Here is a 144,179-nt window from a genome sequence, read left to right as displayed (position 1 = left end):
TCAGACTCTGTCAGAAGCTGTGAGTGTCCCTGTTATATAGTTATATATCTATATAGTACAGTAGCACTCATAAACCGATCCCTTGTCCCTGCCTGACTGTGAGTTTCAGTACTCTGTGTGTGTGTGTGTGTGTGTGTGTGTGTGTGTGTGTGTGTGTGTGTGTGTGTGTGTGTGTGTGTGTTGTTGTTGTTGTTGTTGTGCCTTTCTGCTGTGCTGATCAGTAACTATTAAAGAAAAATGGGTTAGAAATGACCCCCTAAAAGTTGTAATGAAATCTCCCCTCCTTGAAGGTTTTTCCACTAGTAAAAATACGAGCCTTGCTCTTACCGTGTTGGCCACCACACGGGAATGTCTGGGTCTTCGATTTCATCTCGGCGTAGCCCTGGGCCCTGCTGTCCTCTGCCCTCTCGTAAAACCTACCTTGTGAAAGTGAGACTCAGTCCTATCCAAAAACAATCCCCTTCTCACACACAAAAACTGACACACATGCTCAGCATGCACAGAGACTTAGTCACACATAAGAGACTGAGACATGCTGGGATAGGCTCCAGCGTCCCCGCAACCCTGAGTAAGGATAAGCGGTTTGGATAATGGATGATTGAAATGAATATATATATAAAATATGTGTGTGTGTGTGTGTGTGTGTGTGTGTGTGTATCATCTATGTAGACCACACGGTACCTTCTGAAATTTTTTTACCCCCTTGAGTTGACTTTTTTTCACATTTCTATTGTAAAACACTTTTGGATTTGTTTTTTTTTTGTGTGTGTGTGTGCGTGTGTGTGTGTATCACTGGCCTACAAAATATGCCAGGATGTTAAAATGGATGCATTCATCCATTCATTTACATGTGTTTACAAATCAATTAAAAAGGAAAAGGTTTGAGGCTGTGTTTTCCTGCAACTGATGGAAAAAAAAGCGAAAGTGTCTTTGTGATATAAACCCACTATGCTGCGAGTCTTTACAAAGAGTGAAAGTATGCTCCGTGTTAGAGGGAGCATATGAGGAGTCGTCTGACAGAGGCAATAGCAATGACAGCAGGTGTGCCCCCTGTGGTTGATTTATTTGATTTGACATAATGTAGAACAAAACACAGATGTCTATATATGCTTCTGCAGCTGACACTACATGTCAGTAGAGAAACTCGACCATGGAGCTGTCTGCAGATTTCACAAACAGAATTGCAGAATTGTGAAGGAGGCATAGGTTATATAAAAGTTGAAATTAAGAAAGAAAAAAATCTATATATATATATATATGTGTGTGTGTGTGTGTGTGTGTGTGTGTGTGTATATCTAGGGTGGCATGGTGGTGCAGTGGTTAGCACGGTTACCTCACAGCAAGAGAGTCCTGGGTTCGAGCCCCAGGGTAGTCCAACCTTGGGGGTCGTCACGGGTCTTCCTCTGTGTGGAGTTTTCATGTTGTCCCTGTGTCTGCGTGGGTTTCCTCCGGGTGTTCTGGTTTCCTCTCACAGTCCAAAGACATGTAGGTCAGGTGAATCGGCTGTACTAAATTGTCCCTAGGTGTGAATGTGTGTGTGTGTGTATGTCAGCCCTGTGATGGTCTGGCGGCCTGTCCAGGGTATCTTCCCGCCTGCCACCCAATGACTACTGGGATAGGCTACAGCATCCCCGCAACCCTGTGAGCATGATAAGTGGTTCAGAAAATGGATGGATGTGTATATATATATATATATATATATATATATATATATATGTAGTCATATTTTATAACATATACATTTCCTCTCCTGTTCTCCATTCACATGACCTAATTCTGAGTATTTGCAGAGGTCAGCTAAAATGGATGGTGGATTCATAAAGCCAGACAATATCTTGTTTTGAGCAAGAAATTCCTGGGGAATTATGGATATAGAAAAAAAAAATTCGAAGGGGGTTCTGTGACTCCAGCGGAGGGTCGGATTTCGTGCAGAACGTGGCTTCTTCCTCCGCTGCTGTTATTTTAACACAGCCATGCCACAGTTAGCCATGTCACGCTGGCTCCGCTTCAAGAGCAGCTGTACTGACGGGTCACAGCTACGCCCAAGACTCTCTGCTGACCTTAAACTACAGCAAATACAGCCATGAAGTCTAGCTGAGAACCAACATGCCCTGCCCTTAGCCATTTTATATTTAAGGCATTTAGCTTTTGCCCACAGCAACAATGAGTGAGCAGATTCGGCTTCCGAGTCAAGCTTTGGGGTTAATTAAAAGATTCTTTGAAAGGACACGTGGTTTTTGTTGGACGTGTTCGCTGTTGTGGGGACTGGAACTGGTGACTGGTTTGGTTATGAGGTGGTTACTTAAACCAACAAGGCCACTCTTACTTTCCAAAGCGAAGCTGCCCCCGCAAATTACACCCTGCTCCTCCATAGCTGGGTGTATTTTCTTTTGAGATTATGTACATGAAGTGTGTATGGTTGTGTTGCAGTAGGTACAGTCCATCTGTGGAGGTTTTGTTCACACTGCCGCGCTGTAGTTTGTGTTGTAAATGTCAGAACTTTCCACATGGAGTGGAATTTATTTCATTTGTCTTTTCATCGGTGTGATGATGAAAAGAGCTTGAAACTTGAAAGGGGGTATTTAGTTCAAGGGGGCTCATGAACCATTTACATCTTGACCCAGTGTGACCATTTACAGGTCACATTTTGGAATTTAAACAAAATTCAAGAAGTGTATGTTAAAAGACATTTTGTACAGTGCAGTCCACATGCATATATGGCAACTCCCTTATTATAGTTGCAAACCAACATATTGTGCAATGTAGTATAAGTGTTGCAAAATGGAGGCAGCATGGTGGCGCAGGGGTTAGTGCTGTTGCCTCACTGCAACAAAGTCCGGGGTTCGAACCCCAGGGTAGTCCAACCTTGGGGGTCATCCTAGGTCATCCTCTGTGTGGAGTTCACATGTTCTCCCCATGTCTGCGTGGGTTTCCTCCGCGTACTCCGGTGTCCTCCCACAGTCCAAAGACATGTAGGTCAGGGGAGTCGGACTTACTAAATTGTCCCTAGGTGTGAATGTGTCGGCCCTGCAGTGGGCTGGCAACCTGTTCAGGGTGTCTCCCCGCCTTCTGCCCAGTGATTTCTGGGATAGGCTCCAGCATCCCCGCGACCCTGATTAGGATAAGCGGCTTGGAAAATGGAATGGGATGGAGTATGTGTAGTATGTCTTGCAAAATCATCTTTGGACAAACAGTGATAAAGCCTGTCTCCAGCAAAAAGCAAGAAAAAAGTAATATCCCATAAAATACTGCTTTAAATTGCATCCAACAAAACCTAAAAACCACTGTAGCCCTAAAAACAGTGCTTACAAAGTCTTCTGAGCTGTCGGTCTGAAAAGCGATGGAAGTACTGTAACAACCTTGCTGACTAGCATGTCAATCACTGTCATCTCTCCTCAGCCTGCTGTTTGCAGTGAACTGGCCATACAGCCGCCTCGGGACCCAGCAGAGACGCAGCTGGAGAAGAAGATAGCCTGTCTGTTTTCAGGATGGGATAAAGGTCTCGCTTCGTCCCCAGAGCCAAGCCTGAAGCAGCAGCTTATCAGCTCATCAACCCACCACCCCACTTCACACTTAACCAACAGCATGCACCGTCGGGGTAAGAAATCACCACCAGCTGCCAGCAGCATACTAGACAATTTTGGTCGTGGCTGGAAAATGTGTCCACTCTAAAAGACATTTGGATGTGTAGACAACGTGTCTCCATTGAGAAAAAAAATTACATAGCAAAATTTGGGTTTTGGACCCAAACACACTCACTGGTGAATAACAAAGTTGGTTGCTGTACAAGTGTAGTATTTCCACTGTTGAACACCAAAGTCTTGCTGAGAAAACTATTGATGTGAAGAGGACAGGGAGCTTTGTGTGCCAATGCTGCACTGTTATTCTACACTAGTTAAAGTGAGATGAGATCATTTCGCTGCGTTTACTGCTGCAGAATGTACATAGACTCTTGCCTCTAGAATTATACACGACAGGAAACTGAAGATTTACTTGAAATCAAAAAGGGACTGTGATGTTCAAGATGTACCATACTTACAATCCCTCTCCACAGACACACATGCATTCTCTCTCTCTCTCTCTTTCTCTCACTCTCTTACTCTTTCTCTCTCTCCCTCTCTCTCCCCCTCTCTTTCTTTCTCGCTCTCTCTCTCCCTCCCTTTGCTGTGGGTCTCTCTCTTGCTCTCTCTCACTCGCTCTCTTACTCTTTCTCTCCCTCTCTCTCTTTCTTTCTCGCTCTCTCTCTCTTTTTTGCTATGGGTCTCTCTCTCACTCTCTCTCTGTCTCTTTCTTTCTTGCTCGCTCTCTTTCTCTCGCTCCCTCCCTCTCCCTCTCCCGCCCTCCCTCCCTTTGCTGTGGGCCAACCGCAGGCTTACCCTGCTCTCTCCGCTGATGGAGCCCTCTCTACCACTACGAGGGGAAAACTGGAGAGGTGCGGCTTCTGCCTTATTTACACTAGACTTGCATTTTCTTAGGTTTGGCACGGGCTGTGATTTGAGGTAGACAGTAGTAGTTCTAAAGCAAAGCCTTCATAGCTGTGCCTCTGAAATGGTAAAAGCTCAACAGTTGGCTGCAGGCTGACAATCCCTCGCTGTTGTAGGTCTTTATGGACCTGTTTGCTGTGAGACAAGTAGGATTCGGGAAAGTGCAGCAAGGGAATTTTAAGCATTGAGTGTTTCGCAAACAAAAAACAAAAACTGTATAAAGTCTCTGAAAAGGGAGCTGTCTATGCCATTCCCACACTCTTGTGTTGTCCATTTTTAATTTAAATGTTTTATACACCTTTGATTTTTACAATCTATTTATGAGACAATAAATCCTCTGGAAATCACTCATGTCTGTATCGTCTGTAATCCATGGAGTTTTAAGCAGATTCTTTCTTGCTCGACAACAAGAAGCAGAACTCATGGAAAAAGTTGTGTCGTTGTGGGAACGTTGCTGCTGGTCCTTCGCCATCGTCATCATTGGGAAAGCGAGCTCTGGAGAAACAGCTGGCTCATCTCCAGAGGGCGAGGGGAAAAAAGCAGGGCAGGCGGGGGGAGCTGAGGATGTTCGATACTGAAGGATTTCCATGGAGGTCTGGAAAGTGAATTAGAAAACCTTCAAGGTAGCAAAAAAAAAAAAAAAGTGAAGGAAAAGCACAAAGAATTCAGGAAAACTCTCTTAACATCTCAGTTCTGTTTTTCTCCTCTGAAGCCATCGATTTAAGTGTGGCGTGAGGGTTTACCTCAAAAAAACGCCAATGCAACGCCTTTCGTATTGAGAATTGGCTAGACGCCGACGCCTTTCAAGAGTACGTCTTCATCAAGGTGTCTGGCCGGATAGGAGGAGACGCCTGGCACGTAAGATGTTTGGAGCATGGTCTGACCATTTCTATTCCCACTGGATCTACAAAGAGGAGAGTAGGGGGGGGGGTCCTATCAAAATACACTGGTAGTACACACAATAGAGAGATGGAGCGATGGATGGAGAGATGGAGACAATGGTCTTTTAAAATACAAATGTGGTAGCAAATCCAGCTCTTTATTCAACTCATGGAAGGCAGTCACTTTCAAAGTGATGGTCCACTGGGCTTGACTCAGTAAAGTCTTTGTTCCCTTACCATCTCGCCAACTGCAATTTTTGTTGGCTGCGGGTTTCCATATAGCCCCTGGCCATAGGGGAATCATTGTTGTCCATTTTGGTGTTTGTTAAAGCCACTCTATTTTGTCATTGTTCAGTTATAATGAAATTTGTTCTCTGCATTTAACCCATCCTATTGTGTAGGAGCAGTGGGCAGCTGCAGCGCCCGGGGACCAACTCCAGATTTTCTTTCCATTGCCTTGCTCAGGGGCACAGGCAGGAGTATTAACCCTAACATGCATGTCTTTTTGATGGAGGGAGGAAACCGGAGCACCCGGAGGAAATCCACGCAAACACAGGGAGAACATGCAGACTCCACACAGAAAGGACCAGGGGCGGCCTGGGGTTCGAACCCAGGACCTTCTTGCTGTAAGGCAACAGTGCGAACCACCGTCCATGTCACTTTCTTATTTACTGATATTTAGTCAGTCAGCTAAAAAGTTTAGAAACGGGGCGTTTTGTCAAGCTACTTCAAATATCTAAATGAATCCTTACGTGTTAGCTTAGAGGCATTTTGGTTCATGTAAAGGTGATGGATGACAGGGTCGTTCCTTTGTCTTGGATATACTGTACATTAACATAGTTGATTAACAAGCTGTAATTACAGGACTGTTTTGTTGTCTGCATAATTCATTTTGAATTCATTGATAATATGGGTGCAATCCAGAGAGACAAAAATATTCTGTCACATCTAGAAAACTGTCAGGACACTTTGGGTTTGACCCTTGCACTCCTCGCTAAGGATAGCTGCTAGTATTGTCAATAATGGGGTGTTGTAGTGTTTATTTGCAGTCATTTGTGTTTCGTCTCACCTATAGAGATGTATATTTTTTTTGTCAAGTGTACGGTAACATGGTGTTACATTAAAGCCTCTTTCCAAACCCCAATCCCCATTCATTGAATTGAATGCTGACCAAATTATTCAAACACCTCTGCAAAACAGGCTGGAGATAGCCTTGGGCTAGAGAAGCAGGCTTCTGACTGAAGACAACATTATGGAGAAGTGAATGAATGAATGCGTTCCCCATTCCCAGCTAGTTATCCGTAGTGCTCTTGAGCATCTGTTTTAACATTGTCCCGTTCTATTGCAATATATACGCACCTTAAGCACAAGTTATTTTGAATAATGAGAGACTGGATTTTTCTGCTTTATTTTATGCCTGTTTTGTAAAAACTTGATCTTTATCCCCCACTCACTTTGGTGCTGCTACTGCAAAACTTCCCTTTCTCCACAGGATTCATTAAAGCTTATCTAGTCTGATCTGAGTTAACTACTGCTGAAGTGCACATGTGCAAAGCATTCCAGCAGTTGTCACAAAGACTGGTTGTGCTGGACAACTCATAGGCCTCAGTGTACAAAACGGTAATATGATGGAGAGATATAGTGAAGAGGAGTCTGCTTGCTCTGTCAACTTCGCTTGCATATATCAAGGTTAAAATGTTTACGGAGGCGCACATCAAGCTAGTTAACGATACCCAACGAGTTGTCTTAAGTTTTGTCGTTTTAATCCCATCGGAGTATATTATCGCCAGCAAAAGCCGAAGTCTACATTTTTGACATGTTCTGTCACTTTGCTGCCCGTCCACCCATTTACATTACCTCAAAGTTCTGCAGAGAGCGGCACTACCCTAATCCAATCCAGAGAGGGAAGTACTGTAAGAACTACACAGAGGATCGGTCTGACAAAAGTATAACCCGCAAAAAAAAAAAAAAAAACCCTCTTCCCTAACCGCGACCTATGGTACTACGAGTTTAATTTGCCTCAATTTCGCTGTGGCTGCATCAGGACCATTTGTTGCCCTTTCCCCCTTGTGGGCCGTCTCCCTCTGGCTCTGTTGATACTATTAATGAGCCAGCAGTGGAGGGGTATTGACACCAACATTAATCATGTGGGGGGGGGGGGTCTATATTCTGGATCTTAACAGACTAGTTGCTCTTGACTCAAATACCCACAGCGCTAAAAAACAAGATGCACATCAGCCATTCACTGCGGGTAGATGGCCATCATGAATGGAACATTGTATGAGGGATGAGGGGAGACAGACAACGCTTGCCTCCAAATCCCTGTGTCACTCCCACTTTTGAGGGGGAAGAGAAGTGCTGCGGGTTGGAGGGGTTGTTTCAGGAAAATGTTGAATAAAGATAATTTAGAAAATGGGCTCCAGCACAGAGCTGCCTCTGTGACCCACCTCCCCAACCCCACCCCCACCCATTCCCACCCCAGCCCCCTACCCCCTTCCACTCTTAGCACACACACACACACACGTGCACGTGCGCCTCACTAGGCCCGCTCTACTTGTGTTTGTTTTGATTTTGTTCCCAGAAGCTGGATGGGGGATTTGAAGGGGGCGGGGTGGCCGCTGTTGGAGAATTTTGAGATGCATGGCAATAGTTAGCACAGACTGGAGCAAAAAAAAAGGTCCTAACTAGGGGAAACTACAGAGGGAGAGAACTGCAGATATAGGCTACTTCCATGCAGTTTCTCTCCCTCCCTCCCTCGCTCCCTCCCTCTCTCACTTTATTGGACACAACAGAAAGTTTAAGTACAAGTTGAAAACATAATGGGATTCTTGCAGTTATGGAAATTACAGAGGTAATGGAAATGTAAAAAAAAAGAAGAAGTGTTTCGCTTGCTTGTTTTGGAGAAGGAGAAAGGGGTACCTGGCCAAAAAAAGGGTTTGGAAATGTCACTGAAGTTTGGTCATAAACCCTTGACCAGTTTTTAGGCTTGGCTTGCTGCCGGCTGCCTTTGAAGGAAGAGTGACCTAAATAACACGTTTCCTGATTGTCACGCTTGGACGCTTTAGCTTGTTGAGAAACTTTGTTCTTCAACGTAACAATGATATAGGTCATGGAAATTAGTCTGAAGTCAAGCAATTTGAAACATTATCGTTTGTCCATTCATATTTTTTTTTCCCCGTCAAAAGACAACATTTAGTCTTCATTAAGAACTGGAAAATGAGCAATGCTTCAACAAATTAAAGCAGCAACTCATTAAACACAGTTATTAGACTGGCTACAGCCTATCTCATCAGAAGCATCACAATCTATCCTCACCAATTATGTCTGCATGCAAATAATAAAACATTTTCCCCCTCAGCTAAGAACTGACAAAAACTTGGTCATTTTTTCATTACTTTTTGGCTATCATTTTTACCATTTTTATAGGCTCTGGGCATACAAACGTACAATTTACAAAATAATAACACGGATGTTAATTTTGCTGCTTGTGCAAATGCTACCAGAACTGACCAACCCCTCCTCAGAACTGTGTCCTGAAATTCATTTGATGTAATTATCAGCAAATTATTTTAAAAAAATCGGGACTTTCATTTATGAAGAACCTTGATAACAGTTGTATTAATTGAGATTTACTTAACGTTTCTGCTTTTTTTAACTTTCTACCTGCCTTACACCGAATAAGGACACTGTTTTTCTAAGCCCAGAATGTAACTAGATTCCTGACCAGCCCCTTTACTCCGAGGAGGATGTATTGTGCACCGACCAGACACTTAAAATTCCTTCATGGGTTTCAGTTACACTAATCCCTCAGGTATTATATACAACGCTGGCGTTATGAGACGTACACGCCAGCAAGTCGTTTACTTGTATAGCCACGGCGCTTATTGTTTAGTTTGTTGACATTTTTCTGTCAATTCTGCGATCAAAAAGTAACATTTTACGAAAGAAAAATTCCGAGTTGATCCTGTTTAAAGAATATCTGACTACTGACACTTCTGACTTGAAAGGTCACCTTAAAAAAACACACAAAAAACCAACATATATATATATATATATATATATATATATATATATATATATATATATATATATATATCAGTTTTTTCCAAAACCATCAATGGTGTTGTAAGTGCTCAACTAATGAGGAGCGGAATATCAACACAGATACAGGAAAAAAGTTTTAATGCATTGCATTAAAACTTTTTTTATATAACTGCAATGCATGAAAACTTTTTTTCCCTGTATCCGTGTTGCTATATATATATACACACACACATATGTATATTACCTCATTTCATTTTTAACATGTGCCTGCACATTGTTTTTAATGACAATAAATTGAATTGAATATATATATATATTTTTTTTAAATTCTGTCATGGGTACACCTTGGATTGGGTTTCTGGGCTTCATGTGGGTCATGTAAACAGGATCTTTAAAGGACCGAGTAAGTCATCAGTTCAAGCAGAAAACACTGATATAGCCGAAGTTCCATTGTTTCAGTTCTCATTGTTTTCTGTGGCATCAGAGATGTGATTTGCTCCTTTTTCAGCTAATATAACAGACTTAAAACTGTTAACAGACCGTCATGTATGGGAAAGTTAAGGAGGCATGATAGGAAATGTGTTTTAACTGCTGCTTTTTCCCCGTTACAGGAAGAAACAAATCGGTATCACTTTGTCTCATCACCATTTTATTACAAAGCCAGCCCTCTGATAGGGAACAAACATCCCGCTTTTAAATGTTATTCCAACATTGAGTGAGATAAAAATGTTGAAATTTTAATGCAAAGTCAAGTTTTGTGGACAAAAACAAACTACTTTCACTCGTTTACATTTTATAAACTGCATCAAATCAACGCTTGCCAGACACTGGCTTATTTTACTGCATATAACTGTAAATTATGTACATTCATCATACTCTACTTTTATAATTTAACATATATCAGCATTTCTATTAAAGCTACAATCCTGAAGATGACATGCAAACAAATCTCCTTTTGGATATTTGCAACTGGCAATGTGTTTAATCCATAGACATGTATCTTATCCACAAATATCCAAATAATGAAGGCTTTTGTAGTTGCTCATTTTGATGGTGACTGTCCGGTAGGACTGACCGGGGGGGGGGGGGGGACCATACAGCGTGTTGCGTCTTTGCCATAGCAGCCAAATGTGGAGGAAAAGGCCAGGTGGCAACAACTTCGACGTTTTTCGCTGAAGCGCTGAAGTGGTAAAGCAAACTTGCAGAAGCGCTTTACCAACAGATGCCACAACAGCGACAGCTGGAACTCAGGTTCAGCCATGTTTTTCGTTCAGTGGCGGGGGACACCCTGACGCAACCAGTGTTACAGTTGCCATGGCGACGCTTGTTTCATCTGGAACGTATCTCTGGGATTCGGAGTGTAGTAACCACGATCACCCAGGTGTCAGTAAATGCGACAGAATCGACAATCTTCAGGATTGAAGCTTTAAGGCCAAAAAGTATGTGAACAGGTCAGATAAACATTTATATCCTTCATAGCAAAACAAAGGTTAGTTCAGTCAATTTCAAGTGGCATATGCACAAAGAAACAGCTGTTAGCATCTTCACAAGTGATCGAATTATTATAAACATTGCTTTTGCTTTCCCTTTTCACTAAGTAGCTAACATTTCAGGCAGTGGTAGCTTAGAGGCTAGAGAGTGGAATTCATGAACAGAAGCTTGTGAAAAATTAATGGGGAGAGAATCACTCTCCTTCTATTTGTTGGGAGTGCCCTTGAGCAAGGCAGTTTACTCCCACGTGCACCAGAGGAGCTGCTCAGTGACCACTGGGCACCTACATATGAAACTATGACAGTGGTGCCGAAAAAGAACATGGTCAGTCAACTTTTCCTCTGTAAAGTTTATATAAAAACAACATGTGAGGAAACCCATGACACCTAACCAGACTTCATTCATTCATTCATCTTCAGCCACTAGGGTTGCAGTGGCAGCAAGCCAAGTAGGGCACTCCAGATGTCCCTCTCCCTAGCAACGCCCTCCAGCTCCTCCTGGGGGATCCCAAGGAGCTCCCAGGCCAGATTGGACATGTAGTCCCTCCAGCGAGTTCTGGGTCTACCACGGGGCCTCCTCCCAGTTGGCCGTGCCCGGTAAACCTCCAAAGGAAGGCGCCCAGGAGGCATCCTAATCAGATGCCTGAACCACCTCAACTGGCTCCTTTCGATGTGAAGGAGCAGCGGCTCTACTCCAAGCTCCCTCCGGATGTCCGAGCTCCTTCTAACCAGACCCGATTTAAAAAATAATAGCAAACACTATTTATGGTTTGTTTTTCTCAGGTCGCTGCACAACCAAGGCTTCCCATACAGTGTTGTATGTGCAGTGATAGAAAGGTAAGATAATCACAGTTATTTTTGTATACTCCTCTATTATTGATAACATAGGTCCAACTTTTTGAATCGCCCAAGCAGTTATGAGTTATCGATATTGTCCAAGGAGGTAGAAACCAACCCATAAGAATTATTTGCAAATACCATTTGAGTTGGGTCTGCATCTAACATGAGACGTGAGATGAATATTCTTATTCAGCAGGTGTAGCTTGCTCAAGTTTTGCTGGGAATATTTCGAGGTGAATAGTCATATGTATTACAGTTAATTTACACAAATAATGCCTCTTCTGTAGAGTGGGCCTATTGTATAATTGTTGGTACCCATCTCACAGCTAATGGAGACAAAAGTATGTCTTGAAGGCTCGGAGAACTGGCCGTCTTCCTGGAGTTAGTAAGATACTTATTCTACTCGTGTTCTCAACCCTGTTTGTCCACAGCTATATCTATAAATGAAGTCTATGTTCTGTGCTTTTAGCTATCTGGGAACGGGGATGCACCACCCCACAAGACAGGATGTGTCCAAGAGGCATGGGGGGGTGGGCAGGAGGGGGTAGTCAGAGGAAGAGGAGGGAGCATACCCCGGTAATAGTTCGATAAAATAATCTTGTACGGGGCAGAGGTCTTCAGACTCTTTGCTGGAGAGGCACTTCAAATAATTTAGCCACTTGATCTCAAACCCTTGTCTGTCCACTGACCATTCTTACACATATTTGAAGTGTGGTCGCTGCAACAATGCAGAGGCCCCTTAAATGGAGAGGAGAGCAAACAGAGACTGGTGTTGAGTCCAATGTTTGTCTTAAGACTTAATAAAGCCACACTCTGAGGACTATTGAAACCAAACCAAACAAACAGACAGCATTAAAGGGAACACGGAAGACATTAATGCCCGGTGACAAGTTAATGCCACCAAAAGGAGTCAAGTTTGGTTCGCTTCATCTCAAAAGATCACCTGAAGGGATTTTTGCTATTTTCAGCCACAGGCTTTCTCTCTCGACTGGCCCACATGTGAGACCTTCTCTCAGTGCATGATAAGCCTACATGCAAATATTCAGACAACTCAAAACAGCACAAATTATTTGTAGGCAATGGAGAGTTCTTATAAGTGTGGCTCTATGAGGCCATTACGAAACACTAGTTTGCTAACTATTACCCTTCTCCAAAAAGAATCCAGCAACATTTACACTAGGGTGCAAATTATGAGAGGGTCTGGGGGAGGGGGGATCACCCCTTAATGACCTTTGAGACCCCCTAAAGAAGCAGAAAATTATCTTGGGGGGGTGGGGGCTAAAGTTGAACTGAGGCATATAATGGTGTTTTGAGTTTTTAATTATTGTGTTGGAGACCTCCAGGCAAAAACAGGGGACCCCCCCCCCAATTTCTCGGTGTAATTCACACAGTGACTGCACCAAGCGTCAACCTCAGTATAATATCCATGCTAGAGGAAGACACAGGAGCGGCACGTAGCAAGACAACTGCCATGAACCAGAAAAATCGTCCGGGTACGCCTCTTCTCTGTCACTTCTGTCATAGTCTTCATCCTCATAGATATAATCCACATCCGGCTGGTCCGAAATCACACTCTGGTCCCCGATGGAGCACAGTTTGCTCATGTTCTCCTTCACCACCTCGCAGAAGGGCCTCTCCACCCCGTCGCACACACAGCGGTTCAGCAGCACGCCATTGGGGATGAAGAGCATCTGCTGAATGGTGGCTTTACACTTGGCGGAGCACTTCCGGCCGTTGAAGAGTTGTCCGCAGTATGACAGGTAGGCGGTCAGGGAGGAGTGGCAACCGCTGTCCTCCTCGCAGCGCTGCCGGGCCTCCGTGCACCCGATCCCGCCGGCGTCACCCGGATGTCTCCGGGGCACGCAAGGCTCGATCGCCCGTTTGGCGTTGACGCATTTCAAGTCCTGGGCGCAGTCGCACGTCTCCAGGTCCGGCCCACTCCGGGTGTGATTGAGCCTTATCAGTGCGTTGATGCAGTGGCTCGGACATTGCTTCCTGGTGCCCCCTATAATACCCTCGCAGGCCGCTAAGTACTGACTGTATGCGAGTTCACACTCCGGCTCGTCGTGGCAGCGGAGCAGGGCATGCCAACAGATGAGCTGGGCATCCACAGCCACCAGCAGCCATGAGACGAGCGCCAGGGCGCTGAACCAACATTTCATGCTTGGATGGAGGCGTAGTTCGGCGATGCGCACCTTTTCCACCCGAGAGGTCGACGCATGAGGCAAATCTGTTTGGCGAGCATGAACAAGAGATGTTCTCAGACGGTCACTGACGAACTTTGCGATTTTAGTTCAAGTCTGCAAATGCCTCCCGCCCCCTCCTCCCCCCCCAACCACCACCACCGTTATGCGCCTCTTTTTTGTTGTTGTAATCATGCAACGAGAGTCCGGGAGGAATCCTTAAACTCGGCTGTGCGTGGAGAGACACAATGCGGCAACAGGCTACTCATTCCGTGCAGGTCCGCAGCATGAGGGAATTCCCGCTCCGACCGCTGTAAATGTCGCCCCGGCCATTCGCGACGAGTCAGGAGTGTTCGCCTCCACTCGCGGGAGCTCCGCGTCTGGGCTTGACGTGCATTCTATCAGAAAGTACTTATCCACCGCTCCGGTCGTACGCTCAAAGTCACCCCTCCAGTCATTCCCGTTCAGACGCTTTATTTCCCCCCCTCCTCCGGCTCAGGATCCATCCACGTTTTCCTCATCCCGGTCGAAGCGGAGTTTGTCGATAACGCATTTCCCCCCCCCTTCTTCTCCCGCTATGTGTCTTTGTCCCCCTCTCGCAGTTCGGCTTCACGCTCTGTCGAGCATTTCCCCACGACACCCCTCCCTCCGCCGAAAGAGAAAGAAAACTTTTCCACCCCCTCTCTCATCTGCAATGCCGGCCAACAATTGGTCGTCTTTGAGGAGTCAGCCGTGGGACCCATTATTCTAGCGACATAGTTTTTTCTTCTTCTTCCTCTTCTTTTCCAAATCTGAACCGCGCGTCAATGAGATCGACGTAATGTTTGCGGTTCTTTTTCTTTTATGAAATGTGCAATCAGTCCTCCTCTCCGCTGTCTTGCAAAGCCCCCCCCAAAAATGAGGGGAGGTGAAGACTTAAAGACGAGCCTCGGAGAGGGAACACATTCCTCTGCGCGGAGCTCACATCTGCAACCCGCCGCCCCGATCCCCAGCGCAGAGGGGAGAAGAAAACACACACACACACACACACACACACACACACACACACACACACAAAACAAATCTGGTTCTTTTTAGCGATAAACGGAGGAGAGGAAACCTCTGCGATAACTGTGCCGGTGTGAGGGTTTCACTTTAAAAGTTCTCGCTAATTGTCGCTCTTTCCCTCTTCCCCTTGCTCTTCATAATGCCGAGTTTTTAAGCCCTGATTGACAGAGGAGAATAGGAGAGAATAGTATTTTCTGGCCCGTTTCACCCCAATTGTGTCAGATTGGCCATGCAGTGGCCCTGTGTCTTTCCATGCTGAAGATTGTTCACGCACTGGGGCCTATCAATGGAGAGAGGTTTCAGCTTCAATATATTTTACAGCTCTCTCCTTTCACACCGCACTTGAAAACTACCAATAGCTCAGGCTTTCCTGGCATTGAAATGGTAACTAACTTGATTGGGGGAAGGTTGGGGGTTGAGGGGGTTGGCTAGGCTGTCCTCAGTGCTGTTATAATTATGCAAGGCAGTTTCAGGCCTGCGGCCACACAACTGTGCCAGCTTTGCACAGGCATGCGCGCGCGCGCGCACACACACACACACATATATATACACACACACACACACACACACACACACATATATATATATATATATACACATAGATATATAATTTCACCATTCATTGAAGACTAACGGAAATTTTATTCACGTGGTGTTTGCTATTCAAGAATGTTGTGCAACAGTGATCCATCCATCCATCCATCCATCCATCCATCCATCCATCCATCCATTATCCAAACTGCTTATCCTGCTGTCAGGGTCGCGGGGATGCTGGAGCCTATCCCAGCAGTCATTGGACGGCAGGCAGGAAGACACCCTGGACAGGCCGCCAGGCCATCACAGGGCTGACACACTTCTTGTCAAAAATATTACTTAGGGGCTTTCATCTGTTTCAGCTGTACTTGTGATAAAAATGTATAAAGCAACGTTTGTGAAAAGATGGAATGAAATTGAATTCTCTAATTATTTACTTTGCACATAATCTCCCTTCACTTCCTCAAAATGTTGTGACATCTTATTTTCATATAAGTGTTACCAGTGGCGGCTGGTGCTAATTTTTTTTTGGGGGGGGGCGCAATTTACCTTGGAGCAGCACACCTGACAGGCAGCTGCTTTAATGTCCACACAATCGCAAAGTTATTAACAAGGACAATGTAGCCTATGGATTTTATCAGGGTTTGTAGATGGTGGATGATTGACAGTCAAGACGAGGCGTCGTGGTAAGTGTGAACATGATTGACAGCCACGAGAATTGTCCAATCACATTAGATTAAAAAAAATTAAAACAATACCAATTCGCTGCCAATAAAAGTGAGATTGTCTGGAGCGCACAGAACTGTGCCCCATGGAAAATCTGAAGAAACCAATTAGACAGCAGCCTCAGGTCACCTGCTCGCCAAAAGTTTGAGAGCTTATATAAGGTATCGCTTGGCCAGCACTCCTCACCCAGGAAGTGTATGTATTCAGACAGAAATCAACCAAATACCATTTGGAACCAATATTTAATGTTTGCTGACAGGCGCTCACAGACTGAAAAACACTTTTATTTCATAATTATGTGCATTATACAACTAAATTTAACATGTTTAAGTAGATTTTCATCTCTTGATATTTGAAGGGGGCGGCGCTCCAGTGCCCTGTACTGGCCAGTACAGGGCAGCAGAAGTGAAATGAGAAAGTCTCTTATCCAAAGCAACTTACAAGAGTCAACAAATTAGCAGATATATTCATGTGTCAACCTGCAGGCATCTCAAGAGCACAGAATAATGATCATTCATAGTGAAGAGTGCATGTCATGTTGTGTGCAACTATGGCAGATAGATCCCTAATAGTGATGTGACTAATGCCAGAAATCAGTATCACAGTCTTGCTTAGGGTCATATGGATTGAGGTAGGCTTGGAAAAGAAAAACTTCATGGGCCCTTTTTGAACAAGGTAAGCAAGTCTTTGTGTCTCATGGGAGAAACTCTTCTACCACTTTGAGGCCAGCAGAGAGAAAAGTCTGGACCTACAGCTTGGCCCATTTGAAGTAGACATAGATATTACCCTTCAAGAAGGAGAGCAAATTGGGCAAGCAGGAGTATACATGTTAATATGGGTTTGCAACTAATCTGATGCAGTTCTTTAAGCTTATAAGGTTTTAAACTTTAAGCAGGCAGCAACCAGGAGCCAATGTAATGATACAAAGGAAGTCGAGATGTGTGTGCGTCTTGGCAGGTTGAAAATGAACTGCGCGGCATCGCTTTAGATTCTGTGCAGTAGTTGGATCGCACAGGCTGGGAGAAGAGTGATAAGTGCATTGCAATAGTGTACCTGAGAGACGAGAAGGTTCTGGACCAAAGCTGCACAGGATCTTTGTTGTACAAAGCAGAGCAGAGGGGATGGGAAACATTGTCGATGTGGTTGGAAAAGAAGGACTGTTTGCCCGGAAGGCATGAGTATCGATGCACGAAGCCTGATCAGTACATTTCTGGGATGGAGGTTTTGACACAGGTGACCAGCAGCTTCAGTTTTGGACTTTTTTTTTATCTGAACCGAGCAGATATGTCAGCAAGGCAAGCAGCAGCCTGTGCATCCGCCTCAATATCCTCAGGTGGAAAAGAAAGGTAGTATTGGGTGTCGTCATCAAAGCAATATTAGGAGAAACAATGGGCTGAGATTGGACTAATCGAAGTGTTATAGAGTGTGTATAGACCCCTGACCTTGCCATGATACTGGTATGACCGCCCTGGCAGGTATTTGGATTATATATCGGAAAGAAAGATCCAGAAAGAGAGAGAGCGAGAGAGAGAGAGAGAGAGAGAGAGAGAGAGAGAGAGAGAGAGAGAGATCATTATGAGTCTAAATGTATTGTAAAGAAATACAACATAAAAGGGGAAAATGGAGTTAAATGCAACTAGACAGTTGGACTCCGGTCATTCTAAATATAATCTGAAACAGCGCTTACCCATTAGTCACACAAAATGGGAGTTAGCAATTGTTACTTTGCTGTTGGCCTGTTTGCTAGCTAGTGGCTAACACTTAGCTGTTGGGCAGAGTCACTAAGATGAATGACCCCTAAAATCCTCAGATAATTGATTTCCTCTCTCCAAAAATGGATGTTTAGTGTTTTGGAAATTAACTCTTCAATGTAACCTGAGCTAACAAACAGCACATTGGTTCATAAGCTGTCAGATATCTATGTTCTTCCTATATGCAACAACTTAGAAGGGTGAATAATATTACTTTTACCGTTGTACGGTTTAAGCTGCTCAGTCACTGTTCAACTACTGGTCGAAGTCAGATTACAGCAAATGGGAGATGAGTACATTGACTATCTATCTATCTATCTATCTATCTATCTATCTATCTATCTATCTATCTATCTATCTATCTATCTATCTATCTATCTATCTATCTATCTATCTATCTATCTATCTATCTATCTATCTATCTATCTATCTATCTATCTATCTATCTATCTATCTATCTATCTATCTATCTATCTATCTATCTATCTCATCATTTCAGTAACTTAAGAAAGCCACGAAGAAAGAAAGCCACTTTATTTTTGTCATTGTATGGTTGTTTTTGGTTCCAGTAAATTTGTTCTCTGTATTTAACCCATCCTATTGTACAGGAGCAGTGGGCAGCTGCAGCACCCGGGGACCAACTCCAGTTCTTCTTTCCATTGCCTTGGTCAGGGGCACAGACAGGAGTATTAACCATAACATGCATGTCTTTTTGATGGTGGGGGGAAACCAAAGCACCCGGGGGAAACCCACGCAGACATGGGGAGAACATGCAAACTCCACACAGAAAGGACCTGGGACTCGAACCCGGGACCTTCTTGCTGTGAAGCCACAGTGCTAACCACTGGGCCACAGTGCCACCAACTTGGATGCTATAGTACTGCCACATGTGAGGATGGGGATTTACTCGTAATTAGTTATATTGCATTTATATTCAGTTCTTGAAGTAGTAATACAGCACACTGTCACTGGCCATGCAGGCCTGCCATTGTTTTAATAATAATTTTGTCTCCACCTGGTGTTCAGGGCGGGCTAGACTAAGACCAACGAACACTAGTTTGTTATCTTTGCAATAAAAGAGGAGAGGGTGTACGTTATCATAAAAACGAGTTTATTGTAATTTCTACTGTCGACTCAAAAGCATTAAGATCCTTGAGAGATTTAGAATAACAGCGATCATGTAAAAGAAATGAGTAGATTAAGAAACAGCCAGAGAGGAAAAGCCGCCGAGTGTCATGGCAGCCATTTCCTGAAATATCAGTTACACAGATGTCAAAAATGATATAGAAAAAAAGTTTATATTTATTACTGAATATCACACACTCAGTTATAACCAGCAATCAGATTATGAATCCAATTTACCCCTCTTAATCCCATTTAACAAATGTGGGAAGTTTCCACACAAAAATAGGTATTTATTGCACTTTAGCTCATTTATCATATTACTGTAATGCCATAACCACACAAAATTGCCACCTCTGATGGACAACATGTTTCAATAAAATGACAATACAATACAGCTTAATTTCCCCGTAAAACACTATAATGTATATTCCAAATGTTTAGAGCTTCCGGTTGCCCAACAAGAACAAAATAGAAATGGACAAAGAAGTGAAATAATAAATTTAAAAAATTAAAAAAAAATCTTCAAGCACTATTTCTGCATAAAATCACAGAGGAACTACTGGGAGAAGAGTATATACACATACGTTACACAAACGACACCGACATCCTCTCTTTATCACATTCATCCACAGCTTCACTTGAGTTTCACCAGAAAACACCAAGTCAGACGAAATACCGAGTACACGCCACGCCCGTAGCGGCTGTGTGCTGTCTAACACTATGACTAGCACTACCAGCTGAATGACGACGTTTTTTAAAGACAGCACTTGACAAATCACGTTGGCTTAACAACACAAAACCACCAGCACTAAACAGCACCACTGAGACAGGGAGGTCAATGAGATATAAGGGCGGGGAGCAGTTCCACACTTGAACATACTTGTGGTATTTCTTTTATGTCGGTTGGTATGTTTTCAGCAGAGGCTTTGGCTTACGACAAACTGAAGCATTCAATTTTCCTCCGTACCTGTCACACAATGGCCACACATAAGTTACTCTGAGTATAATTTACATTTATTTATATGTTACAGTGAATTTGGGGAAAAAATAGTTAGTTTTCACACTTATTGACGAATGTGTAGATTTACAAAAGTGATAGAAGAGGACTGTCTCATAACCCAAGAGGTTTTAGGATTGATCCCTTCAACAGCTTTTTCCCTGTTGAAGTGTCCTTGGGCAAGACACAAAACTCCTACTTGCTCACTGACTAACTGTGGGTCTTTCTGGATGAGAATATCACCTAAATATCCAGAAAAAAAGTAAGAAATTTTCAAATTTTCCACATTTAAGGTAACATATGGACGCTACAATTTCAAACCCAACATCATACATTGATTGGGATATCACTGGTAAAGTGAGGTTCAGAGAACATAGGGCGTTAGTGAAAGGCAAGAAAGACAGAGGGCAGGGATATTCACTTGGCTGGACTACATGAGGTTGCAGTTCTCCGTTTGTTTTTTGAGGTCCTCCAGCGTGGCCTGTGCTTTGTCTTTCAGCTGATCCATGTCCACATTCTGGATGTTGGTCAGCTGGCCGAGCACCGACTGCTTGTGTGCTTCCTCTTGGTTGTCCTCAGCAATCATCTTGGCCAGCTCTGTGGGCAGCTCCACATCATCCCCTGCCTGCTGGATCTGGGTCTCATCCAGCTCATTCTGAGGCGGACACATAGGTGAAGAGTCACACAGGAAGAAACAGACACCCATATAGACGGACACATGCAAATACAGCACCCATTATTCATTATCCAAACCGCTTATCCTGCTCTCAGGGTCGCGGGGATGCTGGAGCCTATCCCAGCAGTCATTAGGCGGCAGGCGGGGAGACACCCTGGACAGGCCGCCAGGCCATCACAGGTGGATGGACTGTGATGGATTGCATAAGCACCAACATACATATATATATATAGATTATGATATACTAGGGAAATTACGCTCTGCACTTAACCCATCCTAGGTGTGTGGCTAGGAGCAGTGGGCAGCCGCCGTGCAGCACCCGGGGACCAACTCCAGTTTTCTTGCCATGCCTCGGTCAGGGGCACAGACAGGAGTATTAACCCTAACATGCATGTTTCTTTTGATGGTGGGGGGAACCGGAGCATCCGGAGAAAACCCACCGCAGACACGGGGAGAACACTGCAAACTCCACACAGAGGACGACCCCAAGGTTGGACAACTCCGGGGTTCGAACCCAGAACCTTCTTGCTGTGAGGCGACAGCACTAACCACTGGGCCACCGTGCCGCCAATATGTCCACAAGTACCAATACAAAACCCAAACAGTGATACAAATACACTGACACACATGCACAAATGCGTACAAACACAATAACACATGCAGCCATCCAAAACCATACACATAGACTCAACTCACGACCAATAGGTACAGACACACAGCAAACACAACAGACAGAGATGTACATGTAAACATACACTTGTGTACTCAACACATACACAGGAACACAACAAACAAATGTGGACACAATAAGTATACTCACACACACACACACACACACACACACACACACACAAACACACACACAACAGGTCAGGAGCATAAGTGAGTGTAGACTTTTAAAACAAGAGTGGTGGATGGTGGTATATATATTTCCTCATGAAATCCTCAAAGTCTCATCCAAACTGATCATACCTGATTAGAATGATGCAAGGTTAAGGCATGCTATGTCTTCCAGCTCAACGTTATGACTGTACCTTCATGTTACTTCTATTTAGAGGCAGCTCAGAATCAGGCTTCGTACCTTTGGTAGTCTGTATTTATCCCGAAAATGACTTCGAACTGTTGCTCGCTCGGCCTTTTTCTGGGCAAAATGAGCTTCTCGTTCTTGCCTGGAGGAAAAGGAGACCAAAAGATTCAATTTTAACAGAATTTTGCAAGAGGGATTTCGTTCATTGATGACATCCTGATGCCTTGAGGAACTGAGATAACATATAACATATATATATATATATATATATATATATATATATATATATATATATATATGTCTCCAGGTCACAACGGCAGTGAAGGCAGATGAAAGCTGCAACAGAGGGTTGTCCCCAGTCGTCTTGGTTCTCCATACCATTGGACTCTGGGAACACCCTGCCAAGGACCGTGTGGTGGCTGCAGGCACATCAGCCAGCCACTCCATGTAATAAGCTGTCACGTGCAGGCAACCCCCCATTATGCGGCTCCTGGATCAGCCTGTATGCCCACCTGAGGATCCAGAGGGACCCAGAGGGAGGATGGTCATACTTGACCCCGAGTGACCGCCGATGAGCTATACACACACACACACACACACACACACACACACACACACACACACACACACACATATATATATATATATATATATATATATATATATATATATATAGGCCTACACATACAAGGAATTTGACTGCAGTTTCTCCATTGCTGTCCATGTACTTGCACAGAATAGACATACAACTAAAACAAAGACAACAAGATAGATAACAAGACTCTGATTCTGATGTATATATACACACACACACACACACGTACACACACACACACACACACACACACACACACACACACACACACACACACACACACACACACACACACACACACACACACACACACACACACACACACACACAAGAGATGATGTTTCTTTCCCTCTTATACAGTTTTAACTATAGACAGAATTCACAATCCTAAATACTGCAAGTAAAGGAAAACAAAACACATACAAACCAGAATATACAACTATCTAAAGGAAATTGGGAATAATCCCCTTAGTGTACAGGAATTTCAAATAAGAAAGAAATCCTTTTTTTTTCCATTTCGGTATTGCTGCAGGAGTTCCCATCTGCATGTTATCACCCATCATGCTGGATTTGTGCCTTGTCAATCAGAGGCAATATTGGTCTTTTAAAGTAGACAGTAGACAGGAAGCCTGCCCCTTATGCTAGTCTGGGGTCAGTTGAAGGTGGGTGAGCATCGACAATGGGCAAAGAAGAAGAAAAGCTTGCTGTGCTCTTGTTTGGGAGCCCCAGATGCAGCCGTGCTGCCGGTCTAATGCCCCTCTGAGGGATCTCAGTCCTCGGGGAATGTGGGCTACTAGCAGTGGCCTACAAACTGCAGCCTGAATACCACTCACCCACTTCCACAGCTGCCAACCCATCCTGTGCAAGGACTTGGCTCACCCCTTTTAGCTTTGCATTGCACGGGCCCATATAACCTCAGCCATCTTCATTAACACTGATGGTGTCTGTGAATGTTCTCATTAACACTGATGTGAAGTCTCCAGCCCAGCTTTAAAGTGCTGTATCGCTTTGGTAAGGATTTATAATTTTCTAGTCACACATCTGCATAAGAGAACATTCATTATAAAATAGGTTGTTTTGGCCAAGCAGTCTAATTAGTGAAAGACATGATTCAACCTGACTTAAAATTCCACAGTTCTCATAAAGGACAGCTGAAGTCGTTAACCACAGTGTTACACACATAATCATGGTAAATGCCTTCTCACGTATTGTTACTGTAACGACAATCAGCTTCCCAATGTTAACTTTACATACAGCTAACTTTACTAGCTTGATTTCTTTGATATACAATTAGAAATATCACAACTGTAGTGCAAGTTTCCAGAAGATACACCTATCTAAGCTGGTTCATTCAAAAATTCCTATTCATTTCATGGGGGCTGAAACAGTGGGCCCCAAAATGAGATGCAGGGGGTTGTTGAAAGAGTCCCAGCAGTTTTTTTTCTTGCAAAACAATGATTGCTTAAATTTCACTGTTATTTCTTCCACTTGGAGGACAATGTGGGAGACTTGCAATTCTGATATATCACCTCATTTCATATTGTAGACCTCCAAATCCCTAGACCTGTAGAGCTAGAACTGTAGATAGATAGATAGCTAGATAGCTAGATAGATAGCTAGATAGATAGATAAATAGATAGATAGATAGATCGACAGTGTTTTCAGCCAGTCTTATGTTTCATGAGTCATTTTGTGAGAGCAGTTGTTCCTTTTGTGAAACCCTTCATATTCTCTCTGGTAAGCAATCCAAGCTGCACGAGGCCTCCAGCAGAGGGCAGGCAATGGACTGTTGGCACTGTCCCGTCTTGTTAACATCACTGAGATGTTTGTGGCTATGGTGTATTTCTCAATTGCCCATAGTCAAATTGTCACTTATTAAATTTCCCCCAACGCATCCAACATTATTTTAGTAAATGAGATAGCATTATGCTTGAAGAGCTGAGATGGCCAGCAGCCAAACATAGCCCATGCGAGAAAAGCCTAAATGCGTGCTTACGGCCAATTAATGCCGGAGAGAGAGCAGCGCTGTAGGTGGTTATAATGGAGCAAACAATAAATAAACTCTTTACTCTCCAAAACAAAGCTATAAAAACGTCAAAGTGTGACTGGAGTAGTCGAGTCAGTGGTGGACTCTGATGAAGCCGTAGGGATACCAGAAAACCCTGGGCACAGTTTTGAAAATGTTTGCACCAGATGTGTCAACAGAAGGGTATTTCACTTGGAAATAAAATGTAGTGCTGTCTGTGTGAATCTGAGCTCACTGTGCATTAACACGAGCCTGCAAAACACGAAACAACACAAAGGCCCATGCAGTGCTCAACAGCTACCAATAACAGAGCTCTTAGGCTGCTGCCACTGGAGGGAAAGGCCTTATGTCTTCCCCTCTCAAGGGCATCAGATGACCAGGGTTGTCACTGTGGCTCGGGTGTTGAGGGCGATAAAATAACTACATGTGACGTGCCAATGTGAACGCCCCCCCACCCCACCCCACCCCGACTCTATTCTTCTTTAAACTGAGCTGTATGGTCCTCTCAGTGATCTATGAGATGCTGTGGTTTAGTACCTCTGCTTAATAACTCACTGCCACTGAAGGTCACTGTATGATGATGCAGCCTCCAAGTCACGATGGTCTGCAAAGCAGCCACGGCTGAACACAGTGAGGAGGGCATAGCCACACCTCCTGTGGAGCACAGTGAGTACGGCAGGTCACACTGTCACCACTGTCAAGGTGAGGAGTTAAGTTACACCTGGGGCCACCCATGTTGAAAAAAAACAAAACTGTGCATTAATCATGAATCATATTTGTTAACGCTTGGGCTAGGAGACACATTCTTTTGAATTATTTTGGTGGGAATTCCTATGCACATAAATATGACGTTTAGGCACCCCCGTTCCTCAATCTGACCTGCACCAAAGGGGACATATAACAAACATGATGACCAAAGACCCCATGTTATAAGAATCGAATACTCCCTACCAAAACTGAACGTTTGTTTGAATGCATATCTATTCTTCAGTGATCATTCTGATGTTGCATGGCCACTTCCTCCATGAGCAGAAGAGTGAACATCTAGTTTGGAAACCAGAAGCGTGCTCCAAGGGACGGGTCACACTAATAGATAGTGAGGTGTTGTCTAGTGTGTCGACTCTGTGGTAGCTGAATAACCTTGTTGCTTGAGCTGTCACTTTTATTCGTACTCCTTGAAGACCACGACGGGCCGTGGAAATTACTGGGTAAATATTTCTGGAACTCACGGATGCAAAGAAGGGAAACGATATAGCACCCAAAGTCCTGACAAGGCGGAACAAGAAGACGACATAAATATTTCAGTGTCATACACAAACCTCTACACTCCCATGTTAGGGTTTTCTCAAACGTCCCGAATTAGAAACTGTTCTAGATTATCCACTAATCCATACAAATAGAAAGAGAGCGAGGGAAGAGAGAACGTGAGAGAGAGAGAGAGAGAGAGAGAGAGAGAGAGAGAGAGAGAGAGAGAGAGAGAGAGAGAGAGAGAGAGAGAGAGAGAGAGAGAGAGCGAGAGAGAGAGAGAGAGAGAGAGAGAGAGAGACAGAGTGTGTGAGAGAGAAAGTGAGAGATAGAGAAAGAGAGAGAAAGATAGCGATACATAGAGCGAGAGGGAGATATAGAGAACAGATAGAGACGGAGAGAAAAGAGATATACATATATGTACACAGAAAGAGAGCTGGAGAGACATAGAGATAAAGAGACATACAGATATATATAGAGAGAGAGACAGAGACATGTAGATATAGAGATAGAGACAGATAGATAAAGAGCGTGATAGAGAGACATAGAGACACGGATAGAGAGAGATAGACAGACATAGAAAGACAGAGCGAGAGACAGAGACATATATAGCGAGATAGATATATGGAGATAGAGTGACTGAGAGACACAGATAGAGAGAGAGATAGAGCGACATAGCTTGATAGATAGATAAATAGATAGATTGCGATAGAGCGACATAGAGAAACAGCTAGAAAGAGAGCGATCTCCCAGGGCGAGTGGAGCAGCTGTGGGTATAGCGCGCGCTGTTACAGCACTGATGCATAAAGAAGCGCGTGGCGCACGGAGAGCTCTCGTGGAGGGGGCGCGTGCCAGTTGGTGTACCATTGACACATTTAGTTTTTATTCACTTTTAATAAACACACATATACACACCGCTGAAAATACAACCCCTCTGTGTGGAAGAGTATGATTTCATGTCCTTACTTTTCCTCCTCTAGCTGCTGCTGGTACTGTTCGAACTCCTCCTGGGTCATTCCCTGCGCAGCCGCGTCCGACTTCTCTCCCTCGGTTTTCTCCTCCGTCAGACCGCCGGTCAGATTCTTCAGCTGTCCCCCCACCATGTGTTTCACCATGAAAGCCATGACGGCTCCGCCCGAGAGTCCACTACTTGACCGGACACCACCCCCCCTCCCAAAAAAAAGAAAAGAAAAAAAAAAGTTAAAAATGTGGATGCGCTCTTGGGCAGAGCGGTGGATTTCGATAGGTATCCGCCGCCGAATCCCGTTCAAACTCGACGACTCGGAGCGCTACACCGCCACGCGTTCAACTTTTCCAAAGCTCGACGGGGGAAAATGAAAACAGCTGAAGTGGGGAGGGGGGGAAAACGATACCCTCCAGGACGCGTCGCCCCTGTGACTGGATAGATGGGGAGTTTCAGCACCGCTGCCAGTGGACAGTTCCGCTTTGAATGAACGTTAGCAAGGAGAGGACGTGGTGGTGGTGAGGGGGGGCAGTTCAAACATGAGTCAACAAGTTGGACTCGTATTAAACATGTATATATATATATATATATATATATATATATATATATATATATATATATATAGCCTATTATATATATATAACTCTACCAATCCCGTGTTTCCGTCTGCAGATACCGCTCCTCCCCGCGCCCGATCGCACGCTGCACGGTGGTGCGCGCGGGCGTCGCGGGATCTCGTGATCAGCCGTCTGATTTGAACTCGCGCCCCGGCAGGAACAAACGCACGTGACGAGTCTCTCACACCCACGCGCGCGCACACACACGCACACAGGGTTTCCTGTTTGGTGTCCCTCAGTTCAAGGATGATGCAAAGCCACTCTTTATCACTGGAATTCGGTTTCCCAGCCCAGTCAGCTATGAGGAAATAGCCCTGAAATAAGCCTTCCTGTCTGTGTGGCGCACTACTATTGCCGTCTCCGTGCAGGTTGTTTCACTACTGATGTTCATGTTCCATGTGGGTGAGATGAGGAATAGACCATCGGCTTTCTGTTAACTTTTTGGCTTCCTCTTTAATTGATGGGGGTTGGGAAATTGTGCTCACATAAATTTCCTTTTTATTTTTTGCGAACTGAAAACATGCCAGATCTCAGCAAGAGGTCCTGCAGTCATATGTCTCTGCCAATACTCTATTATATAAAAGCCAAATATATATTTTAGACTCTGTGGTCTCTGTCCCGCCAGTGGAAAAAAAACCTGGAGGTGATTAAACCACATTATTTAGCGGGAGGGTGTTGGGGGAGGGGGAGGTGATATACTTCTGGATGACATCCTGCAACAGCACGTTCAGCTGGGAAGCCACGCATCTGAAAAAAGAAGAAAAAAAGATGTGCTTACATATTATAAGAGGGGAATATTTCTGCTCTTCCTCTTCGTCTGTGTGCTTCACGAAACTCACAACTTTGATCACTGCAAGTCAAGAACTTCAGCATCCTGATCCGAGCAGCAGTGTGACACCAGGCCTGGCCTACTTTTCCAATCCCTGTGGATCAGGGGAGACGGAGCATGTCTCGCTGTCGTTTTGTCACAGCCTTAGTGGGGCCCTGTAACTTACCTGGGTCTCTTCAAATCTCCCTCAATCTTCAAGAGCCTCTCTGTTCGATACAATGAAATGTAACTCGGTGAATAGGAAAGAATAAAAATCTGTGAAACTGCATACAAAAAAGAAAAGAAAAGAAGGAATTTGTCCAACCAGCATGTTTCACTATCACATTATATCCGTTTACTTCTGATATTCACACTCACGGGATCTGCTTCAAGGTCTTGCTCATCTTTTTATGGATTATCACAGAGCCCTGACTACGTGCGTCCTTGTTGTTAGGAATCCAAGATGGCGTGGTGTGGTATCGTGTGACATGGTGTCAGATATGCTGATTTAAATTTGGGGTCCGGGCTGCTCACATTGACTTCATAGATCTGAATGAACGTTTCAGATGTCATTTTCATAGTGTTAGCATTTTTTGGGGGGGTTATATTATTTGAGAGAAACATGCAGTCAGAGATTAAGAAAAATAAAATGAAGAAGGAGTCATCAAAATAGACTCCGTCTGTAGACAGTTACAGTAATAGCATAAGCGCGTGGTGGTTGATAAAGATGATAATCATAGTGATGAAGATGATGATGTTCATTATGAGTACAGTGAGAATGATGACGATAATACGACGTACGTATGATGATGATAAACGTGTTAGTTGACTGTGATATTCGTGAAGATAGTGTGATGATGGTTAATATGACGTTGATAGGGACAATGGTTGTGATGGTAATTAAAGTGAAGAGGCTGTTGAAAAATGTTGCGGACTATAACGATGAAGCTCATGATGATGATGTTAATGAAATCAGCGATGATTTCAGTGACAACAACTACGATGGCGATCGTGACAGCGATGATGGTAGTTGTAGTGGACTTTATAGTGGTAGTCATTACAATGGTAATGATGAACACTGGTGATGATGATGATGATGCTCATGATGGTGATGAAGATAATCATAATGATGTGTCAAAATCCTGGAGTAGGATGATGGTTTTCATTTCCTCCTAACATCAACCCCAACTGCACTATTGATTTTCCATTTCCAAGGACTAAATAATCTGCAATCACATATTAATATCTGTGATTTCAATATTTAAGTGTTTTATTGCTATAGCTCTGTAACACCACAACACAGGAGGCCCTAGTGACCCAAAAGCAGCTGCCTTCACACTCACAGTGAACACTGATCCAAATGTATACTCATCTATATTCACTGTCTACACTTAGTTCCCCACATTACACAAAAATACATCAAATGGGTCTGAGCAACAACGGCCCACAGTGGTGTTTATAGCTCTGCTCAGTTATACCAGCAATCATATATAGGCGGATATGTTCTCGTTTGTGTTAGCAAAACTTTGAGAAATGAATATCATGCAACTATTACTTAACCACAAATAAAGATATGGTCCACTCTGAGATTATGCTAAAAAAAAGAACATTAAACTATAATCACATCATACGGATAAACTAGGATGGATCTGTTTGTGTGTTACACAGTTGGACTGCCTATGCACATCGAATGCACATATCACCGTACTACCAAAGTGAACATTTGATCTTCATGTGAAGCACACATGATGCACAAATGCACACCAGTCCCTCACACAGATGCTAATCTCATGCTCGTGCATGGCTGCACGCTTTGCATGCCAACCATATTGTCATGTTCTCACTTGTGTTACGGATCTGTATATGTAGCCAACGAAAATGGGACGTTTTGGCAATTTTTTGCGAACCCCTCCAGCGTTTCTCTGGGAGAGACATCATTGGCGCCAAAACGAATCAAAATGCATCTCAAATAAAAGGTTGCCAACTTTCAAATCAATAAGCTATTCTCTAGTTTTAGTGGGGTATCTGAGAGTCATCTGTATCAACAAAGAAACACACAGGCGTCTGGGTAGCGTAGCAGTGTGTTCTGTTGCCTACCAGCACGGGGCGCTCCAGTGCGAATCCTCGTGTTACCTCCGGGTGGGAAGCTGGATGTGGGTATGTGTTCTGGTCACTGCACTAGCGCCTCCTCTGGTCGGCAAGGGTGCGTGTTCGGGGGGGGGATAGCGTGATACGTCTGTGCTACGTCCCCCCTGGTGAAACTCCTCACTGTGGTACCACATGTGGTAGTCTGCAGCCCTCCCCGGATCAGCAGAGGGGGTGGGAGCAGCGACCGGGACGGCTCGGAAGAGTGGGGTAATTGGCTGGATACAATTGGGGAGAAAAAGGGGGAACCCCCCCCCCAAAAAACCCCCAAAGAAACACATGATAATCTGAGAAGGAGGGGAAGGAGAGAAAGAAAGTAGACTGTATAGGTGAGGTAAAAAAAACCAAACCAACCTAATTTGTCTCGAGTGAACCAAAGAAAGAAGTCACGACCATCACACGGACAAACAAGAGGGGAATAAAGCATGACATACTCTGTTTGCTGTCGGACTCTCCCATCGGGGTTTGAATGGATCTGACAGAAAGCACACCAGTACACGGTCACAGCATCCCAGCTGGTCACTGGCTCCTTCAGGATGAGGAGGCCGTGTTGGATGGAGACAGACGGGTTCATGAGCCCGGCTCTCACTGGGCCTCCTCAGCACCACTACACCTTTGTTCCTCCAGACGAGGGATTAGAATCATTCAGCAGATTTGGGAACGGGAAGATTGAAGTTAAAAAAAAGAAGGGAAAAGCAAAAATAGATGGCATAATCCTGGAGACCCGGAGCGGCTGTCTGGGTAAAATCAGTCTTTGTAGGTTGCGATGGCCAAATAAAACCGTAACATTTCGGTTCGCTCGCTGACAAAATCACACAATTTTTGTTGTTGTTGTTGTTTTCAAGAGAGCACGGGTGTATGCAGTGACTAATACCAGATTTGGGATTCTTCGAAATGCCATTTCTCCGAAACATCAAGTTATTTTTTTTTCCGATGATTCAGTGGAGAAGCAGGGCTGCGGCGGCATAACATGATACGGTCGCAAGCAAAGGACCCTCGGAGAAGAGGTTTGATGCTCCGCAGGTGGTCAAACTGTCCCCTACATTAACAACATTTACTTCCACGTGTGTGGAATGTTATACCCATGGTAAATGTAAAAAAAAAATAAATGGAAGAAAGTAGAATATGGGGGTTTGACCTTTCCAGCCTGTCTAGTCATTAAAGTCCAGGCCCAAGACCCATTTCCTCAGTGCAGCCTACAATCTAGTGCCATCTTGTCGGTCACTCTGGTCCCTTTGTCCACTTTCCCTGTCATTTTCCACTGTCTCCAGCAGACTGCCCTGGTGTAACCCCACACTTTCATGTCCTGGTGCATGTTGCACACACACACACACACACACATACACACACACACACACACACACACTACATTTCTTGGAGTATGTCATGTTTGCGTTCACTGAACTCATTTCGTTAGACATCGTCTTAATCTGATTTCGGCCATTTGTTTTCTCTGGACAACTTTGCAACAGTACTGGCTCTACACGTGAACCTGACATACAGCTGCTGTCAGTTGAAAGGGTCAGCATTTGTGCCTCAGTGCGCATCCAATGTTCACACAATGCAAACTTGTATGGCCACGAGTGTGTAAACTAGAATTGTTACCAATGTGCTTTACTCACCTATAGTCTAGCAGGTGCACTCGTCATTTTTTATGTGGTCCAGAACAGAATGAAACCTATTGTTAGAACAGCTACCCTGAACAAGAATATTGTTTTTTAATTCAGTGATTTATAATTTTCTTAGCATGTCGACATGCCCGATGTGCAATATAGATACTACAGCTTAACTGGAATGATATACTCAGCACTGCACAAAGGTCACCGTAATTAGTTTGACAAAGGTGCATTATGGTCCAGTATCTTTTCTCAGTTCTCTGCACATGGATTATATAGTGAATAGGATTTTCATCCGCATCCAATTGCCTGTTAAGGCGCCCCTTTATACATTTTATAAGTCATATCACTTCTGCTCTGACCAGTAATGAATTACAACCAGTTTAACAGCTGAATGATTTTAGATCGCTCGAGACTCTTAGAGACCAAGACACTTGTCAGCATTGTGCATGATGACTGCAAAGGTCAGAGTCACAATGGCTGCATAACGGATGTGAGAGAGAGAGAAGTGACAGCGGGGTGGCATGTGTTGAGGACCCAGAAGGGGTGTGTATGTTGAGGGGATGAGTATAGGCCTCCAAAATGTGATGTAAATTTCATGCCCAAATAACAGCTTCTGAATCCAACCCTGTTTCCGTCCAACGTGAAAATGCTTGGGGATGTACCTATAACGATGTCCAGTGCTAATAATGCCCCCGTGTACTTTTGAAAATTGCTCTCTTATGCATATGTAGATTGGTTAAGGTGGATTTTAACCAGTTTTGAAGTTGCATTAAGAAATCATGAGCAATTGTTAGGTAAGCATAAGCTGTACTGCCCCTGATGTCTACCGGGGGCATAGGCACAACACTACTAGTGATCCCTTTTGAAGCCCGATGACGCAAAACTGCATCATGGTTGTTAGCACAAAAAAAAAAATCTTGTAATATATAATAACCTCATCATTTGTCATTTCTACTTACATTGCCCACTCTATTTGAAAAGCAGAATGACAAATTGCAAACTACATTCTAAAATCCTCTTTATAAAAATAGAAAACTAAAAAAAAACTTCTTAATTTTCACCATATGGAAACAATAAATGTATCTGGATGTAGTCTGAGCCTCCCTTCTTGATTAAGGCACACATGGTTATATTCTGCACACAAACGATTTCAATATAAAAGCAGTTAAGATTAATCATGCACATTTTCCTCCACAGAAGACAAATAGCCAAGGTCATGGGTCAGATCTGGACCCACCATCTTGCCAGCGGATGGCTTTGTCCCACCTTTTTCCCTCTGTTTCACTTCTCTACCTCTTCCTGCATCTCTCTCTCTCTCTCTCTCTCTCTCTCTCTCTCTCTCTCTCTCTCTCTCTCTCTCTCTCTCTCTCTCTCTCTCTCTCTCTCTCTCTCTCTCTCTCTCTCTCTCTCTCTCTCTCTCTCTCTCATTCTCCCTCCCCCTTCCTCCATCCATTCCTCCTCTTCTCCTTGTCATCTTCTCTCTCCTTCTCTCAGTCTAACTCGCTGTGTCCTTTCCTTTCTCTTTCTCTCCCCTGGTCTCCCTGCCTGAATTAGATCTGCAGCCGGAGAGGAAGAGTAGAGCGCAATAAGTCAATGCTGGCTGAACTGAAATGGGATGCGATAACCGGAAAATTCTCTTTCATGAATAGATGCAAACAATCAGCGGTGAGAGGGTGAACAAGGGCGAGAGGCATCCAGACAAAGCTGGATTGGAAGCCAGAGGGCTGGGGGGGGGGGATGGAGAGAGAGAGCGATAGGAAGGGGGAGAGAGCGAAGGGGGAGGGGGGAGGCCGGTGACTGACCTACAACAGGGTGAAGGTCAGAGGGAATGATATTTAAGCTTTTTTTTCCAAAGTGGTTTTACGGCCATTTTGACGACCGACTCTTTACCTGAATTTGTTTTCTCTAAACATATGAATTCAAAGTTAGAGTTCATACCTGACAAAGATTACTAGATGATCTGATTGTCATAAAGGCACCCAGTTAGCAAAACTCTTTTTTTATCATGCTCTGTTAGATTTTGTGCTTATCTCAGCAAGCATTTTGTGTGATTAGGTTTGGAACAGGCATGGGCGCAAGTCCATGAATACTGGGACAGTATCCAGCACTTTACCTGTGCCCCCGTCCGTAGGGTTAGTGGTTGTGTCAGGAAGGGCATCCGATGTAAAATTTTGCCAAATCACTATGCGGATTAACACGACCATACCGGATCGGTCAAGGCCCGGGTTAACAACGGCCGCCATTAGTGCTGTGCCCTTACGTGGTACCAATACAAACTATAAAATCCGCTGTGGCGACCCCTGAGAAACAGGGAACAAGCTGAAAGAAGAAGGAGAAGGTATGGTACTATACAGCCGCTGTATGGTGGATGTCTAATTTTGGAACAAAAGTCAATGCTTTTCCCCTAGTATGTGAAATCAATGACATTTTTAAATAAAACTAACTCATATCTATAGTTATAATATTTTTTTGCAAACACCTGCTGGCATCATATTGACATCAAGGAGTGTATAGTATTATAGCCTACTGGGGTAGTATATAGCATACTGGTTGATAATGATATTAATAATAATAATAAAACAAAACAAAAAGTACTCCGTAGCTAACCAAGTCACAATGTTCAGAAGAGAGCTCCACCTCCCTGAAACACCACAACCTGAAAATGAAGCTCCACCCATCCACTCTCAAAAAGTCAAACAAAAAGCAAAGCCTCACGCCCAAGAACAAATGAAACAAAAATGGGAGGGGAAACAAATGCACGGGCAATACCCAAAAAGAGTAGGTGGGAAAGATGTAGACCAACATATGACCAACCAATGGCTCAGAACAGCTGGGCTTTATCATCGCTGCCCAAGACCAGGCCATCAAGACCAGTTACTACCGGAGCAAAATCCTCAAAGATGGCACAGACCCAGTGTGCAGGATATGTGGTCAATTCCAGGAAACCATTGACCATATTGTGGCAGGGTGCCCTGAGCTGGCCAAAACTGAATACCTACAAAGATGCAACAAGGCCGCCACATACCTGCACTGGAACATCTGCAAAGAATTCAACATCAACACAAAAGAAAAATGGTACGAGCACGAGCCCCAAACAGTAACTGAAAAAGATGACATCACAATCTTATGGGACATGCTAATACAGACAGATCATGAGATAAAGACCAACAGACCAGACGTCGTCATCGAGAACAAAAAAGGAAAAAAGCTGCCTACTCATCGACATGTCCATCCCGACTGAAAGGAGCACCACAGTAAAAGTAACTGAAAAACTGCCGAAATATAAAGACCTTGAGATAGAGATTGAACGAATGTGGGGAATGAAATCCACAACAATACCAGTAGTGATAGGAGCCCTGGGACTTGTAAAAAAAGGGATGGTGGAATACACCCAACGGATCCCGGGTGACATCAGAATACAAGAACTACAGAAGACCGCACTACTTGGAACATCTCATATCCTAAGAAAGGCACTATCCATCACATAGACTCCTAACTCATTCGAACCCTAGGCCCAAGGAATGGGCCTAGTTATCATGTTGTATTATGGCATGAAGTTAAAGGACATTTGTATAATAATAATAACTTTATTTATATATGACTTTTCTAAAACAATGTTACAAAGTGCTTTACAAAGACATAAAACCACACAAGGCAAAAATAAGAGCAAGACCAAATAAGTAAGAGTAAAAATAAAAACAGTATAAATAAATAAAAACAAATATCAAACATTTGTAAAAGCTTTCATAAAAAGAAAAGTTTTAAGACGAGATTTAAAAGAAGCTAGAGACTTGGTTTGTCTTAGTTCAACAGGAAGAGAGGTCCATAGTGTGGGAGCTCTAACAGCAAAAGCCCAAACACCCTTTGTAACACACCGAGACCTGGGAATAACCAGCCAGGCTCCATCTGCGGAGCTTAATGGTCAAGAGGGTGTAAACCAGGTCAATAAATCAGAAATGTATGTAGGAGCAAGACCATTTAAGGCCTTAAAAGTGAGGATTGAAACATTTTAAACTCAATTCGAAATATAACAGGGAGCCGGTGTAGGGAGACAAGCACAGGAGTGGTATGGTCATGCCTCTTTGTCCCGGTAATGAGCCGAGCAGCAGTGTTTTGTACCAACTGCAGACGGTGGAAGGAGCCCTTGCTGATACCCAAGTAAAGTGCATTACAATAGTCAAGCTGAGAGTAGATAAAAGCATCAGCAACTTTTTGCAGATCGGCAATTGATAAAAATGACCTCCTTTTGGAGATTACCTTGAGCTGGAGAAAACGTGACAGAACAACACGTTTGATTTGATTATCAAAACCGAGGTTAGCATCGAATATTACCCCAAGATTCCTAGTAGCCTCCTTAAGACTACCTGACAGACCACCAAGATCAGTACCAAAAGGGCTGATGGAATTTGGGGGACTGAACAGAAAGACCTCAGACTTATCATCATTAAAACTGAGAACATGTTTGGACATCCAGGATTTAATGTCAGAGAGGCACGTTGGGAAATTTGCTAGGGCGCTAGGATCTATGGGTTGTAGTGGCATGTATAACTGAGTGTCATCAGCATAAAAATGGTAAAACACATCGTGATTTTGAATGACTTGGCCAAGAGGCAGCATGTATATAGAAAACAGAAGGAGGCCACTCTATAGCATACAGTGCATAGTATTGTACTACCATTGCTAGGGTTGGAGGTATACTGTCATGGTTATGTTAGGTGTTTTGAACCGAGGTATCCAAGAGAAGTCAACTATTTATAGCCAAGGTAATGCTCTAATTTCATCATTGCAGGGTCCTGAATTTGGATCTAAATTATAAAATTATAAAATTATAAAGTTCCTGTAAACCTCGTATGAAGTGAAGCTCCTGTTTGATATATTTGATGTTATCAGCATCTTTCCCACGATGTACTCTTCATATCTAGAAAATATATAATGTCATCTGGTGGTAGCCCTGGGGTCAGCCCAAGGCACGACGCTCCATCTGTTCTGTTTGTCTCAGCCTCCTCACAGCCACCCACACCCCTGAACAGTGTCCAAAACATCTCCCTGTTTCAACTTATGTCGAGGACGTCAGTTGTGATGAGTTTGCAGGTGTTGAGAAGGTGCGTCCTCCTGCTGCTGGGACTAATTGAGCTGCCATGACACACACGCGCATGCACAAGTGCATGTACGCAGGGAGAGAGACTTGAGAGAAGTTGTCCCACCTGCTTGTAACTCCACCTTGGAAAAAATATCCATTTTCCTCACTGTTACATAAATTGCCCACTAGCGCCCTGACAACCAATTACAACCCCGTGTCTGTAACGCTCCCCTTGCTTTTCCACCCCATCCCTCGTCTCCACACACACACACACACACACACACACACACACACACACACACACACACACACACACACACTCACACACACACACACACGCACACACGACTGCCCTGCTTCAGGCAAGAAGTGACGTGCAGTTGAGTCACGACAGAGTGACGCTCATCCCTACCAGAGGTGGAAAAAGTACAAAAATATTGTACTCAAGTAAAAGTACCAATACTTTGATGAAATATTACTCAAGTAGAAGTAAAAGTACTCATCTGAAAATGTACTCAAGTAAAAGTAAAAAGTAGTTCATTTGAAATGTACTTTAAGTAAAAGTTACTTAGTTACTTTCTTTGTGTGGGGTGTGAGGGTAGTAAAAATAGGACAAGGGGTCAGAAATCCATAACTATTTTGTTTTAAATTAAAGAACAAGTGTAACAAATGTAAGCGCAATAACAACAACTTCACAACAACTGAACTTCTTGTTCAGTTTAAGTAGCATCTTAAAGTTAGTTGAGCTCATCCATTTAGTGGTACAACATTAAACATGCTTACTCTCACGTTTTCTCTCTCTCACTCTCTCACACGCACACACTCTCCCTCTCTCTCCCTCTCACCCTCTCTCTCTCTCTCACACACACAGGTAAAAAGTACAAAGTAATGCCCACATGATGACGCTCATAAGTGTTGCTACAAAGTCAAACTGACGTAAAGGAGCAGCAATATTCCAGAGGAGACATGCTTGTGTGTGTGTGTGTGTGTGTGTGTGTGTGTGTGTGTGTGTTTGTTAACCGTCAGAGAATGAGAATGTGGTAATGCCATCTCCACAGCTGCAAGAGCGCTATAGAGGGCATGTGTGAGTAAGTGCGATAACAACAAAGAATACCTACACAAATGTAAGTGTAATTACAACAACATACATGTCAACACCAACAGCAACAGCTGTTATACTGCAAATCAAGGCCGCTAGTTTTGTGACACCCTGAATCACCTGTAACCTAGTCTACAAACTTCTTGTTCAGTTTAAGCAGCTGCTGATTTTCAAAGTTAATTGAGCTCATCCATTTAGTGGTAAAAACATTAAACAGGCTTGTGCACGCCTACTTTCTCTCTCTGTCTCTCTCTCTCAGAGAGGTACAAACTACAAAGTAATGTCCACATGATGACGCTCACAAGTGTTACAAAATTAAAGGAACTAACATAAAAGAGCAGCAATATTCCAGAGAGGAATATTGCAAATCAAGGCCACTAGTTTTGTGACACCCTAAATCACCTATAACCTAGTCTACAAACTTCTTGTTCAGTTTAAGCAGCAGCTGATTTTCAAAGTTAGTTGAGCTCATCCTTGCTCGCTTTGCAGTGAACAGTAATCCAGCACAACTGAAAAGCCGCTCGCAGGCAGCTGAAGCAGGCAGGCCAGTGTTGAGTTTCAGAGAGAGTTTTTTTAAATTTGGAAAGGAGTTTAGCAGATCCATATCGTTTGGGATACAGGCTAGGTACCCTTCCAACTCCCCTGTACCTTCTGACCTTCTGGACTTCATTGAGGAGAAGAAATCCTCTTCATCTGAGGAATGTTGTCCAACTTGCTCCACTTCTACCTCTGCCATCTGGTCAAGGTGTTGTCTGACATAAGCCAGACCTGTCGAGTGACAAACAACACATTTCTGACAATTAAGACTTGATTAATTTACCAAGAGTGCACCATAATGCATAATGCCTTATAGCACTGACCGCATTGTATTGAGTATAAAACAAAGTAGATCTCCAATAAACTGTTGAAAAGCAGTTTATTATAAGATGCAATCATACCTGTTTCTATGACATCAGGCCTCTCTGTCCAGGTGGTCTTGAACTTCGGTAGAAGTATTGCTGCCGCAATCAGTTCTGGGTCCATCATCATCTCACCAAAACGCTTTTGGACACCATCCTGAATGGCTTTGATGAGTGGTAGACACATCTTGGATGAGGTCTCCTGCCTTTGGAGTTTTGCTTGTAGCTGACATATCACTGGAAGAAGCCACCCTAAGTGTGTGTTGGTCTCTGACTGAAGTATGTTCAAGGCCTTTACCAGAGGTTTCATCACCGAGCAGTAATCAGTCAGGAAAGCAATTTCTGCTTGAGTCAGCCTGGCATAAATAGAATACAAACAATTGTTAGGAAATCAAGCAGGAAAAGTTAAGTTTCAAGTATGTAAACACACATTCACATTTTCATACTGTTGAAGTGCAAATTAAAACTTACGTTTTCAATTTGAATTCTTCACAAATATTCCTGATTGCCTCCTCCCCTTTCTCTTGTATGATCCGTATGATTCTCTCCACAGCCATGAATGTTGAATTCCACCGCGTTTGATTTGGTCGGATGAGCTGGAGTCGGCAATGATCTTCCACAACTTCTGCTGCCATGTATGAACGACCCGTATTGTTCCACATGGCTTGACATTTCCCAAAGGCTGCACGTGATAGTCTCTTGTATGTGTCCATCTTCTTTTCTGCTATCTCAGCATCTGTTATGGCAACTAAGTTGAGAAGATGGCATGCACACCTTTGGTGTGTAGGAAGTTGGTACTCCAGGCCATTATCTTGCTCCAGGATGCTGAATGTGTCCAGGTAGTTGGCTGTGGGCTCATCATCAATTGAATCTCTGTCCGACTCAGCATCTGATTCTGCATCCTCAGACTGGCTCTGTTCTCCGAAGACACTAAAAGCTTTGACGAAGTTTGAGCCACTATCTGTTGTGGTTCTCACCACTTTGCCCCTAATTCTATACTGACAGTGTATGTCGTCAAGTGTCCCTGCAAGGACATCAAAGGTGTGGGACCCTCTTAACCAAGGCTAATTTCCCCGAGTCCACTCAAGACTACTAGCAACTAACAGCTAGCCTTTACACACTCAAGTACCAGGGGCTAGCTGTTATGCAAATTTAGCCAATGTCCTAAAGACTTAAACAGACTGCAAATATACATTACGCGTTTTGTATCTGTTTGAAGTACGATAAACATGCGGATTGTCGGCTGGAGCGAGTTCATTTGGTACTTAATGATGTGTCACGTTTGATTATGTTAGCATAGCAGCTAATTAGAATGTGCTGGCTAGCTGTGGGTTTCTTCTACTGTCAATGGTTGCAGGTGCTAGCATAAAAATGCCCACGAAATGGGGTGAGCCTGGGTTGGCTATATTAAATAAAACTACTAATGAGACAGCAGAAATACTTACCAAAACATGCTTCTGCAGATTTGAAGAGGAGTTGTTGAAGGCAGACAGGTACTTCACTGCTGGGAGGCACATCTTGCACTGCATAATGATGCTGTTGCCTTTCCTACGGTTGAACAAAAAGAAGTCTTCCAAATGTGGCCAAGGATTTTTTTTCTGCATCTAGTTCTACAGACTTCGATGTTTCAGCTTGAGCTTCATCTATTATTTCTAGGTCCGGGTCTTCTGGACCGCTGGCCGCTGGCCGTGCCTGCTTTGTCGACCTCCATTCTAGCACTAAAAACTTCGTGCCCACTAACCTAGCTTGTCCGCGTGCGCCCTCTGTGTCCGCACGCGCCAGTGCTACTCACATCATCATTTGTCACTGTTGGTTCTGGCCATTGGTTTACTGTCTATGGTGCTGGCGCGTATTTTTCCCCTGTAGGTTGAATTGTTATTTTTACTCAGTAACGGATAGGATTTATAAAGTAACTAAGTACAATACTTGAGTCAAAACGTACTCAAGTAAAATACAAAATACCGATTTTAAATTGTACTTAAAAAATACAAAATACACAAAAAAAGTATTCAATACAGTAACTTGAGTAAATGTATTTCGTTACTTTCCACCTCTGATCCCTACATTCAGAAAAACACAGTCTTGGCATGTTTAGAATATCAGAGCTGACTCCCAGAGTGTGCTGCCTTGGAGACCACACTTGGACCTTTCTTTAGCCTGGCCCCCATCCCTGAGCAGTGACGTTCTGGGATTTTAAGCACATGGAAGCGGGGGGGAGGGGGGAGGGGGTGCCCTTGACTCAGGCCCATCAGTGTTGGGCTGGGTTTTAAAATCCCTCTTGGCAAGAACGGCAGTCGTTGTCTGCCACACTGACCCATGTCCTCACAGCTACGGTCAGATGTTCCAAACAGCCATGTGTGTGTTTGTGTGTTTGTGTTGATGCGTAGTATCATGTGTTCACTTGTGCAGAAAAGCTCTGGAGCCTTTCTTTGTCCATTCACTGAGTTTAGCTACTCACTGGACCTCTCTCTCTCTGTGTGTGTGTGTGTGTGTGTGTGTGTTCATTTTTTGCAGTTTTTTTTACTACTTTGTGACTCTATTTCTTCCCCTTCAACCTATCTCTCCCTCGTTCTCTCTCTCCCTACTCTCAGTGGACACAGTCAATCTGAGAACGGAGCGGTAGCATCATCACAAATATGGGGAGTCTTCCTCACTAGCGTTGGATTAAGGGTATGGGGGGGTGGAGGGAGTATGGGAGTAGGGGTGGGATGGGGTTGAAGGGTGGCATCGGAAGTCATACCCATGCACACGCACAGACACACACACACACAGGAGCAACTTGGTGCTTTAGATAGACAGGTAAGTACACACAAAAAAAGAACAGAAGAAATTAGAGCTGGAACTGAGCAACAACATCAACAACAACAACATCAACATCATCATCATCAACAACAACAACAACAACAACAACAGCCAAAGGCAGCCTTCCAAGCAAAATTCACCCCTTGTTCACAGATTCCCATCCAAATCATGTACCCAATTTTCCCACTGGGCCATAGATCTCTCAAAAAAAAAAACTAATGCACACACACACACACACACACACACACACACACACACACACACACACACACACACACACACACACACACACACACACACACACACACACAAATACACAATTGGCTTCTTCAAAAAGCTGTGACTGTCGAAAGACTCATCTAAGCTAACCATCCCCGATGACCTCATCTGATCTTCATCCCTCGCACCTCACTGGCACGGAAAACAAGCTGTCCTCATATGTCTCATTTCTAAAAACAGCAAGCAAACACACACACACACACACACACACACACACACACACACACACACACACACACACACACACACACACACACACACACACACACACACACACACAGAGTAACTCTGAGAGAGGCAGCTGAGAGGACAGGCTGGTTGGTCCGTGTTGATCCCTGTGGCAGGCAGGAGCAGGAGTCAGTATGGAGGGGATCCTATCATCCTCATCCTGTCACTTCCTGCTATCCTGGACCAGAGCCTTCATAAGCAAACAAGCATCACACAGGTCTATAAGTCTCTTCACCAACTACTATCTCACGAAAGCCACATCACAAAAAGTACAAACATTTAGCAAGTAGTGGAACAATTTTCCCCCCAGATGTATATCATAGGTTCTTAAACAGATTTTAAGGGCCAAAGTTTCACATTTATTCAGCAACCAATGATTGTAATGATATGGGGAAAAAAAGCTAAAATTGGCACCAGACTTCATGCAAGACTTCATGCGATGTGTTTTCATGTAATTCTTCACTTTGAAGAAGACTCGCTGCTCGATAGACTTTTCCTTCGGCATGTGTTAAAACGATGCAGGTTTATTGAATTTAAAGTAGACTATGTACCATACTATGTGTATAAGTGTGTCCTCGTGACGCATGATAAAATATCTGATCTTGAAAACCTCAAATAACACACCCACTCTCATCCATCCTCCTTTCTTTTGCCTAACATCCAAGCCAGGCGTTCGTCATATTAGCATAACAGCGCAGGATGATATAATAGCTCCACCACATCTTGTGGAAAAGTAAATGTCAGTTTGAAACTCTGCCTGCTAATGAACCTGGCGCCCCGTATCCTGCTCAAAGACAGTGAAATTGGCTCTGCTGGAAACTACTGAAATGCCTCATCTGCTCTGCCGGACGTGAAATATCAGGCCTTCCCTCAAAGGCATAATCTTCATCTTCGTCTCCGCGAGACTGGTAACCTCCCGTCTACCGATCCCCTCCCTCTTCTCCTCCCCAGGACCTCTGTTCACCAAATTCAATTAACTCGGGCTGGAATCAGAGCGTCTCCTTCTGCGTCACGGCCTGAAGGTGAAGGCAAGGTGAGCTTCCAAAGTAGGCCGTTCACACCGGAGAAGTCAAGGCCGAATGCAAGAGCCATCAAACTTCCGGCAGCTGGCCAGGGGGGCTGGATTTATGTGACAGGCTGCCTGATGCTGTTAGCATCGCTGGGCGTCATGGACCAAGCCAACGTGATGGCCTCCATCTCATGTGACTTGGCCAGCCGGGCTGCATTTCCCTCCCAGGCTGTGAGAGAGAAGCCATCACCGCTTGTCCCTGCTAACCATACGACCTGTCACAGTCCAACACACCACACCTGGCCTGACACGTCCCGCCGAAAAGAAGAGCGCTTATGTAAGTGTCGGCACAGCCCGACACTTTAGTTTGGTTTACTTTTCTTCAGTTTAAGTTGTGTGCACAGACACAGGTAAAGGAATCAAACAGCAAGGGTCTTTTTAGGCCCAATGGCTGCTGGGATCCAGCATCATCCCCACTACCCTGAGAGCAGGATAAGAGGTTTGGGTAATGGATGGATGGATGGATGGATGGATGGATGGATCCATCCACACACACACACACACACACACACACACACACACACACACACACACACACACACACACACACACACACACACACACACACACACACACACACACACACACAGTAGACTGTGGCTCGTAAAGCGTGTCAAGGAAACACATCATTCATCCAGTTTTAGCGACCCTGTGTCCACTGTAGCCTCATCTTCCTGTTCTTAGCCGACAGGAGAGGAACCTGACACGGTCTTCTACTGGTGTAGCCCATCCAGGTTCAACCCGTTGTTGTTCAGAGATGCCTTTCAACACCCCACTCTTGTATGCAAGTGGGAATTTGATTATTTGCGGCCTTCTCATCAGCTTGAATGAGTCTGGCCTCTGACTTCTCTCATTCATAAGGTGTTTTCACCCACAAGTGTGCTGATTTTGGATGAATTTGTTTTTCACACCGTTCCCTATAACAACTGAACCTGAATATGTCTGCATGCTGTATTTGTTGAGTTGCCGGAACATGATTGTCTGTTTTGCTATTTGCATTAACAAGCAGATGTACCTAACAAATTGGTCACCGAGTGGATGACCCAAGAAGAGCACGGTCACCTCACAGCAAGAAGGTCCTGGGTTTGAACCCTGGGGTTGGCCAACCTTGGGGGTCATCCTGGGTCATCCTCTGTGTGGAGTTTGTATGCTCTCCCCGTGTCTGCATGGGTTTCCTCCGGTTGCTCCAGTTTCCTCCCACAGTCCAAAGACATGCAGGTCAGGTGAATTGGCCATACTAGATTATCTCTAGGTGTGAATGTGTGGATGTTTTGGCCCTGTGATGGACTGGCAGCCCATCCAGGGTGTCTCCCCGCCTGCCACCTGTTGACTGCTGGGATAGGCTCCAGCATCCCGCGACCCTAGTTGGGTGGGATAAGCAGCTTGGATAATGGATGGATGGATGAACCAGGAAGTGGAAGCCCTAACCATCCCAGTGTTATAGCAATAGCCTATTGCTCTATAAAGGACCCATACACTGAGCTTTGCTGCACATCCACAGAGGTGAAACAGGAATAGTAGTACAGTGTGCAGTGTGGGGTTTGGGTATGCCAGCAAATAAAAGCACAACAGACACACTCTGAAGCCCGCTGTGCATTTATTTGGACTGGACGTCCCCCAACTTTAAGAGACTATAACTGAGGCAGTCCTCCACAATTCCCTGAGCTATCCCTCTTCCCAACACTCCAGGATATATTACATCATGAGCACACACACACACACACACACACACACACACACACACACACACACACACACACACACACGGGAACCTATGTGCAGATGTGCATGCGCACTCACACACGCAAGCACACGTCCAAGCACATGTGCCATGGGGCAGTTACGGTGGACATGATTGACAGTAGCGCCTTCGTAACTAATCTTGTCACACCGTGACTAAGCTGACAGGCTTCTTGCCATATTTCTCTTAACATTTGACCCATCTCCAATCATCAGCACCCCCCCACCCACCCCCCCCCAAAAAAGAAAAAAAATATACAGAAATGTCTGGTGGTTTAAGCATTCATGAAGTCAGGGGGGCATTTTCTAAAAACGATGTAAATGTCCTGCCGTGCTTTAATATCAACTACTGCGTTATGGCAGGCAAAAGGTCTTAAAAGGGGCCTTATAACCAGATGGTTGCAGATCCAAATCCACAGCCCAGCTAGAAAAACCTGGAGGACAAAAGTAAATGGGAGACACTTTTTCCTGCCCCAATAAGGAACACTTTATTGCCTTTAAAAAAAAAAAGGAGAAGAATTTAATTTGTAGCACCAGTTGTGAAGAAATGGACTGAATTCCTCTGGTCAGCTATGCTGAATTTAGGCTCTTGAAAGGAAAAAAAAGTGTTATGGAAAATAATGTAGCAATTAAGACACATAATATATTATTCTCTTGACATGTATTATGATTTCACTCTTGCAATTATATGTGTATGTATATATTGTTTTTTTTTTGGTAACACTTTCTATGAAGCTTGCATCTATCATGCCCTATAAGCATCTATAACGCCCTATAAGCATCTATAATGCCCTATAAGCATCTATTGCATCTATAACGCCCATACTTTCCTATAATGTGTATTACAATGACTAACAGCTATGGCTGAAGACTGTGAAATAGCACTGAAGTCTCGTTATGCATCTCTACAAAACTTCAGCAAAACAAGTTGGCTATGATGCATTATGACATTTGACAGATAAACAGGCTAATGATGACATATTTATACTGCATAAATCCATTTTAAATTGACATAATGTATCATATTGGTGGTAATGAGGCGTTGTGAGGGCGTATACAGGGTTATAATGAATCTTACAGTGACTTATAGCTACACTTATAGGGCGTTATAGATGCTTATAGGGGGTTATAGATGCAAGCTTCATAGAAAGTGTTACCTTTTTTTTCCTTCACATTCTACATCCCTGGTTGAATGAGGGAACCTCTTTGTTATGTTACTAAGTTGTGAATAAAGTTTATAAAGAAGGGGAAAAAAGCCTCAAGGCATTAAGCAAGACCCCCATCTAATTCAGTACAGCTCCTCAGTAGCCAACAATAAGAAACTGTGGTTGAATTTGGCTTTGCTACAGACTGGACTGGAACTGTAAAAAGTTATAGGAAGGATATTGTGGAAAAAGAGCATGTGTGGTCAGTCAACCTCTGCTCAGTGAAATAAAAAAATGCAAGGAATGCCCATTAAATCATTGTTTTATACTCTTCACCTTATCTGCACTTTGAAATGTCAACACCATGTTCCCACAAGTGACATTTTTCTCTCTTCTATAGACGAGCGTTCTTGTGAGCCACGTGAGCCAGGCATGACCTAACTGCTCACGTCTGTCTGGAGGCCTATAGGCTGATGAGTAATCCAGCATGAACTGGGGCAGGAGGTGTGTCTTGGCAGCCACATCTCAACAGGGCACGGGAAGGATGCAGCGGTGGACAGGTCCAGTGCAGAGGTGTAAGTCTAGTACCAGTCAAAGAGTAAATTGGGGAGTTACTCAGCTTAGATACGTTTTTTTTCCTTTTGGTTTTTGTGATGTTGTTTGAATTAATCCATCTAAGTGTTAAGCGTAGGGAAGCGCCCAGTGACTAATCACCACACCGCTTAGCCACTTCAGCTAGAAGTGACTTTTGTGTTGAGACATCACTTCTACTTTGTGGAGCTGACTACGTGCCTGACACTAGCGGTGTACATTACTTCTGATTGGAGAGCTGACTTCAGACACACGACGCTGGTATTACATTAGTTCTGATTGGGCAAGTTGACAACAGGCGCCATGTGCTTATTTCTGAAATGCTTAAAAGGAAGAGGCTCTGGTGCGATGGCTGCAAAGACATGGGAATAGTGATGAAAAAGGGGTTCAGGTTGCAGTTGAGGGGAGGGGGGGTAAAATTAATGGCCACGTCTGAAATATTGCCACAGCTGTCGGCTTATGCGGGTTACAGAAAGCAGCGTGTATAGAAAACACCGCCCAATAACACAACCACCATCACCAAAGGAGCATGCTCCATCCTTTTACCTCCCTGTGCCGCATGTTACAATGTTATCTTTAAAACTCTGTGTTTAAACTATAAGGCTAATAAAGGAAATATTGGGATTTAAGTATACACAATTAGTGAAATATTTCTGATCATTCAGATTTTTCCCCAGCAGTCCCTTTCAGAAGACCTCAGATCATCTCAATGGACAACTGCAGTTGTTGATTGAACGAAAAATATCTATCAAAGCAGTCATGTCCTGACATTTTGACCATGTTTGTCCCAGCCCTTTCCTTGCCCCTCCTCTATCTAAAAACAAACACCCACTTTGGGAGTCTGGGTAGCATAGCATAGCGGTCTATTCCGTTGCCTACCAACACGGGGATCGCCGTTTCGAATCCCCATGTTACCTCCGGCTTGGTCGGGCGTCCCTACAGACACAATTGGCCTTGTCTGCGGGTGGGAAGCCGCATGTGGGTATGTGTCCTGGCCACTGCACTTATGCCCCCTCTGGTTGGTCGGGGTGCCTGTTCAGGGGGGGAGGGGGAACTGGGGGGAATTGCGTGATCCTCCCATGCGCTATGTCCCCCTGGTTAAACTCCTCACTGTCAGGTGAAAAGAAGTGGCTGGCGACTCCACATGTATTGGAGGAGCCATGTGGTAGTCTGCAGCCCTCCCCGGATCAGCAGAGGGGGTGGGGCAGTGACTCGGATGGCTCGGAAGAGTGGGGTAATTGGCCAAATAGAATTGGGGAAAAAAAGGGCGAACAAAAAAGAAACAAACACCCAGATGCGAAGAAGGAAGTCGTTATAAGGCAATGTGGTGATCACTGATAAAAGTATAATGCCCATCTTTTTAATGATCAAATGATGATTTAAGCACTAAGCAACCATTTCTCTACATGGAGTCTTTTCTGATGCGGTATCCAAGATGGAAACTGGCACGCAAAATGACAAAAGGAATGCGTTAGCTATTATAAGTCACTGAATCACTGAACTGCTAAATTGAGACCACAAAAGGCTAAAGTGGAACGGTCAAGCACCGCCGAGAGGGTAGTTTATGGTTGGGAATAGGACGGGGTCGTTATGCAGGGCTGCTCTATGAAAACATGCAAGAATGCATGGGGATTTACCAAGAGGCCATTCTCTGCACTTTGGCGTTCACATAGAACATGTCTGCTCACCAACAGCTTGCTTTGCTACGGCTATGTGATTATACATGTCTGTTCACATGTGAGTTGCCACAACGCATCAACTTAATTAATGTGAATATGCTCGGAGCAGCCACGAGTCATTCCTGCCCACGGTTCAGAGGCTGTTACATCACTCGCACACGGGCCAGCCTGGGAAAACACAGGAGATTGAATACACAGCTATATCAAAATATTTTTTCCGCATGCGTGCCTGGACCAAGGCACTACAGCTCACTCACTTGACTTCTACAGCTGCAACAACAGTATGCCAAATCACTGGCCATACATATATACAAAGATATATTATACTGAGAATATCTAGGAATACTGACTCATAGCATCTTCTGTTCGTAGTATGCATCGTGATGAACCTGCACACCGTAGTCCGAGTTCTTCATAATCCAGTTCTATGTTTGTCAGTGGGTACACCACAGCTCTGTGTATTATCAATATGTCTGTGTACCACTATCATCTTCTTCATTTGTCTGCTCCTGTTAGGGGTCGCCACAGCGGCTCATCCGTTTCCATCTCTTCCTGTGCTCCGCAACTTCCTGTGTTACACCAGCCACCTGCTTGTCCTCCCTCCCCACCCGAAAACCTCCTCTTTGGCCTTCCTCTTTTCCTCTTCCCTGGCAGCTCCATATTCAGCATCCTTCTCCCAATATACTCAGCATCTCTCCTCCACACATGTCCAAGCCATCTCAATCTTGCTTCTCTTGCTTTGTCTCCAAATGGTCCAAACTGAGCTGTCCCTCTAATATACTCGTTCCTAATCCTGTCCTTCTTCGTCACTCCCACTTCATCTCTGTACCACTATGACCGAGGTAAATTCCTGTGAAGTACTTGGTTATTAGAGTCGTGTGGATGTTTAATTGATTCCTTGGTAATTCATTGTCTGGAGTAGACTTTGCGATAAAGGCCCAGCCACTGAACAACATGCCGACTTTAAGCTGTGACTATAGGCCCCCGTGTTTCGAGGAGGAGAATCTGGCCCACAACACTGCTCTACCTTTCAGCTCTTATCTATGTCTCTCCTTCCCCTGCCACGGCATGAGGCTCCAGGCTCAGCACCAAAGCTTAGACAGTGTGTGGTCCCCCTATGGATGGCACAGGGGTGAGTAAAGGAAGCGGTGTGTGTGTGTGTGTGTGTGTGTGTGTATGGGTGGGGGGGGGGGTGACTTGGCCCCTACAGAGAGCCGTGAGTGTCAACTACAAAAGGCTTCCACACACAAATCAGTGCACACAACCCAATTTGAGCTGAAGACCAAATCAAAGTCAACTCCAACCGGCTCAGGAAAACTCGAGTCGGTTTCAACTCATTTTTTTCAGTATTCAAGGTATGAATAGGGATAATGTACATCTGTTTCTTTGTCTGGAATAATCGACTCCAGGAAAAAGTCAAAAGAACGAATGACATAGACGAGGCAGCAAGAGATACCTTAATTTACTGGCGTTTTGAGTCCCGAGGCAGCCTTGAGTTTAATTACTTCTGCTGCTCAAACTGACAAAATTGTAGACTACAGCTGTGGTTGTATGGTTGTGACAAGCCTTTGTCTACATGGTTTTTATTTCCGATCTCAGAGGCATCGCGTGAACCCCGGCATTACTCATGGCTGACTGCAGTTCCTCCTGTGCCACAACAGTTTATGGTCTGTCCTCTATTGATGCAAGCCAATTTGTCTAAACAATGCTTGGCTCTCTTAGAAGGATGAAAACTCTTAAAAGGACACTCATTTACAAGGTGGTTCTCCAGTACTAATAATTTAGTCCATGCATTTCCTTTCTATTCAGTTTAATGGCGTGGTGCATCACTGGTCATTCAGCACACCTTCCTCTACAGCTGCAACCACTGTTGCATGCAACACAACTCTCTCTCTCTCTCACACGCACATATACACTCACACACATGCTAAATAACGATGTTGAAAGTACAGATGTGGAATAATATGTAGGCTACTGTGCACGGTTTGTTTAACACTAATCCCTATGAAGTTCATTTGAGGTCCTGCAACATGTACCCTGTAAAATGACTCTGCAGCTGTTGCATTTGAAGTGATATTAAAACCGATAACTGAAGCCGTGTATTCACACTCCCTTCACATGGAGACTGCTGTATGCACTGACTTGGCTCTTTGATGGTGTTTCAGGCTTAGCACACCCACCCAGGATGGAACACGAGGATGCCAGCTGAAGCCGCTTGCTCATGCAGCCTGTCACAGGCTTGTCTCTCATTTACATAAAATGATAACACACTCCCACTTGTGGATGACAGCCTGGGGCAAGCGCATCAAGTCTTCAGTGTCAGACTGTAACACCGAGTCCCAGAGATTCATCACGACTGTGCTTCATCTGCCCAGCCCCGGCTTGTTAGGAGACTAGGCTTTCTTATGGTAATACCGGCACCTTTATGGGGTTGCTTTTCCGTGTGATCTTGTGTGCTGTAATGCATTAGGTAGACACGAGGAGGGAGGCTCGAGGATAGAGAGGCTAGGAAAGGTAGTGTGGGGGTTGGGGATCATAATGATAGTTTCTAGGGGCCGCAGGTCCCTTCAGCCTACCCTCATGGAGATGTGTGCTGGCACAGCTTTACCCACTGGCACTGAGTGGGTGGGTGCCCGGGGCATGGGGGAGGTGAAATGTCATGCACCACATACAAATCCATGCTGACAAGTGGTGCAGAAAACATGTTCTCTCTGACTTGGGAAACCTTGATATTTCCCAAAGTCAAATGAACATGTCAGCCTACGCCGCGGGGCAACTATTGGGTTATTTAAAGAAGAGCCAAAATAAAAAAATAAAAAAAGAACCACAGGCTAATGTTATGTCAAAGGCAGCGAGGAGTGTTTACGTACTGTTCAGTGGGAAGGGGGCATGGTTATTATCCTCCATCTCCAACCTCACCCCGTCTCCCAGACACCGCCAGGTCGGAGTTAGGGGTACCACGAGTGGGGAGGCTGATAAAGCAGATGCATACTGGCTCACATCAGCCCGTCATTAAAACACCGCTGGGCTCACATTCAGTGCACATAGCGCTGTGGACCCACTGCTGGGCCAGGCCTCACCACGCCATCTGTTTGCACCATGGACGTCCTGATATGCTGCTTAGCACAGAATCTGTGCTCGTATTCGCAGTGGAAAAACACCTGGTTATATAAAAAAGGGTATATATTTGATCAAAGATATGAGTTCCAGCTGCTGAACTCATTCCCATAAGTAGCCGCGCTTTATTTGCTGCGAAGCTAGCTTTATGGTAAATAAATAGGAGCTGGTGGGCAAGGCTTTTTGGTTCCTGCTGTTTATAAATTCTCATTTATGTAAACCTACATGACTTTGAAGAAAATCTGTCAGGCACGTAGTCACTGTATAGTTTGGATAACAAAAAAACAACACCTGCAAGTGTGTTCTTTAAATTGATGGGTACTTTACTAATGATGTCCATGAGGATCAGCTGCTCATTGGGGGTGTTGAGTGACAGTAGTTATCAGTATAAATCATGCACGTTACATAAATAATATGCTTTGATGTATTGCTGCTACAATATACTGGTATGTGATTCTAAATGACTGCATGGGTGGAGCGTAACACTATTTGTACCTAGTTTAGGGGCATTGGGGCGGCACAGTGGTGCAGTGGTTAGCGCTGTCACCTCACAGCAAGAACGTCCTTGGTTGTCCAACCTTGGGGGTCGTCCCACATCGTCCTCTGTGTGGAGTTTGCGTGTTCTCCCCGTGTCTGTGGTGGGTTTTCTCCGGGTGCTCCGGTTTCCCCCACCATCAAAAAAGACATGCATGTTATGGTTACTACTCCTGTCTGTGCCCCTGACCAAGGCAATGGAAAGGAGAACTGGAGTTGGTCCCCAGATGCTGCACAGCGGCTGCCCACTGCTCCTAGCTACACAGCTAGGACGGATTAAATGCAGAGGAATTTCCCTACAGGGATAAATAAAGTATATCAAAAATAAAAAAAATTGTAAGGCAATGATGACACTGTTTAGCATGTACATCTATGTACTTAGTCTCACAGGCAGATTCTGATCTTTACATCTGCTAACCAGATCCCATGTTAGGTTAGCACACAAATGACCCTAATAATGTCTTGATGCATACTCAACAACCCAGGTAAGGAAATCAAAGAAGGCTGAATCAGTTCATCTGGATACAATGTTTGTATCCAGCAGGGGCGTAACCACGGGTGGGCCTGGCCTGTCACAGGCCCACCCATTTCAAGCCCAGGCCCACCCAATCACGCTGGTTTACAAGCACGTAGGCCGGCCCCTTTTACGTACGTAGAACTGCAAAATCTGAGCGCGCATACCATCACGCTCTGTATTTTTCACTGCTGCTAACTAGCCAATAGCCAACAGTTAGCCATAACTTATGGAATGGCGAAACAAAGTTCAATCTTCCGCTTTTTTAAAAAGCCACGGATGGAGAGGAGGAAAGCACACCTGCTCCAGCACCGACTGAGCCGCCCAATGAGAGTGAGATACCGCCGGAGAGAACGACAGAGGAGGCTACAGCTTCTCCGTTGCAGGCAGCTTCTCCTTCCCCCTCTGACGACGGTGAGACGATTCCCTTGACCATGCCACCGTCAGATTTGTCTGCTGTGGATGAGCCACCCTCGCAGCCTAAATTAGTGTTCCCCGCAACCAACATTTCAGGAAAATTACGTTCTTTTTCCCATAAGTGGTATGAAGAATTTAAGTGGCTTGAATACAGCTCAGCAAGGAACGCTGTTTTCTGTAAGGTGTGTAGGCATTTCCCCGAGCCCCATATGGAAAACACGTTTTTTCGAAGCGGGTTTGTAGATTGGAAGCACCTCCGCCAGGCATGCTCGAAACATCAGGCTAGCAACCCCCCCCCCCCCCCCACTGTATTGCACTTGGTAAATGTGAGGGTTCGGAATGGACCGTTTTCATTCAGGCACTGCGTCGTAAAGTGGAGAGGGGTCAGTGTTACCCATCCCTCATTGAAGTGCTGAACAGCTGCAACTCTGACGTTTTCCCAAACATTAACAGACTGTTAAGGGCAATGATCCCCATTCCCCTGACTTCATGTACTGTTGAAAGACTCTTCTCCACTACAGGCCGTATCAAAACATGTCTAAGATCTTCCATGCTAACTGCACGCCTCAACAGTCTATCCCTGTTGTCCTTTGAAAGGGAATTTACTGACTCTTTGGACTATGATGAAATAATTTCGATCTTCAACGCTCGCCCTCGGCGTCTACACATTGTGCTGTAAAACGTGTACTATAGGCCTATAGCTTACATGTTGTATCATGATCTTTTAGACCGAGTCGGGCTGTTTTCCTCAGTGATGTTTAAATGGTTGTGCAGAGCTTGGCGAGAATGACTGGGGTGGTATTTGTTTAAGTGGGTTTTAATTAAAGTTTTAGTATGTTTCTTGGTCACGTACTAAAAACCTGTGTTATGTGTTTACTGCTGCAATGTGTTTGAATTTGCGTCTTGTTTGAAGGATTATTGCTGGAAAATTTTGGCCCACCCATTTTCACTCAGGCCCACCTACAAAAATATTCCTGGTTACGCCACTGGTATCCAGATGAACTGATTCAACCTTCTTTGACCGTAGTAATGTGTGTATATTGCTTGGGCAAATATGAGTCATACCTCACAAGCGCTTCCTAGTACAACATGTCTACTGATGACCCTTCCAAATCAGCTCTGTAATGCTACCGACTGTCACAAATGTCTGAAACGTGGCTCGCTGGGCCGAGGACTAGCTCTCTCTGCAAGGTCTTGCTTCGGTAACCCGACACGAAGAATACGCTGGGCTGTCGGGGCAGCTGAGAATCACACTTAACAAAACGGCAACTCCAACAGCTGTAAACCCACCGTTACCAGATTTAACTCATTGGGCCTGACATGCAGACACGGCCATTACCAAGAATTCAACTACCAACTGATGGGTGACTACGATGTTGATATTCACAGTCTTTTTGAAGACATTTGGCTGACGCTGGTACTTAGTGACTTTCAGTGTGTGCAGCTGTAAAATTAGTTTTGCACGACGCACTACAGGCAACATGAAAGTGGGACTTGCTGCCAAAAGCCGGCAACACAGCGTCATGCCCTTCTGCTATGACACTGCACAAAGCTAAGAGCACAACACTGAGCACACAGACTCAAGACGGTGTCCCACACAGGGCAAAGAAAAAAAACTGGCTCCCACATTTGAAATGCTAATGTTCCTGTCTGCACACATGTCCCCAAATAGAAGCTAATTGCAGCGGGAGACATCAGCCAAAGCAAAAAAGCTTATTTTTAGGCAGCTCAGTGGAGCGAGGAGGCTGAGCCAAGACAGAGGGGGGAGTGATGCGACCGTGTGAGAAGAGCCCTGTCAGCGGGGCCCATGTACACAGCTGAGAGCCACACGTTGGCATGACAATGTCAATACTATTTCCTTCATCTCACGTCAGCTCAATGTCCACTTCCTGTCACAGAATTAGGCTGGAAATAGAGAAAAAAAACTTACTCACACATGCATACATAAACACACACACACACACACACTACTGGGAATTTATAAACAAACCCCTTTCAGCCTCAGTAATTAAGGGGTGTCAAGTCACTTCCCTTGTAATTCATGACATTATTAACCTGCTTGAAAACGACACCACTTTCTTCAAATGAAAACCACCACCACCAGGTCAAGTGTAGAGGGTGAGGAACAGCAACAACTGGATGGTTCGAAATGGGAGAGTATGATCATAAGTTGTAGGTCCCCCTCGTGCCACCATAACAGCTCTGACCCATTGAGGCATGGACTCCACAAGAATTCTGAAGGTGTCAGAATCAACTTTATCATCCAAGTGTTTCTATGCACACAAGGAATTCACATTCCCAGCAGCTTCTAGCACTTGCATGCATCACCCACACACACAAAAAACAAAAACAAACAAAACAAAAATGAACAAACAGGACATTGGAGGCAAGCATGCATGCACAACATGTATGTCACTACTATATAGAGTTTTGTTATGGTTGAATAAACAACAACCTATGCCTATAAATTATACCATATTGCTTATATACTATATTGCCCATACACCATACCATATACCATACCACAACTCCACAACCCATCATACACATATACAATACTATATACTCACACAATAGTACACTATATTACCTTATATACCAAAAGTATACACTGTATATTCACCTACCATCCACCACACAACTCCATAGTATATTATATATCTAGGTTACAACCACAACCATGACAGCAATAATTTATAACCAGTACACAGCAGTTGTATGTGCATTTACAATTGTATATTTGTATTGCACATCTGGTTTAAAAAGAGGTAGTGCACATTGTAGATATGTAGGTGAGACAACTTGACCAGAGGGGGCTATTTACAAAGTTTCATATTTACATAATAAGTGTCTATTCTTGCACCGTGATGTTAAGTGTTCATGAGAGAGATGGCCTGTGGGAAAAAATTGTTCCTGTCTGGTGGTTTTGGTGCACATTGCTCTGTAGTGCTTGCCAGAGGGTAGGAGTTGAAACAAACAGTGTCCTGGGTGTGGGAGATCTGTGGTGATTCTGCCCGCTCATTTCTGGGCTCTAGAGGTGTACAAGTCCTGCAGGGTGGGCAGGGGAGTGCAAATTATTTTTTCTGCTGTCCTTACTGTTCGCTGCAGCATGTTCTTATCCTGTTTTGCTGCTGCTCTGAACCAGGCCGTGATGGATGTGCACAGGACAGATTCAATGACTGCAGTGTAGAACTAGCTTAACAGCTCCTGTGGCAGACTAAATTTCCTCAATTGCTGAAGAAAGTACTACCTCTGCTGGGCCTTTTTGAGGATGGACTTGATGTTGGTCCCCAAATTCAGGTCTATGGAAATGGTAGTTCCCAGAAACTTGAAGGTCTCCATGGTTTACACAAGGCTGTTGGATATTTTGAGGGAGAGCAGTGCCAAGGGGTGTCTCCCAAAGTCCACTGTCAACTCCAAAGTCTTGAACATGTTCAGCTCCAAGTTGTTCTGACTGCACCAGAGCACCAGCTGCTCAACCTCCTGCCAATATGCAAACTCGTTGCCATCCTGGATGAGTCCGATGCCATAGTGTCATCTGCAAACTTCAGGAGTTTAATGACTAGGTCCTTGGAGGTGCAGTTGTTGATGTAGAGGAAGAAGAGCAGTGGGGAGAGAACACATCCCTGGGGAGCACCAGTGCTGACTGTCCGTAGACCAGAAGTGACTTCCCCCAGCTTCACCTACTGTTTCCTGCATGTCAGGAAGCTGGTGAGCCACTGACAGATGGCAGAAGATACAGTGAGCTGGTAGAGTTTGGAGAGGATTTCTGGAATGATGGTGTTGAATGGCGAGCTGAAGTCCACAAACAGAATCCTTGCATATGTCGTTGGGCAGTCAAGGTGTTGCAGGATGTAGTGTAGTCTCATACTGATTACTGACCTGTTTGCCCGGTAGGCAAACTGCAGGGGGTCCGACAGGTGTCCTGTGGCATTCTTCAGGTGGGCCAACACCAGTCGTTCAAAAGAATAATATATCCTACCCCTTGACAGGTGCCATTGTAACAAGATAATCAATGTTATTCACTTACCTATCAGTGGGTTTAATGTTTTGGCTGATCAGTGTAGATTTTAAAAGACTGGACTGGAAATGAATCATGCTCTTCCTTTTAGGAACATTCAAATACATACAAAAAAATAGGCCACTATCAAGTTGTTCATTTGAGCGAGGCATTTTGTCTGAAATTGCTCCAGGGTAGTTGCTATTGTGGTTGTGCTGGCTAACTCACATGGTGAGCTTTTTTTTTTATGTTCCCTCAGTCTTATGTTCCCCTCAACCCTATTTAATTGAACTTCCCTAAACTTAACCTAACCCACCTTAACCTTAGTTAACCTCAACCTCTACCAAACTCTAACCTTAACTCAACGCTTACCTTAACTGATAGCTAAACTACTCCATAGCTAACCCACAGGGCTGAGGGAACATAGAGCTGACCCCATACATGTGTTAATATCTGCATCTTTAACGAACGCCAAACAAGGCTGCACTGAAAGAAAGCAAGCATCCACCTCATAAACTAAAAGTCAAAAAATAAAAAGAAGGGTGGATGGATCACAGTAGCGGCATATCACATTCTGTCTCCCCGATGATGTGTATCTGCAAGTAATGTGCAACTATGCTCACAAGCCACAGCACATGGAGCCGAGCTGATCGGTGCAAAAGATGGCCTCATCAATTCTATCACCTCCTCACCTCTCTCTTAGCCATGTAGACCTGTCAGGTCAAGTGCTACGGGTGGCCTGAGGGAGGACAATGTGCATGCGAACTTCACAAAATGTGTATCGCTGTAAGCATCTTAGTGGCATTATCCAAAACTTGTTGGCGTAATCATATTTCATGAACCAATTTCCCCACTGTAGAACACGCCGGCCTGTTGTCAGCAACATAGATCCATAACTTATCAAAAGCTGATTAACACATCTTTCCCCCTCATTGGGCCTGCTAATAATGCTGAGCAGTGGGCTGTTGTCAGGATTTAAGTGAGAGCACGAGTGACTGAATCATTTGGAATTAAAGGGGGCTTTGTGTGAACTCTCACCGCTCTCAAAGTGGATCCTACCATACTGAAACAAAGTATGTGCACGATTTCCCAAGTTTATACATGACTTAATGCATTTTATTCTATACCATGTAAGTGGCCCATCACAGACCTGATTTAAAAAAAAAAAAAAATATATATATATATATATATATATATATATATAAATAATATCCCCGCAACCCTGAGAGCAGGATAAGTGGCTCGGATAATCGATGGATATATATATATATAATGCTAACAATAGATGAGTACTGGTATATGTAGCTGGGCCAGAGGGGAAGGCCTATGTACGGGTGATGTCTTCTCACCCTGCCAACAGATTATCCTTTCTTGAGAGTATTAACTCACATTCACACAAGATTTAAAAATGTATAGTCACTGCAAAATATAACTTGCCTAATTTAACAGGTCAGCGATTGACTGTAAGAATGTCTTGGTTGCTGGAGAAGACATTACCCGTGTGTGGTTTTAGATTTGGAGCATGGTGATGTCAAAACTGTGTCAACCTCTCCCCTTTTATTTAAGGCTAACGTTGAAAGTGATAATAAAGCATATGTATAGTTTCAGCTTTAGAACGACAGTCACAAAGAGGACATATTGCATGTAACAGGCTGCTGTGTTCAATATCGTGTACCAACACATTCTTGCTGTTTGACTGAGTTCAAAATCTATCCTCGGAGTAGGTTGGTATGATTTAGATTGGTGTGTGGTACCTCAGATTTGGCAAGTCTGGGACACAACAGTACAACAGATTTGACCTGTTGACTCTTTGCAGAATAGGTGGTTCCCTAAACTCACCTAAAGAGAAGCTTGCACAAGCCTGTATCCCACAGGAATTGCCTTTGTGGTGGGTATGGAGCTCGGAAAGCATCGCCGACATGGTGGTGACCATCGCAGGCTCATTAAAGGTGTGACCTCCTAACTGCCTCTGTGCTCAACACTCTGGCGCGTAGCGACATGCTTAAAGCTGCATGAGGGAATTGTTTATATGATAAAATATTACATTTTAATTGCTATTAGTGTGAACAATATCCCCCCCAAGCGATTTGTCGGGGTTTTCCGCAAAATCTGCGCACAGTAGGTGACATACGGTAAGTATTAATAGACTAGCATTTATCCAATGTATGCACTATATTTGCATGATTTAAATTTGAATCCATTACTTTGACTTTGTTGGTGATACACAAATGAGACAATGTGCACCGATCAGCCAAAACATTAAAACCACCTGCCTAGTAATATGCTGTTGGTCTTCTGTGTGTCTCCAAAACAGTACCATCCCGCTGAGGCATGGATTCCAAGACCTATGAAGGTGTCCACTGATATCTGGCAACAAAGTATCAGCAGATCCTTCAAGTCCTGTAAATTGCGAGGTGGGGTCTCCATGCATACCATGTAATGAACACTTAACATCACGGTGCAAGAATAGACACTTATTATGTAAATATGACACTGTAAATAACCCCCTCTGGTCAAGATGTCTCACCTACATATCTATGATGTACGATACAAATATACAATTGTAAACACATACAACTGCTGCATACTGGTTATAAATGATTGCTGTCGTGGTTGTAACATTGGGTATGTAATATATAGTCTGTAGTTGTGAGGTGGGTGGTAGGTGAATTTAGTGTATACTTTTGGTATAGAAGATAATATAGTGTAATATAGTGTGGGTATATAGGATTGTATATAGGCATGATGGGTTGTGGAGTTGTGGTATGGTATATGGTATAGTGTATGGGCAATATAGTCCATCCATTCCATAAACCACTTATCCTGCCGTCAGGGCCCTGGGGATGCTGGAGCCTATCCCAGCAGTCATTGGGCGGCAGGCAGGCAGGGAGACACCCTGGACAGGCCGCCAGGCCATAGTATATAAGCAATATGGTATTATATATGGGCATAGGTTGTTGATTATTCAACCATAACAAAACTCTGCATAGTAGTGACTTGCCTGTTGTACATACATGCTTGCCCCCAATGTCCTATTGTTGTTCCATTTATTTCTTGTTTTGTTTGTTTTTTTGGTTTGTTTTTGTTTAGATTTCTTTTTTTTATGTGAGTGATGCACGCAAGTGCAAGAAGCTGCTGTGAACCGGAGTGAAATTCTTCGTGTGCATAGAAACACTTGGCCAATAAAGTTAATTTTGATTCTGATTTTGATGGATCGGACTCATTTTTCGAGCACATCCCGCAGATGCTCGATCAGATTGAGATCTGAGGAATTTGGAGGCCAAGGCAACACCCTGAACTCTTTGTCATGTTTCTCAACCATTCCTGAACAATATGTGCAGTGTGGCAGGGCACATTATCCTGCTGAAAGGGGTCACTGCCATCAGGGAATACTGTTGCCATCAAGGGGTGTAGCTGGTCTGCCACAATGTTTAGGTCAGTGGCACGTGTCAAAGTAACATCCACATGAATGAAACCAGAAGTAAGCACAAGAAAAAAGAAGTGTTTTGAGGAAACACTTAAAAGTTGCTGTTCTCATTTAGGACCCTAAACACAGAACAGCCCTTCTTCACGAGTCTTATTTCATGCTCAGAGGAGTGTCCATGAATTATCAAGCTCTCTGCTTTAAGATGTTAGCGGATGCAAATCTGACTATCTGGGCAGCCATTTGAATGAATTCACTGATTTTGTACTACAAATGGTTATTGCAGTCACAGTAGAGGAGTGGATGGAGTTTTTTCCCAAGAAAGCCTGCTCATAACAGGAATATCTGCCGCTCATAACAGGAATACCTGCCGAGGGACATGGAAGACCCGAGCCCATCCACAGTTTCCCGGCTGCTCTGGCTGCCTGTCAGACTGATGCAAAAGATGAGCGGGGTACCTCGCTCCTCTGCCAGCCAACGCAGAGCATCGATACCTTCGTGCACGACCAACAATTGATGCAGAATCCTCACATTGGCAGTACGTAACCAATTATGCAGGGAACAGAGGATGGGTAGGGAGACAACCCAGCAAAAAAAATGGAAGAAACCTGTATCCATGTGCATGAGACCCAAGTTGGGTTTTCCCAACTCAAGGTTTCCCAGCAGAACATTGCCCAGAGCAACACAGTGCCTCCACCAGCTTGCCTTCTTCCCATAGTGCATCCTGGTGCTATCTCTACCCCAAGTAAATGGCACACACGCACCCGGCTGTCCGCATGATGTAAGGAAATGTGATTCATCAGAACAGGCCACCTTCTTTCATTGGTCCAGTTCTGACACTCACATGCTCATTGTAGGCACTTTCAGGGGTCATCATGGGCACTCTGACCGGTCTCCGGCGACGCAGCCCCGTACGTAGCAAGCTGTGATGCACTGTGTTCTGACACCTGTCTGTCATAGCCAGCATTAACTTTATCAGCAATCTGAGCTACAGTAGCTCTTCTGTGGGATCAGACCAGACAGGCTAACCTTTGCTCCCCATGCACATCAATGAGCCTTGGGTGCCCATGACCCTGTTGCCAGTTCACCGATTGTCCTTCCCTGGACCACTTTTGGTAGATGCTAACCACTGCATACCAGGAACACCCAACAAGACCTGCCGTTTTGGAGATGCTCTGACCCAGTCCTCTAGCCATCACAATTTGGCCCTTGTCAAAGTCGCTCAGATCCTTACGCTTTCCCATTTTTCCTGCTTCCAACACATCAACTTCAAGAATTGCCTGTTTACATGCTGCCTAATATATCCCACCCCTTGACAGGTGCCATTGTAATGAGATAATCAAGTTAATCCACCGACTTTGTTGGGAGCAGTTTCATGTAGGTGGAGTTCGGTCTAGGAAAACAGTTTCTCCATGAGACTGCTCACAAGGTCTGTGGATTATCTTGAGTAACTAGGTCATGATTTCTGGGGAAAAAAAAACATTGCTAGTGAGTTTGTCAAATATATTTTTGGGTGCTTTGAGCAACACAAGTCGAGTGCCATCCAGTCCCATTGTAGAAAAGGCAGACATCTCTATGGACGATATCTCCCAAACTCAGCAACTCATACTAAAACGATCTAGATGGATAAACAGCTCTACAGGTAAGAGGAAAACATGTTTCCTTCTGGTAGTGACTTTTGACAGTGGGGAGACTTCACAAGCGATCCCAGCTGTCCAATGAGCGGTGTTTTTTGTCAGTGAGGAGACAGAGTGGGGGGGTTGGGGGGGGGGGGGACATGGCTCGTGCCGCCACGGCAGGCTGGTAAATTAGAGTTGGAGTAATGATGGCTCCCGACAGCGGCACAGTCTTGGCCATGAGCAACTACTGCCTGGCTTACGTAACCGGCCCATTGTTACCGCCCTGTCACTGCCATAAAATTCATAGGAATCACACTGAAACTGTGACCCCGGACAACTGTTGGACACAGAAGCGGAAGATACATTTGAGCTTGATGGACTCAAATGAAGATTCAGGCACCAAAAGCAGGCAAAAAAAGAGGAAACAATTGAGTTAGAATGAACAGCATACAAAAGACAGTCACGCAAACGGAAGCACTCAGATGTTAAACTAGAGGATAGCTGCCCTGGTTCAAAGGGGGTGAGTCACCCATCCCATTTGCGGAACAACACTGGGGGCGAGTTGAGGCATTATGGAGAACACAGACAGCAGAATGATCGGATCCATTTATACCTTTGGAACAGCTTGGCTAACAGCATGCACGCATGCAGACGTGCAAGCAGTAAGTCTTCACACCTTGAAGACTCCGCTGGCACCTTAGCTATATCGGTTCCTACATAGCACTTCCATCAAATGCTGGTGATCACATGGGGAGTATTTATAACTGGATCTGAGAAGAAAAGGACAAGAGACATGAGGATCCATCCGTCCCTGCTGCAGAACATCCTAGGGGATAATGGACCAATTGAAAGATGAAGACCGAAGCAAAGTTTCTTTCAATAAATATTTAAACCTTACAAATATGTCATGACTTTTTTTTTTCAAATGACACAAAAGCCGCAAAGTACTGTAGGGCTTGGACTTGGCTCTGGTTTTTGGTGGTCACATTCGAGGCGTTTTCAGGTCACTGGTACAAAGCTAAGATTAGTTAGGAAACTACTTGGGTAAGGAAAGAGGAATACTTTGGGTTCACTTAAACAGTGTTGAGGTGCTCTTGGGCAAGGCATCCCACCCTCAACCCAAAGACTGTTACCTCTTTTCCTGAAAAACAAAAGCAAAACTAAAATGGCTCTTACTCTGGCAGGGGTAATGGGTTTAAATGACCTCAAAAGCTAGCACAAAATCAGGGGAAATATAATCAGTGGCCGGAGGTGAGTGTAATGTGACGATCCTTGTCTTGTTGGTGTACCAAAATGAGGTTTTCATCTCAGAACCACTGGAAACCACGCTTAGGGATTTCTCGACAGGCCTCTGTCATCAAGAAAACATTCATCATTCTTCAGTGCTGTCATGTGCCATTACCTATTGTACACACACTCAGACATACAATTCCCCTCTTAACAGACTAAAAACAGCAACACATGGCTGCCATTCATATCAGGAAGCAGCTGATGTGTCCACAGTCTTCAGATGGAATGATTTATTCATAATGATGGTAGCATAATAAAACAATGAACATTGAAAGCACTGACTGTTGAACCCAAGGCCTCTTACACACAGCATGCATCAACCCAACCCAGCGTTCACAGGGACACTGAACATTCTGACGCCAAGAGCAGTCGACCCCCTCGGCTCCTTTGTCCGCCCCTGACCCACCCGAACCACCACCCCCCCACCCCCGACAGTCAGCTTTTTTTCCTTGTTCTTTTTTCTTTCTTTTTTTTAAATCCTTTAAATATATTTTAATATAAAACAACCCACATATGATGAATCAACCACTTCTGTGAAATGCCCCCCCCCCCTCCTGTTAGGTCCACTTCCCCGCGTTGACTTGGTTGGAGGATGCCAGCTGGGGGAGCCTGTGTGTGTGTGTGTGTACGCGTGTGTGTAAGTGTGTGTGTGTGTGTGTGTGTGTGGCAGGGTATGTGATACTGGCCCACTCCTTCTCTCTCCCTGTTTACGCTCTTTTGACAAATACACAAAAATGAGGGGTGGGGGGGAGTGGGGGAGAGACTGCACTAAAACAAATGACAACCTCTCTGAACAAAAGAAAAAAAAAAGCATTAAAAAAAACCCTTTAAAAAAAGATTCAAAAATAAAAAAACCCCAAAGCAATAATAGTCTAATCGGAGTCTCGGAGGGACGTTTGGAGCTCTGTAGATTGGAGGCACTTTGGCACAGAGCGAAGGCCCCACACCTGGACACACATGAGGGGGAGGGGGGTGAAGCAGGAATGACACGAAAGGGAGGAATGGGGGGGGCATGCAGAGCCACATCATAAAGACAGAGAACCAGGAATGATGAGGGCACACAGGGAAGGGGGGGGCAGTGACAAATATGGAGGAAAAGGCCAGCCCCCCCCCATTAATGTCATGGTCAGGAACAGAGGTGGGGAAAAAGATATAAGATAAAGGATAAAAAAGATAAGAGTCTTCCAAGACGAGGAAGATAAACTTGGATTAAGAGAGATGAGAGAGAGCGAGAGCAAGAGAAAGAGTGACAGAGAAAGGGTGAGAATAACAGAGAGAGAAAAAGAGATAGAGCGCTTGAGAGAGCGGCGGCAAGTGGAAGGAGGGGGATAAAGCGGTGGCCCCATCGAGAGAGGAGGAAAACTGTCAGGTAAAAGCTATACAACACATACAGGGAACAGTCCTTTCATGGAAACAAGATTGACAGAGATCTGAGGGTCAGGGGAGGGAGCACAGTGTGGGCAGTCCCATAGGTCAACAGGCTGGGCAGGCAGAGTGGACGGGTGGGTGGGGGTGGTCCAGCGGAATGGAGCAGAGAGGCACGGGCATGGCCTGCTCAAGCTGCGGCCCCAGGACCTCCCTCCCCCTCCGGGTCTGCGGCGGCTGCACTGGGCTGCGACTCGCCTCCTCTTCCTCCTCCTTCAACCTCCTCTTCACAAGTAGAGCTCCTTGGCCCTGATATGCTGCAGCTTCTCCCTCAGCATGCGGAAGGAGGGCCGCACCACTGAGTCCAGGGTCCAGCACTGCTTCATCAGGTCATACACCACGGGCGGGCAGCCGTCAGGCGCATCCATCTTGTAGCCTTTTTCCACCCGGGGCACCACCTCCTTTAGGGGCTGAGAGAGAGCGAGAGATCATTGTCATTGTCTGCATTATTACATTTTCCATTTTAAAATTCTTACTTTCGATCTTTCCTTAATGTTCCTGAGTGAATGGGAACTTAAAATCTGTGTTCAGCTGATGTATACTGTAGGTTGTTGGACAGTATGATAATAACAGCAAGAAATACTCAAGTGGTGTCATAGCTTTATGAAACCTAGTCATAAGAATATTAGGTTTTGGTCAGAGATATTTTAATCAAACAAGGTTGGCTTTATTGCCTATTCTGCAACGGCCTACTGGGTGAGATGTTTTCCAGGTCCAGAATTTCCCCTGTATCCTTAATACTCCTTTCCAGGAATTATATCTTGACGCGTTATTATATTTTGGTGCTTTGCCGATTTTGCCTTGAGTTTTAATAGTTTTGTGCAGTCTGAGTGCACAGGAGAGAAGCAGAATCCATCAGTTTAAAAATACACATGGTAAGTATTATTCTTCTTGCCATTCCAGGAGATCCTGAGGTGAACTGTATCACGGTGTATTTTTTACGTGCAATAGGAGACTAGCCCCTTAGCATCAACTCCTTTAGTGATCTGAGAAGGGGGTAATAAAGGACTGGGGTTTGAGAGGTGATATGTTGACACTGGGAACTAAGTGCTATGTTATAACCACTAAAACCATAGCCATCAACGTCAGTAATCAAAGTGCAATTCATAGACGAGCCACTCGTGACCACCATTTTCCAAAGGTTTAAAGATGATTATATCTATTTTCTGTATTTTCATTTTGCATTACTCCTAAACCAGTTCCTCTGTAGTCCAACAACTTAAAAATGCAATTTCGTTGTTAAGAGGTCAAAACAGAAGTACATGGTACAAGACACCAGACTGATCTAGTAGAAAAAAAAACCATCATTGGTTTCTGAGATAAAGCCTGCCATCTGCTGGCATTCTATGAGCGGTGGTGAAACAATGACATCTAACTAAGGTACTTACAATTCTGGGGTAAGGCACGCGCCCAAAGGAGTAGATTTCCCAAAGCAGGATTCCGTAACTCCAGACGTCTGACTTGGTGGAGAACCTCTGTTGAACAAGAGACATGAAGATGTCGAATTGAGAGAAACTCAGACACTCAGTGGAAGGCCTACTTATTTTGAGCAAATCTCTCTCAGTCAGAATTCATGTGAGTCCTGGTAGGGAGATTCAGAACTGGCTTTGGTTGGCCAGGTAAGTTGGCAAATATAAGCCACTTAAATTGGCGAGTCGCTCTGATAGGCAAAATTAACCACAGCCAAAGTACAAATTTCGGCACAAAAGAAAAGTATGATTGAGCACAATTAAAACCGTTTTCTCCGGGTGTCTGGGTAGTGTACCGGTCTATTCCGTTGCTTACCAACACGGGGATCATCGGTTCGAATCCCCGTGTTGCCTCCAGCTTGGTCGGGCATCCCTACAGACACAGTTGACCATCTCTGATTGTCCAGGGCGCCTGTTCAGGGGGGAGGGGGAACTGGGGGGAAAAGCGTGATCCTCCCACATGCTGGGTCCCCCCAGTGAAACTCCTCACTGTCAGGTGAAAAGAAGCGGCTGGCGACTCTACATGTACTGGAGGAGGCATGTGGTAGTCTGTAGCCCTCCCTGGGTAGGATTTATGGGTAGGCCTGGGCAACTGGATGAATATATTGGCAATCAGTGACTGGCTGAGTCCAATCGGCAGTTGTTGTTTTTTTGGGCACTTTTTGTCCTTTCATTTTGCTAATTTAATGGTCTGCTTCCTCAAGAATTCAACTCGGTAAACAATTAACCTGCAAAACACGATTCAATGCATGCATGAATAGGTTGGAGTTGGGCCATATGGACATTCTTGTTGCACTGATTTCTGACGAGTCTTTCACAAAACAGGGCAGTGACTAAATGACAACTGAACCATCCTTAGTGGTTATGTCTGATCGACTGGTGCTAAAAAGCAACGTTAAGTCATAAGTCATTTGAGACCTAGACCAAAAACTGTATGCACAGCTAAAATCTTTTGCCAGCACAACTCGTTTCCGAAGATGGCAAATTACTTCATTTAGGTCCTTCGGCTAGCCAGCTGCATCCGGTTTAAAACCAAAATAATCCCAAATAGAGGATTTTGTATTCTTTTTTGCAACGAGCTCTTCCGTGACTGCATTCGCTGAAAATGGCCAGCGTGTGCGGGGTGTGTGTGTGTGTGTTATATCACTAATCACCGATTGTTGGGATGACGGTGGCTGGTAGGAAAATTTTGACACATCACCCAACTCTAGTTTATAAAAACGACAACAGAAAGAGTGTTGGAAGAGAAAGATCATCTCTACAGGTATTTGACAATAAATGGAGTTCAGCTCCTGTTCACTTGAAGCCATCATAATTGTCCTGTTACCACGAAAATTAAGCATAACTAAAACAAAAAACAAAGAATTATCTACAAACGCGATTCAAACTCTTGCATGCTAGCTTGAGTTGCTAATCTGCTCACCTTCTCTCGTAGAGCCTCTGGGGAGGTCCATTTAACGGGAAGCTTGGCAGTGTCCTGCGTGGATGAGGCCTCCTTGGTCAAGCCGAAGTCGCTAACCTTGGCGATGTTGTCATCAGACACCAACACGTTGCGGGCCGCCAGGTCTCGGTGGACAAAGTTGTTTGCTTCCAGGTATTCCATGGCTTCGCACACATCACTGGGAGGCAAAGGATACAGGAAGACAGAGGACAGGATGGTTAAAGTCAGGAACACACAAGATGATTTAAAGACCAATTATAACCCCGATTCAGTCATGACAGCTTATTTTCAAAAATAGGGCAGTTCACCAAGGACAGTCAGCACATGGTATCTTGCAGTGTGTAGGGATTTAAGATGCAAATTACTTGCCTCCCAATCGAGCTTTCAGCTAGTCGGAGCGGTCACTATTACATCAAACACGTTTGATTTTTATGGCTCAAACCTGGACAAATCTTAATATGCTTGTGTAGTGTGAGCTGGTCAACAGCAACAAACATTAAATGTGTGCACTTTCAAATTGGAAAGATTAGAAGTACACAAATTTCTAACAAAAAGTATGCGGCGCCTTGTCTTTTCACAGTCTAATATGATTATTAAAGTTGTGTAATCTGCCCATGTCTTTAGATAACTACGGGTCATTGTGGAGCTCTGATACTGCTCCTCACCTTGACGAGTACATAAACTGGTTTATATACTATGTGGGCATAGTGGTGGCGTTTCAATACTGCTTTTATCCATAGAGCATGCCAAGAGATGGTGAGGGATGCTGATTTAAACAAACACTTCCATGGGTAATGCATAAAAAGCCATTTTCAGCCAAGGGCAGACATAAATCCCTGGGATCTCACTAAATGAGATCTTTTGAATCCTATTTCTCAAGTCTCTGGGAAGATGGCCTGCTCTGTGCCTTCGTATTGTATGTGAAGTCCTGCTGATGTGGAAGCATCTCTCTTTTTTTGGTTTTCTTTTACCTACCATTTTTCTCCCTAATTGTATCAGATCAATTACCCCACTCTTCCGAGACCTCCTGGTCATTGCTCCACCCCCTCTGCCAATCCGGGGAGGGCTGCAGACTACCACATGCCTCCTCCGATACATGTGGAGTCGCCAGCCGCTTCTTTTCACCTGACAGTGAGGAGTTTCGCCAGGGGGACAGCGCACGGGATGATCACGTTATTCCCCCCCAGTTCCCCCTCCCCCCTGAACAGGCGCCCCAACTGACCAGAGGGGGCGCTAGTGCAGCGACCAGGACACACATCCGCATCCAGCTTCCCACCTGCAGACACCGCCAATAGTGTCTGTAGGGACGCTCGACCAAGCCGGAGGTAACATGGGGAATCGAACCTGCAATCCCCGTGTGAGTAGGCAATGGAATATACCGGCTGCCCCGGAAGCATGTCTCTTGTATGAAGTATACAATAAAAACATTGCAAATGGTTGGTTCTTCTCTGTGATAACATCCCATATATTAATTATATTAGGTTGGTCAGCCTAGGTAAATCATGCCCTATTCAAGTAAAATTTTCTTTTATTTCTTTCTGGTAGCTGGGATGCATAAAGCTGGCACTAAAACCCAGTGTTCCTGGCTGATGGAGTTTTCAAAAAAAGAGAAAAACAAAAAACTGTCAATCACTCAAAATGTGTTTGTGAGCAAAAATAACCATGATTAATTGAACCTCCGACACTGCTAATGGAATTGGTTATGCAATCTGTGTTGCCTCTACTTGAGTCACACTAGCAGTAATGTCAACACACGCCCAATCTGAAAGGTAGAGTACACAGCATGTCGAGAAGGTAAGCCATCCATAAAACCACAACTGCAAATGATAAATTTGTGTCCAAAAACTAATCATATGGCCTTGCTTGTAGTTCTTTGCTTAAAATAGTGAAAGCTTTTCAAACAAGCATCAGATTTGGAGCTCCCTAAATTAGATGTCATCACAAATGCAGTGAGAAAGCAGCTTACTAACAGACATAAATACACAGACACACAAACACGCACACACAGCCAAGTACATTTGATAAGGGTTCAACGAGTAAAGCGGTCAAGGCGGCATCGCATCATTTCATTTCACTATATTTGGCAGAGGCGGCATGGTGGCGCAGTGGTTAGCGTGGTCGCCTCACAGCAAGAAGGTCCTGGGTTCAAGTCATCCTCTGTGTGGAGTTTGCATGTTCTCCCCTTGTCTGTGTGGGTTTCCTCCGGGGGGCTCTGGTTTCCCCCCACAGTCCAAAGACATGTAGGTCAGTCAGGTGAATCGGCCATACTAAATTGTCCCTAGGTATGAATGTGTGTGTGTGTGTGTGTGTGTGTGTGTGTGTGTGTGTGTGTGTGTGTGTGTGTGTGTGTGTGTGTGTGTGTGTGTGTGTGTGTGTGTGTGTCGGCCCTGTGTGATGGTCTGGCGGCCTGTCCAGTGTGTCTCCCCACCTGCCGCTCAATAACCGCTGGGATAGACCCTGAGAGCAGGATAAGCGGTTCCCATAACGGATGGATATTTGGCAGATGAAATTGCTGTAATTCTTGCCATACAGAGTGATGCAGGTGACATGGTAGAAATCCTGGAAAAGTGTTTGTCCCAGTGAATGGTTCATTACATTTTAGCAGTCCAATACCAAAACAGATTTTACGTCAGAATTCCAAAGAAATGCTTTACATCCCATCTTGCTCCTGAATGACATGCCTCTCCATTATCATCTCCCACATCTGCTTACCCCACGATCCTATTTAACTCTATCCAAGAGTCCATCTGACATGATGAGTAAAGGGGAAGTGTTATACTTGGATATATTTGCAGTGACAGCAGTGGTGCTTGGACCTGTGCACTCCTTACTTCTTACACAAGTGAGCTGTAAGGTCAGTAACAGGAACTTGAGATAATCGGGCATGGCTACTACTCTGGATATGGGCGTTGCCTCAAATACCAATTCCAAATCAAAAAGGCTCTGTGCTGTTGTATTGTATGTGAAGTCCTGCTGATGTGGAAGTGTGTCTCTTGTATGAAGTACACAATAAAAACATTGCAAATGGTTGTCGGTTCTTTTCTCCATGATAACAAGCGGGGGTTCCCATACATTGATTATATTAGGGTGGTCAGCCCAGGTAAATCATGCCCTGTCACAGTTAAGTTTTTCCTTCATAATAAACCTGGTTGTTGTAATGCATAAAGCTGGCACTAAAACCCAGTGTTCCTGGTTGACGGAGTTTTCCAAAAAAGAGGAAACAAAAAACTGCCAATCATACAAAGTGTGTCTGTGAGCAAAAATAACCATGATTAATTGAACCTCCGACACTGCTAATGGAATTGGTTATGCAACCTGTGTTTCCTCTACTTGAGTCACACTAGCAGTAATGCCAACACACACCCAAACTGAAAGGTAGAGTACACAGCATGTTGAGAAGGTAAGCCATCCATAAAACCACAACTGCAAACTTGTGTCAGAAAACTAACTGGACTCTATGGCTTTGCGTTCTATATGGCTTTCCTTGTAGTTCTTTGCTTAGAATAGTGAAAGCTTTTCAAACAAGCATCAGATTTGGCGCTCCCTAAATTAGATGTCATCACAAATGCAGTGAGAAAGGAGCTTACTGACAAACACAAATACACAAACGCGCACACACAGCCAAGCACATTTGTTTGATAAGGGTTCAACAAGCAAAGCGGCCAAGGCAGCATCATTTTCTTTTACTATATTTGGCAGATGAAATTGATGTAATTCTTGCCATACAGTGTGATGCAGGTGACATGGTAGAAATCCTGTAAAAATGTGTTTGTCCCAATGAATAGTGCATTATATTTTAGCAATCCAATACCAAAACAGATTTTACATCAGAATTCCAAAGAAATGCTTTACATCCTCTCTTGCTCCTGAATGACATGCCTCTCCATTATCATCTCCCACATCTGCTTCCCCCACCATCCTCTTTAACTCTGTCCAAGAGTCCATCTGACATGATCAGTAAAGGGGAAGTGTTATACTTCGATATATTTGCAGTGACGGCAGTGCTCAGACCTGTACACTCCTTACTTTTTACATACAGGTGAGCTGTAAGGTCAATAACAGGGACTTTGAGCTATTTGGGCATGGCCCCTTCTTGCGACTGCTCTGGATATGGGCGTTGCCTCAAATACTAACTCAAAATCGAATAGCTACTTAAAACTCAGCCTGCAGAATGCAGCCCTTTGTTGGCGCAAACAACCAATGCCATTTTTGCTTAAATCAAAAAATATCTGTTTGGGCTTATAAGTTTAGTGCCTTGGCATTCCACTCCTAAAACCGAACTGAAATCCTGACAAAGAGCAGCATTTTGCTACGACATTAAGATGTGCGTTTCTTTAAAGTGGTTGTGATTTGTAATTTAAAAAAAAAAAACAAGACTTACAGAGAAAATTTGAGTAAGCAGTCCCCACCCAGCACAGTCCGTCCCCGAGAGCGGAGGTAGTCCACTAGACTGCCCTGTGCAGGAAAGCAAGCACAAGATATTTTTAACATAATAACATGCGCCAATTTGAGAACACTTTTATCTAAAGTTGCTTTCAGTAGCATGACTGCATATTTATATTTGTATAGTTGGGCCCAGAAGGAATTTAACCCATGGCAGTGTTGGTGCCGGATGAGTTAGAAGGGGAATGGAACCTCTAACAGTTGTGTATATGTATTGGGGGTGGGGGGGTTGCATGCCAATTTACAAACACATGGTATGTCCAAATAAAATTGGCAGAAAAAAACATAAGGAGAAACTTTAAGAACAGTTGCAGACAGGTTGAGGTGTGTTGCAGTATTTGAAGATCAAATTACTTTATCAGCAAATCACTTCCATCATATGGAGCACATTTACTGAGACCGACATTTGTCAGTGTTTTAAGTTCACTGCAACATTGCTTTTGCTGAATAGCTTTGGCAAGTTTAACATGTACGTTATCAAAAATGTGCCACTTGGGTGTTTATAATTACTTAATGCACACTGTTTGTTCTACATGTATGTGGTTAATAAGCAATGGAACTTCTTGTATGTGTAACAGAGCGGTATTTACTAGCAATCCCTTAACATATTCATGTGACATATCTAAATTGGTGAAGAAATGCAGCCTCTTCAGTGAAAATTCAAGGTGCGGAAAACACAAATTTCTCGCAATTAAACCGACGAGAACACTGTGGACCATACTTGAAAAAGTTAAGTATCATACTGACCTTGGCCATGTACTCTGTGACGATATACAGACTGCCCCTCTCCTCCACGATCACCCCAAGCAACTGCACCAGGTTGTTATGCCTCAGTTGCCTGTAGAGGAACAAAGTAACAAGACCAATGTCAGCATTAGAAACACACTAAATCACTTAGGACGTCTCAGTATCGTGGCATGGACATGTATTGGTATGGATGAGGTCTCTATTCTATCTCATGTCAACCACATGCAAAAATCAAACCAACAATCCAAGACAACTGAAGAATGGCCTTTGGTTTGAGAACAGAATTGTTGCTATACTACTACACTACACATTTGCACATAGCCCCCCCTTTTCTCCCCAATTGTATCCGGCCAATTACCCCACTCTTCCGAGCCTTCCCGGTCACTGCTCCACCCCCTCTGCCAATCCAGGAAGGGCTGCAGACTACCACATGCTTCCTCCGATACATGTGGAGTCACCAGCCGCTTCTTTTCACCTGACAGTGAGGAGTTTCACCATGGGGACGTAGCGTGTAGGAGGATCATGCTATTCCCCCCAGTTCCCCCTCCCCCCTGAACAGGCTCCCCAACCAACCAGAGGAGGCACTAGTGCAGCGACCAGGACACATACCCACATCCGGCTTCCCAACCGCAGACATGGCCAATTGTGTCTATAGGGATGCCCGACCAAGCCGGAGGTAACCCAGGGATTCGAACCAGGATCCTCGTGTTGGTAGGCAATGGAATAGACCGCTATGCTACCTGGACACCCACATTTGCACATAGTTGAACCCCAACACATACATACACAAACTAATCCCAACCCACATCTTACAAAACTGCCCTCTCACCCCTACAGATACATCCACACCCATCCACACTTACAGTGCCTTGCAAAAATATTCAACCCCCTTGACAGTCATCACTAATTTCTGGATTATACAAGATACTCACACATCTGTTCCTCAACAATATTATTTTTGTGATCCCATAAGCTCTAACAGCATGTTCCCAAAGCCAAAGTAAGTTATGTTTCACTGACTTTTTATTAATAAATTAAAAACTAAAATATAATGCTTGCATAAGTATTTAACCCTTTGTGCTCTGAAAGCTCCAAGCTTACACAAATGACAATTTTTCCTAAAACAAACTCAGGTAAACACAATTGGACATAATTAGTGTGCACCGGTAAGATATTAAAGTAATGGCCTTGTTTATGGGTATAGAAAGCACTCTGTGTAATGTTCATTAGCCGGGTGTAAACTCCATCAGAAAATGAAGATGAAGGTGCATAATACTTAAGTAAGAGACGAAGTGATTAAAATGCAGAAGGCGGGAAAGGGATACAAAACAATATCCAAGTGTTTGGATGTCCCACAGAACAATGTTGGATCCATTGTCAGAAAGTCGAAGCTGTATCACACCACCCAGAATCTTAGTAGGACAGGCCGTCCCTCACAGCTAAGTGCCCGAGCAAGATGTGGGTTGGTGAGGAAAGCCACAGATGATCCTACAGTAACTTTGAAGGAGCTCCAGAGGTCAGCGGCTGAAACTGGAGTAAATGTGCATGAGTCAACCGTATCACAGGCTCTCCATAAATCTGGCCTGTATGGGAGGGTGGCAAGAAAGAAGCCGTTGCTCCACACTATGCATATAAAAGCACGCTTGGAGTTTGTTACCAAGCATGAGAGAGACCCAGTTAGGCTGTGGGTAAAGGTTCTGTGGTCAAAACTCAAAGTGTTGTGTAACATGTGTGGCGCAAACCTAACACTGCTCATGCCCTAAAAAACACCCTCCCTATAGTGAAACATGGTGGCGGCAGCATATTGCTATGGGGTTGCTTTTCATCTGCAGGCACTGGGAACCTTGTTCAAATTGAGGGAAGAATGGATGGAGCTAAATACAGGGAAATATTAGAAGAAACCCTGTTGCAGTCTGCCATAAAACTGAAGCTTGGGAGAAGGTTCACCTTCCAGCAGGACAATGATCCTGAGCACAAGGCTAAAGCAATATCCTCAACCCCATTGAAAATCTGTGGTACAGACTGAAAATCGCAGTCCAGAGGCGCCATCCCACCAACAAGACCTGTACAAATTCTGCCAAGACGAATGGGCAAAACTTACTCCAGAAGACTGTGCCAAGCTTGTACATACTTACATGGCTGTTATTGCAGCAAAAGGGTACTCTACAAAGTATTGATATGTGGGGGTTGAATACTTATGAAAGCACTATATTTTAGCTTTTAATTTCTTAATAAAAGTCAGTGAAACATAACTTATTTTGGCTTTGGGAACATGCTGTAAGAGTTCACAAAAATAATATTGTTCAGGAACAGATGTGTGAGTATCTTTTGTAATCCAGAAATTAGTGTTGACTGTCAAGGGGGTTGAACACTTTTGCAAGGCACTGTAAATACAGGTACAAAATCACCCATCTAAAATGCTCAGGGTAAGGGAGGAAGTGAGCTTTGTAGCAGCCTACGTCATGACGGAGGCCTCGGCGATGAAAGCCTGTGCTGTGGCGTCGTTTTTGATGCACTTCACTGCGACCTTGGTCCCTCTGTAGTCACCCACCATCACATCTGAAAGGGACATGCAATGGGTGAGCTTTTTACCGTAAAGACACCAGAAAAGGCCTTTTTTTTGTTCCTGAGGGCATTATGGGTTGGATCATAAATATATGAAGAGTAGTCACTGTAGAAAAGAAATCCACATTTAATATGGTTATCATAAAGTAACATACATTAGAGCAGCAGAATTACTAACAAGATCAGAAAGTAAAGAATGTCCTCCAGGGGGATTTATAACTTTTACACAACAGTTGCGTAACTACGTATGTGTGGAGACTGGAGACTGAGAAGTGAGAAAGATGCTTACCAGTCCCTGGTTACAAGGGTTGGCATCGCAATCAGTAAGGCACGACATGTTTTATGGAACTTAGCGGCTGAAATGCATCTTTGACTAATTATATTGTTTGAATGTAAACTACTTGTATGAAGCACAGAGAAGTCTATCACAGCAAAACAGGCCACACAGAAACCCTGATCCGCCCAAATATACAAACCACTAAATGTACCAGATGAGCCTTGGATAGATTCGGTCAGGCAGCCCATTTCTTATGGTAAAGTCTTGGTTAAAAATATCCTAGCGGTGACTATAGCAGAAATCGACCGCATTGTTTTTAGCATCAAGTATAATTCAAAACCGGTACGGTGGCTCAACCCTAGTCTTGGATTCAGTTCCTTACCTCCAAACTCTCCTTTGCCAATGGTCTGAAGGAGCTTCAGCTCCTTTCTGTTCATGGCCCAACCGCCTGTACAAAAGAGAAGCAATTTTAAAGGAAATTAAATTAAGCACATCTTTCATGCTTCTTTAGAATGTCCATCCATTCATTATCCAAACCGCTTATCCTGCTCAGGGTCGTGGGGATGCTAGAGCCTATCCCAGCAGTCATTGGGCAGCAGGCGGGGAGACACCCTGGACAGGCTGCCAGTCCACCCCAGGGCTGACACACACACACACACACACACACACACACACACACACACACACGCACGCACGCACGCACGCACGCACGCACGCACACACACACACACACATTCACTCCTAGGGACAATTTAGTATGGCCGATTCACTTGACCTACATGTTGTCAGGTGACCTACATCCCCGGTTTCCCCCTCTCGAAGCACCCAGAGGAAAGCCATGCAGACATGGGGACAACATGCAAACTCCACACAGATGACGACCAGGGACGACCCCCAAGGTTGGACTACCCCAGGGCTCGAACCCAGGACTCTCCTGCTTTGAGGCGACTGTGCTAACAGCAGGAGGGTCCTGGGTGTGATATTCATATTCATATCTATATTAATATCATATATCATTATCGTCATCATTGTGTCCAACATTTATCAGAATCATGTCTAAGAGTAAGAATTTGCTGCTTTCTTTGTAGTCTTTCCTCAACTATAAGGTCTTGAGAGATTTCAAGAGAGACGGGGTTGGAGAGAAGGGCCATGTTTGACCTTGAGAGCCGCATGGTGAGGCCAATGTCACATAGGCGGCCCCCAGACAGGGAGCAGTGTTCTCTGAGAAAGATTAATTATCCTCTGTTGATTAATGCTATTAAGACTGGCATAATAGAAGAGCATCGTAGGATCAAGAGGGTGTGTGGGTGTGTGTGTGTGTGTGTGTCTTTGTTTTTGGTCCCCTGTGGCATACTGATTGAGCTTAGTTTGTGTATGTGTTGATAGACCCGTAAACCAAAGTTGGAGAGGGCTCAGTGTGTGTGTGTGTGTGTGTGTGTGTGTGTGTGTGTGTATGCATGTGTATGCAGGGTTGGATTGTTAACGGAATACAAGTAAACAAGTTACGTACTATAAATACAGAAAAATAAATATCTGTATTCAGCCCATGCTGCCTTTTGAAACACGAGTACTAGGATTGAAGTTGCTTTCGAAATTTGGGGGAGAATACTTGTTAACCACTTCCCTCCTCACTCACCTGGGTCGGTGTTACAGGTGGGACTACGTGTTCATGTTGGGTTCACAGGCAACCGCAAGCCCAGATAAGAATTAAAAACCAAATAAAAGGAAACCGTCTTTTTAAAGGGTCGGCTTAGGCTGCGGTCTGCAACTTAGCAGTGATTATACTCGTGTGGCACGGCCCGTTCTCAGTGTTGAGGTCAGGAAAAAGATATCGCAGCCTGAGGGAAAACACAGAGAGGCTCAGGGGGAGCTTCTTCCCTCAGGCAGTCCGGGTCCTAAACAAGGACACTGCTTGGGGGCTGAACCCCCAAATCACCTCAAACACCCGTTAGACAAAACACTTTGTCCATACGTTTGCTTATATGTTTAAAGATGTACAGGTGTATAGATAGTTGTAGATGTATGCCTATATCAGATGTGTATATGCTTTTATTGTTATGTTTATATTGTTTTGCACAGTTTTTATATTGTTAAGTTGCTATTGTTTATATTGTTTTGCACTATTTTTAAATTTTAAATGCCTACCTTGTCTTAAACCTTTTTAGCATATATATTCTTGCAGCGGGAAAACATTTCACTGCTTGACATTGTGGATGTGGCGAATAAACTTGAACATGGAAAATATCTAATTGGCTGCAACACATCTACTCTATGCATCATATTTTATGCAGCGTGTGTGTGTGTGTCTGTGGGCATTTCTTGTGTTTACATTTAAGCTCCTCTGCCGTGAGGTCAACAGAAAACACCCCATGCGCCCTGGTGCCGACCCTGCTCCTAATTAAAAGTAATGATAGACATTTTTAAAGCCGATTAACTATTTTCAAATCAGAGGGCACATGTTTCATTCTGCATGTGCGACATGTCAGTCGAGAGCAGCAGTAATTGGCAGTTGGTCAGCACACACACTGAGATAACATTATGGAGATACCAGTAGGGATCAGTAGCAAGGTGACACAGATGATATTCATGAAACAGCACAACTGTTTCACACGTGCATTCTGTATAAGTTACTCTTTTGAGTATTGTAACTGAATATGTTACTTATTACATTCAGGATAGTGGATTCAGTACTTGGGCGCTACATACTTTTCCAAAGTATTCTCCCGGTTTGTGTGTGTGTGTGTGTGTGTATGTGTGTGTGTGTGTCCTTACTCCTGGAGAATTCATCCTGTGCTGCCACCGTTCCCTCCATCAGCTTGGGCTTAATCAGTCGGGTACACAGGCCGTCAGCGTCTTTGGTGTAATGCTTGGGACAGAATAACAGACAGCCAGCAAGAAGAATGAATGCATGAGTGCATACTTTTAAATCTCCATCAGTCCCGTTTCTGATTTTTCCTATTGACTGTTGGGTCTGCATGGTATATCGTCTGGTACATATTTTTCAAGCCGATTCAGACTGTTTGGCATCCTTTTGGAATTTAAAGCACCAAGAGAGATAAGAAAAACCCATACACACTATCAAGGACAGCCAAAACTCATTCATGACTTCAGGAACTGAATAGGACACATCGGTACAGGAATGACTACAGAACGTGGAGGGAAGTTGCACGTATTAATTATGTGAATCAGTAAGATATAACCCTACAGGTTAGACACATTCAAGTACTTTAATTACAGAGATAAATTATGATAAACTGGAAAACACAGAAGTTCACAGGGTGAGAACAGGCTGAATTTCCATTCATACAAGTAATGGTCAGATCTTTCGGTCACGTATAATACGTGAAAAAACTATCTGAATACAATCAAAGAATAAGACGATTCAAAATCGGGATAAATATATCCTAAATGGACGTTTCCCCCCGAATGTAAAGCACAGGGCAGTAAATGTTTCCATGTCCAAACCATTTCCAGGATGCGCTTTGAGGAACACATTTTTATGGCAGTGGCAGGCTTTTCAATTACTCACTGTGCTTGTACAATAGCGCTTTTCACATTACATTTACATTTCAGGCACTTAGCCAACACTCTTATCAATAGCGAATAGTAAAAGAAGCTTCAGCATCATGACACCATTGGAGGGCCAGGAGGGAAAGAGACAGGTTTTGGTGGATAGATAACAGCGTTGGCACTGGGAAGCGAGTTTAACTGCTGCTAGGTCATTCTCTAACTTCCAGTGACTTCCAATTGCCTTGAAACAGAGAGTAAATCCCATTTTTCCGCTTGTGGATTGAGCATAAGTGCCCTTAAGGGAAACAAGTATCTCCTCAATAACGGCTGTGAAACCTCTAAGGCCTATGCACGTAAAAGGACAAGTTCGGCAATCGGTAAAAGCCGGGTGAGTTTTATAAACTCGGTGCTTGCTGATCTCAAGGTCACAACTTGCCTCATGAACTCCTCCATCTCATAAAGCATTCAGCTTGTGTAGCTCTCCTGCTGGGGGACGTGGAATTTAGGGAGCATTTTAGTGTGGGAACCAACAGTGGAGATGTGTGTGGGTGTGAGAGAGGACTCACTGACGCTGACCTTTACCGCCACCCCCCCCACTCAGTAAACAAACAAACCCCAATCGATATCCTCTCCACTCAGACTCATCAGGTCAAATGGTCATGAGCCATCATACACACAATTCTTGGAATAATCTACCAAGGGAGAAGTCACATTTCCACCTGCCCTGACCCCTTTCCACAAGGAGGTCACTGATCAGTATCATCCACAGACCAGTGCCCCTGTGGATGGAGGGCAGGATGGACTGAGAGGCAGAGTAAAATGCATAAAGGAGTAAGGAGTAAGGGTAAGGTGAGATAAAACAAGAAACAGTGGGAAGAAAAGGGAAGGGGTACAGTGGGGATAGGATGTAAAGCAGAGCATGAAAAAGAGGGAAACATACTTACAAATGATTGACCTTAGCAGCCAGAGGGTTACTTGAACCTCCATCTAAGCATGAGGCCAAGCAATGTGAACCATGTGATGACATGATTTATTAAACACAGGAGCAAGAGACTAGTCTTGTAACTCTCACAGCTGAGTACTGTTGTTTCTTGTGTAACTCATGGCAGATGTCTGGATGTGGTGAAAACCTTGGTAGTGAGACCTTGGTTTGCACCTAAATCATTTCTACGGTGTCTTTCAGTTGGTTTCCTATAGGAACATCTATTATTTGGATATTTCTATCATGAAATATGGGCAGTTTAGAAATTTCTATCATGTTACACCGACAGTTGTGCCCCAACATCAACTGCTTGTTCTTTTGGGGGTTGGGCTGACGGTAAGACACGAGGCAAAATGCAGAGTCTTCAATGTACCACCATTTATCTAGTTGTAAATAAAATGGCTACTGAAAACATCGCTATAGTCAATATCAACAGTCATAATGCAAAAATTATCTTAGACACTATCCATCTTTCACAATGTTTCTATTTTAGCGTACTTTTATTTATATAGATTATAAACTTTTATCTATATATTTTAGTACCTTTCAGCATTTGTTACAAGAACATATTTTTTTACTTTTCATTGGTCTACAAATGCAGGACACCAATTGGACCACCAGGGGGCAGCAAAGTAAAACAACAAAAAGCTACTTGACAGTCGCATACGGAAGCTGGTGAATGCAGCCCAAATAATATTCAAGTAGCTACATGTATTAACCTTTGTCCACACCTGAAAAACTCGTACTCTAACAGCCACTGAAACAAATACCGTGCTTTCAGTGCTGGAGTTATACTCTTCTGTTCTGAAAACAACACTGTTGTCTGTCATGCTACATGACTGCAAAACAAATTATTATGATGCCCACTGTAAGGACCTTCTATATCGAGTTGGTATAGATACTCTACAAGGCTGTATTGGAGTTCATTAACCTGTTTAAAACCCTTTTGTACATGATCTCCAAGGAACACACGATGGTGTCTCAGTGTTTTGTACAAACTGACTTGTGTTGCAAAAAGCCAACAGAATTGTATACATCTACTGCATTGTTACACCCTTCAAAGTGCATTGTATTTAAGGTTGATTGGTGATTTTGTACTAATTGTGTCATTTTCTTTACCATAGGTTCATACACAGATTAAAAGACCGCAACAATGGTGTGGTAAAGTGTTTTCAGATGCAATCCCGTATCTCTCTTGAGGTTTAAAAATCCTTCTTTATCCTGTCTTCAACTGTCCTCTGCATCAACATCTTTGAGACTGATGTGGATGACGAGTCGCATGTATCAACATTGTCAATATCAGACAAACAACTACATGCATGTCTGACTACAAATTAGATCCGCCGATGTTTGAGTAATTGATCCAGCGCTGCTATGCAAGTGTTGTGATCATGCAACAGGAACCAACATGATAACACAATTGCATAATACAATCACGGCTGCAGTGACTGACAGGAAGAGGGATTGTGCTTGTAGGTGTGTGTGTGTGTGTGTGTGTGTGTATATGTGTTTGAGCCATGCGGAGGATGTAAGACTTGCATATGTAGATCACGTTGTAACTTGGTAAACCTCAAACCCAGTTGAACCTCTGCAACACTCCGCATCTTAATGTCTTATATTATATTATGAATTTATTGCAGTTTTTTTTTGCTTTTGTTTGTATTTCTGTGTGTGTGTGTGTGTGTGTGTGTGTGTGTGTGTGTGTGTGTGTGTGTGTGTGTCTGTGTCTGTGTCTGTGTCTGTGTCTGTGTCTGTGTATGCGTACGCGCCGGGCCCTTGAGAAGCCTGTTGTGACAGGCCAATAGGAGAGAGACGGGGAATTGAGAGGGAACAGAAAAAGCAGCCAAGAATGTAAGGAATTCACTCATAGGCTATTAAAGAGTGGGACAGGGGGGAGGGGGGCACTGAGAAAAGAGAGAGGGAGGGAGAAGAGAGAGAGAGAGTGAGAGAGAACTCAAGGGATTTCATGAGACAAAGAGAGAGGGACAGATATAGAGAGCGAGATACAGAGAAATACAGAGATGTCCTTCCACTGAACTCATAGCTCTTAGATAACAGCAAGTGAGAGAAGATTAGAGCTGTTTTTGAATAATATGAACATGTAGTGATTCCGCTTTCAAGGGACGTTCCAGAAGGGTTTCTCTTTGTGTGTGTGTGTGTGTGTGAACACGTCTTCCCCACTCTCTCTCTATGACGTCTCATTTGTGCAACTGCACAAGTAATCATGTGTGATGATATGCTGAGCTCCGAGTTCCCGCCATAATCAAAGTTGCAATAAATCCCATTCAGAAAAGTCCCGTGTATTTGAGCATTGCCAAACATTATGTGACGTAAAAAGTGCACAGTATAGTAATGCCTGTTTCAATCTAGCAAAATAATTGAGATAATAATACCAGGGCTTATTGCACAGCACAGTTGTCAAATGCAGAAGCGGGGGTGGGGGTGGGGGGGTGACTAATGCCAGTGGTACCACAGAAATATTGTTCACTATATGAGTAATCTTCTGGAAAAACTGACAACTACAATTAAATCCCAGGGCAGTGTCGGCTATAATGGGTCTCCAGATAAAGCTGTTGGCTATTTCAAAACGTGGAGATTTTCAAGCTTTTTGTGACCAACCCCTAACTTTTGAACAGGCTGTCTGAGGAAATGAGACTACCGATGCTCTTCAGAGGAAATAAAACCAAAAAACTGAGCTTATTTCAGTGAACTTAACTTTCGCTAGAATAACGTACCGACAAGGAAAGCGAGCTCAACACATCATTCAACGCACACTTTCTGACAGTGCTGTTACTAATGCCATTCCAGCACACTGAACAGGATTTATCAGTGAAGAGGTGATCGTGGTATGACCCCCCCCTCCAGATGTTGCCAGTCTTTTGACAAGGCTGATGTGTCACCTTGTGACTGTTTAATTATCACTCCCGTTATAAATATGCGGTGGCTAAATTACTTCAATGGTGTTTTAAGCCCCCAACGTACTCTTCCAGGCAGCACTGCATTGAAGGCACTCCCTGCCCTCAACAGTTTCATCCAATCACCCCCGCCCTCAACAGTTTCATCCAATCACAGCACTGGTTAGGGTTAGGGCCAGTGCTGTGATTGGCTGAAACTGTAGGGGGCGGGGAGTGCCTTCCATGCAGCGCTGCCTTGAAGAGTACGTTGGGGGCTTAAAACACCATTGAGCGCTAAATTACCCATATGCAGAAGACTAAACAAATATACCAACCAAAAACCAAACAGCACATGGGGGCTGTGGGGTTATATATGACGGCCTGCTCCCAACCTTATCATCCAGCTCTCTATGACCCCCCCCCCCACACACACACACTTATTAAACCCTGCCAATTTGCACATGGACAAAAAAAAATCTGTTGTCTGTGCAAGCTTTGCCATCGTCAGTCTAGCAGTAGCTTCTTTAGCTTTAAGTCTTTATGTATTGTGAGAGGTTTTTGTCCCCTTCATACAGCATGTCCCCAGGCCGTAACATATCGCACTGCGCTTGGTGCGACCGCCGCCCCGGCAATGCATCGGCACCGACCGAGCCGAATGCTCTCCATGTTCAACAGACACACGGTGAAGGCAAATGCAGCTGTCCCTCACCTCCACCAGCTGCATGAGGTTGTCGAAGTACTCCTCCTCGTCGATGCTCAGCTTGCCGTTGTGGTAGATGATGCGGTAGTGCTCCACCTTGCCGTCGCAGCTGACGCACAGGGTGTAGTCACCTGGGTAGTTGGTGCTCTCCCGCACCAGGAACAGGCCCGTCTCTGGGGGGTAGAGGAGCCGCTCGGCCTGCTCCCGCGTGATCTTCCCATGGAACCACCTGTGGGGTGTGTGTGTGTGTGTGTGGGGGGGGGGTTGTCAGAGGTCAGAGGGAGAACAAAGAAGAGAGGAGAAGAAAGAGGGATGGGAAGAAGAAAAAAAGAAGGAGAGGAGGCTTTTAGGGTCTTCAAAAAAATTATCTCTCTCTGGTTAGTATGTCAGCTATGTTCAATGCTGCAAACTGAATTGTCATACATCAAAACAGCGCCTTCCTATATCCTCCCCCTCCCACCCACCCACCCACCCACTCACACGCACACACACACACACCTTTTATTTTGAGACTTTTAAACAGTCAAGTTTTAAAAGAGTGCAAAAAAATAATAATCAGTTTTTCACAACTTAAGTTTAGCAGAGTACACACTTAAAATATAAACTGCTGCAAACGGACAAGTTGCACCTGGTCTGCAGCCCCGGTCTAAAACGAGCAGTTAAAAACAAAGTAGGTGGTAGAGAGGAAGCTGCTGCACAAGAGAGAGGTTCTTCCAGTCTGTTCTGCTTCAGCAGCAAAGGGGAGAAAGGAGGAGAGGGGAGGGGCTGTCTGGTCTCAAAGAGTCAGTGAGAAAGTACCTGAGCCCCAAACAACAGGAAACATGGTGTGCGCACACACACGCACACGCACGCACACACACAAAGCATGAGGCAGAGTCGGAAACTGACACACAGCACAGACACTGCAATAACAGGAAAATGCAGAACAGCCCTGAAAGCCTCAACCCCCTGACCCCCTCCGCCAACAGAGCATTGAGAGCTGACTGAGGTGAGAAAGGCAGACAGTCTGCCTCTCTAACAGCCTCTTCTGTCCACACTGAAGTCTACCAAACAGAGCATCAGCTGACCGCATGCTAAGCTAAACCAGGAGAGTGGCCACTGCTGGGCGCCCTGCTGGGTTTAACCAGCTCTAAGAACAAATATAGCACTCGCTCCCTGACTTATAGGCTAGCTGCAACCCTGTCTCCATCGCACCATATGGCCTGGTACTGCGTCTATAGGCTACTAATGGATGGATTAGGGAGTCCTACCAAACTGGCATCTACTGTTCTATCCTCTTCTAATGTCTGAGTGCTCCAAATACGGCTAGGTTTTGTTGGGGATTTATTAGTGCAGATAAAAAGTTTTGACCGCTAGAGATGATTTGATTGGCAAAAGCTCATTTCACTTCTTTAGTGTGAGGTCTGTGCATGCTTTATTCTTTTGTAAACTGTGTCAGAAAGACCTTGCTCTGGGACATCTGGGTAGTGTAGCGGTCTATTCCGTTGCCTACCAACATGAGGATTGCCAGTTCGAATCCCTGTGTTGCCTTCGGCTTGGTCGGGCGTTCCTAGGGACACAATTGGCCATGTCTGTGGGTGGAAAGCCAGATGTGGGTATGCGTCCTGGTCGCTGCACTAATGCCTCCTCTGGTCGGTCGGGGTGCCTGTTCAGGGGGGGACTGGGGGGGAATAGCGTGATCCTCCCATGCGCTATGTCCCCCTGGCGAAAGGAGGAGGCATGCGGTAGTCTGCAGCCCTCCCCAGATCGGCAGAGGGGGTGGAGCAGTGACCGGGATGGCTTGGAAGAATGGGGTAATTGGCAAGATACTAATGGGGAGAAAAAGGGGAAAAATCCACACAAAAAAAGACCTTGCGTTGTTTGATTTTATCAATAAAATTGTCCTTATATTATTACAAAAATTGATCCCATTGCAAGAAATTAACATTTTGTAGCTCCTTGGGGCCTTTTGACACTTGTGATGCCTTGAACCTGACATAAATCGCAAAAACAGTTTGAGATTGAGGGGATATATATATATATATATATATATATACATTATCCAAGCCGCTTATCCCAACTGGGGTCGCGGGATGCTGGAGCCTATCCCAGCGGTCATTGGGCGGCAGGCGGGGAGACACCCTGTACAGGCCACCAGTATATATATATACACTCACTGGCCACTTTATTAGGTACACCTTGCTAGTACCGGGTTGGACCCCCTTTTGCCTTCAGAACTGCCTTAATCCTTCGTGGCATAGATTCAACAAGGTACTGGAAACATTCCTCAGAGAGTTTGGTCCATATTGACATGATAGCATCACGCAGTTGCTGCAGATTTGTCGGCTGCACATCCATGATGCGAATCTCCCGGTCCACCACATCCCAAAGGTGCTCTATTGGATTGAGATCTGGTGACTGTGGAGGCCATTTGAGTACATTGAACTCATTGTCATATTCAAGAAACCAGTCTGAGATGATTTGAGCTTTATGACATGGCGCGTTATCCTGCTGGAAGTAGCCATCAGAAGATGGGAACACTGTGGTCATAAAGGGATGGACATGGTCAGCAACAATACTCAGGTAGGCTGTGGCGTTGACACGATGCTCAATTGGTACCAAGGGGCCCAAAGTGTGCCAAGAAAATATCCCCCACACCATTACACCACCACCACCAGCCTGAACCGTTGATACAAGGCAGGATGGATCCATGCTGTCATGTTGTTGACGCCAAATTCTGACCCTACCATCCGAATGTCGCAGCAGAAATCGAGACTCATCAGACCAGGCAACGTTTTTCCAATCTTCTATTGTCCAATTTTGGTGAGCCTGTGCGAATTGTAGCCTCAGTTTCCTGTTCTTAGCTGACAGGAGTGGCACCCGGTGTGGTCTGCTGCTATAGCCCATCTGCCTCAAGGTTCGACGTGTTGTGCGTTCAGAGATACTCTTCTGCATACCTCGGTTGTAATGAGTGGTTATTTGAGTTACTGTTGCCTTTCTATCAGCTCGAACCAGTCTGGCCATTCTCCTCTGACCTCTGGCATCAACAAGGCATTTTCGCCCACAGAACTGCCGCTCACTGGATATTTTCTCTTTTTCGGACCATTCTCTGTAAACCCTAGAGATGGTTGGGCGTGAAAATCCCAGTAGATCAGCAGTTTCTGAAATACTCAGACCAGCCCGTCTGGCACCAACAACCATGCCACGTTCAAAGTCACTTAAATCCCCTTTCTTCCCCATTCTGATGCTCGGTTTGAACTGCAGCAGATCGTCTTGACCATGTCTACATGCCTAAATGCATTGAGTTGCTGCCATGTGATTGGCTGATTAGAAATTTGCATTAACGAGCAGTTGGACAGGTGTGCCTAATAAAGTGGCCGGTGAGTGTATATATATATATATATATATATATATATAAACTTCATCTGTGTATATCTTATACTGTGTTTGCTGTGTTTTTCTATTTCTGTCTTGCACTGTTTGGTGAAGGCGCAGCCCTTATTTAATTTTTATATACGTATATTCTTTATGAGACAGTACAAGCCTGTTTCATGCCATAAGCAATCATCAGCTGTCAATAAAGCTACATGGGAAAGAACATACCATTTGCTGCCTCGTCACGCACATCACGTGCACAACGTCCAATGGGGAAGGGACAGGTGCGACATTCAAAAATTCAAAAACACATGATCGCTAATAGTCCAATGGGGGGTAGGGTGGGTGGTATTTGTCTGTTGTCATGATTTATTTATAATTACAAAATAGGTGCTTATACATATGTCTGCAACTGCCAGCCAATTCATTCCTGTTATTCAATGTGGACATTCCTGGTTTGCAAATGATAAAATATGTTTCAGTTAGACATAGATTGCACATTTTACTGCTGGTTGAATATGCTTTGTTCTTTGAGAGAACTTTCCAGGCGGTTTAATAATTAATGTTTCTGTCCACCAATGACCAAATATTAGGGCTTAAAGATGTTACATTCTGTAAACGGTTGTTTCTAAAGCTACACGTGTGCATTAAACCTCTTTTTGAATGTTCTCTCTGTTAGACCGACGTATGTCTCTATTTTACCGTTGTCATTGCTCGTCACTGTAGCTTGGTAGAAAACTCCCTTCGTCTGGCATTTTCCCTCAAGGAGGCACGAGTCGTTCACATGGCAGTTGCAGTCGGGGGAGTCCGATTGTGATGAAGGTGTCTTTGATTTGTTCATGATTCTTGTGTTGTGGGACGATATTATTTGTTGAATGTTAGGCATGCAGCTGTAACTAATTTTGATGGTGTGCCTATTGAATATCTTCCTCAGTTGATGGTCCGGGCTAAAACACTTATCCACAAGTTCAAAAAACTGCTTAGTGATGTTTGTGGCCACGGTATCACTGTAGGGTGGGCTGTACCAGGTGATGTTTCGTTTTTTGCTACGTTTGTTGATTTGCTGGCAGTCGGTAATTAATGGTGGATTGTACTTGAGCTTAAGATTGTAGCCGTTCTTCTGTAATGCATACTGTCACCTCCACTTCCCCAAGGTCCTACACTCAGACACGCTAGCAGCCCATCAATCCAGAGCACAAAACATTGATCCGCATCACTCTCTGAGTGAAAGACTGTTGGCCACTAACAGTAGCAGTTAAGCCCGCAGGGTCTCTGTCAGCATTGGCTAGAAAGAGAGAGAGGTCGGTAATCAACAGCTGTAATTGATTTAGCCATGTCATATTTTTTTTCTTCTTTCTTTTAACCCCCTTGGCTCCTGCCTCTTCGTCCACTGCTTTTACGCCGCTGCTCCTCAGACAGAGCAGAGCGGAGACCCTTGTGGCAAAGCAGCTTAATGCGGGTCGAGTTGATTAGATCGGACCAGGCAGCTTCTCCAATGGACAGCAGCTCCTTAACTCCCATTAATCCGAGAGCAGGCACCAGGCATGCCTGGCCCAGGCCCACAGATGTGCAGGGGGCGGGGTGGCTAAAAACTCATCTCTACAAAGTTCCTCGTTTCATCTTCTCCCCCATGAACCTCATCCCCCGCCCCGTCTTCATTAGGCACAATTTGCTTTTGTCAAAAATGAATAGGAACCTTCTGACAACTCACCTTAGCATTTGTTTTTTTTTTCAGTCCTTCTGTAACATTACTGTCAGGATGCCATTGCTATACAATTTCAACTCCAAACTAATGGTTGCTTCAAATATTGGCAGATTATTCCCTTGCGGCGCTCACTGACATTTGTTCTTAATAAGGGTGTCAGCTGAATGCCTACAATGTCAGAGCGAGTGTAGGAGAGTGGGGATGGAGACACAGCTCCATGCCAAACACCACACTGTCCTGTCTGCTGCAATGAACTGAGGCACTGACTCATTATTATCATGTCACCTTGTGACACACATCAGGTGGTTTGTACCAAATAACAAGGCAGTCAACAACAACAACAACAACAACAACAATAGGGGAGGAGGAGGGAACAGCAGTCAGAAGTCTTCTCATGGTGGGTGGTGTTGCCTTCTTCCACCAGGGTCCACAAGGGCAGATGCCTGCCACAGGGGGGCAACAGAGAGGGAGTGAGATGGAGTCGAGCATCTATGGGTCAGGGTGAGTGTGGGGACAGGAGACAACAGCTGAGGCCTTATGTAACCCAGCGGAGAGGGTGAGGTCTTCCCTGAGACATCTGTTCGTGATTTGTAAAGAAAAAAAAAAAAAAAAAAACAAACAAAACACAAACAGCTCCCTTTGAGTTATTCCTAATATCCCTGGATGACTGGGTCCTGAGTGATCTGAGCGATATGAAGTAACCATTCAACTATGTTATGATCTCATCAACAGGAGTGGGACAGAGGGGAGGTTGGCAACAATAAACGCTAAGTTTCTGGAAGGTTGTCTATCGATATCCAGTCAAATCATTTGTGCCTTTTGCTTCTACTACTGGAGAGGCAGTTAACATAATCAGTTGATAACCACATACACCACCTGCAACCGACACCAATTGATAACCATATCCACCACCTGCAACCAATAATCAGTTGATAACCATATCCACCACCTGCAACCAATACCAGTTGATAACCAGATCCACCACCTGCAACCAATACCAGTTGATAACCAGATCCACCACCTGCAACCGACACCAGTTGATAACCATAGCAACAACCTGCAACTGATACCAGTTGATAACCATATGCACCACCTGCAACCGATGAGTTGATAACCATATCCATCACCTGCAATTGATACCAGTTGATAGTCATAGCCACCACCTGCAACCAATACCAGTTGATAGCCATATCCATCACCTGCAACTGATACCAGTTGATAACCATATCCACCACCTGCAATCGACAAGGGTGAGAAGACAGCTACAGCTATCCAGGGCCTCCAGATGCTTAATAGTTACTTTTTAAAGGCTACCGAAACAACCAAATGAGAATGTGTGGGCGCTAGTACTTTTTTCTTTTTCTTTTTTTAGTTAACCATTACACATTTACTATATTAGCCTTTTGATTGAGTTGATCATCAAAATAGTCTGAGAAATTATGTTAACTGGTAGATAAGCAAACCCCCATAAATTTAATCAGAGCAAGGGGTCCGCGGTGGTGTAGCGGTCTAAGCATCGGCTTTGTGTCGATGCAGTTGCCCACTGGGGACCGGGGTTCGAGTCCCGGTCTTGTTAGATCCGACTATGGCCGGACTCGGTGAAGCAGCAATAATTGGCAACGCTGTCCTCGGGAGGGGGGCGGAGTCGGCTTGTGTTCATCACATGAATGCGTCTCTGTGTGTGTCGGAATAGCAGTGATTCGGCCTGGACTCGCCTAGTCACGGAAGTGGCGAGGCGTCTCCTTCGAGACTACCAGCCGGAGAGATGCAGTTGGCGAATGCATGCAGTGCGAGGGTGGGTGTTTGAACTAAAATAGGGATCGATTGGCCACTAAATTGGAAGAAAGAAGGGAAAAATCAGAAATAAATTTATAAAAGAAAAATTTAATCAGAGCTACATCAACTCTGGGGGAAAAAATATTGTGCAAAAAAGAAAAAAAATACATGTTGTGTTTGTATACATGTATTTTAGCAGCCACTATTAAATTACTTGTTTTCTGTCTTTGTAAGGTATCACTATGAAAGCCTCGGGGCCTTGTGGCTGACAACATCTCTGCTCTGTGTGATGACACTATAGCGGCCCTTGTGCTCGCGCCATTCCCATCCTTCATTTGCATAAGCCTTTCGTTACATTTTCCTCTATTTGAAATAGCTGCCATTTCAAAGAGCCTGATTCAAATCTGCTGTGCAGCCAGTTTTGCCTCTGTGGCAGTCGCCCAGAGAGAGAGAGAGAGAGAGACAGAGACAGAGAGAGAGAGAGTGAGAGTGAAAGAGAAGCCACAGTGTAAAAAACAAGTTATTTTGGTTGCACAAAAGCACTTGGCAAATGATTGCAACTCTATTTCTAATCATTAATAGTTGACATTGAAAACCACCTTTTATGATTTTATATAACATTAACTCTGCAGCCTTATGTGAAAGTAAAAAGATGGTTTAATGGGACTTTCTGTCTTTTATCATTTAAAATCAGTTTTTAGATTTTCTTTTAAATAAATTAATGAATTATCTCCATAAGCCCTACACTTAGGGCTGGGCAATATGGACAAAATCAAATATCACGATATAGTTTATGGAATACATCGATATTGATATTTTGAGGGTATTGTAGAGATAACTATTGGTGGTCTTGCAAAATATTTACACAATGACATTTTTGATAAACACTCATTAGTAATGTGGATATGATGTCCGAACAGGTAGAGACGCAATATAACAGCTAGAACAGTCTAATAAGCTCAGGAAATTGCATCTCTTTAATGTAATGCAGCCTTTAAAAGCAGGAAAAAAAGTTATGTCACATCACGATATTTCATCTTATATCCCGATATCAATATAATATCGATATATTGCCCAGCTCTACCTATACTACTTAATATAATGTATACTGTAAATTTATATAGTTAAGATTAACATCAGCCTGAAAATTTGGGCTAACCATTCCCATTGCAGAAGCTCACTAATCAGGGGGATGTGCAGTACAATTACTTGTACAAACGGCAAAGATTATTCAAGACGCATACACACATGCTGTAAGATATACACAACATTGTAAGATCCACACACAAACACCACGTACCTATACACACGCAAACATGACACCGATACACAAAGACACATATGATATTTAAAATACACACACACACACACACACACACACACACACACACACACACACAGTACAATGGATTGTGCGACCCCAAACAGCCAACAGTATAGTAGATGTGCATGTATACATTCAACGTTTACATGGCTTTCCCTTAGGCTACATGAAAACTACTTACGGCATTAAACTGAGTTTCCCTCCTGATTTGACTCCTTCTCTTTTCTGGACATAGTTCGCTGGAATGGTGCCTTCCCTTCCCCCCTGGTTTCTCGCTCTGTACCAGTTCGGATCCTGAAACAACCCATTGCACATGGTCGTCAGCACAGCATCTCATCAATGAGAAAGGGATGAGAAAAGGACTGACGAGGAGGTACAACAAAGCTGTATTCCAGGGTCTCAAGTGGCTTAGAGGGTGGCGCGTGACACCAACAGTGTCCAAGTCTGGGGTTTTCATTCCCCTTGTGTAGCACAATGGGCAGGTCATGGCATTGGCAATGTTAGAGGGCCCATTCCCAATTCTTGCAACCATGCTGAAAATGGTACTATGGATACATTTTCTTAAGCATGCATATATTGTGCGGTTTGGTGCCATTTAATGCTGGCAAAGAGGCAGGACCCAAACTAGATTAGGATTCTGTCAATGAAATTAATCAGAATCATTTTTATTGGCCATGTAGGTTTGCACAAATATGGAATTTGACTCAAGTTTCATGGCTCTCTGTGTAATTAACATAGAATAACAACACAACACAACAATCTTCAGATATATACACAAGGATTGATTATGTACAGGCAAAAAAAGAGGTGATAAGGTGCCGAGAATATGAATAAGGCTCTGAATAACCAATCAGACCCAGGGCATTTGAAAAGGTGCGGTGTGTGCTGAGGAGAATTATAGGAAATACAACTCCTTTAAATTTTTAATTTAAAGATGGTGCAGGCTCTTTAGTATTTTTAGACAGTTTCTTTCCCCCTCGCGGGGAAAAAAATCTGGCAGGGGTGGCAGCTTCTACACTTGATTGTTAAAAAGCTCGCTATCTTATCAAGTGAACCAAGTCTCAGTCATCCTCACCCTGGTAACTCCGATGATGGTCAACACATCTCCTTTACAGAAGGGCAGGTCCTGTTCGTTGGTGGTCTGGAAGTTATACTTGGCTACACACTCTGTGCCAGTCGCCCATGGTGCCTGTACAAGGGGACAAAGAGAAGGGCAAACGCATGCTAAACATACAACATCAACTTAATTGCTGTTGTCCTTTATATGTTAAGTAGAGATGTCATATTTTTAGCCACTTCCTGTAGTTGGATGATTAGGAAAATCTTGAATAAGGTATGTTTCACAGAACATTGATTCTATATTGTACAGCATAATAGCTTGGGAAAACTGGTCATGCATTTTTTGTGGCTACATAATGTGTTTATGTACTGAACCCCATTTTTTTATTTAGACGTGTAACATGTGAAATGAAGATGCACTGAAGAGATTTGTGCATAAGAAGATTTAGCTCAGCCACTGAGACAGCGAGGTAATGTGAGACCACTAAAATGGGGATGAACATTTTAATGGAAAAGTGCACACTGGTTATCTGAATTAGCATTGCATTCGGTTTAAGTGCATTCAGGCATGTATGCATCTGTGAGCATATTGTCCCCAGTGGGACTGTGCTTTGATGCGTGGCTAGATCTGTGTGTGTGTGTGTGTGTGTGTGTGTGTGTGTGTGTGTGTGTGTGTGTGTGAGAGAGAGAGAGAGAGCGACAGAGCGACTGAGTGTGTTTGTGTAACTGCTGCTCCACTTGAAATCTTGCAGGGATTTATGTTTTGAACATCTATAGATTGCTCTTTAAACCATGCTGAGGCTACATTTCCATTCCATTTGAGGGACTCAGCTGATGCTCTAATCCAGAGTGATTTATGAGCGTGAAGGTAGAATCAAGCTTCACTTCCTGAATCACAAACATTGCAAAAAAAAAAAAACAACCAAAAACCCAGCGGTAATGTGCACAAGGACCAGCATCCAAGTGGCCAGAAAATATTCCCGTGATCATTTTTAAGAACTGTTGGCTTTTTTTTAATCATTATATCTGACTTTTAGATAAATTACACCTTTGATTCTTGTAACTTTTAAAAATCTGGAGAAATCTGAGACACCCTTTAGTTGCAAACAAAACTATTTCATGAGTTGATCATATTGATCTTCTATGGATCAGCCTCTCTCTAAGGGTGTTAGTTGACTGTCCACTTTTTTGGACAAGCTTGCCCTTTATAAAAAAAAACAAACAACAACCAAATGTGTGTACTGGATCAGGTTCAGCTAACCCACAGTGTCCAAGCTTAGATGTTGTGTAGCTGGGTGCAGTAGTGAGGAGTCCCTGGAGGAACAAAAGACTAACGGGGGAGGTTTTTAGGAAGCGTATGACGTTAGAGATTTCCAGCTTCCACTTTTCTCCATTGTACTTTATCAGCTGGGCTAAGAAACAAAGTAGCTTCCATCCCCAGTGCCAACTGCACAAGTAAGTACCTGAATGTGTGTTTTTTGTGGCCAGTGTTAACCCTCACACATCTCAAGGTCCAGATCAAAGACGGACCATGGTAGTGGTTTATATTGTTGTTTAGCGAGGCCAATATTAACGGCTTTTGTGAGGAGCTAGCTCCAACGTGTAGCTAACACTAGCTAGCTAGTTCAAGCCACTTGCATTCATCAACTGGGGTGAGAAACAGAGCGGCTTTGGTTTGCAGCTGTTGTTGAAAACAAGGGATAGCCCTACAAATGCTGAACCTGAATAAGTAAGTTTTTGAACATGTGTTTTTGATAACCATTACCGATTAATATTGCCATAACAAGTGGCGCTGACTAAAGTTTGAAATGGCTTTGGGTGCTGTTGCTGTCTGAGCGGCATACAAACTTACCAGCGAATCTCATGGTCAATCCTCCCAGATGTTGAATGGTGTAATTCGACAGACAGTTTGCCGTGTTAAATACCAGCTAATTGGTGTTAGATAATAAAAAGTGTTCTTTCTCTTGTCTTGTAACATCGTCTGTAGCTGAATGACCAAGGAAGTTGACAGAGCATCTCCCAACAACGCCAGCTTTCAGCTGTCACTCAAATGATACTCACACTCAGCGGTGTGAGGTCTACATGACTTTTCCATTTAGCATACATCTCTAAAAATACGCTTCACCTTCTTTTAAAAAATGAAAAAGAAAAAAAAGTTACTTAACATCATTATCACATGGAGGCCAAACCTGGTCTGCTGCTTGACAGATCAATGTGATGCACTCATAAAATTAGCCAGGCAGTAGATGGCTGGGTGGGCAGAGTGAATAATACAAATCTTGCTCCTCCCCTCCACATCTATATACCGAGAGAACTCTTGGACAAAACAAAGAATTGCACCAACATAGCTGCTAAGTAGCCAACAATATATGACAGTACGGTGTTCATGAAGAGCAAGTATGCAATCACTCATCCACCTAAAAGCTTGACTCACCTGGATCCCAGACATGATGAAGGGAGCAGGGCAGCAGGCGTCCTCAGGCAGGTAGCGGTCAGTGTTCAGCTGCTACCATCAGAGCTGCACATCAACAGAAAAAAAAAACAAGTACAGAGATATTAAAGATATATTCAGTGATTTAACTGATCATGTACATTTTATTTTGAGATGATCCCCGTAGCGAAATTTACATTCTGCATTTAACCCATCCTAGCTGTGTAGCTAGGAGCAGTGGGCAGCTGACGTATTGTTGAAATCTAGGTTATCATGGCATTTGATCAAATATGAGCTTTTAGGAGCATTTTATCCAAGTTAGCATCTGTATGCTGCTGCAGTGTTAACCAACTATCTAACTGCTTATATTTACATAGAGGATTAACGCAAACCAGTCACAACATTTGTCCTTGCATTAAATGGTAGCTGCAATGATTTTCAAAATGGGAAAAGTTCTAAATCTATCAAGCCACCTAGTAAACAAAGCCAGTAGTGAACTACTGTTGCAACAAGGGGCGCCATACTGCCAATTACAGACTGGGTCTTTAAATGATCCGGTTTTGACTGTACTATAAAAAAAAAAAAATTTAAATTGGGGGGGGGGGGGAGTAATGGTAACAAATAGTTACAATTTAAGGTGTGCACAGACTTTGACAGAAAATTATGATTATTTCTTTCCTGTGTCACAGCAGACTCTAATCCATAAATCCTCAGACGGTAACACAATCCAGGTGAAAAGTTTGGCATTGGTACAGGACTAGTCACCACCAACAGACATGCCTTTTCACAACAAATTGGACTGGAGCCTGTGGCCCAGTGAAACAAATGGAAACAAGTGGTAAAACAACAGTGAACATGTTGATCTCAACATATAATATTGTGTCTTATGTGTCAAGCTATTTTAAAACAAAGTAACTCCTAGTTGTGACTTCTCATCAACAAGGGTATACATGCAACAAATGCAACAACCTAAAAGTAACCTATACTATTCCATTTAATGCTGTTTGTATAGTGAATACTAGGTAAGGCAAAACACATTCATCACAGAAAAAAAATTAAATATAATATGCATCAGTATTATCATAACCCCAGGTCCTGGCCAACAAGCTTGAGAACCAGAGGCCTAGACTGAAATGTGGCAGAGAGGAAGGAGGCTCTTTAGCATTAGCCAATTCTGTGGAGTTTCTCCCCAAAACAGCCAATCATTTGTCAGTTTGGAATGATCTTGAGAGAGAGAGAGAGAGAGAGAGAGAGAGAGAGAGAGAGAGAGAGAGAGAGAGAGAGAGAGAGAGAGAGAGAGAGAGAGAGAGAGAGAGAGAGAGAGAGAGAGAGAGAGAGAGAGAGAGAGAGAGAGAGAGAGAGAGAGGAGAGAGAGAGAGAGAGAGAGAGAGCGACGCGAGCGAGCGAGAGAGCAAGAGAGAGATTCTTCCCTCCAAGTCAGATGTGTGGTTGATGCAGCAGCCTCCATTATGCTGGCACTCAACTAAAGTGTGTGTTGTAGCCATAGCTAAGTGGACTGGCATGCAGGTTGAACACATTGGATGTCAGTCCTGAGGCTTGTTTTGTGTGTGATTATGAGAGAATGCACATGTGTACACCTATAGGAGTGTGTATGTCTTTGTGTATATGTGTGTGCGTGTTTCATGGTGTCCCCCCCGGAGGGAAGCAGCATGGCCATTTGGCCTGGAATGCACCCAATGGGACAGGCGCATGCAGGCACAGAGGAGCAATGTGGTATTGACTGATTTCAAAGTAAACAAGGCACAGCCTAAAAGAGAGAGAAGGACGACTCAAGACTGGTTTCTGTGCAGACACATGAGCAGAGAGACGACAGACAGACAGACAGACAGAGGTCACTAGGTATCAGGGAGACAGGGAAATGGAATGTTCCATCAATTCAAGGGAGACATTGAGTTATTTCATGCAGCCTGTAGTGGCTCTTGTCTACTTGCATCTCATTTACGAGCAGCACTGAGAACATGAAGTTGAAAAAAAAAAACCCGGAGGAAGTAGTTGACGCATATTTTCCAAAAGCTTCATGTGAGGGAGGGAGGGAGGGAGGGAGGGAGGGAGGGGTGGGGTTTCCTTCATCACAATGCTCGTGATGTGGTGCGGGGCCAACGGGAGGAAGTACTCTGATCACTGTCTGGTCCTCTGACAGACCACAGCCGTTCTGAACAGTGAGTCTCAAATTCACAGGAGGCCTTGCAAACGCTGCTTACAAAATATGACAAATGCTTGAACAATATCGAGTTGCAAAGCCTTTTTGTGCAATCTACGTCCAAGGTTTTTTTTTGTTTTTTTTTTTCCTAAACAAGGTTCCCTCTATCCCTTCATCTATATTTCCACTTGGTGACAGGAGTAGATTGATTTACTGTTTCCCAGGGGAAATCAACAAACCCTCACTAGATTCATCTGCTTCACATGGGAAAAAAAAGACATTCCTTACACTGTACTGTTGACGCAGGCATCGCTTGGGCGTTGGCTTTGGGAAAATCCTATACCAAAAGTAACCTAACGCTCACTGAAATTTTTACAAGCCAATAACATCATGTCTCTATCATGAACCACTTGCAACTGGTTCATGCTGTGTCTGAGCGCATCAATAGCGTTACTTCGCAGTGCTGCCATATCCTGTGCTGAAACAGGAAACTGCCTAATTGCAGAGCTCTGCAGATTTGTATGCAAAATGACAGCACCAAATATAGTCAAGGCCAGGCAGCTCTGTTGCACCCAGAGGGCGCCCACTTCTTTCATTTTGCCATTCTTTAGGTTTAGGGTGCAACGCGGCGGAAAAAGAAGGGGCGGTGTCTACAGAATGGTGCTTTTCACCTACCCACAGCCCGACTAGCTAGCCAATGGAAGGGTGGCAAGTGAGTGCTATTCTTATCGTCTCTCCCCAGCACTGAAGAATGAATGCCCTGGAGCTATTCTGGGGCTTCGGCTTCACACTGCGCCCCATCTCTATCCTCAAGTTAAAGTGATAGTCAACACGGTTCGACTGTAAAAATTGTGTATAATTTCTCGTAGAGGATGGGATCTTTGGGCTCCAACATTGCCAGGAGCTGGGGAGTCATTTCGGGCTGTGACGATTACTGCAATACCGTGGTCATATGATGTCTACCGCGCAGTTGACCTCATTACCACCATCACTGCAATTTATTTTATTTTTTATTTTTTGCCGGTGAAAGTTACAGGAGTGCATGTGGTGTGTGATTATGAATATGAATATAAACACAATAATAAATATAAACACAGCAACTGTTTAGTTATCATTATTGACTGTTTTCAATCCTATGTTCAAGGGTTTTTGGACAACAAAACTTCAGTCGCTCGGCACTTCAGCTTCGTGAGCGAGGGACAGTCCATTAATCATATGGGGGGGATTTCTTTTGTGTGTGTCTGACTATTATTAATTATTTCTAGGCTTGAGTACTTGTGATATCTACAGATAGCATTCAATTGAATATATATATATATATATATATACGTATATATATATATATTTATTTTTTTTGGCTTTGAGCTAGATGATAAGGGGCAGCCAGTGAATTTGGAAGAGGCGATATGCCGCATTTGTAGGAGAAAAAAAAAAAGGATCCGTCTCACGAGGAAATCCGTCTAATCTAAGAACACGTTTTAGAATTAACCCTCGGACCTGGCAGCAGCACACCTGCCAGAGTGGGTTGGCCAACAACATTCCATCCTTTTGACAAATAAAATATAAACCCAATATAAAAAAAAAAAATAAAAAAAAACAATTTGGTGGTATTATTGGCGGTAAAATGACAAACTGTGGGGATATGTTGCTTTTTCACCATGGTAAGAAAAATCTATACTGTCACAGCCGTAGATTCATTCCCCTTGTAATTTAATGTCATTGGAGAAGCTTGACACCAACACCACCAGGGGGCTTTGTTTCCCACTGAGGCAACCCTGACTCAAAATACATCCAGTGAATGTGCTGAAAGGTGCTTTGAGAGAAAGAAAAAAAAAAGTGTATCAAACGGAATCTAACTTGAATGGTAAAAAAAAAACAAAAAAAAAAAACAACCTACGGTAACAACAGAAACTAACACAACCATGTCCCTTGCACTATAAAATGGAGTGACTCATCAGTATTCATTAGTGTTTTTACTTATTGTTAATATATCCTGACCATGTTTTGGCAATAGAATTGCATAATTTTGTCATGCCAGTAAAGCAAACTGAGTTGAACTGAGTCTGAGTGGGAAAACTTGCGGCATCAAAGAAACCCCCCCCCCCCCAAAAAAACCCCGCTACCCGTGTACCAGCTCGTAACTGTGATCAGCCCTGCACTATAACTTGCAACACACTTCAAAACACAGGTCAAGACAAGCTTAATACTACCACCAGAATAGGCATTTTAAGTATTACAATGGTATGATTCCACATACATTAAGATCATACACCAACATGGACGATCACTGACCATTTAGCATTGTAGGCTATTCAGGTTTACTTACACACACACACACACACACACACACACACACACACACACACACACACACACACACACACACACACACACACACACACACCTCTTCCTTCTGCTTCCCCTTCATTTTATTTCTCTGTATTACTGAACATCGTACTGATATCACTTTGGCAACCCACGCAGTGACATAACACCAGGCTGTGAGGTAGTCCTTCCCAGAATGCAGCACCACCTCTTCCTGTTACATGCAGTGACTCCAATTAGGGACAGGACCCTTAACATATATGGAATACCGGTGGTTCTCAATTCCGGTACGGTTGTTTTGCTTTGAGACTTTGATTCTCTCCTCTGTTCCACACCATCCACAATCATGACACAACGCTACTTTGAAGAAAAGCAAAGAGAGGAAAAGAACAGAAAATTGACATCACAGCGCAGTCAATCAGACCTTCCCAAAGATGAATCAATCCTCTCGAGGTGTTGGAAAACAAATCATCTCTGAACGACAAATCTAAGCTGGGTCTTCTCCCTCCACCCAGACAGCAGTGAAAGAGAAAGGACTCCTACACTGCTCTAATCTACCCACCTGAGATACAGGAAGGGGGGGTGCAGTGATCTGATATGTTGTTATCACACACACACACACACACACACACACACACACACACACACACACACACACACACACAGAAAGAGAAGAGCATGTGCATGGTAGGAAAAGAGATGGAGATTTGCTACTTTTGCTACTTGGTACAACTCTGTGGCAAATTAGCGACACATTCGGGGTTTTCCAACACAGGCGCATGAGCAAAGATGGTATGTACTACTATTAAAACCTAAAACTGTAAAACGCCAGATAAAACTGTTGTCTGCCAACACGGGGATCGCCAGATCAAATCCCCATGTTACCTCCGGCTTGGTCGGGTGTCCCTACAGACACAATTGGCCGTGTCTGTGGGTGGGAAGCCGGATGTGGTGTATGTCCTGGTTGCTGCACTAGCGCCTCCTCTGGTCAGTCGGGGCGCCTGTTCAGGGGGGAAGAGGGAACTGGGAGGAATAGCGTGATCCTCCCACACGCTACATCCCCTGGTGAAACTCCTCACTGTCAGGTGAAAATAAGTGGCTGGCGACTCCACATGTATCGGAGGAGGCATGTGGTAGTCTGCAGCCCTCCCCAGATTGGCCCAGGGGTTGGAGCAGTGACCGAGACAGCTCGGAAGAGTGGGGTAATTGGCAGGATACAATTGGGGAGGAAAAAAACCCCCAAACAATCAAAATAGAAAAACGTCAGAAACTGGAGGGAAGAGAGTGATGCAGATCAGCAGTTCTGCTCTCTACTGGTCTCTGCCATGTTTTCACAAGGACACGGCCTCAATTCAACCCGTCTTTCTTGAGCCAATTATGTCAACTCAAGTCAGGTGAAACTGCACACCACCGTGCCAAAAACCCATAAGGGGAAAGTGTCTTGGTGCATGGCTCAAGAATCCAGGAAAGAAAATCAATGAATGTTGAATCAGTTCATCTGGATACAACGTTTATTAACAGTCACGTTTATTGATATTCATGCCCTTATTTGTATATGAAACCAATCGTTGGTTTTGGTTGCTATGCAACTGTATTGTTAATAAGGGTGGGGATTCCTGCACTCAGTTTAGACTGAAGAGGTCACTTAGATGAGTATTGAAACGTTTCTGTCAATAAACGTTGTGTCCAGATGAACTGATTCAACTTTCTTTGACCATAAAGGGAAAAGCCACCCAAATATGGACTTCATGTCCTATTCCCACTCATGACCTTCAGACTAGTGACACCAGTGGCGTCTCACGGCTCTGACTGATGAATAAAGATGAGCAAAGACTGACTGGTTTCCTTTCCCTTTACTTGTCATGCGATACAACTGTGTCATTCTGTCTCCCATCTCGTGTTGCGTTTTCACTTTGACTGGTTATTTAGCTTGTCATCTTTTCTTTTTTTTTATTCTTGAGAAATTTTTAAAAGTGACAAATTTTTATAGGACTTACATTGTTTTATACATTATCGGTACAATTTAATAATTTCTTGTTCCCTTTCTTTTTCTGCATTTTTTGGGGGGATTTTCCCCCCCTTTTTTCTCCCCAATTGTACTTGGCCAATTACCCTATTTTCTAAGCTGTCCTGGTTGCTGCTCCACCCCCTCTGCCTTTACCGAGCCAGAGAGGGCTGCAGACTACCACATGCCTCCTCCAATACATGTCGAGTCGCCAGCAGCTTCTTTTCACCTGACAGTGAGGAGTTTCACCAGCGGGCTGTAGCGCGTGTGAGGATCATGCTATTCCCCCCCTCCCCACCGAACAGGTGCCCCGACCGACCAGAGGAGGCGCCAGTGCAGCAACCAGGACACATACCCCAGCTGGCTTTCCACCCGTAGACACAGCCAATTGTGTCTGTAGGAGCGCCTGACCAAGCCGGAGGGATTCAAACCGGCGATCCCCATTCCGTAGGCAACGGAATAGCTCGCTGCACTACCTGAACACCCCTTTTTCTGCATTTTTAATCAATTTTCTGTCACGTTCTATCACGGCCTGAAATCCTGGAGCAGGGAATGGGCAACATGATCCAGAAAGGGCTGGTGTGGGTGCAGGTCTTTGTTTCAAGCAAGCAGTTACACACCTGAGTGTACACATCAAGGTTAACTGCTTGGTTGAAATACAACAATTGGTTGACTAATAGAATCAGGTGTGTAACTGCTGGTTGGAACAAGACTATTGGTTGACTAATAGAATCAGGTGTGTAACTGCTGGTTGGAACAAAGACCTGCACCCACACCGGCCCTTTCTGGATGATGTTGCCCATCCCTGTCAGACCTGGAAATACCAAAGAGACTTTGTGGACTCAGATAGCCCTCAAGAGTGACTTTTAAGTTTCAAAATGTATGGATATCACACAATTGAGTGAATTGCTCTATGTTAAATAATGCAGAAAAAAACTTGTCAATTCTGTGTTGCATCAGCTTTGGTAACTATGCCAGTGAAGTTTTTTTTACTAATGGGCGGTAGCAAAGTGGTCTTTGAGCCAGGGGTTTGTTGGTTCAAATCAACGCCCTTGAGAGAGGCAGCCCACTCCCGGCTGCACTAGTACAGCGGGTCAATGGGCCACAGTAAAAGACTGTGGTTTTGCCCAGATGTGCAGCTGTGTGAATGTGAACAGGAGCATTGCTAAGTCCACCTTCCCTACATGAACAAGAGGTTTGGTGAAATAAGGAAACAGTAAACATGTTCTCCTGTGCAAATACTGCAATTCTCCCATGGACCATTTAGTAAAATAAATGAAAAAGCCCTCTGGGGAACACTTTCCCCACCCCCCAGAGTTTTGAAAAGCTTCCAAAAGCTTGGGTGGGGGAAAAAAAATTGCTGCAGGTTGATGAACAAGAGATAACTTTTAGAGGAAAAACCGCTGGATATGTGAAAATGTAACAATGTCCTTCGAATGCATGCGCCACATCATTGTCAATTCGCTAAATTCATTCTGACCTGTAATTGTAGTGCCCCTGTTGCGTGACAGCTGGGTAAACACATGAACAAAAGAGCATCGTGTCTGACGAACGATCCTTTCCAAACAATTAGGGTCAGCTCTTAAATTTGGCATCCATCCAGTCCACCAGGCATCACTTATTATGATACCAGCTACAGGCCTGCAGATTCCTGCAAATTCCTGCACCAACACACAGTAACACACAGCAGTTGGGTGGAATCATCAGGTGATCAGATTTCAAATGGCGGCTTTTTTTAGCGTTACAATACAAGCTTCAATTTACTAGGCTGGCACGAAATAATAACATTCATTGCACAACAACGGCTCACCAATTCATGCTCCGGTTGACATTTCCAGTCAGGTTGTTTGTTAGGTGAGGTGACGCCAACTGAAATGACAGAGCGTTTTGCGTGCCGTGCAGCGGACAGCATAGACAACAGCGCAATTACAATGTTCTTTCATTTGTTATATTTTAGGTGTAAAAAGGCATTTTGAATGATGCTACTCTAAATTTGTAACAGTCAGGAGAGAGCCTTTCAGATTTCTGTCCTCTCTACTGTTTCTGACTCACTCCTGCCTTTCCCGGTGCCTGTATGAGCTGAGCGAGGGCAGACGTGGCTTCGCTTACCACTGCCAGAGAACGTGACGGTAGCCAACCCACACAGTTTATGTGAACATAACAATATAATTATAAAGGTTATTTGAATATGAAGAGGGATACAATTGATCTACCATTTATTCCATTTCTCACACTGTACGTGTGGGCCTACCTAGCGAGATGCATTTTAAACATGTGCTCGGGAAATAAAGATTATTGTCATCTCTCTACCATAAATCCCTACCCATTTATTGATCTTAGAGAATTCAAATTTAGCAGAGAAAGAAAATTGATTACCTTACATTTAACAGTATGGTAGCCTTGACAGTCTTCTACAAGCAGGTGTACCTGGCCTAATTCAGGTAAAAAAGTAAGATGAGTGGCCGTATACGACTGGTAATAAGACCTTGCTCATCTTCCTGTATGGTCTGACTGCTTAACCGCAGCTGGACTGAGACAAACAAGAGGCCTGAAATGTCAGTCATACTTCACTACACAAACAAACTACATGCAACCCATGCCCTAATTAAACTTGTGCTAGTGGATGATTGGAAGGAAGGAAGCTGTGCAGATTGTTACATAGCCTGATGTGACGGCAATAGGGTGCAAGCCTGTGGAAGATAGCGTGCAAGCCTGTCGTGGATAGCGTGCAACAAGTTTTAAAGGGGTTACACAATGCATGCAATTAAAGGACGTTGATGAAATACAAAAATGAATAATACCAGATCGGCAGAGGGGGTGGAGCAGCAACTGGGACAGCTCTGAAGAGTGGGGTAATTGGCCGGGTTCAATTGGGGAGAAAAATAATAATAATAACAATAATACCAGCTATATGCCCAGTTATATCACTCATCCATCATTTAGGGACTTTACAAACTGTTTTCATAGACTCCTTGCCTATCCAAACCCTGTTTGAGCGAAGTTGTCCCTCCCTCATGAATATGAATGAGATCACTTTGATGGACATATAGCTTAACCACGGCGGGTTTGGCGGCATGGTGGAGCAGTGATTAGCGTGGTCACCTCACAGCAAGAGGGTCCTGGGTTCAAACCCCGGGGCAGTCCAACCTTGGGGGTCATCCCAGGTCATCCTCTGTGTGGAGTTTGCATGTTCTCCCCGTGTCTATGTGGATTTCCTCCGGGTGCTCCGGTTTCCTCCCACAGTCCAAATACATGTAGGTAAGGTGAATCAGCCATACTAAATTGTCCCTAGGTGTGAATGTGACGGCCCTGTGATGGACTGGCGGCCTGTCCAGGGTGTCTTCCTGCCTGCTGCCCAGTGACTGCTGGGATAGGCTCTGGCATCCAGTGACCCGAATTCGGATAAGCAGCTTGGATAATGGATGGATGGATGGATAGCTTAACCAATGATGTCCAGTCAGTAACATTCTGATTAACCAATTTGATTAAGTAGTCAGTTTTTTTGTTATTCCAAAATTTGAGGCCTATCAGATTATGTGACTGCTCTTAAAACACGCTACCTCAGCCAGGACACAGCAGTAAGATATGAGTAAATTTAAGCATAAAGTTAAAAATAGCCAGATTTAAGCAGTAGATAGGAGATGGTTAGTTTCAGATATAGGCTTGGTGCAGTTGATTAGGATTAACATCTGGGGCCGAGATCTCGCTGTGTCGTAAGTCAAAGTGAAACTGGTGAGTCAAGTCTGAACCTTGCATCGTAAATGATAATCTATGACGTTTTTCAACAAATATCTTAGCTATACCAAAATTGTTCTTGTAAAGCAGTTTTGTACTTATAGGTTAGGTATCCACAAAGATCGCTGTTTCCAAAGTACTGGTGTCTTGTTGGTACTGTCGCCTACATGGTTGATACTTCATGCAAGTTTAAAAAAAAAAACACTTACCAAATCTCTTAGTTATACCAACATAGTTATGTGAAGTTGTTTTGTATGTAAAGGTGCATAAGAGTCGTGCACCCTGATGCCCACTTCACTTTTGTTGATAATCAATTTGTGTGGTAGACCGGGACAAGCTGAGAAGGTGTTGCACCTTCGACAAACCACAGAATCCCTACTAAGTAAATAATATTTAATATGCTATGAAAATGGGGGGGAAAATGGCCGCACCTGATCCATTTGATTCCTGAGGTTTTGCAGGTGGGTCCTTCTAATGATTTTTCCTGAGGAACATATTCTAGCCTCATGAGTTTGTAAAAGAGTTAGTCAGAGGAAAGTCAAAGGTTTTACCAAATACAAATCAAAGAATTAAAACATAATTTTCATTGCATAACCCCCTTAATGTCTTAGCCTGAGTACTTTGAAAATGGCGCTGAACAACATCTGATGTTCCTCCTTTCCACACCCATAGCCACATAGCCAGCAGATGCAGTACAATGCTAGTAATAATACTGTCAATTTGTTCTTAACATTTCATCATTAAATGAGTAAACTTTCCTGTATAAGGTTTGTATGAAGTCACACTTCCAAAATAAAACAATCAAACTTAGTTGGTTTCTTCAGTACAAATCACAATGATAAGGCGGCAAATCTGACTTGAGAATCTACTATTTTTTATTCTTTTAAGGACATATTTTTATATTTTTTTTCAGTTCACATATTTAACGTATATACAAGCTACATGCTTGGTAAATTGACTGACTTATCAACAGGTAAAAAAATGCAGAAGTGCAAAATGTTGGCTTGTTGAGCCAGGTGTACTGCATTATACTAAATTATTACAGCGCTTTATGTGACGACACTGTATGCTGTGGGAACATATCATATCAATCTATATTTGCATGGTACTTTGAAGCTCTCTGATAACTTCTAATGCCTAAAAAGTGACGGATTATGACATTAAGCAGTGCGCTGACAGATATAATATTTTCAGCGGCTATGCAAGTCAGCCCTCTGGACTCAGCACAAAGTTGGTATTGTAGATGTTCCTGGCACCAAAAAGAATAGTAGAGGGATATTATGGAAATGTGACCGACTGGGTATGCAAATACACAGCATCAGTGCACAAAATACATACTCACAGGGTTGTGGTTCTGCACATCAGCTGGCAACAAACAACAAGCTTGAAATGGTCAACACGAGATGACTTGTGGTTCCACGGAATTTCCCCATATGTAAAACTCTAGATAGTCTGCCTGTTTGCTACAGCTACGGATGATCCATGGAGATGTAAGAGATGCCTTCAATGGTGGGGTCTGACAGAATGCGCCATCTGTGGTCAACGATATGCAAATAACCAGGGACACCTTATGGTACATATGTGTGAGGTTATCTTTTTAGTGTTTGCACTCTGGCATGACATTAACTAGATTTTGTGTGTGATCCTCATCATTACTTTTACATTTACATCTTAAGCATTCAGGCAACACTCTTCTCTGGGCTGCTTAAGAAAGCAACTGGGTAGATGCACTTGGTAAGGTTTCTTTTAAAGCAGCATACTTGTAAAAGAGTAATAAAAAAACAGGAAGAAACAAGAAATATCACTAATGAGCTCCCCAGTTAATGCAAGTAAAGGCAACTGTGTAGAAAAAAGGCTACCTGCATTTTTTTGTGGGAGTTTCCAGCACAGTTGGAAAGCATCTTAAACCAAAAGGATTTGCTTGGTTGAAACCTCTAGTTGTGAAATTAGAGCATGGGTCAAGACAGCAGCTTTGAGAACTTTTTTTGAAGAATTGAAAACTAGGTTACAAACTTTACGATGCAGGTTAACTGAGAACATATTCCTTTAAACGGTAACTGCCTGGGGGGGGGGGGGGCAGATGCAGAGATCTAGATCAATGTACTGTCAGCCAGTAACACCACGCCACTAACCAGCCAAATGCACGCACATGGCTGTGTGATTGTGCGCGCACTTTTGTGCACGGACGGGTGATTAAGTTTGTGTCTGGGCCTCTGCATCTGTGTGTGTCAGTATATTTGTCTCCCTGCCACTTATTCACACCAGTAGGAACCAGGAAGTGGTCTCCAATTAGTGTGAGAGACCAGAGAGAACTGATGTGCCATGAGAGGAAAGCAGCCTCCCATGCCTCTTAAAGGCCTGTGTCCCTGTGCCCTTTTTATCAGGCTGATCCTGTCGCCAGCCACAGCAGGCCACCTCTGCTGGGCCTCCGCATGGTCCAGCGGTCACATGGCTCTGTTGCACAGCACTCAGCATAGCGATGAGCTCAAAACAAACACTGTGCAACGGCCGCCAGGGTGCCTGTACCAAACCAAGAGGAAGTGACAGTAGCATCCCTATAAATCTGACAGGTTAAAAAAAAAGAAGAAAAGTTTTATTCTGAAAAAGCAATACCATTTTTTAAAATATATAATGGTCTGAAATAAATAGGTAATTTAGTCAACATAAATGATACATTGGATATGTTGCATCTTCAGAGAGTTCTAAGAAACCCGAGGACAAAAACAACACCTGTACCAATCTACTCCACCCCATCAGGCAATCACTGCCACCTGGATTATATAAGATAAGAAAGTGTTGCACAGACATCCCAGAGGCAAGGGGGCTGGGGACTCTGGGACATCCTCCGTCTTCCCATGAAGAAATTCTCTTCCAACAGACCATCAGCTTGGCAGAACTACCTTCATATACGCTACACTGTGCACCCACAGTAAGGCTGGTATATACCCAGTTCAGAACACTACCTACCAAATGTCTATATAGTTTTGTTCTTAGCAGGTACAGTGAGGCTTATTCTGATGTTTTAAGAAGTCTGGGTCCCCAAGTGAGGCTAAATTTACTCTTGTTTCAGTTATAGGTCTGAGTCTGTTTCAGAAATCCTGGTGTGAAAGTTAGTTGTGGTTGCAGACTCTACAGAGGGCTAGAGGTTAGACCTCTTAGTCAAGCCCATATCCAGCTGTGCGGCTCTGGCTGCCACACCCTGTTACCCTACACTCAGCCCTCTGTGGCTCATGTATCCCACACTGACCATCTCTGCTAGCGCAACACAAGGACCAGCGCTAAAAAAAGGACAACAGAATCCCATTTGAAAGATGGCGGTACCATGCTAAATGTTATTCCAATAACCTGTTCTCCTTCTGGCTCGTATATCTTTTCGTGACTGCCTTACTTAACCTGCTTTTATAGATGTTGTTGCCTCTGCCCCAGTGGCTTTTAAGTGCCCTGGGTGATAGTCCTTGACTATGTGTGTACCTATGTCCCATTAAATATCATGCACATTTGTATGTGATATGTAGTGGTAACTGTAAACCCTGTCCAATTCTATGGTGGTATAGATGAATGAATGTATGAGGGTAAACCTGCGGCACTAAATTTCCTCAAATAAGACAACAGTCATGAGTCAGTTCACCTGCCTGACTAACCAAAGTATTTGATGACATATGTAAAAAACTGGGGGCGTCCGGGTAGCGTAGCGGTCTATTCTGTTGCCTACCAAACACGAGGATAGCGTGTTTGAATCTTTGTGCTATCTCCAGCTTGGTCAGGCATCCCTATAGACACAATTGGCTGTGTCTGCATGTGGGAAGCCGGATGTGAGTATGTATCCTGGTCGCTGCACTAGTGCCTCCTCTGGTCGGTCGGGGCGCCTGTTCAGGGGGGACGGGGAACTGGGCTACATCCCCCTGATGAAACTCGTCACTGTCAGGTGAAAAGATGCGGCTGGCGACTCCACATGTATCGGAGGAGACATGTGGTAGTCTGCAGCCCTCCCCGGCTCAGCAGAGGGGATTGAGCAGCGACCGGGACGGCTCGGAAAATAGGGTAATTGACCAAGTACAACTGGGGAGAAAACGGCAAACAAACAAACAAATAAATAAATAAAAATCGGAGTTGAAAGTGATGATACTTGATATTGGTAAAAAACCGATAAATGTGTTATTGTGCCTGAACGCAGCCCCAGACCTGGTAAATGTGTCTTTGACTTGGCCTGTGGAAGCGTTTTTACTGCCAATCACACTGCTTCTCAGATGGAAGCATATACGACGTGTGTGTGTGTGGGGGGGGGGGGGGAATCACACCGTGAGAAGTGACAAAGAAGAAAGATGTGCAACCCCTCCTCCATAAGAAGGGAAGTTTTGAAGCCTTTGAGCATGGTGGTAGATCAATTCCTCTGTCTCAGAGAATCTGACTCATCCTGGGGAGTACTTGGAGAATGGTGAGAAAAGAGGGAGTACGGCTAAAGATAAAAGACCATGGAAAGAGACATGAGAGATGGGTCTGATCCTCAAACTCCTTAAACTGGAAGCCTGGCTCTGCCATATGCCACAAGCCACCTATTCTGATCTGGACTCTGCCATATGCCACCGACACACTTTTCTGATCCGCCTTTTGTTTCTACCATATTTTGACACTGACATTTCAACTCAGACAGGGTGAATATGTGTTGCATACTTGGGATCCCTGTTCTCCTGGCAATCCCAGTCTCTTCCACTAAGCTGGCCCAGAGGGTTGAACTGATCACCGTCTCTCTCTTACAGGTAATGTGCTTAAAGGGTGTTGAAAACAGCGATCAGACATATATGCGTATTGAAAGGTCACCAAACTGTACAGGGACTTCAGTGTTTCATAGCTGAGTATATTTGCGCATACTAAAACTGTACAAATCCCATTTTAAATATCACATTTCCCATAATATTTTGCATGCAAAATGGAGTCTTTTACGGCAGAAGGATTAATTAATGAAGGAGTTGATTTACCTCCAGGCAATGACAAAAAGGACAGTGAGGAGATGGTACATGAGACCGCTTGACTGATGGGTAGATATAGATAAACAGAGACAGAGAACACAAATTCACGACATTACTGAAAGTCATTCCCTCCTCTCCATTTCTGCCACGATCTGATATAAAGTAGCGCTTGGTGTAACACCGAGGCATATTTTGTGCGACACAAGGAACAGACAGGTCCGTATGGACACAAAATGTGACTGCTGTGTAGACCCACCTAAGCGGACATCCATGCGTGTCCACTCAGGGTCTGCTTTGATGCCATTCATGTCAGGTGCATACCCTGTGGACATCTGCACGTGCCGTGTACTTTTTTTTGCCGACTGCAAAAGCCCCATTAGGCAACACTGCTGATAGGCGGCAGTGAGCAGAAATGGACTGACCCAATCTAAATCTGTCATCTATACTGTGATGTGACTTAGATAGATAGATAGATAGATAGATAGATAGATAGATAGATAGATAGATAGATAGATAGATAGATAGATAGATAGATAGATAGATAGATAGATAGATAGATAGATAGATAGATAGATAGATAGATAGATAGATAGATAGATAGATAGATAGATAGATAGATAGACAGATAGCAATAAGGGCACGGTACAGGTCAAAGTGTCCTTGAGCAAGACACCCACATTTTTGCTGCCTCAATTCAAGATGCTTTTGCATGGAAATGTCCTCTATATGCAAAAGTTAGTGTGCACTTTTACAACACATCAAAACTTTAGAAATCAATGACAGCCAAATGTCAGATTCTCGCTGCCAAGTAGCTCCAAGGTAAGAGAAAGAGGAGAGCAAAGCAAATACTGATAGCAAAGGCAAAACAGTAGAAGAGAGCGACAGAGGAGCAGAGCAGGAGGACAAAATGACTGAGGACTTCTCTGAGTGGGGACGGATCAGTGGAGGCGGGCATAGAGACAGATAAGCGATGGAGCAAGGCGGAGGTGATGCATGCTGGGAGCTGGGCAGACATCACAGAGGCAGAGGGCCGGGGACTCTGGGACGTCCTACATCTTTCCATGGAGAGAGATTCTCCTCCAACAGCCCATCAGCTTGGCAAGAAAACACACACACACACACACACACACACACACACACACACACACACACACACACACACACACACACACACACACGCTTCAATCCTGGTCTAATTTATGCCGTCACACTACCATACACACAGGCCCAGACAAATACAAAACAGCCCTCACTCCTGGACCCATGCTGTCACAAACTCACGCTTGCATGCATAGACAATCATAATAAATGTTGCACCTTACACACACACACACACACACACACACACACACACACACACACACACACACACACACACACACACACACACACACACACACACACACACACACACACACACACACACACACATTTTAAAACCTGGTCTAATGTATGCTGACCCCAACACACACTCACACAAACAAAACACACGCACACGCACCCCAGGAGTTGAGAGGGAGAGTGAAGGTGTAGGGGGAGAGGGGCAGCAGCCTTCTTCTCTGTGGCACAGGGGGGGGGGGGGGGAGATCAGCAGCAACACATGACAGCAGCTTCCATTCAGATCAGGCTCCCAGACACACAGGCAGAGCGGAGTGGAGGAGAGGGGCTGGGGATTAGAGGGTGGAAAGGAGAGGAAAGGGAAGGGAAGGAGGGGAGGAGGAAAGGCGAAGCACGAGGAATGAGATAGACAAAGACCCTCATTACCAGCAGCTGCAGGAAGGCACTGGTACAATATGGGAGCGGCAGCAGTGGTGGCCACTGCTCTGTCTCTTCAATAAAAGCAGCATTCAGCGACGGCAGCTCTGATGCCATGGATAAAAAACAGTCTCTGCGAGCTAGAGTCCCTCGGCTACTGGGATTGGAGGCAAGGCAAGTGAGAGGATGAGAGGGAGATACAGTCTGCCAGAAGGAGAGACGAGCTGAGAAGGTCAAGGGCATTGGACAGGAAGAGAGGGAGGTGGCGGTGTTGGAAAGGAGGTCAGAGGACAGAGTGACCGATGGAGGGGTCGAGGACAGCAGATAGACGAGGTTCTGACAGGTTTTTATACAGGCTGCAGCAGCACAGCAGTTCTGTCAGCTGTGTGGTTCTGACACCATGCATGAATAATAGAGGCTCGACTGCTGTGGCTGCCACACCCCTACGCTGCACTGTGAATATTTAATTTCAACCACGGATTTCCATTTGCACTCCACTCCTCTACGCCCCCCAGACACACACACACACACACACACACACACACACACACTGCATTGGGGAAGAGCTACCTTCATGTGTGCACATGTGCGTGTACGGACATACATGCAAGTGCAGACTGTCTCACTTTCAGACAGGCACAGGAAGCATGTGTGTGTGTGAGAGAGAGAGATAAGGATAATACTGTTAAGCATGATATAGAAAAACTGATATTATAGTTGTCACTATGTCCTGATAAACAGATCAAAAATGCCGGGTTTTTTTCTGCCAAAATTTTACAGAAGTCAATCACACATCATTCAAATTTGTGCACAATTTTTCTGTTATGGAGGAAAGATGAATTTAACATTTCAAAAAGAAGAAAGAGGCTGTGGACACTTGGCATTTTTTGGCTCAAACCATATGAGAAAGCAGAGTAAGCATATTGCAGGTGAGCACTTATGTGCACTTTGTGAAAAGAAAGTCGCAACAAGGACCAAGCAACGCAAAAAACCCTAGCTCCCACCCATTTGTGATTGTTTAGGCATTTTTGGAATTATGTTGGACTTAAAGGAACAGTTTATAGACTTTTATTTATGCATCTTTTATCAGCTGCAGCCGCCGCAGCATTCATTACCTTGTCATCAGGCGGCTTGGATCCAATGCAGATAAGGCTTATGGCCTCTGCTTAGCTACAATGCATGTTGAAAATGTGTTTGTTTTTAATTTTGATGCAAAAAATTGATTTATCAAATTTGGTTGGTTTATTAGTGCCTACTGATGAGCAATACAACAGTGTGCTTAGAGGCATGTACTTTGCGTAACTATGTAATAATTCAATTAGAATCAAAATCACTTTTGTCTGTGAACAGGCACCATGTAGTTTAGGGCCCCTATGATTTCTACGATGCTGAAAACATGGATGAGAATCATGGAGACAAAAAAAAATGGATTTCTGATATATACACAATAGTACGTGGCATTTGGAGATCAGGGAGATTACACAATTGTGACCATATTAGGAATTTAAAGTAATTTATACATAGACAGGCCATCGGTCTCCCTCGCAGACACCCTGGCATGCTGTATGCATCACAATACACTCGTCAGCACAGGCACGTGGGTTTGTAGCATGAGAGAGAAAAATGACTTGCATCCCAGAAGACAACCTAAAAAAAAACTAAAACACCGCCATTTTGCGTTTGTTTTTATTATTGTAGTTGATTACACAAATGAGCAAAACGACAAAAACCTGAATAAACAAATGGGAAAACCGAAAACAGGAAATTAAAAAAAAAATTGATTCATAGGGCCCTAGTAGATGCTTAATTGATTACTTGGCTGAGGAGAAAATTAGGCATATTAACATGTAACATGGTTCAAAGGATTTATGGGAACTAGCTTAGTGCGAGCCATTCTAATTTTCCCAAATTTGCTGTGTAAAGGCCACATGTATTATGATAGTATATGAGCATCTTTTGAACTGAATTCATGTAGAACCAATATCATATATGATTAGCATAGCATCAACAGGGAAACGTTGATATTGCCCAAGCCCGGTAAGCACACAAAAGTACACACACACAAACACACACGAAATACAAACTTGGGATGCCAAAACAGACTGAGATAAGTACTGATTGTGATTTAAATCACCATGCCCATACATTCAATACCAGCCTCCACAGGCCAGCTACTCCAGTTTTCTCTTGCATGGGGTTTGACTGGTTCACTATAGGATGGGAATGCTGTTCTGTGATGAGAAATAAATGGCTTTATAGTTCAATAAAAATACATTTTCTAGGGCATACGAGTGGCGTGGAGGTCTATTCCGTTGCCTACCAACACGGGGATCGCCGGTTCAAATCCCCGTGTTACCTCCGATTTAGTCGGGCGTCCCTACAGATACAATTGGCCGTGTCTGCGGGTGGGAAGCCAGATGTGGGTATGTGTCCTGGTCGCTGCACTAGCGCCTCCTCTGGTCGGTTCGGGGGGGGGGGGGACTAGTGGGAATAGCGTGATCCTCCCACGTGCTACATCCCCCTGGCAAAACTCCTCACTGTCAGGTGAAGAAGAGAAGCGGCTGGTGACTCCACATGTATCGGAGGAGGCATGTGGCAGTCTGCAGCCCTCCCCGGATCGGCAGAGGGGGTGGAGCAGCGAACAGGACAGCTTGGTAGAGTAGGGTGATCAGCCAAGTACAATTGGGGAGGAAAGAAAGAAAGAAAGAAGAAAAGAAAAGAAAAGAAAAAGAAAAAAAAAAGGGGGGAGGGGTCCAGAAGAAGAAAAAAAACAATACTTTTTCTATTTTGGTCAATAGAGATTGTTCAATAAAAACTGTTTTGGCATTTTGTGGAACTTGTTTTTATTCTATTATCAAACTAGGTATTTAATATCACAAATTTTACTAGTATTTAAATTTAAAATTTTGGCATCGTGACAAACCTAATACACACAAACCCGCACAGGAAGTGAGTTTATTCTGCTAATGACCACAATGTTTTAGAACATATCTTCCTGATTTCACAATCAGTTAATTGTCGATAATCATATCCTGCAATTCTGAGCTTCCATCATTCAGAAATCTCACATCAGTGGCAGTTGGGCAAAATTTTCAGTTCACTTCAAAGGCCCCATCCAAAACAGTCTAAATTTTGAAATGAGATGCAAAAAGCGCAGTAAAGTCATTATTATCGAAATCATCACCTTATGAATCAATCGTTGGTTAGTCAAAATAATCCTGCACACACCATTATTTCATTATTTTAGCCACAACTGTGCATCCCTGGGGACAAGTCACAGTCCTTGTTAACTAGGTCATTAATTTCTTTTCATATCTGGGCCAAGAATAATTTGTGAACTCAAATACAGCCTAAGTAGCTGACAAGACACATACATGAGAAATGAAAACCGTTGCACATTTTCAGTGCAACTGTTCACAGTATGCATACTGGGTGTAGGAGAGTCAAGTCTATGAGTTTGAGGTATGTGTAGCTGAAGTCCCTGAAAAAGGTATTTCCTTAATTAGTTTCTTACTGTGAGCTATAGGGTCCTGTATGAACATATTACTGACCGCAGAAGAACATCTATGGCCATTTCATGTGGGAGATCTCTGCATAATGCGTTTCCCTGCTCTCAGGCTGGATTGTGTTGGATGGTGCTGATGTTAGCTATGCCTTTACCACACTCCAGCGAAGAGCTGAAGATACTTCGTCTTCCAAAAAAAAAAGTCAGCTATAAATAAGCAGTCAGTACAGAACACAAGAGAGGTTAAAAGCATACAGTTATTAAAAATGAATATAGAAAGTAAGGTTGTAATAACTGCAAAATTTTGAACTCCGATACAGTGCCAATAAAAATTTTGATATTCAATGCCAGTTACAATACTATGACAAAAGAACCACAAAACGCCTCGAAACAAAGATATAAAAAATTCTATTGACCACAACACAATAAGTACTGTTATTGAACTATAAAGCCATTTCTTTTCTATATTAAAAAAAAAAATTTCTAGCCAACTGAAAATTAGACTTTGAAACAATAACTAAAACTAATGAAACTATGCATGGCCCCAATATGCAAAATTAAGTCAGGGTCGGCCAATACAAATCACTCGATCCCTTGTAGAAAGGTACCAAAGCCGCACAACATATGGCAACAACAGTCCTGACTCTCACATCTCAGGACCTGAGCTATGACCTTGCAGAAAGGTCAAAATAAATAATCCGTAGTATTTAAATATCAGTGATGATATTATCATACAGCCATTCTAAACAGCACTAATGTGTCAGTAACTCCAGGGCAGAAGTTCAAAGACCAATCCTGGAGGAGAGGAAGATAAAATCGTCTGTGCTTTGATATACAGAAATACACTTGTACCTTTAATCCTCAGTACCGTGTGAATGGTTGGCACTATTGTTGTTACAGTGGCATAATACTGGCCCTGGTTATGAGATCAGCCCACTTATCATGGTTTTAATCCTAAAGGAATACCATGGCGAGGAAAATTAATACTATTTAAGTCAAACAAAAACATGTAGCATGAAGTGCAATTACTTAAGTGCAATTATACAGCGTAAGCTTTAGACAAACAACCACCCCCCCGCCCCCCCGCCACTCACTTCCTTACCTTAAAGCCATTACTAAGGATTCTCACAAAGGGTGCACCGGTAAATGCGATACAGAAAATCACATTTACGGGTTTTCATTTAACAGATGCTTTTATCCAAAGCGACTTACAAGAGGGTCAGCAATTAGGGAAAGAGACGGCCAGGCACCGCTGGGAAATTATCCTGCACTGGGTCAGTTTTCTATCAGTGCTTACAAAAAGCATTTCCTACGGGACATATTTTGCAGAAGCACAACTTCCCCTACTTTAACATGCTAAAAGTAAAACAGCACGGCTGTACAAACAGAGTGCATAATGAAATTAAACCAACTGGAACATAATTTTCCAGTAAATTGTAAGGATAACTTGATTTGCAGCTAAATAAGCAAGTTTCCGTGCTCATTAGTGTATATTCTACACAACCTATTGGCAGCACATATTTTGTCAAATGCTATGATGTCAAAGTTGACAGCACTATATATTTTCTTAAAACCAGCCACTACAGTAACACTACTCTGCAACAATAGCAGAGTCAGTCAGACAGGAGACAGCACAGACAGTCAGTAAGGACCAGGCAACTAGATATGGGCCTGGTTAGGAGGCCTTAATCTTCAGGCCTCGGTGGAGTCTGCAACCAAGGCATCATCAGGGATTCTTAAACATTACCCAACCTATGTCCTAAATAGAGTAAATTGCCTTTCACTTCAGGAGTCAGGCCTCAAAAAAGCACAGAATGAAAGGTGATGCATTTGCCAAGTATATGAACAGGACTATCCCAAAGACTCTCAGTTCTAGCCTTCATTTACTACATGAACTTATGTGTTTAAGGAACAGTCACAGCACGCTCCCGTGACTTAAAAGTTGTGTAGCGCAACACCCTGGCCGACTCACTTTTAGCGCTCTTAACAGCCTCTTTGACTCACAAGACAAAATCAAAGCTGTTTTGATTTTATTGCCAGTCTCACGGGTGGACTGTGTGTCCCTGACAGTCAACAGCCAATGAGCTCTCCGGCGGAAGTGAAATGCTGGTTAAATTCGGAAGTCCTTTATTCTCATGGATAACACGTTGCACCGCGAAAAGCAATGGCAATCAAATAAGACTATATACAGAATAAAAAACAAGATGCTCTTCTTTTGTGGTCAGCACAACCAACGCGAAGTCGCCGCAATAGCAAAAAGTAGGTGCTTTCTGTTTTGTTTTGCACTTTTGCGCAACGTTCCTTTTGTATCCCTGTGTACTGCAATTTGATTGGCTACCTGAAATAGTCAAACTCATGGTATTTCCCACAGTGCATTATGATTGTGAAGCCTCTCAGGGAGACTTGTAATCTGTCATCTCTCCCAATTTCCAGTTGTTAAATGTGACATACTCTGGGACAGAAAGACCAGTGAGTTGCAATCCTTAAGACATGTTCTCCAACTAGAAATCTTGTCAAGTCATGTAGTGTATACTGGGCTTTTGACAGTGTTACAGAGACAAGATAAGCTGTAATTAATGACATGTTGCAGGCACAACATACTGTGCAACAGAAAGTACCAGAAAAGACATCTTGGTTATCTTGGTTGTGGCCATTGCTCAATCAGTAATTGATCTAAGTGGACGAGCCCAGGAATGACATTTCACATGTGTGTACCATTTCTACCCAAGTTTTACTGCAATTACATGATGACAACAAAAACCAACTTCTGTCAGTGCACTACACAGGCCTAGCTATGGGTGTCCATTTTAACTGGCTGCATAACTATTAAACTATTAAACTCCATTATGCTTTGCTGGCAAAAACATTGACAACAACAATCCATACCTTGAACATTTATCCAAACTCTAACAAATGTTGAAACAATGAGGCCAGTGATGAAAATAAATTGAGCAATATCTTGGGAGGGGTCGACATGTTGCAAATGTCCACTACATTCTTATGTTCCCCCAAGATTCAATCGGGTTGAGCAGAAACGTGAGATGGCTGATTTCACTACACTGCTGGACACCAGTGCTAGTGGCAGATGATACGACAAATCCTCGGCACATGTTGGTGAGACAGAATATATGTGTGTGTGTGTGTGTGTGTGTGTGTGTGTGTGTGCGCGTGTGTGTGTGTGTGCACCCACGTGCACATGAGCAAAAAGACAGTGAGTAAGCGAGAGTGAACTGGAGTGTAAGTAGGAGGGAGAGTGAGTGTACAAAAGTATTGTGTGTGTGTGTGTGTGTGTGTGTGTCTGTGTGTACTTATATCTTTGGGAGGACCAATTTGAGATTTTAAACATCAGAGTGAGGACATTTTTGCAAAGTGAGGACATTTTGGCCAGTCCTCACTTCTTTCAGGGTCTATTTTAGGGTTAGAACTTGGGTATACCTCCAAGGTTAGAATTAGGATTAAGTTAGGTAGGGTAAGGGTTAAGGTTAGGCATGTACTTCTCCTGGATCGCCCTCTTCCCATGGTGGAGATGCTTGTGTGTACTAATGATCCCAAGAGCTATGCTGTCCGGAGCCTGGCTCCTGGTAGGGTCACCTAAGGCCGATTGGTCAAGGGCGAGGTTCCAGATGACGTGTGATCCAACAAAGATCTCAACAGCGGAACTGGGAGAAGATGTCTGCAGGTCACAACAGCAGTGAAGGCGGATGAAGGCTGCAACAGAGGGTGGTCCGCAATCATCTTGGTTCTCTATGGCATTGGACTCTGGCCATCCCCTGCCAAGGACAGTGTGGTGGCTCCAGGCGCATCAGTCACTCCATGTAAAAAGCTGTAGTTCGTAAGGTTAAGGGCCAGGGAATGAATGTAGTCAATGAGGGTCCTCACAAAGTACAAGACAGTGTGTGTCTATGTGTGTGTGTGTGTGTGTGTGTGTGTGTGTGTGTGTGTGTGTGTGTGTGTGCGTGTGTGCATGTGTGTGTAAGCAAGCAAGAACAAAAGGAGAGAGAGTGAATGAGGCTCACTCCTATTCAGAACGTTGTATTATGAAGCCTGGCCATGGACTACAAACAAATGCTCTCAGCATTTAACTGCAGTAATCCCATTTCCTCAATCGGCTGACTATTTTAAGAAACCAGGAAGTGAACTGGCACACTCTATATCCAAAGGCGCTCATTCTGGCCGCCACATCTTGTGACGACTTCCTGGCAAAGACAGAGGAGCCTGGTGGTAGTTTAAAGGTTAGACAAACATACTTAGAAATATGGTCACCGGTTTAAATTCTTTCGGCCAGCTGCAAACATCTGGTTTGACTGAGTAAACATGAAACATTACCCCATCAATGACTGCTGTCGAGATGCCCTTTGGCAAGGCACTTAACCCCCAACTGCTTTAAGTATGAATATGTATAATGTTCAAATCTGAATCAGGGTGGTGCTAAGAAAGAGCATGCCTGTTCAGTCAACCATCCCTGAATAAATTTTTTAAAAAAGAAGAAAAGAAATGGGAGCAGAGAGCCTGGCATTCATCATCAGCCTCTGTGTGATATCAGTAACTGAGAGGGCACTGCGTCCTGACAGTTGGAGCTTCTTAACTTCTCCAAGTTACACAGGTCAAGGGTCTTGAGGGCACCCACACAGCAGGAGAATTTAGAGCTCTTGTCCTACAGATATCGCTTGTATATGGTTAAGCAGCTGTGGTTGTGAGGGATGGCTACAGAGCCCACTAGCTCAGCCTACACATCGAGTGGGGCAAGCAGGCAGATGCCGTTTGATGGAAAGACAAAAATAGCCACTGCAGACCTGCTTAGTGGAATGGTCAATAAACTGATGCAAGCTTCTCCTGCCATCGAGCAACAGCTTGACTTATATTTTACATTCAAGACATTTGGCTGATGCCCTGATTTGTGGTTACTGGTGATGGGTGCTGTATTTCCCAGCCTATCAGCATTACAAGCAAATAAGCGTAAGGGTTTCAAGAAAATTGTAGAGAAGTGTCACAAGAGAAGGAGGGATTAAGCACAGTAATTTATTTCTTCATTCTACCTGGATAGATCTGTTCATCTGCCAGGTGTATCCATCTATCTGTCTAACCATTCACTCAGCTATCAATCCAATTACCTTGGTCAATTATATTCTGGATTCTCATTAAATACAAGGGCCCTTTAGATATAAAAAAGTCTCAGGGTTCATTAGGCAGTTGGCGTCAGGTTCTGATTCAGGCTTCTGTCAATGGCAGGGATTTGAAACTGAACAAATCCTCTGTCTCTCAATGAATAACTTCAGAAAAATATCCCTTTTAAGAGCTGAAGAACTTGTCAGGCTTCCTAGCCTTTTACATCAAAAGAAACCGTCAAGGAAAAATGTCCTTAAATGAGTAAAAAAACAAAAAGACTTCAACAACAAACCTACTCCGTATCCCTTTTCAGACGTGTCTACAGCATCATTAGCGAAAGAACATCTATCTCTGATGTGTATCTCACGACTAGACTGCACAAGTTGTCCTGAAGTGCACCACACAGGAGAAGAGAGTGGAAGCTGCGGCGCTTCCCTGCAGAGACGGGGATTCATTGTCATCATCATCACTGAGTCATCCTCCATTGTTCACAAGACACCGTCACCACGACGGCAACAAAAGCACTAGATATTCCCTCTATCTATAGCTGGAGAAAACTGCCAACTTAAAACCAAAGTGAATATTGACTAGGCTGCTTCCTCTTTCGCTCCCTGTATAGGCCCTAGTAAATTGTAGCTAGACAGGATACAGGTAAGCCAAATGAAGAGGTGGTTGACTAGAGAGGAAAAAAAAAAAAGCAGGGGAGGCTTCATAGACCAAAAGAATGGTTGGCATGTCAAAGAATTCGGTCTTGTGACTTAGTGTTAATGCATTACAGGTGCATAACAAATCACAGGATCTAATATGGTTGCTGACAGGATGTACTGTGTGATGCAAGACTACAGATAAACACATTACAAGTATACCATTTTGAACCACAAAATGGTTCCAGCATAGCAGCAATGGCATGGCTGGTAATAGTATTATCCCAATCCTCTTCCTGCTTAATTAGTGGCCATGTCCTGATTGAGTATAAGAGTGGTTGTGTCTGAGACAATGTGGGTGTCTTTGTGTATGTCTGTGAGCTTTTCTTTGTCTGGCCATATTCGAGTCTCTGTGCGTGCCTGTGTATGAACTATGCTGAACTAAATTAGTTATCTGGGGTGTCCCATCCATGCCAAACAACAGCTTGCCTTGCTCTCCCATTGGCAGGCAAGACAAAAGCTCCTGACCTCAGCTCTTCTGCACGGCTCCGTTTGAAGGAGGAAGTGACCTTCTGTTCCCACCGGTTGAAATTTATCTTGTGCTAATTAATTCAAATCAGCTCCCGCAAAGCACAAAACCCAGACTGGTGCCGTCCAGCGGACTCGTCATTTAAATAATTAACAGCAGCCACCTGCTGGTTTGCACCACAGGAGAGATCTGAAGGTTTACAGGCAGAACAGGGTGGTTAACACACTGGTTAGTTGAGGAAGGAAGAAGAGCCTGAAGGCTCCATCTCTGTGACTTTGCCGTTTTAGTTGATTGATACGTAGGAGACAAGAAATTCTTTACCATGCCATTTCTGAGTTGTCACATCCTATAGAAAGTAGGATTATAAAAAGTTGTAAGTTACTGGGTATGATGGAAGTTCTCTCTCTGGACAACACCTGAACTGTCACGTGACCACTTCTGACACTTTTCACATTAAGGGCGCTATCTTACACCTGGCGCAAAGCACAGCGCAAATGTCTTTGCTAGTTTCCGACCAATGCAGTTGTCATTTTCCCGTCCAGCACCCATGTTGCTTAAATAGCAAATATACTTGCACCCATCTGTGTACCCATGGGCGTGTTGGTCTTAAAATGAGGTCTGGTCAGGCGCATTGTTGTAGCACTGTTGTCTTGAGGCAGCAGAAAGCGACTGTCCGATTGACCAAAGGAAAAAAAAAAATACATGGTCCAAAGTCAATGGTGCAGTATTTTCCTGCTATTAAACGGTTGTACTATTCAGATAGTAAGATGCACCTACATAGGCGGGTGCACAACACGCGTACAGTCTGCTTGTTACACACACAGGGATGCGCAGCAGTGCACAAACATGCAAAAGATTACCACTAAAAACACTGCAGTGTGAAAGGTTATTATTGTGTACATACGTCATGATATTTAAAAAGTAAATGTCAAAATGTTTATAATAGGGGAGTCCGGGTAGCGCGGTCTATTCCGTTGCCTACCAACACGGGGATCCTGGTCCTAATCCCCGTGTTGCCTCCAGCTTGGTCAGGTGTCCCTACAGACACAATTGGTCATGTCTGCGGGTGGGAAGCCGGATGTGGGTATGTGTCCTGGTCGCTGCACTAGCGCCTCCTCTGGTTGGTTGGGGTGCCTGTTCAGGGGGGAGGGGGAACTGGGGGGAATAGTGTGATCCTCCCACGCGCTACGTCTTCCTGGTGAAACTCCTCACAGTCAAGTGTGAAGAAGCAGCTGGCGACTCCACATGTATCAGAGGAGGCATGTGGTAGTCTGCAGCCCTCCCCGGATTGGCAGAGGGGGTAAAGCAGCGACCGGAAGGCTCGGAAGAGTGGGGTAATTGGCCGGATACAATTGGGGAGAAAAAGGGGAAACAAAAAACAAAAGTTTATAATATTTATCAGAATTAGCTCATCGCAGTAACGAGGCATGAAATTGGCTAATTATTTGGCCGATCGTGGCAATACATATAGGTATTTAAACAGACCCATCAAAACAGCATACAGAAAATGGCTCAGAGATGGATCGACTTTCCTGCAACGTCAATACAAGATCATGTAAGTTGAACAGGGAGCATTGGTGGATTCCTGCTGCTCCTGTAGAGAGTCTGTTCACGCACTTTCACTTCACACATGAGCAGATCCATTTCCTCAGCAGAAAACAGTTTGTTTCTCCAATTTGCTAAATCCACCATTTAAATAGCAATGTGCCAAGGTGCACACACACCTGGTTTTTAAAGGGAATGGGAGATGACACTCTGATTGGTTTAATTCACACCTATGATTAATTAAGGGACTAAGTACAACCCCTTGCGCCTTACTTTGAGCCCAAGACTGTGCGCCGTTTAATTAGCAAAAGTGGATTTGGACACAGCCTAAATGCACTTGCGCCATGTGCTTAGACCATGCGCTATAGATCGCTTAAATAGGTTCCTAAGACTTTAATTGTGGTGCTGTGAACTAGGGTTGGTAAGTATGATTTTATGTACCATGTGACGGTAGAAAATTTTCCCCCAATCGAGATTTGGCTAGACCATTTCAACCCCAGTTGCCTTCCCCTTTAGTATGGGTACTACTTAAAATCGAATATTCTTAGTATGAACTGGCATTTTTGAGGGGTTTGTGCTTGACAAGTGTCGTAGAAAACTCAATTTAGTTTGAGATGAGAGGGACTTGCTGGTGTAGTGCAATACCTTAAGCTGGTGTGGCTTCCAAGCTATTGAAAAAGTTTTCAGGCATTCCGTTTTTTTTTAAAGGGGCAAATATTTGAAATCAACACTGTTGATTTCCAGCCACAAATTTTCTCATAAGGAAATTTGATGAAATAACAGTTTTACAACAAATATCATAACTTACAGTTGTGGGCTTTGCTTTCCCCTACCATTTCTGTTAACAGACCGTGCTGGTGTGCTGCATGCTCTCAACCCTTTCACAACAAGTACTTCACATTACTCCCAACCACTTTCCAAAGCATACTGTAGTTTTGTGTTTTTCCTGCCTTCCAGGCAGCCACTGGTTTCCATTCATTTCAGCACGGTATAAAATCAACTTGCAGACTTGAAACTTAATTGCTTGTGACAGATCATCCATCACCGTGAGCATTTATTTTCCATCAGTTATTGCTGTGGGATAATGCAGTTGAAATAGCACACCTGCCCGGTAAACTTAAATCAATCCATACTTTCAAATGTATTATCGTGCAACAATAATGTTAATTCAAAAAAAAAGGGGGGGGCTATGCTTCTGTTGGACAGACAATATTGCTGTAGAATAGTGTTGCGATATAGTTTGTAATACATTAGATTGTCTGCGTTAGCTTTAGTTCAAGGATCCCAATTTTACAATGGTGGACGCTGTTTACTGCTGAGCTTCTGGCACACAAGAGACAATGGCTGCTACACCATGTTTGTAGTCCAAGAAAATCAGTTGTGACTGGTCTTTCTCTCTCTGCCTCCAACATCAACCTATGTTGTAACTAGGGCTGAACAATTAATCAAAATATTATCGAAATCCCAATATCACCAAGTGCAATATCCAAATTGCGAAGGCTGCAATTTTTTGATAAAGGAAAAATGTGTGACAAAACACCTTTATAAATGAAGTACTATAGTGCTGCAGAGATGCCCTGGACTACAAATCTTGTCCTCCAGATGTAAGAAAATATGTTCCTTTGGTACAGAGTACTACAGACCCCAACAAATGTCACATCATCATGATTTTAACAGCTCTTTCAGTGAAAATGAGAATTAGGATCCAAAAATGATCATTCCCACCAATCGTGAATCATATCGCAATCGCAATCTCTTTCAAAATAATCACAATATGATTTTTTTATCATATTGTGCAGCCCTAATTTTAACAATGTTCTACTGTAATATCGATTGCCTGTCCAACAGAATCGCCATATCATCATGATGCTTCAAATAGATAAAATAAAGGCTTATTGACAGAGAAAATCTTCAGATTTCAGCTTTAACATTAAATAAAGTAAGCTAGTTAGCCAGGTTAAATTTCTTTAAACTAACTGGAAATGGTTTAACTGCCTGCAATACATACAACAATGTTTAAAGGTAACAAAATATTCAATAATAATGGTGCCTTTTTTCTGGATCTATGTCAAAAGTTTCATTTTACTGTCCACAGCTATACAACAGACTACTACCTGACCCACTATGCAATCAGAATGCCACAGGACATCACCATTTTTTGATCAGCCATTGTGTGAGACTAGCTACAAAAAGGTTTGAGTTTCAACTGGATGCAGCCTGTTCACACACAACTGTCATGTTAACTGCATGGGGTGCAACACAGTGTAATTAAAATGCAGCTCAGTTACAATCAAGTAACATGAAAAAGTTGTAGGGATGCATCGATACTGGTATTGGATATAAGGCCGACTCGCGACTAAAATGAAGCATCGGTATCAGAGACTTTACCAGCACTAAAATTCAATACCACAAGCCATAAGTAACATATTAAAATAAAAGTGGGGCTACCGGGTAGCACAGCGGTCTATTCTGTTGCCTACCAACATGGGGATTGCCGGTTCGAATCCCTGTGTTACCTCCTGCTTGGTCAGAAGTCCATACAGACACAATTGGCCATGTCTGCAGGTGGGGAGCCGGATGTGGGTATGTGTCTTGGTCACTCGGGGCGCCTGTTCAGGGGGGAGGGGGAACTGGAGGGAATAGCGTGATCCTCCCACACGCTATGTCCCCCTGGTGAAACTCCTCACTGTCAGGTGAAAAGAAGCGGCTGGTGACTCCACATGTATTGAAGGAGGCATGTGGTAGTCTGCAGCCCTCCCCCGGATCGTCAGAGGGGATGGAGCAGCGAATGGGATGACTTGGAAGAGTGGGGTAATTGGCCAAGTACAAATGAGGAGAAAAAAGGGGGAAAATCCCCAAAAATAAATAAATAAATGCAAAATGGTTTGATTTACTGCACTTTTGGCAATATAAAAGCCTGTATTTTTTCAATGGTGGAAAAAAATGTATCTCAATTATTTTGCCCACTGACCCTAAAGAGGTAGTAAACACTTCAACATGTTTTTTGAGCTGTAGACCGAATAATATGACTGTACGGTGATAAAACACATCAATGCTGTCGTCAATATTGACATTTCTTACCAAATTTATTAAAATCGGCATTTCATGGGTTGAAAATGGCTCAACACGCTATCTACTGTTTTTAATCAACCCTGAACTTTGCAAGGCCAATGGTGACGTAAAGTCGAATGGTTGGGAGTTATCTACATCATGAAATAAAAAAAGAAAGAACGTTAACACCCTCTAACCCACCTCCCTCAGCCCCACCCTTGAGTGGGAGTCTGTGAAACTGCTCATTTTCAAATATCGAGACTCATCATTCACAGGAGTTTACTCGCTAACCTTGTGCCTTTATTACTTTTCTACCAACCGTTTGAATCTCTCTCAATTTACAGTTAGTTATAGTTATATTGTTTCTTCATTTCCAATTTTGGCACAATGGTTCGAACTTGTGCTTTTGATGGTTGTGGAAGCACCACCAAACAACTGGGTCGGTTGGATGGGCTCGCGCTGCAGCTGGGAGAGCAGTCGCCACCGGAAAGCCAAGGCCCATCTCGCAGGGCCCCCTTCCATCTGCAGTGCATCCGCATCGCGGCGGTCAGGGCATCTTCGTGGGGTGGTGGCTGTTGCCGTGCCAGAAGGCGGGCTGGTGGAGGCGACTGGGTCTGGTGGTCTGCGGCGGCGAGCCAGCAACTCGTGCCAGGGCCTTCTCGCGGCTCTCCCCAGCTACTCCTACGCATGCCTCTGCCTCACATATACCCCCCCCCCAGCCCCTTTCCCGCTTTTTAGCATTTTTAGAAATTATGCAGTGGGTGGAGTTAGGTTCAGACCTGGGGAGAAGTTACACTGTAAACTGTCTAAAAGTGCACTTTCCAGCATGAGTAATGGATCGAATATTGCGATCGGCCAATAATGATCCATACTCAGAATCGGTATCAACATTGAAAAAGTGATATTACATCCCTATAAAGTAATGTGCAACACCAACCTTGGATAGGACTACAAATGGATACAAATATTTGGCTCTCTTTTTCCCTTTTATAACATTGAAAATACCGACACTAACACACTGCAAAGGTACAACTGTCTAATAAACAACAAAGAGAGGATCAATTTTATGTGTGAGTATCTATTCATTGTGCATTTGTCTCAGCTTTTATATTAAGTAACTGGTCAGGCTATTGGACATACATGCCAGCACCTTATTCGACTTTCACTAAGCTGAAATATTATTTTCTCAGCAGGGAAGGTTAAGTGTCATTATTACCGGTATAAAATGTATCACAGTAGGAAGTCTTGGGGACCTGTGGAGAAAGACTGGGTACATGTCAAGGCCAGCAGCTCTAGCCATCGCTCTATGCTGTGTGGCTGGCCGTCAGGCATGGCAATGGGGGGCACCATTACCCACTACTTGAAGAGCTGCTTGCCTGACCGGCCGGCGCCCAGATGGAGAGGATTTGCGCCCAAGACGGCGGCCACAATGCCACTATTCTACTGGCCAGTGTGACATCCAGTGGGGAAGGGGGGTAGGTGGGTACTGGGGATGGTGATGGGGGGGAGGGTTGCCTGTGGGGCCTCTATCAATGCTCTGCAGCTGCTTAACAAAGACGAAGACTTAGACTTTTGGGAGAAGCATAGGGGAAAATAGGGCATGCTAGTTACTTTATGAAACTGTGGGGTTGGTCTCAGCAATAATGTGAAACAGCAATCACCATGGTGATTAATATCCATCCATCTCAATACTGTTTAAAAAAAATGATTGTTAAAATCACACTTTAATATTAGCTCTATGTTTTGGTTGTTGGGCTAACACTGCATTAGTAGGAATACACAAAGAAGTCTTCTATGTCTCCAAATTGAAGTATTTAAAAGTGCCCACCAGTGATGTCACTGGAGGACAATTCCCCAAAAGCTAAAACTAAATTCCTATTTCCTGATTTTTAGTTGGTGTCAACTGTAGGTAGAAACTTGCTCGCCTTGTTTACTTGGTTTGCTGTGTGTTGCTATGGTAACACACATTTGGAGAGAATGTGGAAGAACTGCATCTGAAAATGTGCATAAGGATGATCCAATTGGCAATAGCACATTTTCTGATATTTTTTTTTTATTTGAGCAAGAGTACACAGAAGAAATGCAGCATTGGCAGAAAGAGATCTGGGCAGCAGCAGAGACACAGGCTGGTACCCAGCAAGCCACAGCTGACCAGGAGGATGTGGACCCATAGTGAGCAAACAGCAACTGGTAGTGCTTATGTAAAAACTACCAACAGAAATTGAATTGCTGTGCTGCAACAAGTTTCATCGCGGACAATTCTTTTAGGATGCAGTCAGAGAATAGCACAAATGGAAACCCTGTCTGTATTAAAGCTCATGAAAATTTGCTCCACGTATGGCTATATAGATGTTTTGAAAAACAAACTTCAAAATATCCAAGATAAATTGAAAACGACTGCCCAAACCAGCTGGACCAGGAGGCAAGTTGAACATCAAGCGAGTACTTTTTGTAACCTAGATAACTAACACTCCCTAGGTGTGTGTGTGTGTGTGTGTGTGTGTGTTTGTGTGTGTGGGCCCTGTGATGGTCTGGCGGCCTGTCCAGGGTGTCTCCCTGCCTGCTGCCCAATGACTGCTGGGATAGACTCCAGCATCCCCGCGACCCTGAGAGCAGGATAAGTGGTTTGGATAATGGATGGATGGATAACCAACACTACGTCTTGGCGATGACTGAAACCAACACTAGCATTACATGGGTGGTTTGGCAGGGTGGCTAAACTACTGTGAAATGACTAAGCTTTCAGAATAATGAAATTGCGTGACGTCTACTCATACTACTTTAAACAGATTCCCGCTACTGTTCAGGTAAACAATGGTATGACTATGCTAAAACACTGCTAGTTTCAAATTTGCAAACTGTATCTTCATGTTATAGCTTCTTTTTTGAGACTCAAATTGGAAACGTGATTGCTAGGCATCGCTGGAGACTGTGTGGGCGAGCCCAGCCGACACTTGCCTGTGAAATGCAATATGGGGATTGTAGTAAAACATGGAACAGCCTAAACAGAAAGAAAACAGACTTTTCTGTCAATAATACTGGTTGTACTGAAAATATTGTTTCAATGGACTATGATAACATTCAAGACTTGACTGCAATTCACATCAGTAGTGTGAATGAGTTACTTTAAAAGATTAAAAAAAGGTTATCCTGAAGTTTGTTTTCCCTCATCTCTAATCTATAGTAGTTGACGCCTTTATCAGAACAGGCTTTTCTGATAAAACTGATAAATTCTTTCAACAAACTTAACAGCAAACACATTATGCAGTAACAAAGGCCTACTGTGACAGACCTAGGGTAAGCAATAGTATGGTTCACATGTAAGAACATTTGGATGAGTCACTTGTCCTGTGTTTGTTAAACTATTCCTGCAGTGTTTTACAATAGCATTGGGTCTTTGGGCAAAAAAATGCCCATTTTAGCCAACAGAATTTTCAAGGAATAAATGCTGTAATTTAGAATAAATTAAAAAATGAGTTAAATAAAAAACTTGGTAATTTCGTTCATGTGTATGAGAATAAGGAAATGCTTTGAAAACTGAAACAAAATAAGGTCTACATCAACGGAACTTGTACATCAAGAGGAAATTCTACAATGAATATTAGATTCTAAGCGTGAAAGCTGAAAAGAGGAACCAGTACAGGTGCAGTGCAGATCTTGCTGCAGGTTTCAGTTTCCACACTTCCTAAATGAACAGCCCAATAGCTGCTATGCACCGTCTTGCACCAGGTAAAATGTGCCTTTCAAATTATGTTCAACCAGCTGTGGATTCGTGGCCATTGAGGCATTTAAGGATAAAATGAATGTCTGCAAGCCTTAAAATATGACAAGTTATATGTTCTAGCCTCAGAACAATAAACGTTGTGCATCTCTTTCCAGTGTAACTTCCTGATTGTTCGTTGAACCAATGCATTGCTAGCCACTGACTGTACTTCCTTCTAGAGCAGCAACAACACTGTGTTGCTTGAAAAGACGGCTACAAAATGATGATGATGATGAATATTTAGTGCATCCATGCATACTCTGCTATCAAGAATGAAGTGCATTTGCTTTGTATGCAAGGTCCTGTTTGTTTTTTTAAGTTAATATTTGTCAATATTAACTTAAAAAAAATCCAAATGGCAAATAGGTTCCTGTTTCATAACCACTGAGAAAATGTCTCCTTTGGTTATAAGTGAATGAAAAGATTCTGATGGTGGTGAAGAAGAGAAAGTTGAGAAAAGAGCCTTGGAGGGGAAAGGGACAAAACAAAGTCATTGTACTGAGATCAGAATCAGAATCATATTTATTGCCAAGTAAAAAAGAACATAAAAGAAATTTGTCTTGGTATGTTAGTGTAAGGGGGAAAGATTAATGGTAAGTAGTAAAGAAAAAAGTTAAAAAGAATAATATATTATATATAAGATAAACTACAACTAAAAGTAAGGTGCAATAAGACGGAATCACCACTGGTTCAGAGCTGAAACACGAGAGACCATGTGGCAGCCAGCCCCTGATGTCCGGCACTGGGTGGCAGGCGCTCTATTTACAAAAGTTAAATGGGAATTTTAAGAAGTTATTTACAGAATAAAAGTTATTTACAGCATAGTGCAGGTTTTACGCAAGATGTTCATACACAGAGAGCACAGTAGGGAAGATATAAGGGGTTAGGGGGTGGGAGGGCGACAGCGTCAGGATCTGTGTGTCTGGGGGCTTGTTAGAGAGGCTTAGTGCTGTAGGGAAGAAGCTGTTCTTATGGCACGAGGTTCTGGTTTTTACAGACCTTAGCCTCTTGTCAGATCCACTGCCACTTGGACAGTCTTTATACGCACAATGAGACAGTCCACATACAGACAGAGTCATTACTTTCTTGCTGATTGTGTAAGACAAGCTCAGAGCTTAATGTAACACAGTAATTGAGCCTAGCTCTTCTCACTGCTCTTCAGAAAGACCAGACAGTGATCTCTCCCTTCTGAACTCTTCACTCAAAAGAATTGAGCCAGCACAGGCCTCTGAGCTTGTCTGTTGCCTCTGGTTCCATTCAAGCAACACTGTGTGGAGACTATTTCTATATAGCTGTCAGTCAGATAATGCAAAGGATAGAGACTGACTGACATAGAGAAAGCAGGGGCAGGAAGTGACTTGGTATTAAAGATGTTTGCACGTGAGAGTCGTTTAATGTCTCTGCAAATGCATCTGTACTGCCTCACCACTCAGCCAAGCCCTAATTCACCATGTTGTTTTAATGGAGGAGACGGTTATCTACAACCATGCACCAAAATGAGAAAGTCAGCTTGTTAGATTGTTATAATCACGTATAATCACAGTTCAGAGTAAGTCAAGTGCTGTTCTACAAGGTGTGCCTGCTTGCATACAAGCAAGGCAATATGTAATGGCCAAAATTTTTACATGCAGTCTGAGTTGAAAAACTCTCCCACATAAAGAAGCAAAAGCACAAACTGGAGCTTCATTCAGCAGGGAGCCCCACAGCATCCCGACACAGCAACGGCAGCAGGTTAGCCCTGACGGACACAACATACGGATCCCAAACATGTTGCAGTCTGGTTTACTAAATTCCTCTGGGGATAATGAACACAAGGGCCAAATGCCCTTCACCCCCCCACACCTCCACCCCCTCATCTTGGTAACAGATTTTCTACAATGCAAGCCCCAAAGCTACTATGCTGCTGCTTCATTACCTCTCTGCACTCACCATAATTAGTAAGACGGTCAGGGCAGCCTAGGATGTTAGGTGCTTTAATCCAAACTGAGATACTCCATATTTGAAGAAAAAAAAACTAAACTAAACAACAGACCACTAGTGTTATGCGATTGCTGGTATGAAAGTAAAGAAGATTATAGGTTACTATTTAAGTTATGATTCATGTTGAAGTGGAGACCTTCACATAAACTTGTGTTTCAAGGTAAAGGATCTTCCGCACCTCTGAAATGATGACAAGATAATTTCCGGGTCGTTTTTTTTTCTTCTTTTTTTTTCTTTTCTTTGAATGTTGTTTAAGAATAAGACATTTCACTTGTAGGCCTTGAATGTTCACAATTTGGGTTTCGATCACACCGCATTCTGAAAAATGACATCTTCTAAAAGGAGGCAGAAGAACACTAACATGGTCCCTTAAGGTAAATTCAACAACCTCCGGATGGATTTAGATTCCGATTTTGAGCTACCACATGATACAATCTCACACAGCACGAAACCGACAAGAAGCACAAGAAGAAGTTAGTGATCCGACTTGTTATAAACTAAGGCAGTCATCTCCTAAGAGGGACAGCCAAAGTAACAATCTGAGGAGGACACGGCATTGTTTGGCAGTCATGTCACAGCACGCCACGGTATGTGCGTTAACATTTTTGTCAGGCAATCATCTCGAAGTGTTGAGCAAGGTGTTAACAACTTGGTATTTTTAAGACCAAGGTTAAAGGGTGGGCGGCTTCATGCTGGCCTGGCCGACTAAAACGTCAATAACAACTAACCGTATACCCCACTTAGTGAACAATTACCAACTGCCATTATGCACGAGACGATCACATACACAACTGTCCAACACTGCACGACTTGTACACAAGTGGGATGCTCCCAGCTTTGGGACGCGACAAGAAAAATTAATCAATGTCAGTGTAGCGAAAACCATCTTTTTTTTAATAATAATAAGCGAAAATACTAATCGATGTTTCCATCAATGGGAATGGGTTGACCCTCGGTTCCAGCCAGATGATCTTGTGGAAGGCGGAGGTGGCAGTGATATAGTGATCTAGCAAGCTAACGCTAACGCTCCCGTTTAGCTCCGTTGCGTCTAAAATCGTGTGTAGCAAAGCAACTTAGCGGAGTTACGCGTGTTTCCAGCACCGGCACAGTCTAAAAAACACAGAACACAGAACCGAACAGCGAAATCCCCTCTGACCATTATCCCGAAGCTTTCCGAGCTAAACCGTTGCTGCAACAGCAGCACAGCCAGAGACAAAACACTGCTCTGGCGTGCACTTGGTGCAACTCACCGTAAAAGATGGCACTTTGGGCTTGACCAGATGTTTGTTGTAAGTTAGCGATGCAGACCCATTAACATGACCTCAGTGGTGGTGGGGGTTTGGGGGGGCATCCAGCTTTCTTTTTTTTTTTTTATGGCGTTAAGATTAGACGATTCGCCGTGCACTGTGGCGAGCTGGCAAGGGCCTGGTAGAGGAAATGGTCTCCGGTTCGTTGCGTGTACGCATGCGCAAATGTCCTGAGCACACAGCCGAGGGGAGCGCTGACTGAGCACAGCCCTGTGGCCAAACAGGTGATGTGAGTCCACGAAGGCTGAGAAGAGATGGGAAGCAACTCAGAGGTAATGATGGGAAGCAACTCAGCCAACTTACGATCGATACAGAAGGGGTCGGGTCTTAAAGGTGTTTCCATGCTTGAGGAATGTATAGATCCCCATAGATTAATCTTCTTTTTGCACGCACCGTTGGTACTAGGTGGTCAAAACAACACAGGCTCAGGTGCAGCGTCTTCATCATGGACAGTTTTGCGAGGATGCTTCCTTGCTGAAAAAAAGAAAGAAAAGTAAAACCAGCCGAAGGCCCGCCATCCTACTCTATACCAAACTACTGCCTCGGTGTTATCAGTCGACGTTCCTCTGAGTTTTCAGGAGATGCCACTCAGGGAATGCTTGGAGAGGAGATGTCAGGGGTCAGGAGGGACACTCCCGTCACATGAGAAGAAAGACAAGAAAATGGAAATTACCCCCTGTTGCCCTCGAAATTGTTGCGAAATGGAGTATATACAGCAGTATGTACATGCAGTATATACATGTAGTATATACATGTAGTATATGTTTATAAGTAACCTGCTAACATCTATTTCAGCATCTCTTTTATATTCCCTGCACCATTGCACCTTATCACCTCTTACTTCACATGTACACTACCGTTCAAAAGTTTGGGATCACATTGAAATGTCCATATTTTTGAAGGAAAAGCACTGTACTGTTCAATGAAGATAACTTTAAACTAGTCTTAACTTTAAAGAAATACACTCTATACATTGCTAATGTGGTAAATGACTATTCTAGCTGCAAATGTCTGGTTTTTGGTGCAATATCTACATAGGTGTATAGAGGCCCATTTCAAGCAACTATCACTCCAGTGTTCTAATGGTACAATGTGTTTGCTCATTGGCTCAGAAGGCTAATTGATGATTAGAAAACCCTTGTGCAATCATGTTCACACATCTGAAAACAGTTTAGCTCGTTACAGAAGCTACAAAACTGACCTTCCTTTGAGCAGATTGAGTTTCTGGAGCATCACATTTGTGGGGTCAATTAAACGCTCAAAATGGCCAGAAAAAGAGAACTTTCATCTGAAACTCGACAGTCTATTCTTGTTCTTAGAAATGAAGGCTATTCCATGCGAGAAATTGCTAAGAAATTGAAGATTTCCTACACCGGTGTGTACTACTCCCTTCAGAGGACAGCACAAACAGGCTCTAACCAGAGTAGAAAAAGAAGTGGGAGGCTGCGTTGCACAACTGAGCAAGAAGATAAGTACATTAGAGTCTCTAGTTTGAGAAACAGACGCCTCACAGGTCCCCAACTGGCATCTTCATTAAATAGTAGCCGCAAAACACCAGTGTCAACATCTACAGTGAAGAGGCGGCTGCGGGATTCTGGGCTTCAGGGCAGAGTGGCAAAGAAAAAGCCATATCTGAGACTGACCAATAAAAGAAAAAGATTAAGATGGGCAAAAGAACACAGACATTGGACAGAGGAAGACTGGAAAAAAGTGTTGTGGACGGATGAATCCAAGTTTGAGGTGTTTGGATCACAAAGAAGAACGTTTGTGAGACGCAGAACAAATGAAAAGATGCTGGAAGAATGCCTGACGCCATCTGTTAAGCATGGTGGAGGTAATGTGATGGTCTGGGGTTGCTTTGGTGCTGGTAAGGTGGGAGATTTGTACAGGGTAAAAGGGATTCTGAATAAGGAAGGCTATCACTCCATTTTGCAACGCCATGCCATACCCAGTGGACAGCGCTTGATTGGAGCCAATTTCATCCTACAACAGGACAATGACCCTAAACACACCTCCAAATTGTGCAAGAACTATTTAGAGCAGAAGCAGGCAGCTGGTATTCTATCGGTAATGGAGTGGCCAGCGCAGTCACCAGATCTGAACCCCATTGAGCTGTTGTGGGAGCAGCTTGACCGTATGGTACGCAAGAAGTGCCCATCCAACCAATCCAACTTGTGGGAGCTGCTTCTGGAAGCGTGGGGTGCAATTTCTCCAGATTACCTCAACAAATTAACAGCTAGAATGCCAAAGGTCTGCAATGCTGTAATTGCTGCAAATGGAGGATTATTTGACGAAAGCAAAGTTTGATGTAAAAAAAATCTTATTTCAAATACAAATCATTATTTCTAACCTTGTCAATGTCTTGACTCTATTTTCTATTCATTTCACAACATATGGTGGTGAATAAGTGTGACTTTTCATGGAAAACACAAAATTGTTTGGGTGATCCCAAACTTTTGAACGGTAGTGTATATAGTCAATCCTTGTGTATATATCTGAAGATTGTTGTATTATAATGTTGTTATTCTATGTTACGTACCCTGAGACAGCCATGCCATGAAACCAGAGTCAAATTCCATGTTTGTGCAAACCGACATGGCCAATAAAACATGATTCTGATCCTGATTCTGATGCAGTTATTCCATCCTGATCTCACAAAGGTCGCTTGGCATGTTATAAAATGAAATTTTCTACTCTAACAGAATAATTTGAACATTTTGCCAACGCACTGGCATTTGAAATTTCTTTTTTTGTTTTTTATAGAAGGAAAAAGGCAAAAGCATTAGTCTTTGCTGTGGTGGTGTGATTCTTGTAAATAATGGCATCCACTCTTCAATAATTCTGTGGTTAAGTGTGTTCATTTTATTTTCATTTTTTATTTATTTTGTTTATTTTTATAGGACCAGTGCTCACTAAATAGTATATTGTGCCAGATGTAGCGAACAGCTCATTTTCATCTGTAGTCCCTAGGCAGAGGAAACTGCACTCCATCTGAAAGAAGTATTAAAGAAAACTGCTTGAATAAAAGGACAACTACAAGTTAACATACTATGCAAAAAGACGCATATGCAAAAAGATGCATCTGAAAGATAAGTGTTGCCAGAATTGTACAATTATATCAACAAGGTAGAAATTTGGCCCCTACATGTTGCAGCTAATGGCCACAGGACTGGTTTTCCTTAGGTCATTATTTAATACCTGATTTGAACATTTTAAAGGGTGTTTCACAATTCAGGAGCTTTAACTGAAAAAGGAAAAAAACTGTCAAACCAATTTCTTTTTATTCTGTACTTGATATAACAGGGTCCTCTTGAGGTGGGCCTTGCTGACATTGTGCCATAATTGCCATGTCTTCCAAATTGTTTAAGCGATGGCGGGGCAAGGCCATTGAAGATCTAACATAACAAACTGACGTTAGACGTGAACAGAACATTTTCAGATTTGTTTTTTGAAACTGTATGTACAATACTATGACTATAAATGGCAGGACAGGACAGGCTTGGCCTTGGTACTGGATCTTCTGTCACTATGCAAATGTCTGCTTTTCAAGTTGTCCACTTACCCAATAAACCAAGTCTGATTTGGCCAACACTTATAAAACAAATGAATGAATGCAAGAATGAATGATGATTTATTTCGAACATGTAAATAAAAATAGAATAGGATACTCTTTATTAGTCATTTTGTGCATACATACATACAAATGAGATTTACTCTCTGCATTTAATCCATCCTAGCTGTGTAGCTAGGAGCAGTGGGCAGCTGCCAGGCAGCACCCGGGGACCAACTCTGGTTATTTCTTCCTATTGCCTTGGTCAGGGGGCACAGACTGGAGTATTAACCCTAACATGCATGTCTTTTTCGATGGTGGGAGGAAACCGGAGTGCTCGGAGGCAACCCACGCAGACACGGAGAGAACATGGGATGGCCTGGGGTTCCAACCCAGGTCCTTCCTGCTGTGAGGCAACAGCGCTAACCACTGGGTCACTGTGTATGATAAAAACATATAGATAAGCCATTGCCAATAATCTGAAGTGATCAATAATTCCACACATCAAACTCAGTGAACAAATCTCCATATGTATCAGGTCATTTGTTGCATGTTGGAAAAGGAGAAGAAGGATGTATAAACTTATTATTTTCCTACCCCTTCTCACCTACTCTTAATTTAATTCAGCTACTATACATTACAAACTCCATTCCCACTGTACTGTGTAGTTCAAATTCAATGCAAGTTGTGCTGCACAATTCAAACGCAACTACTGCGAGCAATAAGATAAAAAAGGGGGAAAAACACACATCAAAAACATGAGAGAACGAAAGAGAGGAAGAACAAAAAAACACATCATAATGTCATGTACCAAGAATAAATGCTACCAAGAATCAATGCTACGTGCAACACAAATATCCACTCAGTGTCAGAGAAAGAAAAATGTAAAAAGAAATGCAATAAGACATTTTAGATTTAAATAAAACTTAAACAGTGAACACAACTCTTCGTCATCCCTATATCTCCTGACGGAAAGAGTACTCAAGTAAGGTGTGTTGACATAACAAAATGAATGAGACTAAGTAATGCAGTTTACAGCATAGCTTATTACCACCTGGGATTTTAATGGTTTGTAATAATGTGTCCAGTAATGACTTGCAATGATATGTAAACGTGCATAAGCTCACAGCTGGGGAACAGATGGGCTCATCACTCCTAGTCATGCCTTGACATTAACAGAGGTAACCTTTCAGAAGTGCAGTCAATATGTCCCTGTTTATGTGGCTTTATGGATTACAGAGACACTTTTTTAAACGAGACAGTCTAAATGCAATTATAGTAGTTCGTTTTACCCCCGAGTGACGCTGCAGCGGTCTGAACACAAGTTGACTGACACCTAGTGGACATTCTGTGTAACTACATGGTACATGATCAACTTCTTTCGGCTTGTTCCCTGTGTCCCAGGGGTCGCCACAGCGGATTTGAGAGTTCCCATCGGTACCCTGTGAGGGCACAGCACCGATGGCGGTCTTGTCAATCCGCATAATGATTTGGCAAAATTTTACATCGGATGCCCTTCCTGACACAACCACTAACCCTATGGATTATAATCTACATTATATGCACGACCCACAAAAACAAGCTTGTACTGCTAAGTATTAAACTTTTTTCCCCTATACATATATATATATTTGTTAAAAGAAACAGTCAACGGTAGGCTTTATCACTATTAACGATTCTATCACTATTTAGTTTGAGGAAGTGGTACACCACTTCCATCGTCTCAGGTTAAGAGTGTGGGTGTCATCCTGGACAGCACATTATCTTTTGAAGCTCACATCACCAACGTTACTCGGTCTGCATACTTCCACCTACGCAATATTAATCATCTTCGCCCGTCACTTACACCTAACAGCACCGCCATACTCATTCACACCCTAGTTACATCCTGTATTGATTACTGCAATCCTATCCTCTTTGGTCTTCCCCTCAAGTGTCTTCATAAACTCCACGTGGTCCAGGATTCAGCTACCCGTATCATTACCAGAACTCCTTCCATAGATCATATCACTCCTGTTCTTCAGCAACTCCATTGGCTCCCTGTTAAATATCGTATTGACTTCAAGTTATTAAGTTATTAAGTTATTAAGGCCCTTAATAACTTAGCTCCTTCGTATCTTTTCTAAACGCCTTCATATCCACACGCCCTCTCGCACTCTCAGATCCTCTTCTGCTCTTCAGCTCACTACACCATTGGCCTGCTTGACTACCATGGGGTCTAGAGCCTTCAGTCATTCCGCCCCCCGCCGACGGACCTCTCTCCCACAGGGCATTCACAACACTGACTCTCTTTCAACCTTCAGATCCCATCTCAAAACATTCCTTTCAAACTGGCATATTCAGTCTGACCCACGCTTCACTGAGTTTTGTGCTGATGATGATTTTATACTTACCTGTTGTATTAACTTTTTATTGTCTACCCTGCTTTGTTTTTTTATTTTATGCTGTCTGATACAGTGCTGCTTGTTTTTTTTACTGTGTTCTGTAAGGTGTCCTTGAGTGCTCTGAAAGGCACCCTCAAATAAAATGTATTATATATAAATATATAAGGGTCTGTGTGACGCCATATATATATATATATATATATGTCGGTGTGTGTGTGTGTGTGTGTGTGTGTGTGTGTGTGTGTGTGTGTGTGTGTGTGTGTGTGTGTGTGTGTGTGTGTGTGTGTGTGTGTGTGTTGGTCCTGTGATGACCTAGTGGGACTGCTGGGATAGGCTCCAGCATCCCCTCCTCAACCCTGAGAGCAGGATAAGTGGTTTGGATAATGGATATATATACATACACATACACACACCTATAATCCTACATGATAATCTAATGCCAAAAAAAAAGCACCACAAACAGAATACAGAAACTGCATAGTGTGATTTATAGCACCATTGTGTTTTAAAACTGTGTCATTTAGACTGGAGTATGCATAATCCAGTTCTTGTCAGCAACTGTTTTGCCAGAGTAGGTGTAACACTGAATAGGTGTAACAATCATGTCTCATTTTGGAATAAACCTTGTCATGTATTTAAACATCAATGGTGTCTTTGCCCTGCATGTAAAATAGTAGAGTGAAATAACCACCTGGATATGAAGAAGGTAGCAATGGCCGATCCTAGCGTCTCATCAGGAAGTGATGTAATCGATTCCCGAACTCAGCATGTCTGATTTAGGCCATGACAAAACCTTGATTCTTGGGTGTGCCATCGTGGAGGGAGGGTGGGGGGGGTACCTCCTTCTCATCGCATATAAATGGAATATTATAGGCATTTGCAACGAGTTTTCAGTTCCATTAAGGAGAGTCTAGAAATGTTGAGCCAAATTCTCACAGAGGTGCAAATTCACACAGCAGAGAAAACTCACACATTATTCCTGAGGTATCAGTGAAACACACACACACACACACACACACACACACACACACACACACACACACACACACACACACACACACACACACACACACACACACACACACACACACACGCACAAACATAAAACAGAGGATTTCGGCATATTATATAATTTATTCCCACTTGAATCGTCCTTACCAGGCATTGCATTAGGAACCCTTTTGTGTTGCAATTAAATGGGAGGTTTCATTTCACTCTGGGGCAGATGAATGATAGATCAGGGTTTAATGATCCCTGGTTTCAGATGAAGCTTTAAGATGAACTGTGCTCAGGGTCACTGGGTTAGAATCTGTCTCCACACACAATCTGGAGGAGCAAAACAGGAACTGCATAGCTGGCCCTTGGATGGGCCACAGGGGTAAAGGTCACAGATAGACACTAACAGTGGTCAGCATTCTGTAAACATATTCACAGCAGGCAAGAGAGGGCAACATGGAGCCCTTATCAAAACACCCAAAAGAACAGGAAGCCTTTCCCTTTCAAAAACAAGATGTGCCGCACGCAACACACAAAGGACCCCCCACCGGCACACACTGCTAGCACAATTAAGGCTCTCAGTCTAAGCCCAAAACCTGCCCAGTAGGTGCATACATTTCCCGCCTGGACTTTTTTTTCCCCGCTCATGTTGCTATTGCGTCTCGCACAATGGCACATGCTACACTCTCTGGGGAAACATACCGTTCCCTGTTATTGTCCCTTTGTGTCAGAGCGGAGTCAGGACAGGCCTCTGCTGTAGGCCGATGGATGCCGTGTTAGCCCAGCTATGTTGAGTGCAGGAGGACTCATTCCCATCTCCAAAAGGCGAGCGGTGGCCGAGTTCCACCTCTAGAAAGACAAGTTTATGAGTGCAGAGGTAGACCCTTCCCATGCCCTTAGCTAGAGTCAGGGGCAAAGACTGGTGCTGTTTGCTGCCTGGTGCGAGCATTGCCCATACAAGTAGCATCAGGTTCTCATGGCAGTTTAGACAGTTCTGAAACAGGTCCACAAGGCTTACAGGCAGGTCTGGGGCACCGGACAAACAAGATAATACACATTTGGTGGACACTTTGAGCAAATTCTTCCTTAATAGCATTTGGTTTCAGAAACAAATGCAACTCAGCGTGATTTCACACTGACACATCGCCAGCAGAGGGCAACATCGGTTTTGTTGTGGGACTGTTCCACCAGGACAAGGCCTGATTTAGAAACTATCTCTTAATTGTGTTTCTGTATGAAAACTTTAACTTTGACTGGAGATAAGTTCGAACACTTAACTCAAAAAAAAAGGTGGCATGGTGGCCCAGTTGTTGCCTCACAGCAAGAAGGTCCTGGGTTCGAACCCCAGGCCGTCCCAGGTCCTTTCTGTGTGTAGTTTTGCACGTTCTTCCTGTGTCTGCATGGGTTTCCTCCAGGTGCTCCGGTTTCCTCCCACCATCAAAAAGACATGCATGTTAGGGTCAATACTCCAGTCTGTGTCCCTGAGCAAGGCAATGGAAAGAAGAACTGGAGTTGGTCCCCGGGCGCTGCAGCTGCCCACTGCTCCTATACAATAGGATGGGTTAAATACAGAGAACAAATTCATTATGAAATTACAATTTGTTGTAAGTATACAATGGCAAATAAAGTGGCTTTCTTTCTAACTCGGCTCTTTGGATCAGTGTCATTACATTTATAGGGAGGTCATTTAGCTGATGCTGTCAGGGGGACTTTAAATGAACCCAACAGTGGCATACTGTGGTGGAGTGGAGTGTGGGCCAGCAGACACAATTTAGCCCAATTAACTCAGGGCAGATTTAATTGAGTCCACATCCCATTCTAGAACTAGGGAGATGCTTAAACTCGCTCCCAAACTACAGACTGTGTTTTTGAAATGGTTGTAATCCTTGGTGTTTTTAACTGACTTTGCTTTTAATTTGTTGAGCCCCGCCGCCACCATCTTTGTCCATGTCTCTGTGGTGCAGCTTTGCCACACATATACTTTAGTTCTTTGAGTCTGCACACATAACAACCCAACAGTTGTCTGGAGCGCAAGCCCGAATGCCACAGCATTTATACAACAGATGAGGCTGTGACCCCAAAGGTCTACTCACTTTAAACCCTGGCGGATTGGGACTAGGATCAATTAACCCGGGTGAGTTTTAGATAGTTTTTTTAAACTGCTGATGAACGAATTCAATGAACAATCCACAGTTTAAAATCGATTAAACAAGTAATCCCTGAAATGATCATGCATACATATCATTTCAGGAAATTTGACACACACTAATGAGGCCCAAAACCTGACACATACAATTAGATTCTGCAAACAGGACACACAAAAAAAGAAGAAGAAGAAAAAGGGGGTTGTAATTTCTATGGAAAAAAAGGACAAAATGTTTGCCAAGTAATCATGGTCGGTTGATTTGACAATTGACAGAATGAAGTGGGAGTCAATTAAGAAGCAGTAGGATACTCCATAGTCAGTACTAGGTACCCGAAGTCATCACAAATAATGTTTGATGACATTGCAGCAAAATCAAGGTATTACACTTGTTAAAATGCATCACCAGACCTCTGATAGTAAAACTAGATCCAGTCAGAGTTTCAGACCAATAGCCATGCTGCCAAATTTAACACTTTCAACTTGGCCATCTGCTTTTTGCTGCTGGTCCTGCTGAAGAAGCTAAACGCATTGTTGACATTCTCCTGCATCTCAATGAAATTGGCCAAAATTCAGGAATGCATCAGCCCTGTTGTTATTTTAGATAATGTCAGCTCTGCTAAGGTGATGGTTCTCATGATGTTGGGGATGTCCACCTAGCCAGGCCTCTGTGGGATTCTTATGCACACATATACATACCATACTGTATATGTATGTTTTTATAGATAGATAGATAGATAGATAGATAGATAGATAGATAGATAGATAGATAGATAGATAGATAGATAGATAGATAGATAGATAGATAGATAGATAGATAGATAGATAGATAGATAGATAGATAGATAGATAGATAGATAGATAGATAGATAGATAGATAGATCGATCGATCGATCAATCGATAGATGGCCCAGTGGTTAGCACTGTTGCCTCACAGCATGAAGGTCCTGGGTTCAAACCCCAGGTTGTCCCAGGTCCTTTATAGATAGCTAGATGGATGGCACGGTGGCCCAGTGGTTTGCACTGTTGCCTCACAGCAAGAAGCTCCTAGGTTTGAACCCCAGGCCGTCCCAGACCCTTTCTGTGTGTAGTTTTACATGTTCTCCCCATGTCTGTGTGGGTTTCCTTCGGGTGCTCCGGTTTCCTCCCACCATCAAAAAGACATGTATGTTAGGGTTCATACTCCTGTATGTGCCCCTGACCAAGGCAATGGAAAGAAGAACTGGAGTTGGTGCCTGGGTGCTGCAGCTGCTCACTGCTGCTATACAATCGGATG

General features: G+C 43.8%; 4 protein-coding genes across 4 annotated transcripts in view; 1 reads left to right on the top strand and 3 right to left on the bottom strand.

The window, feature by feature from the left end:
* The window catches only part of ulk3 (unc-51 like kinase 3), an 18,962-nt gene extending 14,631 nt beyond the window's left edge, over positions 1 to 4,331 (top strand). Inside the window, exons 16-17 of the mRNA XM_056278991.1 lie at positions 1 to 19; positions 3,400 to 4,331. The exon at positions 1 to 19 is cut by the window's left edge and continues 45 nt beyond it. Of these exons, the coding sequence (XP_056134966.1) occupies positions 1 to 19; positions 3,400 to 3,416 (36 nt within the window). The 3' untranslated portion in view covers positions 3,417 to 4,331. The remainder of the gene's footprint in view (positions 20 to 3,399) is intronic.
* An 8,820-nt stretch (positions 4,332 to 13,151) lies between these two features.
* si:ch1073-459b3.2 (growth arrest-specific protein 1) lies at positions 13,152 to 17,361 on the bottom strand. The gene is made up of 2 exons (XM_056279368.1): positions 17,283 to 17,361; positions 13,152 to 13,969 (listed from the first exon to the last, which is right to left on the bottom strand). The coding sequence occupies exons 1-2, from the start codon at positions 17,359 to 17,361 to the stop codon at positions 13,152 to 13,154; spliced, it is 897 nt and encodes a 298-aa protein (XP_056135343.1).
* Positions 17,362 to 19,087: 1,726 nt separating this feature from the next.
* cplx3b (complexin 3b) lies at positions 19,088 to 27,089 on the bottom strand. The gene is made up of 3 exons (XM_056278914.1): positions 26,638 to 27,089; positions 21,860 to 21,947; positions 19,088 to 20,757 (listed from the first exon to the last, which is right to left on the bottom strand). Exons 1-3 carry the CDS (start codon positions 26,793 to 26,795, stop codon positions 20,533 to 20,535), a joined length of 471 nt encoding a protein of 156 aa, XP_056134889.1. The 5' UTR covers positions 26,796 to 27,089; the 3' UTR covers positions 19,088 to 20,532.
* A 36,352-nt stretch (positions 27,090 to 63,441) lies between these two features.
* csk (C-terminal Src kinase) lies at positions 63,442 to 133,940 on the bottom strand. The gene is made up of 13 exons (XM_056278325.1): positions 133,774 to 133,940; positions 95,456 to 95,539; positions 93,038 to 93,151; positions 92,144 to 92,256; positions 83,813 to 84,032; positions 78,490 to 78,583; positions 76,100 to 76,165; positions 75,335 to 75,434; positions 72,876 to 72,966; positions 72,067 to 72,140; positions 67,668 to 67,863; positions 66,164 to 66,250; positions 63,442 to 65,185 (listed from the first exon to the last, which is right to left on the bottom strand). The coding sequence occupies exons 2-13, from the start codon at positions 95,468 to 95,470 to the stop codon at positions 65,003 to 65,005; spliced, it is 1,353 nt and encodes a 450-aa protein (XP_056134300.1). The 5' UTR covers positions 95,471 to 95,539; positions 133,774 to 133,940; the 3' UTR covers positions 63,442 to 65,002.
* Positions 133,941 to 144,179: the final 10,239 nt, after the last annotated feature.

This window comes from Lampris incognitus, chromosome 4, assembly GCF_029633865.1.
Source record: "Lampris incognitus isolate fLamInc1 chromosome 4, fLamInc1.hap2, whole genome shotgun sequence".
In the NCBI taxonomy this organism is placed as follows: domain Eukaryota; kingdom Metazoa; phylum Chordata; class Actinopteri; order Lampriformes; family Lampridae; genus Lampris; species Lampris incognitus.
This window is presented reverse-complemented; position numbering and strand designations above follow the sequence as displayed.

Bases quoted from the DNA above. Each gene is read 5' to 3' on its own strand.
- cplx3b (XM_056278914.1), bottom strand. From the start codon at position 26,795: ATGGCTTTCATGGTGAAACACATGGTGGGGGGACAGCTGAAGAATCTG. The intron at 21,948-26,637 runs GTAAGGACATGA...CTTTTCCTCCAG, and splicing joins CAGCAGCTAGAGGAGGAAAA to GCAAGAACGAGAAGCTCATT. The intron at 20,758-21,859 runs GTACGAAGCCTG...TGTCCGCCTCAG, and splicing joins ATAAATACAGACTACCAAAG to AATGAGCTGGATGAGACCCA.
- si:ch1073-459b3.2 (XM_056279368.1), bottom strand. From the start codon at position 17,361: ATGTTTCCCATCCCCTCTGCTCTGCTTTGTACAACAAAGATCCTGTGC. The intron at 13,970-17,282 runs GTACACTATTGC...CTCGCCAAACAG, and splicing joins AGAACCTTCTCGTCTCTCAG to ATTTGCCTCATGCGTCGACC.
- csk (XM_056278325.1), bottom strand. The intron at 75,435-76,099 runs GTAAGGAACTGA...TGTCCCTTTCAG, and splicing joins TGGCAAAGGAGAGTTTGGAG to ATGTGATGGTGGGTGACTAC. The intron at 65,186-66,163 runs GTAAGTACCTTA...GCTCTCTCTCAG, and splicing joins GCGTGCCTTACCCCAGAATT to CCCCTAAAGGAGGTGGTGCC.